The 121,896-nt window shown below is 40.4% G+C and overlaps 6 protein-coding genes across 9 annotated transcripts; 2 read left to right on the plus strand and 4 right to left on the minus strand.

The window, feature by feature from the left end:
* Positions 1-31,042: 31,042 nt before the first annotated feature.
* LOC138601342 (NEDD4 family-interacting protein 1-like) lies at positions 31,043-39,855 on the minus strand. Of its 2 annotated transcripts, XM_069672866.1 has the most exons (8): positions 39,681-39,855; positions 38,101-38,188; positions 36,579-36,709; positions 34,803-34,862; positions 34,138-34,225; positions 33,838-33,962; positions 33,494-33,560; positions 31,043-31,981 (listed from the first exon to the last, which is right to left on the minus strand). In XM_069672866.1, the coding sequence occupies exons 1-8, from the start codon at positions 39,708-39,710 to the stop codon at positions 31,878-31,880; spliced, it is 693 nt and encodes a 230-aa protein (XP_069528967.1). In that variant the 5' UTR covers positions 39,711-39,855; the 3' UTR covers positions 31,043-31,877. The 2 variants fall into 2 exon arrangements, with proteins under 2 accessions (XP_069528967.1, XP_069528968.1); XM_069672867.1 differs by lacking the exon at positions 34,803-34,862.
* A 1,206-nt stretch (positions 39,856-41,061) lies between these two features.
* Positions 41,062-46,848, minus strand: endou2 (endonuclease, polyU-specific 2). Its single transcript, XM_069672584.1, has 6 exons — positions 46,747-46,848; positions 46,327-46,432; positions 45,395-45,516; positions 44,181-44,293; positions 43,705-43,858; positions 41,062-41,337 (listed from the first exon to the last, which is right to left on the minus strand). Exons 1-6 carry the CDS (start codon positions 46,846-46,848, stop codon positions 41,062-41,064), a joined length of 873 nt encoding a protein of 290 aa, XP_069528685.1.
* A 4,677-nt stretch (positions 46,849-51,525) lies between these two features.
* Positions 51,526-55,602, minus strand: rnf14 (ring finger protein 14). The gene is made up of 9 exons (XM_069670413.1): positions 55,547-55,602; positions 54,705-54,863; positions 54,340-54,470; positions 53,991-54,180; positions 53,468-53,844; positions 53,155-53,383; positions 52,490-52,662; positions 52,065-52,195; positions 51,526-51,973 (listed from the first exon to the last, which is right to left on the minus strand). The coding sequence occupies exons 2-9, from the start codon at positions 54,853-54,855 to the stop codon at positions 51,913-51,915; spliced, it is 1,443 nt and encodes a 480-aa protein (XP_069526514.1). The 5' UTR covers positions 54,856-54,863; positions 55,547-55,602; the 3' UTR covers positions 51,526-51,912.
* An 873-nt stretch (positions 55,603-56,475) lies between these two features.
* Positions 56,476-71,654, minus strand: hspa4a (heat shock protein 4a). Its single transcript, XM_069669099.1, has 19 exons — positions 71,387-71,654; positions 69,020-69,077; positions 68,743-68,883; positions 68,185-68,307; positions 67,278-67,377; positions 66,595-66,728; positions 65,828-66,072; positions 64,950-65,026; positions 64,370-64,521; positions 63,987-64,093; positions 62,727-62,860; positions 62,277-62,458; positions 61,567-61,647; positions 60,151-60,303; positions 59,457-59,582; positions 59,239-59,346; positions 59,016-59,135; positions 58,608-58,769; positions 56,476-57,503 (listed from the first exon to the last, which is right to left on the minus strand). The coding sequence occupies exons 1-19, from the start codon at positions 71,491-71,493 to the stop codon at positions 57,303-57,305; spliced, it is 2,511 nt and encodes an 836-aa protein (XP_069525200.1). The 5' UTR covers positions 71,494-71,654; the 3' UTR covers positions 56,476-57,302.
* Positions 71,655-73,163: 1,509 nt separating this feature from the next.
* zcchc10 (zinc finger, CCHC domain containing 10) lies at positions 73,164-78,801 on the plus strand. The gene is made up of 4 exons (XM_069676630.1): positions 73,164-73,226; positions 74,818-74,979; positions 76,119-76,160; positions 78,084-78,801. Exons 1-4 carry the CDS (start codon positions 73,186-73,188, stop codon positions 78,322-78,324), a joined length of 486 nt encoding a protein of 161 aa, XP_069532731.1. The 5' UTR covers positions 73,164-73,185; the 3' UTR covers positions 78,325-78,801.
* Positions 78,802-80,946: 2,145 nt separating this feature from the next.
* Positions 80,947-121,369, plus strand: aff4 (AF4/FMR2 family, member 4). Of its 3 annotated transcripts, none has more exons than XM_069669060.1 (21): positions 80,947-81,226; positions 99,110-99,239; positions 103,894-104,685; positions 105,027-105,065; positions 105,215-105,301; positions 105,569-105,596; positions 105,720-105,783; positions 106,005-106,097; positions 107,559-107,703; positions 107,924-108,677; positions 108,807-108,958; positions 109,538-109,623; positions 111,853-112,087; positions 112,398-112,495; positions 112,865-112,928; positions 114,222-114,358; positions 114,467-114,538; positions 114,743-114,836; positions 114,984-115,027; positions 115,327-115,544; positions 117,447-121,369. In XM_069669060.1, the coding sequence occupies exons 2-21, from the start codon at positions 99,114-99,116 to the stop codon at positions 117,572-117,574; spliced, it is 3,456 nt and encodes a 1,151-aa protein (XP_069525161.1). In that variant the 5' UTR covers positions 80,947-81,226; positions 99,110-99,113; the 3' UTR covers positions 117,575-121,369. The 3 variants fall into 3 exon arrangements, with proteins under 3 accessions (XP_069525161.1, XP_069525169.1, XP_069525175.1); XM_069669068.1 differs by lacking the exon at positions 80,947-81,226 and adding an exon at positions 85,880-85,951; XM_069669074.1 differs by lacking the exon at positions 80,947-81,226 and having other exon boundaries at positions 99,188-99,239; positions 103,899-104,685.
* The last annotated feature ends 527 nt before the right edge of the window (positions 121,370-121,896 follow it).

The following is a 121,896-nucleotide window of genomic DNA, read 5'->3' on the forward strand; positions in this document are numbered from 1 at the left end:
TGTATTGTTAACATTATGCCACTGCAACACCTCTTATTATGGAGGTCAGACATCTTGTCCTCTAAAACATGGCAATAGTTGCACAATGTTCTTTGGCTCAGGAAACTTATTGGTTATAGTAGGTTAAAGCGCCTCATCGGTTAAAAAAAGGAAAACAAAAATACCACCAAACATTAACCAGAAAATGATCTTATGTCAGACTTATAATTTTGTTCACGGCTCATGTTTTATGGCACAACATTTTTTAAGAGTAAATAAGTTGCAACAAATTTGTGACGGTCGGGAAGTGAATGGTTGGTGGTGCAAAACTAATGACTGTGATACTGGAGACACGAGTTTGCATCCTGTGGAATGACTGCGCTCTCTTTTAAAATGCCAATCTAGTTAAAACGCTGTGCATTGTGCATGAGTCACTGTTGGGTTTTTTTTAATATAAAACCAAGGCCACAGTCTTGTCCTCATCCTAACCCACTTCTTTGAGCTCCAAAACAAAGCAATAAACAACAATATGAAGTTCTGGTTGCTATGAGCATGTATTGCAAAGGACGCAGATCAAATAAGTTGAAGGCAATTTGCATGAACATTTTACCTCTTTTAAATGTATTTATTATATTTATTATATTTGTTTGCTGTTGCTAATTTGTGACATGCAGCATACATGTCATTTATGTGTCCGTGTTGTTTTCAAGGTTTTACAAGTCATGTGTTGACGGACATCCTTGCAACTTTGGGACATCACTGAAAATTTGAAACTTGAGAAATAGCATGTGTGTAAAAAAAAAAAAAGGAAAATTTAGTTTGGGTGTCGGTTTAGCTTCGTGGTTAAATCGGCGGCCAAGCACAGAGTACGACTCCCGCCCTCGGCCCTTTGCCGCATGTCATCCCCCATCCTCTCTCCCCCTGTTTCCAGCACTATCCACTGTCCTCTTTATAAATAAAGACATAAAACTCTGAAAGAAATCTACAAAAATAAATAAAGACTGTATTGTTTGTTGTAAATGAATTCTCCTAACTGTTGCTGAAGCTTCTCAAACACTTTTGTTTCAAGTTTTTATCCTTTTTTGTTTTGCATTAAACTGTGGCACAGCCGTGTCCATGAGCAACAAACCTCATTCAGTTTTTGCTGTTATTTTTTAAAGAGTGAACACCATATAGTATCACGTAAAAAAACATCTACAAAAACATGCAAAAAAGTTACAGAAATACATCGCACATGGCTGATTCCCGCGACTGAAAAAGTATACCATCACTTTTATTTAGAGAAATGACATGACCAAGAAAAGACAGAGAGAGAGAGGGAGGGGGGAGAGATGAAGAGTGGGAGAGGAAGGGGCTGAGTAATTTACACCAGGAAGTAATTATGTAAATTCTAAGCCGAGTCTTCTAGTTTACAGTCCAGCCATAAACCCACTGTGATGCCTGGCTCGCAATAAACATTATTTATTTCTTTGTTTATTAATGCTTCCAACGGCTGCTCCTCCCCCATGTTCCTGTGTGATTTCTTATAGGAAACAAACTCATGCGAAACCAGAGCGACTGAGAGGCCCGACTCAGCTTCATGTTGAAACATTCGCTCCAAGTTTAAAGAGAAAAAAACAGAGAGAGGGTTTGTTAATGTAATTATTTTTTATGAAACAAACATGAGGCCTTGATGTGGCTTTGTTACATGTGGGTTTTTTTGTTTGTGGAATAAAAAGCCAAAGTTTTAAAGTGGGTATTAAAGAGGTTTAAAGGCCGCAGGACGAAGAAAGTTAACATCAGATGAGGTCAAACTTCCCTTTTAATAAATTAGGACGCACACTTGTATACTTATCTTATCCTGTGTACGTCAACTCAACTCCACACAATCATTTTGTTACATGTTTATTATTATTTGGATCTTTTTATAGAAGATAAAAGATCCGGTTTCAGAAAGACGGCTCTTGAATTTAAGTGAGGGGAAACAATGAGGTAAGCCTGCTGTGTTGCAGTAAACTTGTTGCTGTCGTCGTTTCCTCGTGAAGTATTTACAGCCATGTTTGCTCGACGTAAAACAAAATATAAAAACTACTGATTTAAGACTTTTAGCTTTATTTCTGCAACTTCAAATCCAGTTTCATGTGTTTACCTGAAGGCCGAAATACGCCACCACTGTCCACATTATAACCTGGCCCAATACTCTGTTTTATTTTCATAACATCTCCCTGTCACAACATCTGCAAACCTCAGTCGGGTGCAAATAAGCCGCCCGCCGAAAAACACCCAGCAGAGGTTAAAGTCCACACAGACCCGGCAGCTTGTTTTCAACTGTCAGACAGGCAGGATTCCTTAATGACATGTTGTATCCCATCCGAACTGTAACATCCTCCCCACAGGGTAAATAAAAGCTCAAAGTTTGTGTGTGTGTGTGTGTTTGTGTGTGTGTGTGTGTGATCACAAAGAGATATATGATCTGGTCTCCTCAAAGGAGAGAGACTCCTTAAGGCAAGAGAGACAGAAATGTCCACGTGCATGAATGGGAGTGTAAGTGGAAGTATTTTTGTATATGCATGTGTGTGTGTGTGTGTGTGTGTGTGTGTGTGTGAGTGTGTGCACATGTGCATGCACAGCAGATAGCCTCTGTGTTTATTTAGTTTGAGGTGACAGCAGGAAGGAAGGCAGGTTAACGAGCTGCCGGCTCCAGGCACCCAGGCACATGGTGGTTACGCAACCCCAGCCAACTCCTCTCTCTCTCTCTCTCTCTCTCTCACACGTAAACACACACACATATACATATACAGATAAAACACTCACCTGTGTGAGAAAAGTGCTCTTACAGCCGCTGACTGACATTTTTACTCTGCATAACACTGACAAATAAAATAACAGTGACGGTCACTCTAAAGTTTTCTATCAGGACAAACTAAAGTGTCGTTAAAGGGGGGTTTGTCAACACGTTCTTGTCTTTCAACTGTAAAGTTGTTCAGCTGTAAAAAATGTTACATACTTCGATACCATGCATTTTAAAATGATACAATCTCCGTAAGTTTTACGTTTGATAGTCCCAAAAGATACCGAAGCTTTAAAGAAAACACGACAGATCTACAGTCAGATTTTCAACCTAAAGCTGCAGCAAGCAAAAGAGAGAGCGCAGCTGTGGTCGAGTGACAGGAAGTGAAGAGAGTGAGTGCTGTTGATGTAAATAAAGCAGTGAAACAGAGAAATAACACGATTACGCACTAAACAACAAGCTAACACGCCTACACCTCCGTACAACCCCGCAGGACGATACAGGGTTTAGTTTTTGTAGGTCGAAGTCGACTTCATCCTGCAGACTGTTCTTATTTGTCATAAACATGCAAGTTATGATAGTGTCTGTTGCAGACAGACAGAGAGCAGAGCAGACAGACAGCCATGTCGCCTTAGCACTACGTTTTCATTGAGTCCCAATGCGGACTGTCGGCTGAGCTCCAGATCGCTGCCCAGCGATGGACGTCCAGAAATGTCCCATAAGAACAACAGACGAACGGCAGATCATTTACAGATACAGACACCACCTCAAACTTCTACTGGATTATGAGTGATGATTAAGAGGGAATATTTCGGTGACTTTTCTGCACCAGCATTGTGTGAAGGTGGGAAATTAAAAGAAAATTACCTAATTTTTTGTTCCTAGGACTTCTATTTTTGTTGCTGTGGTATTGAAACAGGTATTGAGTATCGTCTTTTTTTACTTGTTTCCAGTGATGCCAGATGTACGATAACTATCGTATTTGTACGATAATTTTGCCCTCTGTACGATGTACGATAATCAATAATGCCAAAAAAGGCCAAATGTACGATAATTTTGCCCTTTCAAAGAAACCCACAATAACAGTCATGCATCTCTGCGCGAGCGCGGCTTCCAAGCAGCTTCCCCGAATGTGCGAGCAATTATGTGTGTGCTATTGTGTGCGGCTATTTCAGAAACAGCGCCAAGCGTGCGGCACAGCTAAAAGAGTGTCAGGAGTTCTGTCATGTTGAGCCTCATAAACTACTTAAGCCATCACAGACCCGCCGCCTCTCTCTGCACCAAAGTTGTCAAGCGAATGTGCGCACAGTGGGACGCTCTGAGGCTTTTCTTCATCGACCAGTGTAGATATGGTGCTTTTATTTTGAAGGGTAATAACGGAAGGAATGAGTGTGTAATGGCCTGCAATTGGCTTTGTTGTGTGAAGCATACAGTTGCCGTAATTCTGGTATCATGACAACCCTACTTGACACCCTTTTTAGTAATACCAAATAACACTTCAATTACAGGGCTTTAAAAAAGGGCTCAATCCCCATTGTGTTTACTAATTTGGAAAAGGCGGAGTCATCAATGTACCTGGAAATATCAAGATTGTAACTCTGCCTTAAGGAGCTTTTCAATCCTTAGACCCTCCGTTTGGATACACAACCCCTCCCCTGAAAATCCACCCAAAAGCCCCGGTAGCAAATCATCACAATAATGACGCTTCTGTGAAACAAAGGCCTGGATTAAGTCTACTCTGTTGGCTGAGCTGACACCATATATTCCCAGCACTCTAAAATGACTCAGTAACATTCATATGAGCGCAGCCAGTACGGGGTCGCCGGCTGGTGGGCGTGCGCTCATTACATGCTCACATGTATGCACACAGAGCTGCACATGTGCACATGCTCACTAACATGTCTACCAGGTGCAGCATCTGCGATTGTGTTTTGTGCTGCGTTGAAACATCCCACCTGTGATTTACAGAGCTGAAGGTGAAACGCAGAGAGAGGGACAGAAAGGGACACAGCGGAACGCTGGAAGAAGAAGAAGGACTGAAGCATGATTCATAAATATATATGTGTGTGTGTGTTTAAACGTGTGTGCACATGGAAGTGATGGTCAGCCAAGCAGAAAAGACCCCCCACGTCACCCATTAACACACTCTCACCTTTGACCCCCTCGCCCAAACTCCACTGAATGGCTCTCTAATGGAGGCCAGACTTTTGAGTGTGTACATGTTTGTGTGCGGTTCCACGTGCCCTCATACTCAGTTGCTTGTGTCTGTCTGTGTGTGCATGTGAGCGACAAACAGACAGAAAGAGAAGAGAGGAGGACGGAGAGAGAGAGTTTGTGAGTACAAAGAAAAACCAACTCCAGAAAGTGGAGGAAGTTTACACAGCCGACATCGCAGAGCTCCAGGAGCTGCTCTATTTATAAAGACAGCAAACCCTCGCTACATGTGTGTGTACAAGAGCATGTTTTCATGTGCAGTATGTGTTTGCCTTTGCCTTTGCCAAACTGTGTGTGTCTGCGTGAGTGCATGTGTGAGCTTTAAAATTAATAAATACGCACAATTGAAGGCTTCCTGTTATTTGGCGGCGAGGCCAGAGGAAGTTATTTTGTGGTACACTGATCATTTTGGTCAGAACACGGAGCTATAAATACTGTCAGCGCTACGCACTCTATCCCGCCTTCCTCTCCGCGCTCCTTCTCTCCATCCCTCCTCAAAATGAGAAACTGGTGTGCTGCAGGAAAACAAGAGCAAAATAAGCATGATGGGAGTTGTTTTTAGACTTTTTACAACTTCCTTCGCTGAAGTCTGGTCTGCTGTCAGGTCTATTGTGAGGAACTAACTTTGCGTGGCAACATACGTGCCCTTTAAACGGCCTAGATGAACACGTGTGCAAAGACAGTTGTATGAAGATGTACATGAATTTAGTTACTTTAGAGTTATGAGCACATTTTAGGCAAGTTTTAGGTCATTATAAAGACAAAAACAGGTGATATTCAGACAAAAAAGCAACTCAGATTGCAGACAAGGCTGGTGATGTTCTGTATTATAACTTAAGCCGCTACCATCCAGCTTTATTGCTTAATGGGAACGGCTACAATCGGCATTCAGACTCGGGTCAAATGACTCTGCAGTAGACCCGCTCGTTCCAAATTTGTCGTGCCGAGTTTGATAAATAGACTGAATGAGTGATAGAAACAATAAAGACTTAGCCAACGTAACAGCTTCACAGTTTACTATCCCTGTTTCCAGCGTGTTTGTGACGTCAGACGGTGACGCGGCAGAAAAGAGACCGAAAGGAGTATACTCCACTGGCAATGGGGAAAGAGACAATCAGCATCCATTCAATCAGCATTATTTAATTATAATGAACATGGGCACTTGAGTCAATCCCACATGTATTTTTCTGGTGCCGTAAATACTCATTACTGCAACAAACGACAAAGCTTAAAATAGTTCTGTACCAATGGAGTTTCCAATCCTGGAAATTGCTGGTCCTTTTTTCAAAATAAAAGGTTATATTGGTTGGCCTATATTTGTAGTAGGAACAAATTGCTTTGAGGTCATTGACATTGCAGAGAAGTACTGAGGGAAGAGTAACACATATTTGTTTAATACAAAAATAGAGCAGCAGCAGCTGAATCCCTAAAGGGGAAAGGGCTGAAGAGAAACTCACAAGCTTTAACAAACTATTGAAAGTGATTGTAAAATGTTTGAAGGGTTTGCAGGAATGGGGACTGAAGTAGTTGTAAAGAGTACATGAGCACACATAATACCCAAAACATGTCCACGAACATGCCCACATACAAACTGGGACATGGCCTTGTACACATGCTCACATTTGCTCTAATATGGCACTCAAAGACGCATGTGGTCACTGCAGGAAATTCTTCCAGGGGCATGTTAATATTCCAGATGCTTCTGGATGTAAACAAGCCTCCAAATTGGAGTGCGGAAATTCGATTTGAACACAGGTCTGCGTGGCGACGCAGAGATGTTTATCCCTCCCCGCATATCTCTGTAGCCGGATGGCTGAGTGGCCACTTAGTGTTTACCTATGATAAGGGCTTTCTGTTTGACTACCGGTTAAGCTGCAGTCAACAGAGAGGCCACAGAGGGGATCGTAGTTTTGTATAAAAAAGCCTAATTGTTGCTCTCAGTGATTTGAGTCGGGCTGGTAGCTGCACACTCCAAACAGGATGGGATAATAATTTGTTTCATAGTGCTTTGGGACTTTGGGTCACACCACAAGTTACTTAAAGATTACAGAGATCTACGGAGAGGTCATGAGGAAGTAAAATCTGCTAAAAAAAGAAAAACACAACTGACCTAAGAACATGTCTGAGCTAAAATGTTTTATTTAAACACTGTGATGTTGTCATGATAAGGTTAGCATGTTAATAATACATAATGGTATCTAAAGTAGCGACTTCCCAAACACCCAGCACACCTAGGTGGCTGATGTGGATGACAAAAATTGGTGCAGGACTAAAGTACTAAAAATTTGGGGCTAAAATATCACATCAACATTGACATCTGGTTTCACACATGGCACGACCAGTAGTCCCTTGGGTGAAAAAGAAATAGGAAGCCTGCAAGTGCAAGATTTTCTTAAAGGAGCAACTCGCCCCTGGAAAAAGCCACTGTCAGTCAAAGCTGGTGTTCTCTGTAATCGATAGGAGCAATAATATTCTAAATCGGCGCCATAGCTGTGGAGAAAGTTGTACAAACTGCTTGTGGTTTCACCCATTCTACATTCCTACAACACCCAGCGTGCATTGCGCTCTTCCCTTTTAAAGACACAGCCAGACGCTGGAGTGAACTACGACCGTTTTCCAGTCAAGGACATTGATCGCTGCAGGCAATGGCTCAGAGCGGTACAGATTCTGAAATACGACGAGAATATACCAGTGGATTGTCTAAAAAATCTTCGGGTCTGCAGTCTACATTTCAAATGATGACAATGACGATTTTGAACGAGACATGACATCAGAGGGGAGCGTCCTAGACTGAGGAAGTGTAGTTTAGCAAGCTCCCTGGTTTTTCAGGGCCCACTGGAGAAGCGGATAGCGTCCTCCAGTGGGCCAGTACCTAAATCCAGTACTTCTACGTAAATGTGGGCTACCCAAGGTAACTTGGACGCATTTTTTTTATTGCTGAAATTCTCTTCATTTCGTGACAGGATCAATCGTCTCTGGCCAATGTAAGACTCTCATAAGTAATAGCCTTCCTACCTGCGCCCACTTTGTATGTGCACTCAATGCCCATAAACAGAGTCTTCCACAAGCTAAAGCTAGTAGCTGGAAAAGTAGCAAACTAGTCACACAAAATTTGCAGAGAAAGGTTGTTTGATACGCTCTCTTGTGGACTCTTCTTGCACGCTCATCATGTAAGCATGTTCAGGTGTTTCGGGAGAGTGGCATTTCTGCGGTTGACGACTAGCTTAATCTTGCTGTTCTTTTTTGCCTACCCCAACTTTAAATTACATTTGTTAGCTTATCTGCTGGCTGACTCACAAACTGTGTCTTCTTTGTTTAACTGATATAAAGATGTGTCCTCAGGCAAAGAGGTTTTGATACTCTTCCAGTGAATGTTTGGGGTCTGGCATCTGCCAGGAGGAATCTAATCCACAGTTAACACTCAAAAGCGGCCTCACCATGCAGCTTTTTACGGCCATGCTTTATGTACAAGTTGTTAGTCTCAACGGCCTCTCATCATTAAGGACAAAACAAGCACGACTCAGAGTTTACGGCAGGATCACTCAAATCAGCAATCCACAGGAAACTCAAAAAAACCCTCTTGGACTCCTGAAGAGAGTTCATGAGAGTAACAACAAACACATAGGCTGCTATTCTGAGGTAAAGAAGCTGTAATTGGACTATTTTCTGCTGTTATCAGGCTCTTTATATCTTTTTTAGTCAGTCCTGATACGATCTGTTCCTCGTCCCCCTCAGACATCAACATGTCAACATGTTAGTTGTACCTGACAAGTGCTCACTGTGCGACGTCTCGTTCCTCTCAATCAACCCTGGTTTGTCCCGGGATTTTATCCCCCGGCAACATCGGAACTCACTGTTTACCCATCCCATAATAAGGCTCATTCAGCTGAGGACATCTTGATTAGGTCTGCCGAACGTCTGGTTCTCATTTAGCATGGAGGATGGGACAGAGAGAGAAAGGAAGGAAGGAAGGGGGTTAGAAAGGGAGAGAGGGACAAAACAAGAGAGGTGAGTGAAAAACGGGGAGGTGACTGTCTGGGAAACAGAAAATTATAAGTAACAAAAACAAGTTAAGAGAAAGTTAAGATTGACTTTTAGCTAGACTTTCATACTGTGATGTTTATGTTAGCTGTGTGGGTTTGTACACAGCCTTCAGAGATCTAGGTAACACAGAATGTGTTTTGATTTGTCTGTTGGAAGGGAAAACACTCCACACTCTATCATCTCCATAATACTATTGAATTAATTTATAGCGCAATAATGAAATACCATTTGAAATGTTTTTTGGTTCATAGTTCAATGTTTTGAGAAATGCAACTTTTAACTCTCGTCGAGAACTAGATAAGATTGATACCACTCACTATCTGTTAAATATACACCAGGAGATGCTTAGCAAAGCTTATAGCATTTAAACTGTAAACAAGGGGAAACGGCTAGCCTGACTCTGTCCAAAGGTAGAGAAATCCGCTAAGCAGCATCTCTAACAGTGTGGACCCACTGCATGCGACCAATTCCCCTACACTCGCATCTGCATAAACCAATGTCTGTATATATAGATGGACAACGCGTCTCCATCTGCTCCCATTGTACGTAATTGATGCCAAAATAGCCCCTGTGATAGGCGCTGCCATCTTGCGATGGTGACGTCATACGGAGCCAGAGTCTGCGCAGTAGAGATCGACGAGTGAAGCGGTGGTAGCCACTTCCGCTAACCCAAACACATACTTAATACCAAAAAAACAGCAAGGATCCCACACGCCGGCTTGTTTAACAGCAGAACAGCTTCTCTGTGTTGGTCTGAGGTTAAAGTTCACAGGTATGGAAACTTCACTGACTGTAGTGATTGTTTTAGTTACGTCTCCTCTCGCCGTTCCTCCTCTACTCTGCTTATCTCGAACAGATTGGCTGCAGGAGCCTAATTTGTCAACAGGGCTGTCAATCATCCTTTTGAAAGCATCAAATAACTAATTGAAAATAAACTTGTCAGAAAAATGAACACTTGGATGTAAATCAGCATGATAAGAACTAACTATAATGACAGAAACCATGTTTGAGAAACATTTATTTGGCATGTATTTTGATTTTATAGTTTGACTCATGTCCCATCTGTTAACATGGAGGAGGCGGGCTTTATGACCTATATTGCAGCCAGTCAGCAGAGGGCGCCCAAAATGTTTTGGCTTCACTTTTAGGGAGCTGTCATGTCGTCCATCTTTTTATACAGTCTATGGCATAAACCAACACCCCACAAGGCTTATTTACTAAATAGTATATCACAGTTTTCTTTTAATGCACGATTATGACATTATGAGGGATAAAAGCTATTAAAGAGTGCCGCCACTTGCCTGATGCGTGTCGCTAGGTATCCCAGCATTGGGGCGAATTTTCAGCCGCGTCAGTTCGCGTCCAGTGGGAATGCACCGTAAATCTCACTAGACAACATATTATGTCATGTTTGTTATTTGAACGCAAACTGAAATAACAGGTTGTGGTTTAACTTGCAGCTATGTGCCAAACATTAGATTTTGGGTCAGGTGCGGTGACTTCCTGGAGTGTTCTGGTAACCATGAAGTTTCCACATAACTAGCAAAGACTTCAATGCATCAGTCTTTTGTCCATCTTAAACAAACAAGAAATAACAAATTAATTTGTCAGTTTTGGGGCATTGGTCAGCAGATGTGTTAGCTTGTTAGCTATATTTTTATGGACAGATGTGAAAGTGGTGTCCATCTTCTCAAAGGTCCCAGGAAAAGTTTACACAGGCCGTAAGAGGTTAAAATATTTTTAAGCTGGAAAAGAATAAAATGCAACGTTTTTTTTTATCTAGCCTCAGCGCACAGTATGCATCCAACACATGACAAGTGCACCTCCCCTTCAGAGGAGGTGGTAATGAGCGAGATGATGAAGAAAATTGAATCCAGCTCCATTGTTGCATCAGAAAACGCTGGTGTTGCATTCAGGTGCGCTGCAGCTTTAAATGAACGTCAGCAGAACACACACACACACATACATGTGCAGAATGCACTGAGAGATATGTGGCCTAACATACATATTTGTACATTATATTAGTGAAATGTGTGGCAAAATATGCAACATGCACACACACACACACACACACACACACACACACAGAACATGTTTATGCGACAGTGTAGGGTTCATGTAACAGATAAGGGACGGTAGAGTCAACAGTACTGTAGATAGGCTGCTGATAGAGTGTTCCTTAGCTTCCGCTAGCCTTTGTTTACCTAATGATAAAGTGTTTCTGTATGGATGTATGCGTGTGCGCGCGGGTGTGTGTGTCTGCCCAGAACACGTGTGACTATGTGGGTGTTTGCTTCCTGTTTGTGTCAACCAGGCCATGTTTTATATGCTCATGTGTGCATTAATGTATAACTTGAACAACACTTTCACCATTGGGGAATGTTTATGTACTACCCATTATGTTGCTTCAGTATGCTTTGAGAAAAAATGATTTGCAGCCTGGATAATGTTCTCTATCAGTGTTGATCAGTGTTACATCTGATTATGTAAGAGGTGCAACAGTTTTGGCATCATACACACATACTAGGGAGTTGGTGTGGGTGTGACAGGTAGGCCTAGAATGCGCAAAACTTGAAACCAGAGAATCTGAGAAGATACCTTAACTTAAGACATTTCCTCATCATGATGACTAAAGATATTATGAAACGTGGCACTACCTTTCCTTTAAAACCTTAAAGCTAGGTTTTTCTTGGAGCTGATGGTTTGCATGTTTCCAGCTTCTTCCTGCTGAGGACTGAGATTAACAACAAGCATGGTGTCCGAAATATTACACTGGATAGCAACATGGCTTTAGGGATGCTAATGATGGTCTTGAGTTTACCATCACATTTTGTGAGGACATTTGGTACTAAAAGGATTAATCGTTACGACTTTGCTGATCCCCTGACTTTTCCGCTAGCTCCACCATGATGTTTTTTTGGGGTTGATTGAGGCATCAGCAGCTATGGTACTTTTGTGTTAATCGTTTAGTGCTGATTGGTACACCTGTGGGATAAACTTATTACCTACATGCATTTTTAGAACCTAATGTTGAAGCTATAAAACATTTATCTGGAAAGGCCAGAGTTAAGAGAGGCCATCTCAAAACTGAAAGGTCACGGGGTCAAGTCACTCTGAATCCACGTACAAGTTAAATGTCTGCAGACATGGTGGAGCAGCGGATTCACTCAGTTTAAAACGGATGTATACTATCATGCAAGCAAAAAAAACGTCTCCGAAACCCAAGTTTACAAAGTACCTTCAAACACATTTAATCTTATTGGCTTTTGTAAATGCCACTTCCTCTTAGTTATCTCAAATTCCTAAAGTAATGTCCCATGTGATCCCACAATGTGATCCCATAATACAGACATACACATCATGAGCTAAAGAAAGTTTGTCTGTAAAGAGACGTGAGCTCAGAGTGATGACAGTTGATCTCTCACCTGCTGTCTTCCTGACTCAATGTGTTGTTTTTTTTAACCCCCTCTGTGCCGTGTAGTGCATGATTATTAAACCATCGTCAGGGCTAGTGACAGACATTGTGTATGCTAAAGTATTCTTGTTATACAAGCATCTTACATGTCATTGATATTATGTAACGCCATATTTTCTTTCTCAAATTTCATGTGGTTTTTAGGTTTTTCACTTCAGTAAAAGAGAGACAAAACAGGATGAGAGGAAACAGAACACGGCCAGACAAATACAGTAGGCGAGATTCATCAGCAAGGGGAAAGAGCTCCAACAAACAAGAGAGAAAGAGACAGACAGTCAGACAGACAGGCAGTTGTCGTTCTTTCCTCTCCGCAGAGCGGAGGAGTCATGCATCAGCGGAGGAAATTGGGAATGTGAAACATGCCAGATTAGAGAAGCAATCTGAGGGCCTGCAGACAAACTCAGTGGACTCAACCATGGGAAAAAAACACGCACTCAGACTAGCAGACATACACACAAACATGGACATGCACATACACACGCACACAAACGCACAACCCATTCAGATTTTGAACCACCTGCTGCATTCCACAGCCAATAAGTCAGCTACTTAAGGAGCCAGCTTTTAATCAGCCAGTCAAAGAGGCGGGCGGTAAAGCAGCCATCCATCCCGTCAGTTAATCAACAAGACAACTAACCAGTCGATCTGTGAGCCATTTAGTCAGTTAGTGGGATTAAATGCTGAAATAACAGCAAGCACGCACACGTTTGTAACGGCAGCGTGCGAGGCAAAGACCACACAGAACTGCACTAAACACGGAAAAGGCAAAGATGCTCCGATATCATTACTTCCTTCCCGATACCTAGACTTGAGTATTGGCCGATTCCAAGTACCCTTCTGATACCCTGCTGCTAGCAATGCACTGTTGTGGTTTGTAATTGTCACACGATATTTAGTGTGCTAATAAATTATGGTATCAGATCAGTGCACTGGCGGGCATACTCGATACCTGATACCGCATTTTAGGCCATATCGGAGGTCGATACCAAAACCAGTATCAGTACCGATACCGATACCATATCGGTATCAAAACAACTCTAGTTAAAAGTTTGGAAAATTAGAACTTTTTCTTATATTTTCACTACAATAACTATCATTAAGACATGAATAATCTGCAGGAGAATGATATACAATAGTTTTTTAGTAATACTACTTATGTGATCGGAGCGTTGGTCAGTCTGTCAGGTGGCCAGTCAGCCAGCCAGCCGCCCACACACCCAGCCAGCCAGGACAGGACAAGAGCAGAGGAAGCAGTTATTATGGAGGAAGCCAGGGCGTCTTAAAGCCATTATATGCCCCTCAGAGAGAGGCAGTCAGAGGCAACACAGCTGACTGGAGCGCTTCAAAGCAGGAAGGAGCCCAGCCACCACCTCCACCTCCAGCAGCCTGCATGTTCAAGGGGAAGTGAGGAGTTTACAGGGTGAGAGGGGGGTTACAGGGCAGGGTGGGTGGAAAGAGATAGAAGGAGCATCGGCTGCAAGGAGATGATACCATAAATGTGGTTTTGAGCAGGTGTAGTGGGGACGAGCTACGCAGATGATTTTTGTTGCTTTCAATTTGTCTGATGTTTCTGTCCCAATGGAGATGTGGATAAGCATTTATCTGAAGGGAGGATGTGGTGCGATGGGATGTAGCAGGTAGGGAGGGAGAGATGGTGGTGAGTTATAGCAGAGCTTAAAGATGGAAAGTAGGAGGTGAAGGATGGAGGAGGAAGGTGTGATGGAAAGGAAAATGGCTTTGACCCAGGAATAGGAAAGGCATAAACAAGAGGAAGAGCTCAACAGTTGAAGGATGATGGGATAAAGTGGGCCACTTCCTGCCCCAATTTCAAAATAAAATACTGAATCAGCATTGGGATTCTTAAAAGAGTGTGTTCTTTCTAGATTTTCTTCTTGAATATTCTTATTTTTGTTTATTATATTTTTTAATTATATTAATATATATTTCCTATCACCTCCTTTTTGTTGGTTTCCTCCATGCCTCCTTCCCTTGCCCTCCTCATCTGTCCTCCCACTCTGTCTGTTTTTTCTCTCCTATGTTTCCTACCTTAACCCCTCCCTCCCCCTCCTTTACCAGTCGCCCTCCCCTCCTCCCCCTCTCTTCAGCACCTGTGCCCCTGCGGAGGGGGAGTTCCGGAGAAGAGGAAACCCCCGGGGCAGCCAGGCACCTCACAGATGGTTAGCAAATTACACCTTCATTACCTCTGCTCTCCTCTTCCCCTCTTCCCCTGGCCAGAGCTTCACAATGACTCGCTGTTCCTGTGACACCTCACATCTGTCGGCAGCTGACCTGTCTGCTCAGAAAAGTAGCACATATTTAGGAAAAGTTAAAAAAAATAAGAAACCACAGTGCTGCTTTCTTTCATGTTGGCAAGTTACGAACTACAACTCAATATCTGTATTAAGATATTTCATTTATAGGGCTATTTTGCTGTATGATTATAGTAGTGTTAAGAACATTTCTGTTATACTATACTATATATAAGGACAACTTAGATTACTAAGACTATTATTATTAGATTTAGATTATACAACAGTTAGTTCTGACCAAGTAATCTGATTGGATAAGAGGCATTCCACGAGTGCTGATAAATAGAACAGCATCACTGGGACTTTTCACTTTTAGCCAGGTGTTCTGAACACTGTTAATAACATGACAGCAGACTGTGTATGTCTACATTGATCAAGCTGGTACCTCTGAATCACACAGCAGACTCTTATTTCACTGGGTGCTTAACAAATTAAAACATACAGATGAATGTACATGATACAAAGTAGCTGCTCTGTAACCGTGCAGGAGAATGTTTGAGTTGCTCGGCAACAAAAGTCCAGTTTCAGTTTAGTTGTGGAACTAGTTGAGTTTAATCTGTGGTTGATTATTACTGTTTACTACTATTTGCCGCTTGTATAACTGTTGTATAAAAGCAATATCACACTCGAGGTCGTGATGTTGTGCTGAATATCAGCACGGCTGTGATTATATGCGACCAAATACGAGCAGTGCTGATACTCACTACAACATCATGACCTCTTGTGTGATATTGCACCAATACAAACACAGGTACACAAACATGAACACATGCCCAGGAGATACTATATAAGGTGCAGCCGGCAATCAATCATTATAAGAGCCTGTTTATACACTGAAAAAAAAGACTGAAATCTAATGTTATTGTCAAATCTTGCCTGCTACATTGCAGGATTCTTTTTCCGTTTTTCTCCGTTGTATTATGTCACTGAGCAGAGACACAGTTCTGCTAGTCCTTGCTAACTGAACATATTCAAAACAAGGATGAGTCTTTAAAACCAAAGCAAAAACATAATTAAATATTTAAAAATTGCCTCAAGAAATGTTAAAAAAAGAAAGATTAAACTACAACATATTCTAAAACTAAAGGCTATATGTTGCATTGCACAGGAATATTAACAACAGGGATATTCATGTGGGATATGTATGGATAAATATGATATGTGGGATATGTACAACTTTTTGTCAGGCATAGTTTCAAGAAAAACAACAGAATTTTCCAATTACAAGTTACAGTCATTATAATAAGTCATATGAGGTAATAATTTGAAAAATATCACTTAAAAAATAGTGAGATGATTTAGGAGAGCAATGATCAGCTCCGAGCTTTCTTTTGGCTCACTCGGAGGATTCAGGCTCCATTTACAACAAGGTTTTTTACACATCGGCGTCTCTGTTGGACTGGAAAGAGAACGTGTCAAAATGAGGAGGGAGGTAAAATAATAAAACAGTCTGATAGAAAAGATGCTCATGGGAGCTTTAAACTGGAGCACTAATCGTGATTCATTGGGGTCTGATGTATGACACATCAGCCTGAGAAGCTTTGTGTTATTTTATCTGACGATGTGTTTTAAATTAAGGTTCTGTGAGACTTTGGAGAAACTTCCAGACAAACTTTGTGTAGCGTTATTTAACACGGCTGTGTGGGAGACGTGCACTCTGAACACAGAATCAAGTTAACCATTGATGGAGCAGTTTCTTCTGCCGTTTAAAGATTACAAAAGAAAGCCAAAACATGATAAGAGCCGACAGTAATGTGTGAAAATTCAACTGTCTTTCTAGTGCCACCATCAGGTAACAATTTTGTGAAATGAAAAAGGCCAAAGCAGAAGAGAGCAGCACCCTGGTTCCTTTGACATAACGTCATTGGGATTTCCATTGGGGTTTGGATTATTGCATGACATAAACTGTGGGAAACATAAGTTTATGATCATCACATGTTTTGTTCAGCAAGACGATCTTCACAAATGAACACCACCTGTATGATGTTTACGGGTAAATGTAATGGCCAGAGGTAAAAGGGTTATATGAGGCTAAATGAACTACATGGTGATGGTGCATGACCCTAATATCATGACAGCTACGCTTCTAACTCGTCTGTGCGCAGGGTCATGATGTGCTTAATGTCCCTTGTGACCCACGTTTCGTCTTTTTAAGACGAGGAAAAGAGAACCTGAGTGAGGTAATTAGTATTTAATGTCGTAAAACAAAACATGAAAAACCTCTTTAGTTTGTGTTTATTACAGGTTTCCTGTTTCCATACAAGACATCCGGTAACTCTTAGACAGGGGAAGCAGAAGTGCAAAAATGCTAACCCGATTTGCGCATTTAAAATTACAATTAAAAATAAGGTTACGTACATCACAAAAGTCTGAATTTATCGCAATTAATAAAAAAAAAAATGTTTATGCAAACAAGCCATGCTTTCTCACAAAGAATGCTAAATTTTTTGGATGGAGGACTGGGTATAATCGCCATGCTTTCACACCATTTCAGTGCAATCAGATGAAGCCCAAGCTAGCTGTCAGCTACCCTCAGTTAAATTGTTGCAATTTAGTGGTGAAAACAGGAATTCAGGAAGGACATGTTGCAAACACAGGTCTTGTTTAAATCATGCAGAACAGCAGACGGACATATAAACTAAGAGTTACATCTAATACGCACTCATTAATATTTGTTTATTTATGACACTTTATACTGAACAACCTAATCGCACATCGCAGAGTTTTCTCATATCGTGCAGGGCTATTATAAACAAAGAGACGCATGTTAGCATGCTACCATGCTCAACTAATGACCATGCATGACACTGTATCTGCTAAAATTCTCATTGTGAGCATGATGCAATTTTCTTCAAAGCACTACTACAATGTAAAGCCTTACAGAGCTAGCTAGCGTGTTGACTCTTGGTCTTGTTCAAGTATGGTTACAAATCAAACTTTACTTTCTTCAAACAACATTTGCACATGAGCATGAGGAGACTCAAGACTATATCATATATTAGCCATGGTTTGAATATTTTGCAATGGACATGGACGTTGTAGCTTACAGTGGAGTCTTTAAAAAGGTGCTTATTAAACATGCAAACCGTGTTTAAAGTTTAATAGCAAAAAAGGGGCTTTTTTACCCTTAAAATGCAACTTTCAGTGCAGTGCAAAGAGGTAAAAAAAAAAGTGTATCTACATAGCAAAGCCTACTGAAACTAGTCTGTATTAAATTATCAATGCTGTCATCAGACAGAACATAACAGGACAAACACAGAACTTCTCAAACTTCAAATCTCTCCTAATTAAAGATCTGTGGTTTAGGTTACAGTTTTCAGGTCGCCAGCTGTTTGTTGATTTGTAATGACCGGTGCCTGACTCACACCCTGTATCTTATTTCCATGCCTCCTGCAGCCCGGCCTGAAAGCGCAGGGCCCAGTGCACCCATTAGTCAAGCAGAGGAAGGCATGGAATAATAATGAACGCACCTCACACGCATGAGCAAGTAAAGCCCCCCCCCACCACCACCAGCGCCTCCGCCACCACGGCCGGTGAGTTTCCAGAAGGTATTTCCATCATGTAAAATGTATGTCGCTCTCACTTCAACAGATCTCTCCATCCTCAAGCAGGGAGGTTTTCTGTTTTCACTCGACCTACTGAAACAGCGGAAACCACTTTTTTGTCTGCCAAAGGTTGTCAGAGCTTTACTTCACATCCTGTAGCCATCATTTTTATCCACATTTGTCATCAACTTCATCACCATTCATCAGCGTGGTTACGTCACTGTATCTAATCCTAGTCCAGCATTTGGTTTGATCATCAACTTTCATTCTGTTGAATTTTTGGGGGAGAAAAGTTTTTTCCGTCTCTTGCTGCTGTCATGTTTTTTTAAATTTATTCAACCTTTATTTCGCAAGGAAATCCCTCAACGCAGGCCTGGCCAATATAGCACTCTATTACAAATCTAAAGAATATAAAGAAGACAAGATACTATGGAAATAACGTGTCCCAGAGAGAAGTTAGTATAAACTCATAATATTTCTTATTGTTTTCCATCATGTATGACTGTGATAATGTTAGGCTTAACTGTGGTGCGTACAAACTAATCAGACCTGACAGCATTGGAGCTCCGGACGTTCAAACTTTACTACAAAAGTCCGGCACATTTGGACAGGTGAACTCTCGTGGGGACCAAACCACCAGACCATGGTCCGACAGAAAAGACGGGACTCGGCCCGTTTCCAAATGAACCATGGTCCAGTTCGATTCAGGTGAGAACATAATCAGACTTAAAGTAGGACCTGATATAGGAAGCAAACAAACGAAACGCTTCATCGTTGGTTGTTAACGGATGTTGACACTTGCAGGGAAAGCCAAGCAGCAAGATGATTAGAGGACAAACGTGGGGTATGGATGAGGTCAGAGCTCTAATATTCCTTTCCCATTGAAATTAGCGCATTGACGCAGGTTTTTCAGACCCGGGAAGACCTGCTTTATAAATGCGGATTGTCTCTTTTCCCATTGCCAGTGGAGTATACTCCTGTCGGTCTCGTCTGACGTCACAAAACGTGCCGAAGACAGGGTTTGTAAACAGTGAAGATGTTACAGTGGTTAGGTCTTTATTGTATCACTCATTCAGTCTGTGTATCAAACTCCGCGCCAACAAATATGGAACGATGTTTGAGCGCTGCTCGGACGGAGACGGGCGGAATTTCTAGCTGAGATGATGAAGTTCGACAGAGCATAGCATCGCACCGGAAAGGGGGCGGAGATTAGCGCGTTGACCCGGGTTTTGTGTTCCCATCAATGCCGATCAGAGCCGAGGCGATTATTACATGCAGACCCGGGTCAAATGACTCTGCAGTAGACCCAGGTCTGCATGCCGAATGTAATGAATGTAATCTTTCCCATTTCCGCTAAGCAACTAACCAGTGGGAAAAGGGCTTAATAGAAATATGGGCTGACCAAACAATTTCACAAACGCTTGTCGAAACGCACAAGAATACAGAGGTATTCAAACTCCGACAACGAAACATTACACTCCACATTTCTCTCTCTTTTTGTTCTCTCTCTTTGTTTACTTCAGGGAGTTTCCCCCGTGGAAATTCTGACCAATCAGAAAGCAGTTTCCTCAAGCTTCAAAACTTTTGGTCCGCTTGTAAAAGCTGACGTGTGAACACAAACAAAACGCGACTTTGTAACAATTTGGTCTTTGATTCGGATCACGCAAACAGACTTTAGGTGTGAAAGCAGCCGAATATTGTAGCTACAGGGAGATAGCAGTCTTTCCATTGTTATCTTGTGCTCCATGTTGCAACTGGCTTCTCCATGTGAAGTCTACCTTTTTGCATTAAAGACTTGCCCTGACTCCAGGCTATTATTATTTTTATTATTAAAATTTAAAATAATGGCATTTAGAGGCAGAGACTGGATTAAGCAGCGCATTCAAGAGAGCTGCAAATCAGCTGGAAATGTGCCAAGTTTGTATTAGCCTGTTTTTCTTTTTTTTTACATCATTCAGCATTTATATCTCGTGATGTCAGAAAACTGAATGAAGTGTGCTGAGGCTTTAACAAATCGCACACGTGGCTGCGCATGTGGGTGCAGAGCTACGCAGCGACCTACACACAATTCCAAAAAAGGCTGAAGGCAGCAGAGTGCCTGCCTGCAACACCTTTTCAAGACTATGAAAGGGAATACAAACCACAAAAGGTGAAACGCTTGAATTAAAAAGACAGTGTGAAACAAATGAGGGTTGGTATATTTGGATGATATCGTGAAATAAGAGATGAACAGACAAATGTTTGATGATGCAGCTGCAGCAGCAGAAGACGAAGCCGAGCAGCAAACACTGAGGCAGACGGAGAGATGGAGATAAAGGAGGGAGAGCCCACAGCAGGCCACAAGTCCTCCAATGCTACTGCAGTGGAGTGACAATGAGAGAGGAGAGAGCATGAGTCATACACAAGCCCCTCCTCTCTCTCTACCTCCCTCACCCCCTACCACCCCCCCACCCCCCCCCTCCTCCTTCCTACAGTGTCGAAGTAGCCTGGTTACGTCGATCCTGACTCATTCATTCACAGCCGAGTCTCCAGCCTACTTTTGTTACACAGATGAAATCGTGCTACTTAAAGAGACCATCGCGGCTCTCATTATAGTGCTCTGACATACTTTACCGCTCTCTGGCTGCCGGAGCCCCATTCATAAAAATGCTCCAGTCTCTGAGCGTGTGCAGAGGAAGGCACATGCGCACACACGCGCATACACACATCTTCAATCCCTTATTTGGTTGTCGTGTTTAGCTGAATGAGCTGAGGACGAGTGGCGTGTGTCACTTCCAGGGTTTGGTGTTTAATCCAGTACTGACAGTGTGTGTGCAAACTTGGGATACATTTCTGTGAATGAGCTCCATCTCTCCTCTCATATGTGGCGTTCACCTTCCCTTTCACATCTCCACCTCCTAACATTCTTCCCTCCTCTTCCTCCTCTCTCCGCGGAGCAGCATCTCCCTCCATGTGGTTAGCTCATCTCCTTCTCTTCCTCTCCTTCTCTCTCTGGTTAGCTCATCTCATCTCTAGGCAGTCAGCTTTGCAGGCAGCTAATTATAGGCCAACGCTGTGGAGCGCAGGGCCGGATGTGACAGCATGCTGTGTTTGTGTGTGTGTGTGTGTGTGTGTGTGTTGACTGTACGTATGTGTGCTTATGTGTGTTAAGCGCAGTCATATATGTCGCCACTGCTGTTTGTCTCCTCATATGTCTGCAGGAGCGTGTGTGCGTGCATCTGTGTCCACGTGAAGCGTGTGTTCATATGATCATGTGTGTATCAACATCTGATGCAGTTTCAGACCCTCGCTGTGAATATCTTGTTTGTCGACACTCTCTGAAGGTTTGTGAATGTATCCTGTCACTGAGAGTCCTCGCAACTATGAAAATACTAAACCGCGTGTGAAAACATGTGTGTGCGTGAGTGTGTGGACGAGCCACCAGCAGGATATCCAATCGCAGCCCCTCCCACACTGTACTGCAGCTCTGACTCATACAAGGTGGAGGCAGAGAAAACCAGGGTCTGATGACTGGCAATGAGCATGCACACACACACACACATGTGGACAGGCACATATACACATGCACACAGTCATACAAAGGTCTATATAGCTAAAATGGCTTGATATGTGTATGTACACACATGCAGAAGGAGGGGGTACATACAGACGGCACATACTTCAGATAGACCTTAATTCTAAGCTTATAGTCACTTACTTTATAGATCTATTAAGACCTATTTACTGTAAGTCTATGTTGCCGGGCCTGGACTGACAATCCTACATTCATTCATATAAAATCAAACTTTAAATTAACCTGTATCAGCCCTGACGTCTCTAAATCTTGCTTCAGTATCCATCATTGTGCCTTTACAGCATGATAGGTTGGTCACCCCTCACTTTGCATGGGCACTGCTACAATTTAGTCTATAAGATAATCATAATATTTTGCACATCAGTCTGATTTTCCAGCCCAACTCATGGTTTCAGTTTGGAGTGACTTCTATCAGGACGGAGGTTAAGGAAACAAGCTATCTGCAGGCTGGGCTCAAACTTGAGACGACTGTCTCTTTAAATCATTTTCATCAAAGGACAATGGAAGTGGTCACTGTGAGCTGCATTTGTTTCAACTCACCAACATGCTACTACATATTACTGCCTTGTTCAAGCACTGTTTTATCTCATTTATGTGATTTATTGTTGCCTATTATTATTATTTGTGTTGGATGCTGCCCTTTGACCTTTAATCTCAATGTGAGTTACACATTTTCACAGAACAATTTCATGTGTGATTGATGATGGCAGGTGATTGTTAAAATAATGGTACTTCAACCATCGTTCTGGTTAACAGTTAAACACTGTACTGTGTCATTGTGCATGATATATTCAACTGCCGGCAACCATAGAAACAGCACTTCTGTGTTGCGTTACCCTCACCGTCAACTCTTACTGGTGCTGAACACAAACCGACTTCAGTCACTTCTGCAGCTCCAAGAAGTCACAAGCAAATTAGACATTCGCACCTTTAAAACAAGCAAAAAAAAAAGCATAGCAAATCATTATCTCATGAAGGTGATATGGCTAATGTGTTGGCACACTGCTGTTTTTTTACACATCCAGCAGACTACAGCAAGTTAGCTGTCCACCTATAGGTCCAACTCTGCTTTTAGCTTTGCTTTGGTCTCTACCACCTCCTGAGGAAACATCTGGGTCTTTGGATGCACCACTATGTTCACAAGCTCGTCAGTTACTTTGTCTATCTGCCCTTTTCAGTCTGTCCTCTCGCTTTACATTATTACTGCGCTGTCTTCCTCACCTTTGCCTTGTCAATTATTTCTGTGCATGTAGATCGTTTACTCGGGTCTTGAGTTTGGAAATCTGCACTCATCTGGGCCATATGAAACACAAAAAGTCAGAAAGTCATTATTAAAGTTTAGCTCGGTTGGTAGAGCAGGCAGCTCACAGACAGGTAAAGTCCTCATCTCATCGTCCACTGGCTCGACTGCGATCTCTGTCTTTATATTCTTACCTACATTCTTTTATAGTTTCTGTAAAGCAGGTTAAGGTGACACGGGGAGGAAGTGTCTGCACATAGATTTGTCCATGAATGAAACAAGGTAGCATCCATTCATACATTACGCACATAGGCGCCGCTGGCTGCTCGCATAGACAGACAATAGCGACAGCTTCACACGTAAAGGATGAAGTCAGCAGTCAGTGTGTATCTGTTCAGATGCCACAGGAACTCTCTCTCTCCTCCTCTTCCTCTCTCTCTCTCTCTCTTCTTTATCTCTCGTTCTTTCCACCTCTCCTGCTCTGCGTCTGCCTCGCGGCTTCCTGTGTCCTCCCCTCCCCCACCGCAATAAAAGGAGAGAGAGGCCTGTTCATTCATGCATTCAGCCAGTCAGCTGAGCGAGGAGAGAGGAAGGAGGGAGGGAGTAGAGAGAGAGAGAGAGAGAGATAAAATGAGAGGAGAGGAAGAGGAAGAAGAGGAAGGCTTCCTCCCTGTGATGAATAGGTCACCTGTATTACATCACTGATGGGGGGGGGGGGGGGGGGGGGGGGGGGGGGGGGGGTGGAGCGGTGGAAAAGAGGCAAAAAAGAGGGGGGGGACCAAAAAAGACCAGACCCCTTTACTTCTCCTCATCCTCTTCCTCTCTGTCTCCTCCTCCTCCTCCTCCCCCCTCTGCCCTTCTCTCTCTCTCTCTCTATCTCTCCCCTCTCCATCACCCCCCTCCCCTTCCCATCCTGACAGTATGAGTCACAGACAGACCAGTTCCCTTGATGCACTGCGGAAACGTAATGTGACGTAGCCTCCCTCACCACACGCGTCCCTCTCCATCCCTCCCATTCATCCCTCCCGTCATAGCACAGCGAGTCTCCATTCACAAAAAAAGCAGAGAGAAAGAAGAGAGCGAGAGGCGGCAGGTGGATTCAAACCGCCAGAACGAACGCAAACTGTGTCACACAGGCAGATCATACATTTTGGAACAATGGCAGAACCAAATTATCAGAGCTTTTACCGTGAAAGATAACAAAAGAGGAAATCTGGGTGGATATTTTGAGCATCTTTGGCTGGAGCACGAGTTACTTAATGTTGTACAAGCTTTATTGTTGCCATCGTTACAGCGATATGAGCTGGAGGGCAAGGAGCACTGATTTGTAACAGGAACTGTAGACAGGAAGGTGTCCAAGACATTTAACAAAATAAAACTTAGTTAATATTGTCTGGTTCAGTGTGATATATTGTAATAGATGGCAGTGATTAATAGAATATAATGGGTTGTATATAGCACATTACATTGCATTACAATCCCATATAATACAGCACTTCCCAACGATTGATTTACAATATAATAGACAGCACATTAGCAGCAGAGGTAAGATTAAGACCCACTTTTTAATAGGCAGGCACTGAAGAAACAGATGAGAGACAGAGGTGCACTCTCATCTCTGACATCACTGCAGCCTGATGTCACGGACACACACGCCACCCCCGTCCAATACGCGTCTTATGAAGCCCGGCATTCGCAGACATTCTACCAGTTATTAACGCAGACAACACGTCGTATTTACGCAGTATGACATTCAGACATGTCTGCACAAACTTTACTCTGTCAGTAGTCTGTGGAGGTAAGCAGTGAAGAGAGAAACAAGGGTTGTTTTTCATGTTGCAGACTGAATAGTGCCACCGAGCAAGAAACGTGTGATGACATTACAATACTGTCGACTGGTTATCAAGTTGCAAAATGTTGCTTTGATTCATCTACGGTGAATGCAAGGAAGGCCATAAAGCACATTCTTTTGTATTGGTCTTTTTATATAATTTACATTTAATTCTTGTATGCAGACTAACTTGCATTAAAGGAGCAATTCGCCCCTGGAAAAAGCCGCTGTCAGTCAAAGCTGGTGTTCTCTGTTATCAATAGAAGCAATAAAATTTGAAATTGGCGCCATAGCTGTGGAGGAAGTTGTACAAACAGCTCGTGGTTTCGCCCATCCTACATTCCTACAACACCCAGCGTGCATTGCGGCCCTCCCTCTGAAAGGAACGGCCCAGCGAGAGACGCTGGAGTGAAATACTAATTTTTTTTCCTACCATTCTGGCATTAGCGCCCCATAATAGCATGACAGGCCTGAGGTTGAAAATCAGCGAACTGGCCCTTTAAGTGCAACAGAAAACTAATGTTCCCATTTCCTGTGTGCCAACAATACTACACACGTTGTCATGACAGATGGTCATTAAGGATTATTCATATTTATCCTATATAATCAGACACTAGATAAATGATCCTAAAAATCTAATTCCTCTGAAGCTGAAAAATCAATTGTGTATTTAATGTGAGGTCTGTATGTGGAATAAGTATATGAGAACATACTCAAAATATTTGTATAGGTGAATGTAATCTCTTCAGTTACATCAGAATATGTATGTCGTAACGGATTACATCACTAACCTAATGATCCCACCTAACAGATCGCAGTATTCAGAGATAAAGGCCTCAGCGACTAACATCTGATTTTATGAATGAACGGGTGACATTCAGGTTCGCTCTGCTGGTTGGCTGAAGACGAGCAGAGAAAATCTCAACGTACAGTATTATTCACCACAACAAAGTGTTAGGGAGGGGGTTGGTGATGTCACTGGTGGTGGTGGGGGAGTCATCTGTGAGTCAGAGAGGAAAAAAAAAAAAAGAGGCAACGCTGGCCTGTGGATGACTCACCACTGCTTTACCAACCTCACACACACACATATACACACACACAATACGCAGGGATGCTCACGCCATTCGCCATGACACACATACATGTAAAAACACATCACGCATGAACGCACCACCTATTTCATGGTGTTGGAAGCATCCACACAACTTAAACACACGTCGCCTACAGGAAAGGCACATAAACGTAGTTGCACACACGCTTGAAACGCACACACACGCACGCAACATGAAGTGCAAGGAGAGGAGGGGAGGGTCAGGATGACTCACACATCAATGATAACACCCCTCCCCCTGCCCCAATCACACACACACTCTAACAGACACAAAAGTAGAAGAAGGACGTATCATTTGGATGCAACCCACATCCTCCCCACATCCTGGGGAACCTCCCATCTGAAACTCAGACTGACAGCAGGAAAGTGTGACGGGCTGCAGTTTGTCTGAGGTGATGGGATCTCTCTGACAGGACATGCTGATTTAAAGATTTATAATTAGGAGTCAAAAAAATTGACAAACTTGAAGTAGCATCTCAATAGTGGACTCAAGCTTTTTTATTATCCGTATTTTTTTTAGTCTAAATAATTTTTCATATCATTTTCATTCATTTGGTGGAGATGCTCCTCAGCCGCCAAACAACATTACATGTGTCAGACTACATTTCCCAGAAACCCTTCATCTCAACAGAATGGAGGATCTTTTTAAAGATAAAGGTTTTATCAGTCTTTGTGTTCAAAAGGAGGACAAACATGTTAGAAGTGATTTTTCCATTGGCGTTTACTTGTTTCACCTTCTGCCTTTGAGAAAACGGAAGGCTTTAGCACTATTTGTGCTCCACAGCGCCCTCTGGAACTCTTATTAGCACCACAAGCAGGTGCTGTGTTGTACTTTTTACTGTTTCATTCTGTATTATTTCTTCTGCACAAGAGTGATTTAATTATCTCGGGAATATCATCTAAATGCAAGCTACTAAATGTTATACTACTACTACATACTATTGAACAATACAAACCACATAAAAAGTAAACAACAATCACAATCCAAATCAAAGCCACCACAAAAAGCATCTGTGGATTTACAAAACCCTTCTGCTGTGAGCAAAAACGACTGCAGCACAGGCAACAGTTCAATATTTTATGGTAAAACAGATTCATCTAAAGTTGCTGTTGGAATTAGCAACACACAACTCCTGCTAGCTAGCAGCTGCCTGCCAGCTGTAGCTAACGTTAGCTCGGGGCTCACAGCACATGACAGAAGTAACTTTCAGAAGTAGTTTCAGCCCACAACGCGCACTTACAGTTTTATTGCAGCTCGGTCCGACAGTCCTCGTCCTGGTTGTCCTCTGTGATGGCCGAACCAGCAGCCACACAGTGAACAACCGAAATGGTGGTAGCACTTCATCTCTTTCATTTATTTAGTTTGTTTCTTTTTAGCAAAACATTCACAAGTTGACAAATAATTGGAAACATAGATGTTGGTTTCATGTAACATGTTCACAGTTCTGTCAGCAATAAGTTGACATCACAGTTATCTATTTGAAGTGCATGCATTTAGTTAACTTTCTTCGTCCATTTAGCTATTTTCATTCATTTAAAGTTGTTTAATTTGCCTGGGGGTTGCTGCTGGAGTTGTCTGGCTGGTCATCAAAAGGGACTTGAGGGCTAAGTGGACTGCACCATGTCTTCCTGCAGTATGGGGGAGGACAAGCTTCTTTTGTTTGCTTAGTCTTATTATTTCTTGTACAAACAAGTATTTTGGATATTTTTTGTTTAATTATTTCCCCTAAGTTAATATTAGGTTATTCTTAGCTGACCTGTCTTGTGTTTTTGTCGTTTATGTTAATGGTTATGTCTGTAGTCTAACCCCCTTTGTGTCTAAATGGCCTGATCAGCCTCCATATATGTCTCCCCTTATGGCTCAGTCTGTTAGGTCAGTTTGTGTTGTTCAGTTCTCTTTTGTTAGAGCTTTAGGTTTGTACTTTTGGGCTGACCTGTTTTATGGGCCCACAATTACTAATAGACATATTTGTTACTTTTTGTTTGGTAAATAAAAAGAAAAGCTTTTCCCAACCACCTGTGTCTCTCTGGCTAATCAGCTCAGCTCCTGACATCCTGCTATCTGGGTCAACCAGTGTCTCCAAGAAGTTAGCATCCTCACTGCTAGAATTAGCAGCCTGTGCTAGTAACCACCAAATCGTCCACTCTCCCTTGTTGCTAAGCGACAACAAAAGTAATGCGGTTCATAATCAGCTGATTAGCACAGACGTATTGTATTTTACCGAGTTGATGCAACACTTGTAGTAACTCCTGGATAAGTTTATATCGTCCTTCACACTCACACTTCACCCTAACCCACAGTCAGACTTGGAACAATACGAGCCAACCAATCAAATTTCATAACAAGCAGCAAAGGTTAATGGTCATCGTCACTTGCATAGGAATATAATTACATAAATGAAAATATAAATATAATATATATGTGAATATAAGGCAGATTTATATATTTATATCTGTATATTATATTTTTTATTTCAGGAACATTTTCAATCTAAAAATAATGGAGGGAGGGTTCAGTCTTTTCCAGGGGGGCTTATGACCCTGCTGTCTGCTTGCTAGGAAAGGCCTATTTTCAAATAGTGTATGAAATTGTATCTACATCCAGTCAAGTCAGGTAAATCACCCAAAAAGCACACATTTTCTGCATATAAAGGGGAATGTTTTTTTTTACACTAGCCTGTAGTGTAGTCGTTGGGCCTTTCTTCACAGAAACAGACACTCGTGTAGTTTTTATAGGAAAAAAGCATCACCACTGATTCAGATAACAGGCTTTTTTGGCCCTAAACATATTGTGAGCCTTTTATCAGCTCTTGTAAATCTAAATTTTCTAAGCACAAAATGTCTAACAGAAGCCAGAGAAGTAAGGCATGTCTTTTTGGAAAGATGGCTCACTCCCAGGCTTTGTAAATCAAAAAGTCTCCTCTTATCTTTTGATAGCTAAAACATGCAAGCAGCGCAGGCACTTGGCTAGCACACATTATTCCCATCAATTACTCCAAGAAATACTTCCGTCTCTGTAAATCCAGGGCAGCTGACAAGACACAGACAGCTCTTGGCACAATGGAGTCATTTTTTATGAATGACATCTGGATAACAAGAACACCTGCACTGGGTGACCCCGCCGGAGCAGAGGAGGGATGACTTAACGGAGGCATTCGAGCGGTCTGAGGCTGAATTAGTGTAAGATGTGGATGATAAAGAATTTAGTTGTTTGTGTGCTTTGCCAGAATTTACAGCTGAAACACTGTCAGCGATTAAACCCATCTGCACCTGGAAAAATGAAGTGTGTTTGTCCAAGGTCATCTGGTGACGTGGTTCAGTGGGCCAGTCTTGATGGTCTGCCATATGACCTTTGACCTGTTTTGCTTTTTTCTTTCTCTAACTTTGTTCCACATAAAACTGAAACAATGAACAGAAATGATCTTAAAAATACTCAAGTGATGAACTTTCTAAATCTGAGACAGTTTAAAGTTCACATGTTCAGCCCAGAGCTACTGAACATCTGTCGTTTCTGACCGACAGCTGTTTCTATTTTTCCAAAGTGCACAATGCAACAGAAGAAATGACTTCAGGAAATCTGATTTTCAGAAAGCACCAGTGGTGCGGCAAGTCAGAGGTAAACAACGGAGAAAACCTGCAGTTTGCAGGGAAGAAAAAACATTTGTGAAAACAGTTAGCAGTTTCCTTTCAGTGTGCTGTAAACTTGTCAAATTCTGAGTTTCCTGTCATCAGATCTCACTTACAGCACACCAACTCCCCTAAAAGTAAGCACCACATGGTGCACCACCGCCGAGGCTCAGCACACACATGAAAATCTGGTTTGGTAACCTACTTTGTTCAGCTCTTGGGAGTAGTTGAAACATATGCTGTAAAATAATCATTTTAGTATATTAATAGCGACATTCCCCCTCTGTGCCCTGTGAAAGATGACCTGTGTGGAGCTAATATCAACTGAGCACCACCAGAGGCCAATATCCAGGCATGGCGGGGTGGAGGTGACAGGGCGAGGTGAGGTGACACTGAAGGACAGTAAAAGTTTCCAGTGAAACCAAAGACTGTTCACTTGGTGTCTTCCAGGTGGGGTGACCTTCACTTCCTGTTCCAACTGCAAGAAAAAACATTGCTGACATGTATATTTAGCCACCAGCAGTAAATCATCTCGAGTCTTTTGCGCGCACACACACACACACACACACACACGTGGGGTGTTAAATTTAGCATGGCTAAAAGCACCTTCTCATGGCAGGAACTGAATACAGTGGTCAGCCGGGCTTCCTCCTCTCTGTGGGTCAAGGCTGCTGGTTGATCTCCACCTTTCCGAAGACTCTCGTGTTTATATTTAGGTCCACTACAATCAGCAGGGTCAGGTTGAGTTCAAATAAAACATGATAAAAGACCATTTATGATCCATCCTGACATTTAATTTATTGATACATATCATTGGAAATCTCAGAGTCCTGACGATCCTGGGAGGCAGGAGTAACGTTTTTTTTTTCTTTGTGACTTATAGGATTCTTTTAAAATGCTCTGCTTTTAATTTAACCTGAAGTCAAGACACACCTGAGACTCCAGTAAAGAAGCCCGGAGAGCAAATGCACAGAGAAAAAGGATTGGAATGTTTGTATGTAAATGTGTACATTTGAAAAAATCCTGCAGTGACAGAAAAAGCTCCTCCTTTAAGTAGTTAAACCTCAAAAGGGTCCCTGATCGTCTTGAGTGTTATAATGTTTAGGTTGTTGTAATTAGCTAGCTGAGAGGACATGTGCTACCCTGCAACCCGTATAACTAGCAACACTAAAATGCCTGTTAAGTCATGTGTTATTTTTTAAAAGAAGCTTATCACCATTTGATTAATTGCTCAAGACCAAAATGTACTTTCTCCACTTTAATTTAAAACATTTTCCAAGCCTTTCAACAGAAAATAATCTTTCCACTTCCACCACAAGATGGTAAACATAAGAATGACTCTTTAATACTTCATTGTAACATAAAGGGAAACAGAGTTTTCTGCTTTGTATTAATATATTCCTGATACAGCAGAGTTTCCAAATCACATCTTGTAATACATTTATCATCATTGGGAACCAATGGGGTTCAAGTGACTAAGATAGGGTGTCAGTATAATTTAACCAGTCGTCCCACATGAAGGGAAACACAGCCCTCTTCTTCTATACATGTGGTCCTAAACCTTTTCAGGCCCTGCACCCAGAAAAAGCTAATTCATCCCTTTTAAGTCTTTTCAAACGTGAATTAAATACTCTTTCACAAGGGAGAAAAATAACAGGAAGGTTAAAAACACATTAAACTGGTGCTTTAAATATGTTATTTCACACTGTGTTAATCAACCCATAGCCCTAATTATTACCCACAAACCCCTGTGCTGAGACCCACCTCTCTTTACAAATGACTTCATCATATAAAGTGAGTGGTGAAAAATAACACAAACAAGACTGCCCCCTGGTGGCTAAAGAGGAAAACAGTGCATGCTGCCGCTACCAACACATAGTAAAACAGAAAATAAGGCATTAATTTATACATCACACACTTCGTAATTGCAAAAAGCACTTGACAGTTCACCACTAACAACTGAAGGGTTTTACACATTTCTCAGCACTCACTATTTTACACCAAGAGGGGACAATAGGTGTTGTATTGTCCAAATCATGTTAAGCAGAGGAAAAATAAAAGTTCTTTTCTCCCTTGTTGATTGGATAAAGCCAGACCGGACAGTGTGGCTCACTGAAAGGGAGAAAAAAATGATGATGATAAGTGATGGATTGTGTGCTCAATAGATGAAGAGGACACGGGTGCGGGGCAGAGTGGACAAAGTGTCGGCCATCTTGCGGATTCTGGCGTAGTTGATGAATCCTCGGAGGAAGAGCAGAAATCCTGGAGGAGCAAAAAAAAGAAAGGAGGGGCATTTAGACAAAACTAGAAGAGCTATAGGGAACAAAAAATTTTTTCTCCATGTTAGGATTTTTTTTCTTTAGGTAAAGTAATATAAACCCTGATGAAAAAACTGTGCTCACAAGCAAGATGCAAGAACGTTCCAACCAAATCCAATTTGAAACACTTTAAATCTGTTTCTAATGAACTGTTATGGCAGCATGGGGATGGCATTGTCAAGAGGGTACAGTTATAACAGGGATGACTCTCTATAATGTATATGCAGAAATGCGTACAAGTTTAGCTTTAGCTATGTTTTTGCTAAAGTCCAACTTTCATGTTTTTTGTGTGTGAAGCATTTTAAAGTTTTAAAGCTGCAATGTGGAAATAAGATACAAAAGCCTTTATTTTTATACTACTAATACTACTATGCAAATAACTTTTACTCCCAAGGTAGAAATCTAAGTAATGTTTCATCTCCACTAACTCCTGATGTAAATATCCAACTTTTAGGTTGTTAAAGGCTCGCCTAGCAAGTTGCTAAGTGTGTGCCGTTGGTCATTGGGCAAGGAGCATACCATTGTTTGAGCCTTTTCACTCATACCAACTGACTGCTTCATCCAAAAACTAAATTTTGAGTGGTGAGATGTAATCTTTAATTTTTCATTTAAATAAATGTCTGTTAAGTCACTACCTATCGCCGAATGAGGTTACACAATGGTGATTGAGCCTGTGGCCCACTGATGAAAGCCTTTGCATTTGCAGTATATAGTATTATTACAGACTGGGTGTCTGTGGTGACTTTCGCAGAAAAAAATCACAAGCGGCGCCCAGTTAGTGACGCGTTTTCCATCACCCAGCAGTGGTTGGTCTGCCAGAGAGGGTAGGCGGAGCAAAGCAGTTAAGCTAAACAGTAATCTACTATGGCTGAACAAAGAAAAAACATCGATGACTGCAGATACAACTTCAAAAATAAGTGAAAATCCAAAGAAAAACAAACAAATTTTTGACAAATTTGACGCTCATATGAAGGCAAACAGTCTAAAAAGGAAAGCGACCGTCAGTGAGGAAAATCAAGAGTTACAACTGCAACAAAGGGAGCCAACCGTAGATGTCTGGTTATTTGGGACGTATGCGCCCAGTCGCTTTTTATCGGCATAAAGTTCAGCCAAGTACAACGATACTGAGAACTTCGAGATTATATCTTAAAAAAAAGTGGTTTCTCTCTAAGAGTGTAACTACAACTTTACACATAATCATTATATAATTTGTGATATTTAAATATCGATAAAAGTAGCATTTTGCAATGTAGAGGAACATTGCATTATCATTAAGGAAAGTATCAATAAAATAGTAATACACTGTCAATGGGGGTCTTGTTGTTCTCTTTGTTGTTCTTTTATAACATATTTACAGACTATGACAACTCAACTTAACTGCGACAAAGACCTGAAGAACAGAAATGCCTAACCAGCATGGAAAAACTTTTCAATGATTTCAATTTAAAATACTTACCCAAAACCAGGAACACCCACCACAGCCAGTACTGTCCATCAAAGTACCCAGGGAAGTATGTGGAGAACTAGAAGTCCAACAGAACAACAGAAACGAGCGGTTAGAATAACCATGAACGTCTTTGGTTTGACTCAAATGAGTCCTGCATTTCTAAAGTGAAAGAAGAAAGCAGCTCGTTTCTCAAGAGAGATCCGAGTAAACAGTAGAGCGCCAACAAGCCAACCACTACAGACACAGAAGTAGATGCCAGTGTGGGGCTTTTGAGTTGTTTGTGTGTACATAAAACCCCATTTTATGAGTCTTTATGTGCGTGCTGTGTGTGTGTGTGTAAGTGTGTGAAGTACCCTGACTATGAGGATCCATTTGATGAGGGAGAGGCCGAAGCCTGAGATGGCCCCATAGCGGCCGGCTGCTGAGGTGGTCAGACAGAAAGACAGGAAGAAACCGATCCAGTTGAACAGGAATGCCACTGTGGAAAAGATAGAGGGAGAAGTGAATACAGTACTGGAAAAGCAGGGCATCTTATTTTACTCATTTGTATCTCAAATGACAGAAGATTGAATGTCTGCACAAATCTAGGCCGAGCAGAGAAGAGAAAGAAGATGGGTCAGATAAGAAGGAGATGATGAGATTGGGTAACTGACTGAAAAAAGTGAGCATGAAGATGCCGTCATTTCCTATCCTCAGCTGATCGGTGTCTTCAAAGTCGTCTCTGGTCACAAACTCTTCATCCTGTGATACAGAAGACCCAAACAAAGGAGAAATAGTCAGCTATACAAGCACTCAAACCATTTCAACACAGCACAAGACAATAGCAGAGCTTCCCAGGGCTTTGCTTCACTTATATGAAATGGTTTCCCACCAACAGATAAATCAAATCACCAAATGTTGATAGAATTTCTTTTCATTTTTTTTACAAATTTGTAATGGCATATTTTAAATTCTTCATTAAAGATCAAAGTGAATTTTGATTAAGCACAGTCAAGCAGCTGCTAGCAGAAACAATAGAGTGCTAAATACAAACACAGGAAGTACAACACAACCACAAAACACTGAAACCATCACAACACAGCAAGCCCATGTAATTGCTGCCACTGTTACTAAACACAAAGGTCAAATTCAGAGAGCCAGCACATCTTATATAACTATTAACTAAGCGCTAACTAGCACTCTAAATAGACACAAGACAGGGTGGAGGTGCAACACACACAAACACTGTAAGTACTGTACATCTGTGTTCACACACCAAACACGGACCAAATACTCCTCCCCACATCATACACTCTCCTCTCCCACTCCTCCAAGTTACCTCCAGTGAACTGCGAATAACATCGTCAATAGTCTCCAGGCGTTCCCTGTGCTGTGGCTGCTGCTCAGCGCAAGGCAGTGTGCGGCAGAGAAACACAACACCAACAATCAAACATGGTGGACTCAGGAGGAGGAAGGCATTACAGTGACCACTAGAGGTCAGAGATGAGCTGAATTAATTTTCAGCCCAGTGATATTTGTTTTCCTTTAAACATCCAACTGAAACATTTGTTTTTTTAAAAGGTACATTAGGTCAATAAATTTCTTCTGTAGCTTATAGACAGACTCAGGGATGGCTTTCATGTATGAACTGCTAGCGACAGGCTTGTACATGGGAAGTTACATTACTGGTTTCCTTGTCAAATAGTGCCTCTGGCATGAAATGCAAGTTAATGGCATGCTATAGAAGATGAGCTTCACAGTTTGTAAAACTATAGAATAACAGAAAGGAAACGTTTTTTAAAGTAATAATCTCGAAGATTTTCATGTAAATTAATGTCTGTTAAGTCACTATCTGTCACCGAATAAGGTAACATAATGGGGATTGAGCCTGTGGCCAGCAGCCACTTCCGCTAACCAAAACACACACTTAGCTTATGTCAGCATGTTTAAGAACAGCTTCTTGTGTTGGTCTGAAGCAGACGTTCACAGATATGGAAACTTCAATGACTGAATGATTGTTTTAGTTACGTCTCGTCTCGCCGCTCCTCCTATATAAATCTTGGACGTAAATCAGCATGATAAGAACTAACTATAATGACAGAAACCATGTTTGAGAAAAATGTATGTGATGTGTATTTTGATTTTATAGTTTGACTCATGTCCCACCTGTTAACATGGAGGAGGCGGGCTTTATGAGCTATACTGCAGCCAGTCAGCAGGGGGTGCTTGAATTGTTTTGGCTTCACTTTTAGGGAGCTGTCATGTGGTCCATCTTTTTACACAGTCTATGGTCAAACATGCAACACTGTCGAAGGAAACTGAGATCTTCGAGATTACTACTTTAAAGAACGGTGATATTTTCTTATGCAATTGTGCTATTAAAGCTTTGGAAACTTTACATTGGTTAAAAAACAGATCATTTTAAAAGGTGCTATTAGTAAGGATGGGTCCTTTGTTGCATGCAGTTGTGATAGAAAAGTTCTGTCTTCCGTTCCTTTATCACCAAGGACAAATTGGCTGATATCTGGTGGTGGCAATGTTTGGTCTACCAGTAAAAACAGCCACAAAACAAAACATTATCTTGGTATCACTGGAAAAATACGCTTTAGCTACACCCCAGGTTAAATAATACCTCCCTCTTCATTTCAGACGCTGTACCAATATTTACCCACATTATGGGAGAACAAACCTAGGTGCAAAGTACACAGAGGGAAGTTCAGGGAGCCTGGGAGATCGAAGCATTCAGAACAGATTAAAAGCTTGCCTCTTTCAGTACTCTTGAGATTGTAGTATTAATGTTTAAAATGTGACTAAATGATTTGGATTTTGAGTGATTATAAATGTATTTCTTGATTTTTATGAATCTGCTACAAACGCTGGCAGCATTTCATGTAGGAAACAGAAAGAGAGACAATCAGATATGCAGCGTAAACATACAGTTTCAGATCTCAAGACAACTAAAAAAAACGTTCCATAGTGGGGTGTTCAGAGCTTCCTGCCCTGCAAACTACACAGGAAGTGTTATAGCAAAAGTTACACTGCAAGTATGCGTGTGAGTGAACAGTGTGAGTTAATGTTACCACAGCCCAAACAAGGAAAAAAGTGAGACACTCACTCTTCCAGTTACCAGGGGAACAGTAGTCTCAGCCTTGCTTCTTTCTGCTTCATCATAGGAAGGTAGCGTAGTCGCTACGTTGTATGATGGAGGCTTGGGGAAAGCCCCGTCTTCCTTGTAGTCAAAGTAGGCTGAAGAAGGAAAAAGCACAGATTCAAACACAAAGGAAGTGCATATTTTCATATATAATGTCTATTTAACCGTGTTCCTGTTTTGTGCTGAGTCACTGAAGAAGCTCTGGAAGTGGAAACAGGCCCCAGACTTTGAGTTATCTGAACAAGAGTTTCCGTCTAATCCCCACTGACAAATAACTCGATGACCTTAAGAGATTAAAATGAAAGTACTGTTTGTAGTCATTCAGGGTACGTTTCACTGGCTCTACAACTCACATGGTTTTGTTAATAAGTCACCCAGTTCTGTACGATAGTTAAACATGTGCCTATTATAAATAACTCAGACGCCGTTTTCAAACAAACCAGCTCTTTTTGATTCATGTATGTGAATTCAGCTAGCAGCTTCTGGCAGAGATCGTCACTTCGGCTGGTTAAAATGAAAAAACACTGCTTGCTGCAGTCATGTCAACTGTCTATAATTAACATTAACTCCATGAGTTACTTGATGGTATGCCCAAATTAAACTTGGCTGCTGTGGGTTTGTGAGATCTCTGCAAGCTGGTGTCTGTGCTCAGCCAAATATGGTTAAAGGGGTAAAAAGAAGTGTCACTCCCAACCCCCACAAGGACAGAGTATTTTTATAGTCCCAACCTTTTGAACAGTGATAAGTCCTCAGGTCGCTTCATTTTCTAGAGTCACATTCTTCCACTTAAACTTTAATTTGATTCATTTAATCAGGTCATCTTTAGAGTTTTGAATCTAGACCTTCAGAACGCTTGTTAAAATAGGTGTGCCAAGCTGCTTTATTTAAATGTCTTAGGTAAATATTTAATCATACTAAATATAAGTAGTGGATTCGTGTTGGAAGGAAACCAATGTTGATCAAGATCAAGAAAGAAAAGTGATCAGGATATCCTTAAAGGCAGGATTTATTTCTGAAGTATACATGCCAAATTGTTGTTAGAGGTAGGACTTGAGACAATGCTGACAGGTTATGAATCCCATCTAAAGACATGTTTACCATTGTGTTTACTACATTTTCTTTGAAATACAATTTAAATTGTTTTCTTGTTTTTACTGTCTGTGCTTTGCCTGACTTGTTGCTTTTATGGTTTTAATTGTGCTTATTTTGCTTTTGCCTGTTTCTCCTGTAGCGCACTTTGGACTGGCTTTGGATATAAAAATATAATTCTCCTTTTGGAGCTGTAAAGTGTATACTACCTATATTAACATATCAAAATGAACACTTGGAATGATACCTTAATTGTTTTTGTTTGTGGTCCACACTCTTACAGAGCTACGCTTCCTCAGGTTGTTCCTGTGCAGACTAACACAAAATGACTCCCCACTATGCGACCATTACAATGACCTCAGCACCAGGGAAACATCTGGGTGAGTCACGGCCTTACCAGCATTGTCTGCTGCGATGCTGCTGTACGGGGGTGGAGCATCGGCTGCTACCTGTGGACTCTCCTCTGGGTCCTCCTCATTTGGCAGCTTTGGGAGAGAGAAACCACATCCTGGTTATTTAAGGCAACACTGCACTGCAGCTGCTTTGTCATTTGAAACAGATGCTTTAGACTGCCTGTGTAGTGTTAAATGATTACTGCAACACCCTGGCCTACTTAAAATAGCTCAAACAAAAATGCTTTAAAAGCAAAGAATTATTAAAATAATCAGAGAAGAGGAATGGAAACTTCAAACAGGAAGCACATGAGCAGGGGAACCGCATAGCCACTTCAGACACAGAAACAAGAGTCAGCTGCTCCTTACGCCTGATTCAGCTAAACAAGATTAATCAATTTTCAGGACAGGCCTCTGAAGTTGTCCTGAATACCAAGCAGTAGGTGTAGAAAACTTGGTCTGGAGAGGTACAAATTACAGTAGGAATGCACAATATAATATATATATGATATAACCTAGTGAGTCTTTTAGTCTCTAAGATCCTGGGCCTGCAAAAACAAAAATCATTATTTTTCCTAAGACATTGGGGCTGCAAAGATTAGTCGATTGGTGAACAAGTTGTTCAAAAATACATGTATTTGCCGACTACTTCCAGAAAGTACTTCATTTTTTTAAGCATTGTATTTAAAATATTTGCAGGTCCCATCTTCTTTGTTGTAAGGATTTGTTGATTAATTGTCATTTGAGATGAGATGAGGAAAGAAACAGTCTTTCGGTTTTTGATATGCTGGATGGACAACAATTTGAAGTCACTTTGGGCTCTGGGAAATTTGTTTTGAAGGGAAGTTTTTTATTTCTGTTTTAAAACATTTTAACAGGATAAATGCGCTAATTGTGAAAACATTCAGCATATTTTCAATAACGTTGTTACATCCAGGCCTAACTGATTTATTTCAGCACGTATGGAAACTGTATAATAAAATAGTTACAGAAAGGAAATAATCAGTAGTAACTGCGTGCCCGACCCTCACATAGCTAAGTAGGTTAGCGCATTTAGCTAATAGTTGGGCGAGATAATAACGAACACACCCACTGCTGACAGTCATGTGCTATCCAAACATTACCATTAGCATACACAGGGATAAAATAATAAAAACATTTTCTTTTGACTTTGGTATAATGCTAACTAGCTGGTATTAATTTAGCTGGCAAGATATCGACGATAAAACAACCAGAAATATTTAGTGCCAAAATGTCTATTTAGACGATTAAATAAAATTTTAGATTGAAACCAAAACGAAGCTAGCTAAAGCGGAAACGTTAATCTTAGTATAACGTTAGCTTGTTAGCGTGCCTTCTAAAGCAAGCTACAGCTGGTGAATATAACGAGGTTCATCACAATAAAACTGAGCTACATGACTGCAATGTAAACCATTTTAGGGAAGGTGACACGAACAACACGCCTGAGTGAGTGTGAGCTTCTTAAGTCAGTGTCACCAGTGTGAACAGTACACATCTGACGTTAACGTCTCGTGTTAAATCTTTAACATGTTAGCTTGTAGTTAACTGACAAGTGTTCTCATACCTGCTGGTATCTGGCGCCCGGCTCGGCCATTCCGACTTGAACGGCTTTTAATCAACAACAGAAGAGATTCACGCCGCCGAAACACCCAAGGAAAATCAAATTATATAACTGTACAAACTGTAAACTCAATCCTCGCCACAATGAAAACCTGTTTCACCCTCGACTGCTCAGTGATGATCACACCACTGACAAGCTACAGTATTTTCTGCAAAATGCGTATGACTTCCTGTTAGCCTTTTAGATCAAAGTCCATATCAAGAACCATAGTTAGTATATTTGTCAATGTATCAATGTCAATGTAAGTGCACTAATCATTACTGCAGATCTGTTTAATGTTGTTTATTCGATAATACGTTTAACTTTAAGAATAGAGGAAATTAATGGTGCTACTATTTTGAAATCCAAACATTCTGTTTCCTGCTTAAATCTCGGTAAAGTGACGCACGACTAGCTCGCCAGTCGATTGACGTCAATGGCCAAAACAAACCCTCTACTGCCCCCACTTGAAACAAAGTGAAACAACTGTAATAATTTTTAAGACGTTGACATATTTAGCAAATGCTTTAATATCATATTAAAGTATTAAACTACTACTAGAGTAAACTGTTCTGTCCCTGAAGCCAGTTATACTGTCTGTTCACAATGCACTATTTTTAATATTATACTGTAAGCTTTTTGCACTTACCAATATCCTGCACATCAGTACAGTTTTTAATTACAACTGTTGTACATATTTTGTATTATACGTATTGTTTTTTATATTTTTATTCTTATTGCCTATTTTTTTATGTTCTATTTCGGTGTTTTACTTATTTTTACCCTAGTTCTATTATAATTGTACCAAAACACCAAAACAAATTGTATGTGTAAACCTACTTGGCAATAAACCCTGATTCTGATTATATTGGATAGGATGTGGCAGGAATAAGTGTGTGAGCAGGATACTGTATATGAAGACCAGTTTGTTGTAGCCAAATAGGCTAACAAGAATGGCCACTTAACTGCCACATGTAAGATGTTCAGTTTTCAGATAAGATACTGAAGATAAGATATTGAAAAGTCTCAATATCTTTACCATCCTTTTACACAGTAATCTCTATTGTACATGGAAAAAAATTTCTAAACTGACTGAGATCAATAGCATCATCAGATTTAAGTGGCCACAATCATCATACATTTAATAGTAACTTATGAACATCAGTAACCAGTGCATGACTCATATATATTTCACTTGATATATTCTTACTCAATCTTTGCAATGAAAAAAAACAAATGACACTGGGTCTTGTAAGGTTTTATTGTATCTTTATCTAAAATAAAAAGACAACAACAATACCTGTGACACTTTGTATGCAAGCTTAAGTGTTGGAGAAGTTAAATCTTAAATTGATTCCTTGTCACGTTTCGCAGGGTTCTGGTACTTAAGGAGCACAGGGTACGTGGTGCCTATGTGCTTCTGGTTGTAGTGGTGGCAAACGATCTCCACATCGTAGTAACTGAACTGGACTTTGACACGCTCGTTGGGCGAGGTGAGGAAACAGAGGGTGTAGAGGGCAAACTCAAACTCAGGACTGACGCCGATGAAGATGCTGCCCTTGGGCTTTATGCCGTTCTTCCAGCTGAACTGTAGCGCCAGGATGTGCTTGTTCTCGTCAGGCTGCAGTGAGAGAGGAAAAAAGAAATGGAGAGTGGAGGACAAGAGGGTTGGTGAGGGATGAATTATTCATGAATTCAATGTAGTATTTTATAACTATGACAAGTCCCTCATAATATTTACCTTTTATCTCATGATTTGTGACATAATTTAGACTTTTTGTCTCATCGTTTTGACTAAACATATATTTTTATGTCATAGTTATGACTTATGACTAAAGCGGCCAATATCTTGCTAATCTGAGCCATTTTAGTAGTTCAAGTTTGGTGTTAGCATATTTATATTTCTCATCTATAATCTTTGATTCACTTCCTTTTCATGGTGAAAATGCTTCCATAAAGATATAACTTGAAGAGATACACACATTATAAAGGAAGGCTACCCTATTGGTCATCAAAGGTCATCAAAGTATTAAACATAATCCTGTCCTGCAGTGCAAATATATTGGTATGCAGTCCTGTGGGGGATTGGTGAAAATGATGCATTGTTTCAAACAACAGGAAACTCCTCTCTGTTTAAATACATAAAAGATCTTAATCTTCCAGATTAAAAAAACTATGTTTCTTTAGCTTACCAAATGCCTTACCTTATCATAAGCGTTAAACAGGAAGCACAGAATGAGTCAGTAATTACATGACTTGGCACAGACTCTCTCACTAGGTTTCCAGCCAACAGCAGGGGCAGAGCCAGACATTGTAAAAGTTTGCCATTTATGGCAGCTATATGCACTATTTTTAAAGCAATTTGAGATAATAAAGTGACTAGACCATTGACTGTATAAAAAGACGGACGACATGACGGCTCCCTAAAAGTGAAGCCAAAAGAGTTTGAGCGCCCCCTGCTGACTGGCTGCAGTATAAGTCATAAAGCCCGCCTCCTCAATGTTAACAGATCGGACATGAGTCAAATTAGAAAATCAAAATACACATCAATACATACATTATCATGCTGCTTTAGGTCCAAGTGTTCATTTTTCTGTTTATTTTATTTTTAAGTAGTTATTTGATGCTGTAAAAAGGATGATTGACAGCTTTGTTGACAAATATGGCTCCTGCAGCCAATCTGTTCCTGATTAGCAGAGTAGAGGAGGAACGGTGTCAAACTGGGCCCCTCCTCCTGGGCTCTTCGTCACCAGAAGCTCACTCTCACTCTCTCGTGCGAGAACACACCCACCCCGCCGAGCTAACACAGACAGCATCACGGTTACTGTTGCACAAGCATTCTAACCGGCGCCTTGTCCTACCCAGTTTGAGGCACCTACCTCTCCAACAGAAAGAAGGCCAACTCTGCATCGCTCTTTCGGCATGTTCGCCGGTCTGAATGGGGCCCAGTTGCTAATTTGAACCACTCCCACACTCACCTATACGCTGTGATTTGCTCAGGGAACCACAACAGCGCCCCTCCTGAAAACGTCCCGTGCAAAGCAAAACAACAGAATAGATGCAGAGGGAAGGGTCTCACAAGGGTCTGCACACACACTCACCAACACACATGTATAGATGCCCATAAGTGATGACTTATATTATATTATATTTGTAAAAGTCTATATTTTATTTTTCTAGTAAAATCCTACTTTTTATACCTTTTAGTGTGTGTTTAGGTTAGCGGAAGTGGCAACGGCGGCTCCACTGCGCAGACTTTGGCTCCAAATGACGTCACCAGTGCCCGCCTCGGGGGTTATTTTGGCTTCAATTTCACACAATGAGAGCAGATGGAGATGCGTCGTCCATCTGTATATACAGTCATTGGGCTATACATGTGACCATAAATTTTGAATATAAAATTATATATCTTCCTCATTTTTAAACCAAACATAACATGTGGACGATGACCAAGTTTCACTCCTGCCACCTGAAAAAAGTGGCAAACCTGTTAATAACCTGACATTACATAACAAAGTGAGGGCCAAAATTTGGTGGATACATAACTAAGTGGCATTATTAATTTTAAAAGAAGACATGAAAAGCCGAGTGTGGATTTTATTGCTTCTGAGTAACAGACTGCATGTGCGCAGGTTGTAAAAGACGAAATGCAGAGAGAAGTGAAAGCGAGAGAGCAAACTTCTCTCTCGGTCTAAGCAGGATGTGAGGTTTCTCAGCATTGTGCAAAAATGATGATGACCACTAAAAACACGGCATCTTGAGATGAGAGATTTGTCAAATATGTAGGCATGAATGTGTGACTGGGACATTTAAGAAGGTACAAATGTAGGTTGTCTAAAAAAGAGACTAAACAGTACAACAAACTCTGGTCCAAATGGAAGATAAACAGATTTTTAAACACTTGAACATGTGTTTATAAGTGCTTAAAATACATTCTTGCCCCATTTTGTTTTATCTAAATTAAAGCAAGAACACAATGACAGCATACCTGGGGTGAATTTGCATTGACGCTGTAGCCTTTGTAGTCGATGTGTCCCAGCTTTTCTTGTAGGTAGAGCTGGATCCAGTTGTGGAAGCCGATGACCGTCCGCCTTCCTCTCGTCTCTCCCACAAAAACGTGTTCAAACCCTGAGGAGTCTGGTCTGGTGGGAGACGGAGAAAACAAACAGATTTGCTGATTTGTTGTCATGCTCAGTTTATTATAATCTAAACTCAACATGGCAGCTATGAAATGTATACGACTGTAACAAGTCATGTGCAATTTGGACTAAATGTGATGTTAAGTGGCCACTTGTATTCTCAAATGCTTCATTTTTATATGGACTTCTCTTACATAGTTCTCTTACATAGCCGCTGACTGGACTGGCTACACAGAGACAGTGTCTCAGAGGAAGACAGTTACCATCAAAGTGCCAGATTCCTCTGGTGAGGTAATATATAGACGCTGTGCCAGTTTCCACCCACCTGCTGGATCCTCTCCTCGCATACAGTTCAAACCAGATCCTGTACAGCTGCTCCTTGAATTGTGTCTTATCCGCTGGAGAGAGATGCTTCTCTACCAGGTATTTATGAGCTATCTGCAAACACACAAGAACTTCCTGTAAAATGTTGTTGTCAGTGCGATTTTTAATCACGCCAGCAGGATGGCTAAATGCATGACAACAGCAGTAAGTGAGTCTACCACTTATGTGAAATCTTAATGATTTCTCTGAATTCTCTGGCTTGACCTTTAGCCTCAGCAGCAGGTCAAATCAAAGTTGTTTCTTATCTGAAATATCTCAATAGCTCCTAAACTATAAACTGGCACACATTTTTATAGACATTTATGGTCTCCATATGATTTACCAGTCCCCTGACTGTACTCCAGCACCGACTGGCAGGTTAAAGTTTTTACTTAATGTTAAAATAAAAGGGAAGGTCAAATATTGCAACAGCAGGAGGGGATCTAAGAGAAAAAAGAAGGAGAATTAAGCTTAAGCATATACTGTTGTAGTGTTCTGACCGGACCTGAACTAATATCTTCATGTATTTTGTTTTTTGTATCTATTTTTGAAGATTTTCATTTAAGTCATCTATCGCCGAATGAGGTAACACAATGGTGATTGAGCCTATGGCCCACTGATGGAAGCCTTTGCATTTGCAGTATATAGTATTATTATGGACTGGGTATCTGGTGCGACTTTCGCGGAAAAAATCACATGCGGCACCCAGTTAGTGACGCGTTTTCCATTACCCAGCAGTGGTTGGTCTGCCAGAGAGGGTAGGCGGAGCTAAGCGGCTGCTTTTCCGGTTTCTGTAAATGTTGCAGTGAATGGTAATCTACTATGGCTGAACAATGAAACAAAAGGGGGAATGCAACCATCAGCAAGGAAAATCAAGAGTTACAACCGGAGCCAACCGTGGACGTCACATTTGCAACACTGTCTGGATATCTGGGAAGTGTGCTCCCGCAATAACTTGTTATTGCCACAGGTGCCGTCAAAGAGAACGAAACTGAGATCTTGAAGATGGTGAACATGGTTAACATTATACCTGCACAACTTCATCACAATAATAATATAATGATCAACATTTTATGAATACTTCAACAACACTGCAACACTCAATTAATACTTTAGTAGAAATGGGCCTTTATGAGGTAGAGAGGAGGATTTATTTTAATACGTTCCCACTCATACCTTCATCGTGGGAGTCTGAATGATGGAGTCCAGGAACTTGTGGTTCTCTGCCACCTCCTCAGGGGTAACAATTTCTGGCTCCCCAGTGTCACTCTCATAGTTATCCAACAGAGAGATAAAGGCTGCAGAAACAAACACAGACACTCTTGAAAATGTGATGTTGTTTAGTCCTGGATAATGTGTGATTTTTAAATGCCTTCCAGACTGACAAATATAGATAGTGACGATTATGAAGACAACCAAGCAAAGCTGAATACAGAAACCTCCAGAAAAACTGACATTTGTGTTTTTACTTGGATACATTTGAACTAATTCACAGGTGATAGACAGTGAAGCAGACTACTAGAGGCAAATATAGCAAGGAGGGGGGATACTCTTTTTTACAATGGGGCAGCAGCCTCAGGGTGAACTCTGAACACACACACGATTACATAACTTAACTCCCTTTACAGCTCTGTGCGATGCCCTGATTTCTCTCACACGCTATACAACATAATTCTGTGAAAACACTTCAAGACAAGAAATGCCAAAGGGAAGCGGGCGTCAGCAGTTTTCATGCGGAGGAAGAATTAAAAAAGAAGCCTGTTGGTTGGAGGGGAACATCTTCCTGCATCCAGCGCAGAGAACTCAGCGCGCTCTGAGCTTATGCAACATGCCACTGTTCGTCATAAGGAGATTATCAGTAGATGAAAAAAAAAAGGCTTGACTCTGAAGGGAGGATAGCATCAAAGTGGCCAACGGTGACGTAGAATGTGTGAAGAGATCATGACAAATCAAACACCCTCCGACAGCGCAGTTGTGTTAGAAGCTGTAACTAATGCGCCGATCAGAGAATTCAGCTGTTGGCTGCAACATCATGAAGAAAGACGCAAACCTTTCACCCAAATTAAGTCAAGCTTACACAAAATATGTCCCCAGCCTCGTGCACTCACCTAAAAATGTCTCCTTTTTGAAAATGTTCTCATCCACAAATGTAAACAGAGGATATCCCGCTCCATCGTTGTTGTCGTTGATGGCCATGCTGTCTCCAGCTTTGCCCTGCAGCAGGAAGAGAACCATTTCATCTTTCAAATTGGACGTGACTCGATATTTATTGATGGTACATGTTAAAAGAAATGTTTCAAAATGTTGAATAAAACCAAAATGAGGCTTTTAAACATACTGTGCAAATGCACATGTGTCAAAGGCCCAGCTATGATTAAGTCAGTTAAGGTGAAACATGGAGGCAACAAGTGAACTGCATGTGACAAAATCAGCAGTCTTTTAAGCCTCTGTGTGTGTGTGTGTATGTGTGTGTGTGTGTGTGTGTGTGTGTGTGTGTGTGTGTGTGTGTGTGTGTCTGTGTGGTGCACCTGCAGAGAGATCCTGTAGTCCTTCCCAGGCTTGAGTCTGTTGACGTCGTTGTCCCACAGCTCCTGCACCATGGCAGACAGCTCTCTGTCACTCTCAATCATGATGCGACTGTCGTCGTGTCGTGTTGTTGGTCCCGCGGTGGATGAGCTGTCGCTGCTTTGGTCTCACTTTATCTAAAAGGAGGGCAAAAGGTCATTAGGCTTCTTCTACTGGTGGTGTTATCAATGAGCCCCAGCTGGAATTATAGAGACACATTAAAATCCCATGAAGTTGTGTTTGTGAGTGAAAGAGCCTGAAAAAAAATGCGAAAAGGATTATTTAATTAGTATTTATTCTGTTTTCTCCGGTGTTATAAAGTATTTGATTGTGATTTATGAATTGTGAATTTATGAATTTTGTTATAGACAGTTTGATTTGAAGTCTTTAATACTAATCAAATTAAACTGTCCCTTGATAAACATGACTTTAATTTATAAAGCCATCTGTTGGTGCTGTATGTGGATATTTTTTTAATTAAAGACTGCTTTGTTTGATCTGTGTATAAAAAGCATAAATAACATAATAAAAAAAAAAGAGAGACAGATTACTATTTATAAAATAATACCAGATTTAATTAATCTTAAACCAACAAAAAAACCTAATTAAAGAGGGGAAGTTACGCTCAATAAATTAGTTTGTAATGCTATTATAAACACTTATAATACAATCGTAAGGCTTTTATTAATGATCTTAATCATAGAAGTGTCATAAATCTAGTTTTTCATGCTATAATTAGCTCTATTGTACCAGGTTGTTACCTCTTGTGTCTCTGCACCTTTGCACTGTTCAATGCCTATTGTCTCCTGTCTATAAGTGTTGTTGTGTTTTAAAATATTTATACATATATTTATTTATATATCAATACTTTGTAATATATATTTGTATCCATAGGCCTGAATATAGTAGTTTTTGGCTTCTAGTGTCCAAGTGTCTGTGTTACCTTGTCCAACCTGTTAAAGTGCAGTATGTCAATTTGTGTGTCTGCACATTGAGAGTAAAGAAAACAGTTGTATGTGTCGCATACTCGGCCAATAAAACAGATTCTGATTGTGACAAATTAAGCATCTTAAAGGGACTTATAAGGGCCTTATTACCTGTTAACCAACTCTTACTACAAGGACATTAATAAAAAGCGTATCCGTTGAAATATAATCACAGAACAGTCAAGGCTTCTTTGTTAAGCTCACATGCGCCTGTGAGAGTCTCTACAGCATTGTAAAACATATAATAGCTTTTCCAGCCAGACTAAGCATATCCATTTTTCTCAGCGCTGTTGAACCATCACGCCATCACTGCATTCCTCTAAAACATGGCTGACAGTGGATCACACATCCATGACACTGAGCTCTGGGAATCTCATCATCACTATCCCAGCCCCAGCAGGCCGCATCCCATCAGCCTCCACATCACAATCCACTGACCTTTATTCCTCTGAGCGCCGTCCTGCCTTTATGGGTCAGTAGGAGGAATCGATGATGGATTTTGACGGTTAGTGAAGCTGCTCGGTGTTGGACAGGTGCTGCTGGTGGTGGTTTCCTGCGTTAGTGAGAGCAGGTGTCTTTACGGGCATAGTAACAGTCCAGTCAGTCAGTCAGTCAGTGTGTGGAGAAAGACAGGCAGGGGCTGCAGGGGGGAGAGAGGGGCCATTTTAAAGGGTTATCCCCTGTCAGCAACTCTAGCCAAAGGGATTACACCATGTTGTCGTTCCTTTTCAGTCTCAGGCTCTTTGTTTCTTTAGTATTTCATTGTTTCTCGCTCTGTCAAAGCATAACCTTTGGATTACAGGGTAAATATGGGTCACCTTTTCAGGTAACAAGATGGCTTTGAGCTACTTAAAACACTAAAGGGAGGGATTCTTTCAAATTGGACATAAAAATATTCAATTTTGGTTTAGGAGCGTCTTTGATGTAAGCTAAATTATCTTGAATTTTAAGACAAAATATTTTGTCAAAATTGAGGAAAATTTAAGATGAATTTGTGACAACATAGGGGTACTGATATGTTCTAACCAAACAGTGTAAGAAATCACCGATCTTAAATTCTATATGGTTCTTTTATGATCATAGACAGACAGATTGTGATGTTTTGTAGTTTTCTATTGTTTTGATGCTGATAGCTTTGAGATATATCAAATGTCAAACTGTAAATTTAAATGCTGTTAAAAAACATTTCTCTCTCTATAGACTTTTCCAGCTTAAAGCTGCTGTGAGGAGCTTTTTGTTTGTGTCAATTTTGGTGACCTCTGTGGACAAAGCCGTACCCCTTATCTCTTTGCTGATTTTGTCCTGACCATGCTTAAACTGATAATCTCCAAGTTCTCAGTTTCATTCTATTTGGCAGCACCTTATCAGCATACATCCCAAATAACCAGACGTCTAAGGTTTGTTACGGTTGTAACTCTTGATTTTCCTCGCTGACGGTCGCTTTCCTTTTTAGCCTGTTTGCCTTCATCTGATCGTCAAATTTGTTTCTTTTTCTTTGGATTTTCACTTATTTTTGAAGTTGTATCTGTAGTCATCCATCTTATCTTTGTTTGTTCAGCCATAGTAGATTACTTTTTATTCGCAACACTTAATAGAAATAATCAATCCTGTCACTGATGGTCTGGTTTGCTTTTGTAGGTCATATAGAGCAATCAGAATTACTTTGAGTCTGTTTCATAACCAGCGAAAAACTCACAGGAGCTTTAAATTTTAACACCTGTTTGTCCGACTCTCTTTTCTCCCATTTTTTCTGCAAATGGCATGTGACGACGTTTTGTACCTCTTTACAGGGTAGTTGCTGCATAGCTGTGTATCTACAGCGACAGATCATGTTCGTATTTTCAGTCTCAAATCCGATGAATAAAATAGACAAAATGTTAAGTTTTAACATTTATTTCAAGGAACAGTTTGTTGAATGCATTTAAACAGGATTCTGCAGGTCCTGTGTTAAAATGTGTCTGACATAATTAACATGGGCTCTGCATAATGTAGAAGTGAATCCATGTGCAAACTGAACTGTGATCGTCTTCTTTCTACTAAAGGAAGAGATCACTTCTGAAACAGTGAGGATCAAATCACTCATCACTGAAAAACAACAAACAGATCTGCTAACATTAGAACGTCCCCTTTGTGATCAAACGTACAAAAAAAAAAGAAAATAAATTAACATTATACAAAATAATTTTTGTATCTCTAGACACTAATGTTTTGGCAACGTTAAAATATCAGTTGTATAAAGGAGGTTTTGAAAAATCCATCCACTTGGCTGTTTAGAAAACTCCTCCCATGATGCACACACAAACACACCATGATCACACTCCCTGTCACACCCCCAGAGGATCTACTGTCGTGAATATTTACAACAGCGTCCTTCATTATTACATTCTGTGAGGATAAATACATGTCAAACTAATTATGAACCCATTTCGCAACCAACCAATCTTAAGAAAATCCACTTTCCACCCACCTGGCTTTTATCATACGAGCTGCAAAATCATGTTTTATGTAAATGAACTCATTGGAACACTCTGCACAGAGCAAACTGCGTCTGCCTGAGGGTTTTCTACTTAGGAAAAAACAACAAAAACAAAGTACTTTTTAAATCATGGCTGGGTTACGAATCCTCAGCTTCCTTTAATACTGTGTCGATGATGTGTGTGTGTGTGAGTCTTTGTCTGATTTATCCACCTGAAGTTTGAGAAGTTAGCCGTGTTGTACTTTTGACATGCAACTTAAGCTGGCTAAGATAGGTTAAGATAATTCTTTATTAATCCCCAGGGGGGAAATTGGGGAGGGCAGATTCTTAATATAACAATAAGGAAAATTAATATGACAGAGATGGGCAAATGAAAAGTCCCTCTTCTCTTTCAAACAGCTGCGGGCTAAATATAAGCAAACACCTTGAATTAACCAAACTGAGCTTAATCAGTGATTCCATTATCAGCTCTTAAAGACGAGCATATGAAAGCTCGTCATGAACTCATTGTGCGATGCAACATTTTGTGGGCATTTTCCTCTGACTTCCTCCTCAGGGTAGGAAGCTCAAATGCTGTCATAATATCAAACTGCTGTGTTCCAGTTGGAAATCTGACAAATCATTATCATAACACTTCTTCATTGATAAACAAAAGTAAGTTAAAATCCAGAGGGACATCTCGCCATGTTTAAAGGTAAAACAACGCTGCTGTCGGGCAGAAACCTTGTATCTCCAATACTTTTCAGGGAATGGAAAAATGGAAAGATTTTGTGCTGTAAATACTTAAACACTGCATTGTAAAGCATATATATATATATATATATATCTGCAGATGTAAAGTGTGACCAATGACATTGATTTATGAACACTGATCCCCATTTATAGCTAACATTAGCGTTGGCAAGAAATTTTAGCCTCTCCTATCATATTGTACAACTTTATATGGTAATGTTAGCATTCAGCAAGTCCCTAATTAACAGTAACATTAGCCAGGATGTGGCTAAATGCTTACATGAGCAGTGGCTGAATGCTTATATCTGTTTTCTGACAATCAATGGGGTTATAAAATATGTTTTTTTAACTGAATTTAAAAATGTATCCCCCTCCGGAGTTAATAGTGTTTTCAGTTGCTGAACAATCTGGAACAATGAAATGATAATGATTTGTCACATTCCCAAAATGTACAGCTTTCCACCATGAGCAATATCAGAAACAAAAATGCAGCAGTGGGAATACTGTCAAGTCAGAAGAGAGAAAGTAGCGAGATCTGTAGACCTAAGCCATGTAAATTAAAACAAAGATTTATTTGTTCACCTGCTTTGAGTTTTGAATTAAGTCCCGTCCTATGAACTTGCCATATTTAAAAAGCAAACCACTTCCCGTGAATCAAAGTTTAACCCAAAATAATTCAATCTTTCCTTTTTCCTCTGACATTAAAGTTTTACCTTTTCTTGACATTCCTGACTGAATACTTGATAAACATGACTTCTGTTATATACATAGGATGTCTGAAAGTATTCAACACATAAACGATGTTACCATGGTACACGATTTTAGTGGCACGTTGTGCAAATGCAGACTTAGTGAGTGCCACAGGTGTTGTTGATGGTGATGTGAGATAAAGTGCATTCAAATGGAGCATACAGCTGTGAGGCACTGCGCCGGTGTCAGTCCTCTTCATCACTCCAGAAGGCCTCTTCTTCATCGAGATCCACGCCTTGGAAGAGTCTGAAGGGTGAGAAAGAAAACACAGGGTATTTATAGATGCTCAGCTAATTGGCTGTAGGGGTGAACAAAAGAAGAGAAACAAATCACTCACTGGCTGTAGCACGGTGAACCTGGGTTGTTGTAGTGACTGTACGGGTTGACTTTGCTGAGCAGGCCCAGGCACAGCCAACAGAAGTACTGTCTGCAGGAGGTACAGGTCATTTTGTTACAGCCATCTGCTTTCTAGAGAGACACAGAGACAAAGGGCATTAGTTGAAGAGGACACAGCAAACAGAATTAACAATAGTGATTTGAATAACCTAGGACTGGACATAGGAGACAGCCTGCATTTAAACCAGAAATACCTTTACAGTTAGACTTTTTGAACAAAATATGTTGTGATTAATTATTCACCTGACAACTGTACCTCATTCATAATAGTGGGAATAGAAATAAATCATCTGTTCTGTATTTTAACTGACAGCAGTTAAGTCAAAGCCTGTTCTTCTGCGCTGTCACCAGCAGGGGGAGACCAACCTGTATATTGGTTCCACAGCGTGGGCATGCTTTGCAGTTCTCATTGAGCCAGTCTCTGCTAAAGGACTCTTCCACTGCTTTCTGGATCACCCTCTTCCCAAAGCGTTGCTCCATGAACTTTTGCCCCTCAGTAGTGGCTGACAGGTACTCATCTCTGAGGTTACGCAAATCATCTGTGTCACAAACAGAAAACGGGGACGGCACTGGTTTTAACTTAGGGATTATTTGTGTAAAATGTAGAATAATTTCTTTCACTATAAATCTGTGTAACTTTCAAAATTGAACATCACAACTTTATGGTTAGTTTAAGTACACTATTTTTGAATGACATCATCTTGCACTTTTAAAAACCTACTAACAAAAAGAATTATATTAAAAACACATTAAAATTAGTACAAAATGACGCCAATTAGTTAATTTCATGAGTGTATTAACTCCTTTTACCCTCAAACGAAATCTCAAAAATGTAACTTTTCGAATTAGCATGTCTGCAGGGCATTTGGATTATTGTTAATGGGAGCTAGGAGCTATTAGGAGCTAGTACAAAGTACAGTTTTATGAAGCTGACTTACATTTAAGTACTTCAATATACAACAATGCTGCAAAAAAAACTTTTCTCTTGTTACCCTCAGAAACAAAATTATTGTTTTTTTCAATGACATTACCTGCACGTATTTTACAATTGGAGACACCATGATAGCCCAGCTTGCACAGTGTGCAAAACGCATACTGGCAGGCGGAGCAAATGCCCATAGTTGTGTCTGGCTCCACCATAACAGCGGTGCCGCAGGACTGGCGGGGGCAATAGACCACGTCGGCCATGAGGTCCAGACTGGACTGAAGCAGCAAACGGTCATAACGGGCAAACAGCTCCTCATCCACCAGCTGCTTCACCTGAGGGATGAGGACAATGTTAAGAACTCCACACAAACACAGTCACATACATACACATGCGTCTAATTTACTACTTTTTTTTACCTGCAACGGTGTGGCTAAGGAGGTACATTTGGGCTCAGGGCAATTAAGGCACTGAACGTTGCCGTCTCGTATTTGGATCTGGAAATATTCGGTCATGCAGGCCTTGCAGTAGACATGCTGGCACTCCTTAAAGCAGAGGCAGCTGGAGCCCAGCTTCTCTACAAAGCAGATCGCACAGCAGAACACCTTGCCGTCAAACACCCTCTGGCGCTGCGCCTCGTCAAAGTCCAGGAGCTGAGGTAGGAGGTCGGCACGCGGGTCCATCAACAGGACTGCCCGAGGGTCCAGTTGAGACGAGCGTGGGTCAGATTTTTTCTTCTTTACTTCGCTTGTTTTCTCTTCTGCGTTTTCAGAGAGGCTCTCGCACTGCCCAGGAGCTGGACGACATTAACATCATTACCACACTATTATCTACTTCCCATAGATATGTGCTGGTATGATTGTTACAGAGAGAACTTTGCTAATGCAGATGTATCCACACATACATAAAAATAACACTCACTTAACAAAACACACATTATACCTGTGGCTGCTGGGTCTGCTTTCCTGCGCTCACCAGCTGCCTTACTTCCTCCCTTGATGACTTCAAGAGGAGACTGGATTCCAAGAAAGTCCAGAGCCTCCTCCTTGAGGAGTTGGATCCATGTAAAAAGAATCACACATCCGAGGTTCTCCTCCCACAGCTCATCCAGGCGTCTGCACAGAGCGCTCATCTGAGGAATGGAAATGGAAAAGCAGAAGGAACAGGGACTTTCTTTTGAGTGAAACCAACAAAACTCAGTTTACTTTCAATTTGAAAAATTCTGCCAACATATGTAGGTCAGATTTTGGAAACTGTAACAAAGTGCTTTATAATCTAGCCTGAGCAGTACCTGTGCTCTGGTCATCCATTTAGAGCTAAGGGTGAAGACTGGTGAAGATGTGGATGGATAGTCTGCGGGGAGCTCAAAGTTGAGCACCAAAGGAGGTAAGAAGCAGACATTGTATTCCATTTGCTTCTCCCCTGCAACACACACAACACCAATATGAACTTATAACACTCTTAAAGGAAAAGAGAGTAATAAATATGCTGGGATAAAAGCAGGAGAAGAGGAGAGAATATGAAATTATTAAAATAATCTTAAAGAAACTTAAGGCAGTATATAAAACTGCGTCCTACACTTTACTATCAAATAAATCATGCTTTAGCTGCACACCTCACTCATTATTTCTTTACAAATCTGACTGACAGCTGTACCTTTGTCAACAACTTTAAAGTCAGGGGAGAGCTCCAGGAGGAGTTGGATCTCTCCCCCCTGTGCAGTCTCCGCCCGGTGGAACTCATCTTCATCATAAATACTTGCTAAAGCAAGTAGCTCATCCTCCTGGGCTTCCTTGTCCTCAGACATTTACATTCCTGCAATGACAAGAACATATGGCAAATCGTTAATCGTTAATAAACGATGTATGGATGTAGCAACGTCTCACAAACTACCAGACACCACACCTTCAGAGAACTGTGGCTAATCAGTGTCAGCTACTTTCAACACAAAAAGAAACACCATCCCGCATACCTACGCCTTCGTGTATTGATAATCAGCTCTTATGTTAAACTCTTTGGCACAGAGACACTGAATGCTTCATCAATGATGAGCAGAGTCCGTATTTACACACAGCTAACGCAACTTTGTTGTGACATAACGTCAGCTCGCCTTATCTTACGTTCAGGCAATACTGCTTGAGGTTAGCACGCTTATGCTACCTTTCAATAAGAAACTTTATCCCTATCAGACGTGGTCGTCATTTTACGATACTTAAAACTCGTCTAAATAGCAGTGGCTTTTGTTGTGCACAGGGGTCAGGAAATTAATCATTACACCGTGAGAAAGGTGAGTTAGCGAACTTGGAAGTTAGCAGTGTGGGACAGTATTCAAGCTAGGTAGCTAGCTAGCTAGCAGTGTTAGCTGATGTAAACAGAGCCTTTTGCTACAGCCGCAGCTCTACTGTAACTTTTCAGCGTTTTAATGCCAATTCAGACCTACGACAAGCTATTACATGTGCGGCTATACAGTTATAATGATAGAATAACGCGTTTCTTACCTTAACCGACCTCAGTCCCAGTGACTCTTGCACTTTGACTAGTTCATGACTTGGGGCAGTGTGGAGGTGACAGCGCCACCTGCAGGCTGGTTAATGCCCTGCAGGTTAACTTCCACCTCCATTCACATCTATTAACACAACACCTTTTGTTTTATCAGTTTAAATTGAAATAGAAGTTGTTTTGTTGTTTCAAACGTTTACGCTTCACTTAATAGCTTAATAGCATAAGTTGACACAGGGGATGACTGGGCTGCAAACGAGAGCTAACTGAGTCATTTTAATACATAAATAATCTAACTGCGATCATATAACAAACTGGATACATTTAAAAGCGTTTTCCTGGCTGTATCATTAGTAATAATAGTTAGACTCCATTTGTTTTTACTCATTTGCTTTCTGAAATTGGCAGCAACTAAATATGATTTTTTTTTACTGAATCTGTCAAATTTTCCCTAATTTCTTGATTGTGGGAAAAAATGCCCATCTCCCCAAAGCAATCAAAGTGCTTGTATTATCAGTCCAAAATTCTTACAGTTTACAATAATAGAAAAACAAGAATGCCAGCCAACAGAAACATAATTGAAATTGGAAACATTAATTTTGGCCTTTTGACAAATGTTTCCAAACACTTGTCTGTGCAGTGACTGATGAATTGACGTCACTTAGCTCAATCATTGTGTGACAAAACTTCATTAAGAAGAGTAGAGAGAGGATGTGGCACATAAAAAGTGCTAATTCAAGCTGTCAGCAACAGGTGTCATGCCGGCTGAACTTCAAAACATCCTTCATGTCAACAAATGAAAAGCACTTCAGCAAATATCAGCAGTCTACAAGGCTACAGGATGTTGTGTCTTCTTCGTGACTAACAATCAGTGGAAGCATCCATTCATCTTGTCTAAAAACTGAAGGCAGAAGACAGGAGCTTTTTTGTCAAGATTTATTTTTGCTTTTTTATGGTGATGTGGCAACAACAGCAGCACCCAGAAGGCAATTTGTTGGACCAGCATTCACATCGTTAAGTAGAAAAAAAACAATACAAGGCTACCAGAGAACAACCAACGGACCATTGCTTTTGAATGAGAAAAGCCAGACAATGATATCCTGCATGACAGTAAACTGCAGTACCTAGTTTGAACATACAGTACAAGTAAAGTCAACAAAAACTGCTTCTGTCCTTTTAAAGTTGAAACATCATAATTCAGCAGTTACAATTATTTGTAGTGGAGAAAAAAACCCTATTTGTCATGTACAACTCGGATCACTCCATGTTTGATTACATGTCTAACTGTATCTATATCTCATTTGGACATACTGCAATATTTTACATTTTCATAAATCCTGCATCGTGTATAACTAGTTTTCTTCTGCACACTCACTTTGCTTACAATTCTTCAAATCTGACATTCTTAGCTTAAATATGCTCAGGAGATGCTGAACAAAACAATCTTAAACATAATGGCCATAAAAGCAACACAGAGAAAGAGGTTTCCATCCAACGCTAACAACTTTTATCTCATAAAATAGTCCATTCAATATTAATATTAAGCAATATTTTTGTATTCATCAGAGAAAATGAGAAATGACGTGCCGAGGAGGCCGATTGATGAATAGTATTGAGAATGGTTGCTGCTGTCTGTGTCTTCAATAGAGAGGCTACTGTGTCGTCAATAACAATCTCAGAAGATCTACAGAATCGGGGAGGGGGCGAGTAGCGGGACAAACGGAAGTGGAACTCAGCGGCGGAAGCAGCAATAAGTTAGTCAATGTCCATTTCAGGGAGCTTGTTCTCTGCTGTTCCCTGTTCTGTTCCTGCGGATGTGGCTTTGTCTGGGTTACATGGCTGGTTCTCCGTTCCCTCCTGCCCGTTGACTGGCCCGTTTTCAGTCTTCTCCTCTTTGGGAGGCTCCACCTTGGGCTTGGATTTGGACAATACGGGGTTGCAGGCCAAATAAAGCTCCTGAACAGGGAAATAAAAGATCATGTTAGAGAAAGACCAGACCAGTTTTATAAAGAAAATGAGGCCATTTGTACACCTTATTTGTATAATTTTTTATTATTTAACACTCTTTGCTGCTACTACAAAATTGTATCTGTTCTCAGAGGTTGCAGTAGTTTGTATCAGGTTGGCAGTTGTGTGAGCTGTGTGGTTTTAACATTTTTATTGTCTTGTTGAAACTATAACAAAAAAAAAATCTATCTAATATAAACCTATGACAGGATAAAGAAATGTTCTGAAGGGGAATCTACACTGGCAACATATTTGAAGCATATTTTTGACACATGTTCTGGGACAGAACCGCTCCAATGTTATTCAATGTTGCAATCTACACCAGCGACGTATGCTGCGCAGGAGGCGGCCGTAATACGCAAGTAATTTTCTGCTGCTCTGTTCATTTTACGAGTCAGTCTATTTTTCCCCGCTGCTGCGCGTCAGTGAAGTGTATGCCATGTGAATCCATGTCAAACGATGTGATATCTCCATTTTGGCCAACTTCGATTTCAGTTTCCTGTTGAAGTTATTCTGAGGCCAGATGAGCTGGGCAAGATTAATTTGGAAGAGCAATGAACATGTACATTTCCTCAACATCTGGGTATACCAATCCTATTAATTCATTCATTCTACATCCAACATAAATACAGAATGTATGCACAATTAAGAAAGAAGTCTGCAAGTCGGTTGCAAAGTTGTCTTCTTCTACCGTTTCTGGCAGACTGGCCGGGAATCGCAACTACCATTGGCTAACTTTGAGACTCCTCTTTGCTGTAGTCGCAGCCGGTGTAGTTTGCAGAACAGATGCTGCCATGATGCTTACGTGTCGCGCACGTTCGTCTGGCGCTACAGTGTCGGTGTAGATTCCCAGTTATAATGCAAAAGTATTTGTGAAAAGCAAAATTATGTGAGGATTCTTTTATCTAACCAGTGTGTCAGTGTAAGAGTTCAACCAGCCAACCAAGAACCACTTAGCAAGCTACTAAAAGATATTCAAATCCTCCAGTGTTTGTAAGGCTGTGCATGCGTGCGTGTGTGTGTGTGTGTGTGCTTTGTATGTACTCTCAGTACCTTAGTCTTGGCCAGAATCTCCGAAACCTTGACCACTGGGTCCATAGTGAGGTCTTGATTATTCTGCTGGTTCATCTTGCCGTTCATCCACACCATGGCGTCGTTCACCTGCTTGTCCACCCGAGTCACCTCCAGCTCATCAAGGTGTTTGTACTGCTCATCCTGTGGGGAGAAGTAGGGTATATTATTACAACTTTTGTGATTGTGGATCAATAATATAATGTATAACCACAGTTTATTGTTTGTAATAAATGCTTTAAGGCAATCTATTAGTGTTTCTGTACCTAAAGTATAAACTTAAAGACCTATAATACACAATGTATGAAATCCAGTGTTTGTGATGAATGGGGGTATATAAAAAATATCAACAAAACGAATTGAGCAATCGGCCTCATAAGTCAAGATTACCTTTGCTTTGTAAGCTTCAATGATCTTCATGTACAACTGGATCTGTCTGCCCAGCTCCTCGAATGCTTTTGGCCTCTCTTCAGATTCCACGTACCTCTCATGGATCGGCTGGCCAATTTGCTTTGGAAGGGAACAACAGCAGGTTTAATCACCAAGCAAGACAAAAACACAGCTGGAGGAGAATTGACCACCGAATGACAAAAAAACACTGTAGCCTGGTTACCTTCAGTTCAGCCAGTTTGTCAATGTAAACTTGTTTCTGTTGGTCCTCTCCGTCTTCATACAGCCAGTTCTCAGTGTCCTCCAGTTTCAAAGAGAATGTGTCACGGTCCTACATGATGAACAAGAAGTCAGACTTAATCTACAAACAATACAAGCTTTATATCTTGCCTTATGGTCTAAACACAGTTACATTTAAATATACTGTATATCAGTACTCACAGCTTCATTCACAAACTTCTCCAGGACGCCGTGCAGTTTGTCCCTCATCTCGTACACGTACTCTTCTACATTGTTCTTTGCGTCGTTCCTCTCCTTCTCTAACTTATCCTGCATGATCATCTTACCCTGAAAGAGTCATAATAAAGGGGTTACTGTAAAGTCCACTGAAGAGGGCAAACAGACAAATTCAAGATAGGACAGCAAACAACTAGAGGATAGGAAACACAACAAACACATTATCATCATATTTACAGCTAGAAAGTAACTGTTTCATGTATGATTCCACATCTTCCACTTCCTGATATTACTTAATCTATTATTAATTTAAAACATTATAATAACAACAATTAAAACCTTCGCGAAATGTTAAAATCATGTAAGCAGAGTTAGTTAAAGAGCTCTATGATTCGGAGAAATCCAATCTGCTTCTCTTGTAAAACTTAAAATAGTAACAAGGAATATAACCTCAGGGAGGGGAAAACCTTAAAGCAGCTTCAGAGTACTTTGTCATTATTATATCATCAGATAAAGTTATAAAGCTATAAAGCTATTATAACTTGAACATAACAGTCACTTCTTTTTCTTCTGTATAATAGGAAACCTACCCAGGACCAGTAAGTCTCACGAACACGCTGCTTGAACAAACATTGAGAGAGCGCATGCTTCACATTCCCGGTGATTTTTAGCACATTACCTCATTCTCCACGAACAAATTTAGTACGTCGCTGGACAGCTGCCAGTGCAAGTTGTTCTCTATGGGCAGCTCAATCGTCTTCGTTTTCACTTTGGGCTTCTTCGCCTGAGGGGGCTGGTCATTCTTCTTCTCCTGCTTGGCGTCCTCTGTCGTCTGAAAGGGAGGAGATGAAAATAACTCTGTGCATATACAGCTGCTTTTGTGGAAATTTCTAAATAAACTGACATCCCTAAAACATTTGAATTAACCATGAGCTTTAGGTATATATCGATTATAGGTAAATCTTTTTAAAATAATATTGCTATTACGTCCCCTCTTAAAAGTGGTAGGAAAACACGACAATCAAAGCATCGAAGGAGTCAAGTTAGAAGTAAAAAAATGTTGCAAGTTTGAGAGTAATTTCTTCAGTCATATGTCATGTGATTTTAAAATGGTCAAAACAAATAAAATAAGGGGGAAAAAACAAGCAGTTATCTGATTTTTCTAAAACGTTATTTGTGGATTAGTTAGCTTTTTCTGTTTCAAGGTTATTGTCCAAGTGAAATATCGTCAGTCCCTTACATCTGAGGTACTGTGGTTTTCACAAATTGACATATTAATTGGGTTCACAGGACAAATAGACTAAGGAGGATTGTTTGTTCTTCGTCAATCCCGGATCCCATCGGCTAAAGTCTGACGACTGAAAATGAATGGTGAACATGTCGGGCGTGTCCAGTTTAGCCAGCTGTTAGCGATAAACAACTTCCAGTCAAGTTTTCCTTTTCCGCGTGCTGCATTGTTACAGAAAAATAAACCGTTTTTCTTGTGATTTACTTTAATTAACGGGTCTTACTTTCGCCGAAATTTCAGGTCTGTCCTCAAGAGAAGGAAAATACTTTTAAAATGCTCATTTGTTGGACGGAGGTCGGATCGATCATTTCTGATGCATTCAATAAAGTCGGGAAATCTCCACGCTGAATGGCTTTTGTGACACAGCATCAGGGGAATTTATCTCCAGCTGAATTTTTGATCTAGAACGGATTGTTAGCTGAACTTGCTGCAGATGCCTTTATAGAGAGGACAGTGGATAGAGTTGGAAATGGGACGAGAGAGTGGGGATGACACACGGCAGGGGGACGGGGGTGGCAGTTGAGCCCGGGGCCACCGCATCGAAGGCTGTGGCCTCTTTACACGGGCCACCGATTTAACCGCTGAGCTCAACTGACGCCTTATACTCGATCTATTCTATTATTGTTTTTCCAATCTAAGAGTTTTTGTTATTTGATGGCAGAGCTGTTCTGCTGAGAATTCTTTTTTCCTTCAGTTGCTTGCCAACTTCCAAGTTATCGACGGAAAAAGGGTATTTCTCTCATAAACAGTATAAAATATGTATGGACTTTGGAGTGTTTGCCTTATAACCCAGCACACCCAGGTTACCTCCATCTCCTCAGTCTCTGATTTCTTGTCTGCGTTGTCTCCAGCCTGAACTTTCTCCTCCGGGTCCACCTGCATTTTGTTCTGACAGACGATAACAGAAGAAAAGACACAGTACAAACTGTAAATTATATGAACATAACATGTGACATTAAGTGGTCGGCAAGTTGAAACGATGACACCGACTTGAGAGAAAGATTCAATTGGTTTGGGCGATTCATTTTCGTTGTCTACTTCTGTTTGAACCTTGTTCTGCATCAACAAATTATAACGTCTCTATATCAGTCTCGAGTATGTTTAAGCTTCTTATAGGTACAATTTGGTGCAAAGGTACAGAATTTGATCGTATGAAAGATCGAGGTATGAGTGATATTGTGTCCACCCTCTTAGAAGAACAGTAATGACACATTACTTTGGGGGAAAAAGCAGATGTACATGCTGTCTGACAGTTGGCTCTGGAGTGCCAAAAACACTGCAGCCTCCTGAAGCAGTTTTAAGCTTGTTTAGGCAAGACATCTTGAATTCCATAATAATGACATGACTGACTATTAAAAACAAAGGCGTGGCCCGGCTTCTCTTTGTGAGCGTGATCTGAGGTAAACACAAAGCAACAAACCAGGAGTACCTCTGTGTGTGTTTTTCTGTCTCTTTCCATCTCACACACACTATGTCATTCATCACTTTCACCCAGTGTAAATACACACAGTACACACCTCCTCCTCCTTCCCTGTCTGGTCGGTCTCCATTGGCTCCTCCCCCTCCCCTGTTTTTAAGACCTCAACCAGCGAGGCGCTCGACACGCTGAACACGCCGTGAACGTTGACCCGAACTTTCACCTTCACCTTTGCACTCTCTCCAGACGCCTGAGGAACCACGTTCTGGATCAGGAACTGGCCTGGAGGGATCAGAGGGAAGGTCAAAGGTTAAAACAGATGATCTTATATGAATGGGGATCAGTGTAGAAATGCAAAACAATAGAATAAAAAGAGGAAATACTTTCAGAAGGCTAATTCCAGAAGCTTAGAAATTTAATGTGATGCAGGAGCGTACTTCAAAGTTATAAATGAACTTTCTCGAAGTTACTTTAAAGCGGCATGTTTCGGTCTACATATTAAATTAATAGATTGACAAGTAAAAAGTTTATACTCTTGAGCAAACAGTACCTATAGTGGTGCTGGGGAAGGGCAACTCCTTGGGGTTGTTGTAATAACCTTCAAGGGTGAAGGGCTCTTTCCGGAAGAAGGTCAAAACTTTGGAGAAGGGAGCCGCATGGTTCTTTGGGAAAACCTCACAGTCACTGTAAAAAAAGAGGAGGACAATCAGACGCAATCTTTTTACTTAGATCAGGGTTTTATAGTGATGCGGAAATAATCAAATATTGTTGAGTAAGAAACTAAATGCAACTGGGAGGGATTTTTGATGCTTGTGTTCCAAATGTGCTTTGGGTGTGTGCAGGTGTGGCATCAAATCCTGCAGGTACAAGTCTGAGAGGGACAGTGGCAGCAGGCAGGTGTGGTTCCATGTAGGCTTCTTACCTAGTCTAAGTTTTTGGGAGACTTAATAGCTGATTGTTGTCTGAGTAGTTTCATTGACAATTATGTTATAAGAGGCATGTTAACAGATAGGAACACATGAGAGTGATATGGTGTGATACGGATTTCATTTTAATACTGCAAAAACCTTGTTAAAGAGCAGCTCCAGTCATGTTTTAAGACATATAAAATGCTCTGCTTGAAATAATAATTTGTGTCTGATTTGTTTTTTCTGCAAAATATGTTTTATTACCTTGTAAAAATCCTCCCAAGGCATCTCCTCCTTCTCCCTCATTAAAAATAGTCCCTGCCCACAATGCAAATTTCCAACCGGCCCCTCTGTCGCGAAAACAAAACACTTCTCTGACATCGTTTAGTGGCAACTTGTTGAAACTTAGCTGGCTTGAAATGTAATCATTAGTTAGTAGTCAGTAGTAAGCTTACAGAAAGGTTGCCATAGGTTTCACATAATGATATGCATCGCGTGACCCTGTCCATTAACAGGATTGGCTCCTTAGGTTTGTGACATCTCAAACCTGCCGATCTGAAAACGTGTTGTTCAGCCTGTCCTTGGTACACTGCAGTTTAAAAGCAGACAGGCCCAGCCATGGAGATGACTGCTGATGTTGTCCCTGATATGTCTTGTAGCACATGAAGAACACCACATGGAGATGTTTACAAGGTTAAACACCTGATTTTTACTGGAAGGGGGCTTTAAATTCAATTCGAGTGATACCCATATAAACAATAACGTTCAGCTTTGCAGGAGCCTTCTAAAGCATGGTATTCATATGAACAAGTTGAATAAATTGTCCATTTTTCAAAAAATAATTCAAACATGATTGTAACAGCTCATTTCAAGTTGCCAGGTGACCCTGATAGGAATCGTACCTCAGTCCCTCCTCCGCAGCCGAGTTCCATTTTAGGGAGATTGGGAAAGGGACGACATCTGTGATGGAAAACTCTCTGACTTTGAATGCTGGTGACAAGATAGCACACTGAGGAGAAAAATACGAAACACAAGTTACTAAAGCTCAAAGTTTTGCGTGAAATCACTTTCTTACTCTGGCCAATAGCAATAAATTTGTTTTAATTTGTGAAACAGGCACCTGAAAAATATTTGGCATTTTCAAGCCATGAATAATAAAAAAAAAAACACGCATACACTCATATATTTTAACACTAATCCTTAAAACATCTCCTCTTATTTTTACAATAACAGCTGCCAACAGGTGAGTCTGCTGTCTGAGTTACTAATGCCAGGTGACAAGTACCTGCAGAGCGCAGCCTCTGGCTACGGCCTCGTCTGCGTTCAGGGTGGTGCTCAGCTCTTTTCCGAAGTATTTGCTGATTCGCTCTTTGATGGTGGGGATTCTGGAGGCACCTCCCACGATCTCCACTGCATAGACATCCTCCTTTTTCAGCTCTGGATACAGGAGATGAGGATGATATGACGCAGGATTGTTAAAAGTTTACAGAATCATAGCCCAGCTTTCAAATACTCTGATCCAAAACATTGTTGATACTAAAATAGCAACGTGAACACCGTTAACAGTCTTTAAGTAAAGCCATGCATGTGTTTACACAAAAATGCCATCCAGGCTATGTTTTAGTCAAATTCATTTTCATAAAATATACATGACTCAACAATTACGGCATATTTTCTGTTAAGAATTTGCCATAAGAATGGAAAAGCAGGTGAAAGCAGAGATAGAAAGAATGGTCATATTAAAGGGAGGCAGAAAGGCAGCTGTGCAGCCTGAGGGAAGGTCACATGACTGAACCAAATCTGCAATGAGTTTGCACGTGCCGATGTGGGATAGACCAGCTGCTTTTGATGTCAGATGTACTCACTGGCTTGTTCCATGACGCTGCGCAGGGGACCCTCTACTTTGGCCAGCAGCCCTGCACACATCTCCTCAAACTGACCCCTGGGGACACATAGTCATAGATTATTAATAGACTCAAACACACTCAGGAATACACACGTGAAGAGAAATAACAGAAAGGCAGATGGATGTTGAGTGTACCTATAACACACACAACTCATTCATTGAAGTGTTTCTCAAGCCCTCATTTCAAATCTTTGTTATAACTGTTTATAATACAACCATTCGCCATTAAAGGAGCAATTCGCCCCTGGAACAAGCCACTGTCAGTCAAAGCTGGTGTTCTCTGTAATTGATAGAAGCAATATTTGAAATTGCCGCCATAGCTGTGGAGAAAGTTGTACAAACAGCTTGTGGTTTTGCCCGTTCTACATTCCTACAACACCCAGCGTGCATTCCTCTGTAAGGAACTGCCCAGCGAGAGAGACGCTGGAGTGAAATACTATTGTTTTCTAGTCAAGGACATTGATCACTGCAGGCAATGGGTCAGAGAGGTACAGAATCCGAAATACGATGAGAATATACCGGTGGATCGTCTAAAAAAATCTTCTTGTCTGCATTTGAAACCTGACGACTTTGAACGAGACATGACATCGGAGGCGGGTGTACTAGATTGAGGAGGTGTAGTTTAGCAAGCTACCTAGCCTCTGCCAGATGACTTCTTTAAAGTTGTGTGGTGGAGGTTTTCCAGGGTCCATTGGAGAAGCGGATAGCGTCCTCCAAAGGCACGGACTGAAAATACTTTTTTTCTCTACCATATTGGCATTAGCTCTCCATAATAGCATGATAGGACTGAGGTTGAAAATCGGCGAACTGGCCTTTTAAAGTAACTTTGCATCTCACCTGTTAAGTTTGCCGGTAACGTCGATGTCATTCATGAAGCACTCGATGTTGAGAGGAAGGTCTGAGGAGTTGGCACTCATCAGCTTCTTGAGCTTCTCGCACTCTTGGTAGAGTCGGCCGAGTGCCCGGGGTTTGGACTTCACGTCCAGCTTGTACTTTTTCCCAAACTCCTCGCAGAAGTGGCTGACCAGGATGTCATCGAAGTCTTTCCCGCCGAGCTCGGAATCAAACGCTGAAGCAAGAATCTGATGGTGGAGGAGCAGGAGCGGGTAAACATATGAAGTGATTGCAAAAAAATAGAGACTATACTCAATTTATTCAGTTATCTATTCAATTGATATGCTTTAAATAAGCAATCTTATAGGTTCCATTAAGCATTGAGGTATAATAATTACTGACGTGAAGACATATAGGTATGTTTTATCAAGTAATTAAATTAATCGCAACTCAGATTGCAAGGTAGCAAAATATAAGGGCAAAGTCTATTCCTAATTAGCAGTGATTAGTTGAAAAGTGAAAAGTTATTTTCTGCTGATTGGATGTTTTCAAAAGTGTGAAGAAGCGAAATAAGCATGAACAAGTGTTTTAAAGAAGGCCTTGGTGGTTAGCACTGCTTAACTTTCAGTTAATCTAAGCCCAAAGAGAAGGAAAAAAAAACCTTTCGGCAAAAACAAACATGCTGTATCATCTTAAACTGCCCTCACACATTTCCCCATTCAGTATCGCTTTTCGAAATGGGCACAAATTATTCATTACTCATTACTCACCTTGAGCTTTCCCTTGTTAAAGGCACAAACTGACACCTGGTAACCCGAGTGGCCCAGATCTACAAACACCACTACCCTGGGTTTCTCTTCTGGGGCTGGCAGATCCTGCTTGTAGATGCCATATGCAAGAGTCACTGCAACAAACAGGCATTAGCTGTTGTTAGTTTGAGCTCACGGATGTATGTTCAAGTCGGAATACTGTATTTTAGCTAACCTGCAAAAAAGTTTCACCAACAGACTAAATAATAAATAAATAAAATGTAGGCCTCGCTTTATGACATGCACTGTATCTGAAGGGAGTAGAAAACAAAAACATAAATCAGAGCTTTAGCATGTTTCTGAAAATATACTGTAGCACCAGTGTGACATATTTTCATGGATTTATAGCTATGGCATGGCTCAACTAAGGGTACGTTTGCTCAGCCATGACTCATAGGCTATGTTTTGTCATATGCTGGGCAAGTTGTGGACAGCTAAACACTTTCTCATAGCTCAGAAGTGGCTGCTCCAGGAGATATAAAATAAACATAGCTCACAGCATATAGATGTCATTTGACAGCTCAGGGATATAAGATAAGACTATTTTATAATATATAATATATAAGATATATATGTTTAAAAATCTCTAAACTGACTACTTTAGTTACAATGATTTAGATCGAATATAATGTGTTTCAATGTACCTGCAGTGGTCTCATTCATTAGTCGTAGACAGTTGAGGCCTGCAATCTGAGCTGCATCCATGACAGACCTTCTCTCAGCGTCAGTGAAATAGCTCGGGACCTTGGAGGGAAAACAATGCAGTCTTTTTGAGTAAATGTACAACAGAGTGGCAGTCTCAGAATGAGCGATTTTATAAACAAATACATGCACACAAACACAGTATTAGTAAGCAACATTGATAAAGATGCCAAAGATGACCAGAATTAATCCCCTGCATCACAAGATGTCTGGATAATGTTACCACATTAGTTACTCCGGGTGCCAAAACAAAACATCTCCTTGTGGAAAACATCAAGGGCTAAATTTAGCATTTGGCAAATGTAATAATAAACATGTTATCTATCTTCAGGGCTGACGTAAACTGTAGATTTAGGCCCAATGAAAGGAACAGCCTCTCTGTGTGAGATCTGTGACGTTACATAACAGAGGCTGTTGGTGAATTCATATACCGAGCAGCACAGCAAGAAGCACTAACACACACAGACACACATCCCACTCTTCACCCGACAAGGTGCAAGAGAGGAAATAAGGCTTTCAGACGAGACATCTGGTGAAGTGCTTCGAGCTCAAAATGTCACATGAACAGGTGGTGATACATTTTACACCTTTGGGGCAGCTTTCATTGCCCGTTTAGTGCTTTAAAATGCAAGATGACTTTAATAGCTGCCACTCAAAAATAGCAGTATGTAAATGCAATGCAGTACTTTATCTACATACACAGAATGAGGCTTTAAGTAGCTCTACTTGGTTTGACCTTGATAAGTGGACAGATTTTCTTATACAACGTGTCCTGACGAATCTATTCAAGAAGTTTTATAGATTTTGTACATCCTGCTGAAGCCATGAAACCGTAGCACAATTGCTTACCGAGATGACACAGTCTGCAACGGGCTTCTTCAGTGCACTTTCAGCAGTCTCTTTCAGTTTGGTCAGCAGCATGCCGGTGACCTGCTCGATGCTGAACACTTTCTCCTCCTCCATGTACATCACCTAGAGTTAACAAGAATTAAAAGATGGTTACTTTTCAGGCAAATGGTTTAAATGGCTTTAAAAAGCTATAAATTGTTTGTTTTTTTTAATTAAAACTGGAAAGATACAATCATGATTTAATTAAATTTATTAAATAGACTGAATACTAATTACACAAGCCCTGCACAAGACCATAAAAAATAGTAAATAATGTAATAAAATATGTTGAAAGTTCTCTCTTTTACAGGCAAGTCTTTCTCAGTTGTTTCTCTTATTATATCTTGAGGGCTCTTATTAATTATCTCCACCGGGACACCAAGTGCATGTGTGTTTGTGTGCAAGTCAAGTTTTGACATTTATGTACTTTCAAGGAACTTTGGGTATGTTTTCTTTTACCTATGTTAGCTCTAAATCGAACATACTGTAGCAGAGGTCAAATAATTATTTTATTCGTACTTTAATACCAGTGGATCCAGAGGGCATCTGTGCCAGGTCGTACACCAAGTTAGACTTGGCTGACTGGATGTAGGGGTCAGAAAATGCCCTGCCATGGAACCGCTTGAAGCCTTGCACCGTGTTCCTACAGTTGGTCACCACCTGGATAAGATTAAGGAAGAAAAAGAGGAGAATATAAAAGAAAATTAAGTCAGAATAATGAGAATTAACCTTGACGCTTTTTAATTTTGGCATTTTATCACAAGTACGTTTAACAGGGTGACTGAGTATAATTTACCTGGCTCTTAGCAGCTGCTCCTATAGATCGATTTCGTGGTCCAAATGATACAAATGACCTGGAGGACAACAAAATAAGAGGTTAAGCTACTGGAGCAAGATGAGCAAATGTAATTAGTTTGTCAGAAAACACTCAAATAAAAAGGAGAAGCAGAATTATAAATAATCTACAAATAATCAACAAATTACTCAACACTCCCCCGCCACAGGTACACTGTCATTCTGTGGGAAACACTGTATCATCCAAGTTTTGTTAATACACCAAAAATCTAGTCAAATTTACTTGTCAGTTAAGTTATTATAACACAGTCTCATGCCTACACATAACATAACAATTCAAAGCCCAGCCCACATAAAGCTTGAGAGAGTTTTCCATGTGTGCACTACCAACATTAGCAGTTTGTTTCTGTGGCATGAAAATAAAATTAACTGTTAAATGTGATCATGGCTTTAGCTTTCTTAATATTTTCTGAACAGTACTTAATGTAATATGATTATCTTCCAAAATGTAGAAAATGTTTTTGTATTTATGATCATTAATAACACTAAGATCCATCTCTCACAGAACATAGTAAATAGTGTTAACACAGTGGTGGTGGTGTGGCCAGTCAACGTGCATCCCAGCGGGTTGTGGTCTAAACATGCCTGTCATCTTCATCATTATCAAACAAAGATACTACAAAGCTACACACACTGTGCAGTTAGTGATGTCAAACAGGGGTCAAGAAGTTTTGGCTGAACATGCTCTGAGCCACATTATGGCCAAAGAGACTAATGCTGAGTTATATGATGTGTTTTTTTTACTAATTTTTAGGTAAAGGCAGAATACAGAATACAACCCTTGGCAAAGATGTAAATGATTTAAAAAGGAGAAAATTTTAATAGAAAAGCTGGAAAACATTCTAAAGGATTATTATTTAATAAAGTTGTTAACAAAAATTCATAAAAGGTATATTCAACTCTTTGAATCATATATTATTTTGATTAAAGATTAAATCTTACATTTTCTGAAAACATCACTATCACGACATAGCTAATTGTAGTGGAATTGCATAATTTTATTTGACCGAAAGCCAAAAATCCAAAGTTTTTATATTTTATAATGTGAGGAAGAAAAAAACACAGGCCTCCCTTTACTATTTTTGTACTTTAAATTGGCACATTTTAAACACAAACTTGTTATTCAATTTTTTAAGTTATAAACTCTTATATTTCTTTCCATTGACTTAGCCAATAAATAAGCTAATTGTTTAATTACTAGTTTGTTACAAATCCAAAATGATTGCTTAACAAAAATCAAAATTTTAATGTTTTATGGCCTGCTTAATGTTGTGTTCATCATGTATCCAAACACTGCATTTTCTTTTCTTCTTAAAATTGAATATATCCTTTTTGAAGCACTGATCTTTTAAAATAGCTTTCCATATTCTGGTATTTACATATTCTAAACCTATAAAACGTCAAACAAACACAATCAAAGAAAAAAGCTAATCCTTTGACACCTCTTAAAATGAAGGAATTATAAAGATATAGTCTCCTCAGTCGTTATAGGCAATCATATTCTTGAACTCGTGTTTAAAAACTTGTAAATGATCCCAAAGAAACAATGACTGATTATAATTTTCCTTAGATATAATGCTAGTAACAGGACTGAACCTACAGTACAACCAGTGTATAGGTACAAAGTGTGCCGCATCAAGGCATGAAAATAAAGACTACGATGACGACATTATAATTTAAATACATTATTTTGTAAATATATATATATGGTGTTAATTTAAACAATCTATATCTTTAGGAAGATTCATTTCACTCTTTAAGGTACTCAAATTTGCTAGAATATTCCAAAAAGCGATTGGCTGCTGTCGTCATCGTACAGAACAGAAGATAAGGCGCTCGGTTTGACCATCGGGGCACACCGGATGGTCGGAGCTCGAGTAGCAGTAATTAGAACGATAGGGGAACACCGCCCGCTCGTGGTCGCCGGGCAACTAAAGACGATTTCCAAAACGTACAGTGCCGTTACTAAAGAAAAACTGTAAGCTTAGCTAACTAGCTAGCTCCATGGTTGGTGGAGGACTGAGCTGTTAAGTTAAGGAAGACTTCTGCATGGCCCAACGTTCCCCATGAAAACATAACAAACGATACAATTACTTGACATACAATAGGCATTTATATTAACATAAACCGATACAAGCGAAGGGGTACAAGTTAAGCTAACAATAAGTTAGCTAGTCAGTAAAGCTGCATTCACGTGCATTATACCCTGACACCGGTGAGACACCAACCGTCAGGAGATTAAATAACTCTACTCTGTAGCAATTTCCTCAGAAGTACAATATATAATAAATGTATTTAAGGTACTTACGGTGTGCATCTGTCGCTGTACTCGTTAGCGACTGTCTCGATGCCTCCGGCTCGGGCTACCGCTACATAGCAGCTTTGAAAGCCCAAGTCAAATCCCACCACTGACATCTTCTGCGATACAAATGTCTTCAGGCTATAACGTAACCTACAGTTCGACTAACAAAGATAAAACAAACACACAGCTACGGTTTTAAAATGATGTACAAGTCAAGTGAAGTAGCTGTGTTGCGCTGTATTAAGTAGGGCTACTTGTAGTCATAATCCACACACCGCTGATTATTACCGGTGTCTCTGATCTGTGCTGGCAGGCTGCAGCAGCAAGGTGGTTTTACTGAATTCTCGCCCGGAGTTATCGCGAGATTTTCCACTGTTCTAGATATATCTGGACCTTTCTATAACCATGTGAGTTGATCTCCAGGCTTTTGGGGGAAAATCCTGAAGTTTCTGTCAATTGCGAGATCATTTGGGGGCTTAAGATTAACCGAGAAGTCAATTTACACAAATAATTAAAGACTGATTTATTTTGTAATATATAATATAATAAAATTAACTCTACGTGCTAAAACAAAAATAGAGTGTGCCGTAAGAGGGTGTTGCTAGTATGAAGTCATATTTTACAAGCCCCACTCAAGTTCAACTTGTGATTGGACAAACCACATAAACATTTTCTTTTACTCTGGTAATATTAACAAATATATTTTTAATAATATGAAACTACAAAGTAATAATGATATATTAATATTTTTCTAATAGCAGTGATTTCATTCTGTTGTACAATAATTCTCACAAAAAACAAATGCAATCAAGCAAGGGGCAGAGCCATGCCAGGCACAAACCTGCATATATTAAAGCATTACACACATTTAATATGAAATATTGAGATTAATTGAAGAATAGTTGTGGAGTATTTTCCACTGTATACCTGCACAAAAAAGATTAATCCTATAATTTACATATTGTTGTGTTTTACATTCTTTTAAATAACCAAAATACTTTTTTTTTTTTTTTACTCTTTAAATCCATAACTTGTTATTTGATTTGCCCTACAAATGAAAGAATTGATATGTTGTGATGGTGGAATTAAAGAATGAGAGAAGATGACATACAAATGCATCTCTGTGTGACAAAAGTAAACATGAAACATGGGTGGGTGTAGTGACAGTTGAATTGTGGGAGGGTGCACTGTGTTAGTGACGCAGATAACCAAACATCAGCAACTGTTAGCACAGAATCTGAAGATTAGACATGATAAACAAAAAGGCCAAAATACTGTGTATAGTCCTATATTATCACTGTGCTCATTAAATTTAAATCATTAACTGTTGTTGACTCTGTGTGAACTCAAGTCTGTCGTTTTTGGAATTGCTGTACAAGCTCAATTTGTGGAAAAAAACAGAAAAAAAAGCTTTCAATGAAAGAATAATAATAAAGCTATGCAAGCAAAATAAACATGGTTTCACTAGAATGCAGTCCAGAACAAAACCACAGCAAAGTTTGCAGCCTTATAAGAGAGTATATTCAACACAAGTTTGAAGTTTGATCACACGCACCTTAATAATAGCCTCCAAAAAGTATGTCAAAAATCAGTCAATATGAAATATGAATACAGTTGTTTCAGCTTAAACTTTTTTTCAGTCCTGTCCGTAACTTGTAAGAAATTAAATGGCACTAACAAAGCAGCGATGACGACTTACACATATGCAGTAACACATAATTGACTAAGGGGGGCACTGGTGAAATTAACATACCGGAAATACGTACTGGTTCGACACCAACGAAGAAGAAAAAGTAAACTGCAACATGGCGACTCCCATGCATAGAATAATAGCCAGGAGGCAAGCGTGAGTATAATCTATAGAACTATATAAAAATGTATATTTTCTGTCGTTTTGGTTATATGGTTATCTTTTTAACACAACTGTCTATGAGTCTGTCGAGGTTTGTTTGGGATATAGGAGGTACATTTTGAACACGGTGGGGCTTAATGGGAGCCTGAATTCGCCGCGATTTTTCCCTTCAATGCAGTTCGCTATTATTTAAATCTTTGACTGTTTTCTGTCTAAGATATATGTTGTCCCTTATGTTTACCCTTTGAATTCGTGGCCGATATGTTTCAATGATCAAATAACCGACGAGACTTCCGTTTTTTCGGGATTACAATGTTAATGTAAAATATGCTACGCTACAGTAACGTTAACTAGCAGTTTGTTTTTCCAGTCCAAGTTAAAAAGCGTCGGCTAAAATAGTCGTTGTAGGGATATTTTGCTTAGAGTCATATAATGGCGATTATAGTGTTTCACAATACCAGTTTATACAGTTTATGATATAAAGTATGTAGGATGTACATGGACAGACTTGAACAGACAGATACAATTTGGATGGTTCCGAATAATTTGGTTGGGGTGTAAATGTGAGTGTTTACTGAGACCTTTTCAACAGTTGGAAAATAGTATGTGTACATGACATGGGAGGATCTGGGAACCTAACATCCATAGTGCTGATATAGCCTAATAAATATTCCTGTTTATGAATTACTTGATGTTTAGAATTGCAGAGCTTTTCTAACTTCACTGGCTTCCTGTCAGTTTCAGGATCCAGTTTAAGATTTTATTACTTGTTTTTAAAAGTTTGAATGGGCTGGCACCATCCTTCTTGTCTGAGTTGTTGCTCAGTCGTGCTCCAGTCAGAGGTCAACACATCAGATGCTCTTGGATACTCCAAGATCTAGGCTCAAGAGCCTTTGCGGTAGCTGCTCCTAACCTGTGGAACAGTCTACCTGTAAATATCAGAACTGCCCAGACCATTGAAAGTTTTAAATCCTTACTTAAGAACCACCTCTTTGCGTTTATAATTCCAGTTGAGCTAAACATTTTATTATGCACCCATGTTTTATTCTTATTGATTGGTCAACCATGGTTGTTTTTAATGTGGTTAATAAATTAACTTTGACTTGACTTGACTAACTTATTATTGCCCAGGTTATCTTCCTGAGGTCAAGGTGTCATTTCCCAAAAAATATAGAATACAGCAGAATAAGTAAGAATGCTGATGTGATGCAAAACACAGCCCAGTCTCACACACACACAACTACATACAAACACCTTTGGAAAAATCACAGACAGTGACATTAAAACAGTTCAAATTTGGAAACAAATTTATCCCTTTCATCATCAAGTCAAGTCTAAGGAGAATGTGGCTGTTAGATCGGGGTACAAAACATTAAAGTTTAGGTCTCTTATGAACGATCAAAGTCAGTTTATTTTTACCTTCATGTTTCCAGAACCTCACAATGATATTAATACAGTAGTTTTAGTTCCCCAATTGTTTACCACAGGAATGACAGATCATACAGCATTCATATACTGTGTAGACTATCTTTAGTGACTGTAAGCCTTTATCCTCATTCAGATTTGTCTGTTTTACTGCTCACAGGGAGGCGAACAAACAACATGTGCGTTGCCAGAAGTGTTTGGAGATGGGACATTGGACCTACGAATGCACAGGGAAGAGGAAATATGTGCACAGACCGTCAAGAACGGTTGAGATGAAAAAGAAGCTCAAGGAGAATGAAAACAAACCTCTAAGCATCACTGGGTAAGATTTTTCCATCAGTTCACCAGTTCCCTACATTTCCAGTGCTTTCATCAAGCTGCTCAGAGGAGGGCTAAGATGCTGTAAGGGGATTCACTTGGACATAAAGTCAGTTTTATTGGTCATTATCTGCTTCAGGCTTTCCTTAGTTTTGAACATTAAGTTGCTTTATGCCATAAATCACATAAAAAATCTTCTCTCAGAACAAAATAATGATATGATGCATTTACAGCATGAGAATCCATAAAATATCTGTCAGCATCTGGAGCAGCATTCCTTGAGTACTAGTTAGTTATATATATAGTTTTAGTTTTTCTCACTGGCAATGCTTTGGCTGCATGTAAACCCAACAAATTTGCTGCTAAGATATAAATCAGTGTACAGGTTGATTGTAGGATATACTGCTTCTTGCATCCCTGGTAATTTAGGGGTAACACAAGATTGTTACTTGTTCACTCTCCGGGACAACATCTTTTTGCATGTGAGCCGCACTGGCTCAATTTGTATGGGGCCATGAGTAAGTAGCCTCTGAAGAGTGAGACAAACTGATGTTCTCACCATTTGGCCCTTCATTTAAAGGTCTCGAAGGAGGAGTGCCACACGACTGAACTGAGTTTCATTGTGGTGTTAGTCCGCCTGGGTAACTGGCTCATTAGAGGAACATTAAGGGTGGCAAACTATGCTGCATGTTGAAACCCTGTACCATAGAGCAGTAAAAACACTGTGTATCTTCAATGGAGCCGCTGTTGCAGTCAGAAAAGGACATATAGAGGAGTCTATACGATGAAACTGTCACTGTACAAGAACTGACCCGTGAGCAGTGGATGATGCTTTTGCTTTTTATCGCCATCTAGAGGATGTAATCATTATTACACCTTCTTGTGTGAGCAGCTGTTTAACGTTAATATTATCCTATAAGTGTGTACAGTATGAACAGCCAGCTCTCACTAAAAAATATAAGGCCTTAAAAACTAAAGGATCACTTCAGCATGAATGTATAAAGATATGTTCAGGGGACACATGAATGTTGATCACCATTAGTAAGAAATATAATTATCTATGATATGACAAAAAAAAACCTGAACCTACTACAACATGTAGTCCCACTTTCACTAATTCTGTTACTATTTTTCTCTTTACAGACCAGGAAGTGAAGGCTCCACTGAAAAGAAAGTCAAAAAGAAGTAAGTAAGATGTGTATTAAACTTCGATAGTGCTGTGACTAGAGGTGTACACTTTATATACAATGTACATTCACATTCATTGATCCCTATCCATTTGGTCACACTAAACCTCTGTACATAATGATTTTAAACACTGAAAATATGTCTTAATTTTGTTGATTTATTGTTGTTTTTCGTTTTAAACTCGAAATAAATAAAATTATCTGTATAATTAAAATGTATTATTATCATTACCTAAATATTCTGAGTCATTTGACAATATAGGAATCCATTATATTTTAATAACAATTCATTACACCAGTTTATTAGCAAATAAGTAAGTTGTCATAGTAATAGACAGAGGTGTAAAAGTAGAAAACTAAACACATACATGAAGGCTTTCTTTTGTTTGGCCAGGTTGCTATTCGAGTTAAAATCCACCTTCATATTTATAGAAACCTGTAATTAAAATAAATTTGGACGCAACTAGATTGATTGTGTAACTCTTGGAGATGTTACACCACTCATCCAAGAGGGTTCTTCAGTTCCGTTCGCTGTTGGCGAGTCTCCTGAGCGTTTCAATTTGTTTGGCTCAATCATCACATGTGAGCTGTTGGAGTCACATGAAAGTCCCGTGAGATTTGTAATCGTGGGAATTTAAGTGTGAAATTCTGCCTTAGGAAGGATGTCAGTATGGCATTGTGGTAAAGGGAAGCGGAAGAGCCACTCCTCTGATTATCGATGGTAGATGACCTCCTTTGCAGCATTACTGTCCCACTCTCGTTACAAAGCCCTGACTGTAGACGTTTACCTGAACAGTATAGAAGAAGTGTGAGGTGACTGCTCCCTCTAGTGGAAGCTTTGACGACTATGGGCCATTACTGTTGAATAACTGCTTCATGAGTTATTATATAGATATAAAAATCACATGTCTCTTATTGCATTGGTGATGTTCTTTACTCCAGTACTTTAAATTCTTAAATGCCATTGTGAACTTCACGATATCTGTATACCTTTTTAGTATCTGTTTCGCATGGCCGGCCATGCCTCTCTGTTTGTGGTGGTTGTGGTGGTGAGGGGGGATGCCATAAGTTACAACAAATAGTAGAAACTGGTGACTGTCGGGAAGCCCAGGCCCGCCCACAGATATGGCTGGGCCCCTGAAAGGTCAAGTGTAAGGGCCCATCCCAAATGTTATTCATAGAAACACATCCGCCTTAAATAAAAAAAAGTCTGCACTATTATTACTCCATTATTGTTTGGGTCAAAAGTCCTTCCTAGTTCCCTCTTACTCTTCTCCTTCCCTTTTGGAATCCCGATCTATGCGCTGATCCTGTTATGTCAAAGATTCACTCAAATATAGCAACCCTAGCAGGTAGGGTCATGTGTGGCCCGTCTAAGATGCAGTTGTAATGTTTTGATATTGTGTTTAAAGGAAAAGGTGTTAACTTTTTAAAACGTACGCAATTTTGTAAGGGTGAGTATTTAGTTTGAACTTTTCTATTTTTTCATTGCTTATATTAAAGGGCCAGTTCGCTGATTTTCACCCTCAGAACCACCCCCCCTTTATTGGCGGCCCTGCAGACGACTAGAGGTGTTGCTCCCATCATAAAACACAGATGAAGCCCTAATGGGTGGAATTAATCTGTTTGCTATTCCTTTGGTGTAACCACTTTGGTCTCTATAACATCTACTTTGCAGATTGGCATTATAACAGAGTAGATGTCTTGTTATTTCACTGAGGTTATCAGAGCAAGTTGTGTTACGTAAAATGATTCAAAAAGGTTAAACGCAGTTGAATAGCACACCAATATTTTCCACTCATCTGCTCTGCTCCAACAGCCAGACTGTAACGGTTACAGCGTGAGACATTAATAACATGACACGCAGTTGTTTTCTGACGTTGTGTTTTTTTTTCCTTCGTGCTCTGCCACTTGCTCTTAGGGCTAAAGACTCCAGCGACAGCAGCAGTGATTCAGACGGCTCCTCCAGTGACTCATCGTCAGACAGCAGCGACTCCTCCAACTCCTCTTCAGATGACAGCGACAGCAGCAGTGATAGCGAAGATGACAGCTCTTCCTCATCTTCCTCTTCCTCCTCCTCCTCGTCCTCCAACAGCTCAGACTCAGGAAGCAGCAGTGATTCAGATCAAGGACCCCCAAAGAAGAAGAAAAAGAAGAAATAAATCAATAGAATAAATAGGTTTTCTTGTTGTCATTCTTTACTGAAGTCAGTTTCAGCTGTCTACTGTTTGTTTTCCATTAATTCCCTCTCACTTGGTTGGATCTGAAGAGACAGGACATCTTTAGGGCTGCCTATCTTACAGCTGCATAATGTTTGTACAGTCTTAACACAAATAGAGATTAGAAAGAAGATACTTTGTCACGTTCTGTTTTCAAGACTTTATTCCCCCTTTACTTCTATTGTGATATTTGCTCAAGTTTGTAGATCTACTGAGGATATACATTTTAAATATCTGAGGAAACTAATGTGCATATTCATGTTGAATTAGTGATTTTGTACTAAAGTATATTTTTAGTCAAACTTTATCTGTACAGCTCACAACATGATTAAAGCAGCACCATATCTAGTATTAAAAAGGGTTACGATACGATACATTTTTAAAGAATACCAAATAAAAGTTCTGTTTGTTAAATCAGTTTTAAACAAGAAGTTCTTGTTCATATAAAATTGTTTCACTGTAAAATAAACTTGTTTTTGTTTTAAGTCTCCTGCATGTTTTTGATGGTAAAAGGCTTTATTTCGCTTAAGAGCACCACAATTACAAATAGCAACACTGTGCCAGCCAGTGTCACCAGACATGATGTCTGCTGAGACTATATAGATTACAATGTTTTGTTATTATAATTAAATATTATGTGGGGCAGACAAGTCTTGTATTTTAAGTAAGTTGATTTTTTTAATGCAAAAGGGGACTCCAGTTGTTCAAATGTATATTTCTTAATATGCTTGAAAATCATTACAACAGTTTCAAGGGCTACATTATGGACTTCAGTCAGGAAGCTATTTTGCTTGCTTTCCATTATGTAATTGGGTCTTTAGGTGTGCCTATAGGTCAAACTTATTTAATTAGTTTGATGTGAAGACCCCCGAAATGTATTTTAACCTTTTTAACCCACTATGTCAAGTATGCCATAATTGAGCAGGTTTATGTTCACACACTTGCAGTAATTCCGGATGAACTCATAAATATCAATTGTTGCAAATCGAACCACACAGAAGATCGACAGTTGATGAAAAACCAAGCACCACCATAGTTTTTTTTCACCAAATTTACCATAAATGGATGAGAAAAAAACACTTTATCATGTGTGTAACGGAATTTATTGTAAGATTTAATTTAGTTATTTATTGATCAGCCAAAAGAAATGTGACAGCTGAATTTTGTAGACCAGCTCGATAATTAATATAAGATATAAATCAACAGCAGGGAACAATGAAACGCTCGCAGTGATATCCGTCCTGAACGTCAAGTCAGAACAACCTGTGCGTCACAGAAATGTGGCGTTCACAAAATGTAGGAATTACCAACAACATCGATAGTGGCCGCGCTGTTACTGGAACTGGCCAATAAAATGTTTCGCCACATTAGAGTCAACTTCCGTGTCAGTCCACCGGGTAAGCTGACGATATGTCTGCTGTCAAAATCATATTTTCTCTCAACTGTTAATATACCACCTAAAAGCTACTGTCAGTGGTATGTTAAGATCGTCCTTAATGCCTTACCTCTGCTGACACGTTTCCAAAAAAAGAAAATACTTTTTTTCCCGGCAGTTCCACCGTCTGGGCTTTTTGTTTGTTTGTTTTTTAACTTTATTTAAATTTGACATCATACAACAACAACAAAAACTGATATACATTAACATGAATGGCATTGCATATAAATCAATAGAAAGTCCTTTAACATGACAACAGACAAGCATCAGTTAGAGAGTAAGAATAAAGTAAAATAAACCAGATGAGTGAAGAAAAGAAAGGGAAAGAAAAGACAAAGACAAAACAACAACAACAATAGAGTCCTAGGGGTTTTCATCAAGTTTGCAAGTCTCCCAAATTTAAGAGTTTAAGGTGTTACTCTTCTCCATAAATTTTAATGATAGGAAATGTTACATAGTTCCTTGTGGAAAGTATTGAAATTAGGGTTTGTTTTAAGGTATCTATTGTTTTGTATACAAAAAATTCCGAAGCATTATTATCACATTAATTGGCATTTCATGTGTACAATCCTTCACAAACTTTCCAAACATCACATCTATGTTAGTTAAAGCTCCTGTGAGGAACTTTCGGTTAGTGTCGACTTTTTGGCGACCCCTGTGGACAAAGCTGTACCTCTTTTCTCTTTGCTGATTTTGTCCTATACATGCCTAAGTGGTGGTTTTTAACAAAAACTCTCATCCTGCTTTCTTTAACAGTCATATGTATCATTCACTTTAAGTTTTTGCCCTGGAACATGTAAACAAAGGCAGCGTGGAGTTAATCGCTTCATCTGACACTAACCCCCACCAGCAATTTCAGGCAATAAAAATAACTATATAGAAATAATCAATCTTGACGCTGATGGTCTGCTTTATTTTTGTAGGTCATGCAGAGTATTCAGAATTAATTTCAGTCTGTTTCATAACTAGTGAAAAACTCCTCACGGGGGCTTTAAATAGAGTAGATTGGGAAAGAAAAGAAAATACTTCCCCATAATGTTTACGTGGTAAGGTGGTTGGTTTCAAATATTTCCGACAGCAACTGAAGGCAGCACCGCTTGCTGCCATACATGCATCCAGTCCTGTCTGTGGTACCTGCTGGCTACTTAACTTAGCTAGCAGCCTTACCTATCAGTCACTACTGTTCAGGAATAACAAAATGAACGAGAGACAAAATGATTTTATTTCGCTTTCCACTCGGTGCGCATTAGCGTTTTAAGAAAAAGATGGAGACTATCCATTTGGTTTTAGTGTTTTAGCTGTTATCGCGTTTTGCTGAGTCCATTTTGCGTATGACTGGAAGTGGAAAAGACAAAGAGAAAAGAGCTTTCCAATAGCTAGAATGGTTTGGGCCTAAAAAGAAGACAAGAGGTAAGGATGCTGAATGTCACAAAATGTATTATTTAATTGTTAAATTGTACTTTGTGGTTATCTGACATTTTGAGCGAATGTTAATTCAAATTCCTGCAAAAATTTTCAATGGTTTCGTAGCTAGCCTAGCCGCTAGCCTAGCCCCAGAACGCTACTAGCAGGTTTGGCTAGCTAACATAATGCTACAGCTAAGGTGCAGGTATTCCTGTAGGTAGTTAGCTCGCTAGCCTCCTGCTAAAAAGGTAGACCTTGTAGCGAGTGTTGAGTTGGGTTGTCGTCAAATATTGATTGATGAAAAGATTATACCGCTTAATGTTTGGTTTATCCGTCCGAAGTACAGACGAACAAGCAGTGATAGTTATCATGTTTGTGGCTCACAGGTCATGACGTCTGATGTTTGTGTTCCTCTGTTAAACCATGGCTGACATACCTTTAACAATGAAGTTTGGTAACTGTTACTAATTTGTGTTGTTAACAAGGAGGTAATTAGATTATATTCAAGGGTAAACTATAAACAGAAGCCGCGCATAGTTTTTTTTAATCTAATTTATCTTGTGAATTAAACTCTTTAATGAACCTTTAAAGCTGGAGAATTCAGACTTATTGTACTCTACTTGTAGTTTGTCCACCTTAAACGGCACAATTAAACTTATCACAGGCCGATAACAGTCAGTTTTGTCGAGGTGACTTGTTAAAACTTTATGGTTTGTTGTCCTGCATCCTCCCCACGTCTTGTTCTACGTGTACTATATCTATCAGTGCAACTTCAAGCTTTCTTAAATCAATCTCATAATGACTGAAAATAACTACTGCGCAGGAAGGAAACAGAAAACTTTATGTGTCTAGATTTGGTCTAGCAAAAGGACAGCTGATATTCTTTTCTAGGAAGCCATTTTACGTGCCACAGTTGGGGGAAGGGCCAGAAAATACATCATAAGTTCAGAGTTATTCTCAACAGTCCCAGTAAATATATATATAGCAGGATACAGTTGGCATATGGAGGCATGGACAGTACTACCAAATTGTTTATTTTGGTTGACACATCATGGTGGGGGGAGGCCTCAGGTCATGAACTCATTTGTGGCAGGTAGCTGTGTGAAGTGGCACAACATTTGTAGTCAGCTGATAGACGGAGGTTTAGGCTGTTTGAGTTGTGGGTGCAGTTGTTTATGCAGTACACAGTGCGTGGAAGTCTTACTACAAGGCTGTTTTAGTTTCACGTGGACATACAGGAGAGAGCAGGTTGCTTTAATGTTTAATAAAGACAGTGACAACATCCTCCCTGACATTGGCCACAGTATAGAGATAAGGTTTAACATGTAAAATAAATAGCAAAGTTAAAATACATGGATACAATCTTGCTACGCATTATAGCTGTAAAACACGCGGAGTTCTCTAATTTGCGTTATTTACTGAACTATGTTGTAGGGGTTCTACTTATTCTGTCCCCATACCATACCCTTCCTTTGGGTATTGTTCCTATTAGGCTGTTTACTTGATAGGCAGAAAACCTCACTGAATGGAAGAGACTAGGGTTATTTCTTTATGTGTAAGGCAACATCAGGATCAACTTGAACATTGCTGTACTAACTTTGTAAAACAAAATGTAACAAATACATAGATGTACACAGTCTGAATTGTTCTTTATCATTAGAATAAAGAGCAATCATGCACTTGCAACTAGGTAGGCCTAAGAAAATCCTCAAAATTAACAGGATCTTTTTAAAAGCAGCAACAAACTATTCAGGAATGAAAATCTTTTTGGGATGCACCGATTACGAGTACCGCTCCGGACACCACTTTACAGCTTGACGTTAGCCTCCGGTTAGTTAGCAGGTATAGTCGGCGGAGAAGGAGCAATGTCACTTTTTAGAAAAAGGCTTAGTCCTCACAGGCGACACTAACATGTGCTTAGTGTGTGTAGTGTTGTACTGCTATCCACTGAATGTGTTATAGGTTACACAAAAGTAAAATGTGTGGCAGTGTCATGTTTGTGTGTGAAGTAAAACAAAGTTGAGCGTTAAAATGTCAGTTGCAGTTGCGTCATTCTGTTGAATTTCAGCCGATGTACAGTCAGAAAGTGAGGACCATCTGATGAAACGAAACGTGCTTTAAAAGTCATTATGAGAACTGTAATGATATCAGTAAGTACTCATGTTGGTAGTCAGTATCGGCAAGTACCCAAATGTAAGTACTTAAAAAAGTGGTATCGGTGCATCCCTAAAATGTGTGGGTCGTAGAATCGAAATTAATGTAAACATATGGGATTGAATAGACCGGCCCAGAATCAGCCCCGTTGTCACAATACCCAATTCAGATATTTGAGTCAGAATCAGATGGTGCTTCCTTTTTATTTATAGCTTCAGTCGGAGTTTTTCACGTCATTTTGTGACACGGAAGGCAATGACACTAAATAATAGGTACTGTTTATATTTACTTCCTCGTATGGCATTAAAAAGAGCCGCTTAAAGCAAAGTGCCTTTTTACAAACTTTCACGAAGGGTCTACCATTATAACACTATGTAAGAAACTTCTACTGAAACATGTTGTTGATGTGTTGACCAAAGATCAATATTGTTCTAAGTTAACCATCTAATAAAATTGACCTTTTTCAATTTGAGTAATTTAAGAGAAGTACAGACACAACATGTTATTGTGATTTGTAAAAGCTGAACCTCATCATGTTTCACGCTACCTTATAAAAATGGAGATGTTGGACAGTGAGACGAAGTAGAAGCATGTGACTGCAAGATGGCTCCATATTGTTGGTGATTAGAAATAAGGAAATTAGGAACTCTTAAGACAAGCATGAGACATGAAATAAAATAGGTAACACTAATGAAGTTTGCACCGATGTGGTCAGTGTGTCATGGCAGATACGTGTTCTGTCTGTCTGTTGTGCTCCCTGTGACGCAGCTCAATGTGAAATCCTCTTCACTTCCTGTTTAGGTTTTGCTCTGTGGTTTTTGTGTAACTGTTTCCGCTGAAGCCAAGCACAGGGCAAATGTACTGTTGAGATGTTATTATGGTCACTGGTTTGTCCGTTCCAGACAGAGGAGTGGGGGCGCGTGTTTTATTTGGCTTTAAAACACCTATTGTACGTTGCTGTAGTAGTACATGTGGTTTTACTGGCTGGGCATTTTGAAAATGAGCAATACCTACTTTAAGGCTGAGTAGCTACAACAAGTAGTGCACAAGGTGGTAGGGCTGCCCTTTTAAAACAGGAGAGCCATTGGCCATGTAAACAAAAAGCGCTCATTTTTGAAGTCAAATAATAATAATAATAATAATAATAATAGTAAGATTTTCATTTAGATAAATGTCTGTTAAGTCACTATCTTTCGCTGAATGAGGTAACACAATTGTGATAGAGCCTATGGCCCACTGATGAAAGCCTTTGCATTTGCAGTATTACAGACTGGCTGTTTGCGGAAAAAATCACAAGCGGCGCCCAGTTAGTGACGCGTTTTCCATCAGCCAGCAGTGGTTGGTCTGCCAGAGAGGGTAGGCGGAGCTAAGCGGCTGCTTTTCTGGTCTCTGCAAGTGTTGCGAGTAAACAGTAATCTACTATGGCTGAACAAACAAAGAAAAGATCGATGACTACAGATACAACTTCAAAAAATAAGTGAAAATCCAAAGAAAAAGAAACAAACCGTGGACGTCTGGGATGTTTGCTCCCACAATTGCCGTTTATCGCTATAAGGTGCTGCCAAATAGAACAAAACTGAGATCTCGAGATTACCACTTTAAAGTTGTTCAAATATATTACTAATATAGCCCCAATACTCCACTACAATGCAATACTTGTTACTGCAAGTATGCGGTCTATGCACTTATCCGACCAATACCATGATTTATTAGCCTCCCGTACATTGAGTTGTTTCTTCTTCTTTAAAACAGTCACAATAATATATGTTATGGCTGCCAAATGCGTCAAAGTATCATGTGATAACAGTGCTGTGCTAGTGGAGAATGTAACATGAGTCATAGCCAACACAATAAGTCTTTTTTCATCACACTTTTAAGGCTGTATTTTTTTTTTTTTAAACTAAAAAGGTAAGATAATTAAAACCGTTAACTAATGTGAAATAAAGCAGTTTAACTTTAAAAATCAGTCATTCTCCGATGCTCTTTGGATTCCTTACATTCTCCTCGGATACACTTAATGCACTGAGCCAGGGCGTATAACAATGAAAGCATTGATATCACAGTGCACCTATTAAAAAGTCAAAGACTAGAAGTCAGAAAGGAATCAACGCAATCATGTGCTTTGATGAATGTACAAATGTTGGTGCGTTTTAGCGGTTATACTCTTTTCTGGAACCCGAAGGAAGAGCTAATTGTGTCTTCAGCTGTGGCCTGTACAATCACAACTCACTTCCTTTACAAAGAGACGCTTGTCGAAAAGTAAGTTGTTTGAAGCTCCTTCCAGAGTCTGCCAGTTTAATTAGCTTGAATCTAATCAGACATCAGCAGCTCCATTTTTTTTTTACCTCTCTGTGCTATTGCTCACACAGCAGAAAAATATGCTACTCACTGTGTCCTGACCTCATGCATCTGTTCTTCTGCTTTTGTTCTTAAGGATGTGACTTAAGCTCTCATGTGGCTATATAGTCCATTGGAGGTGAACTCATTAATGCCATTTCATTTCACAGATCTGGCATACATCCGTGCTGTGAGATGCTGCTCTATAATGTTGGCCTGGAAATGAAAACATCACTCATGGTCTGTGTGAGCAGCATTACCTCTGATAAATTGCATCGAAATGTATTGGCATAACAGTTTTCAGAGCAGTGTAGGTGAGTAACATAAACTTTAGAGGGAAATGTATCCAGATGATTAAAGTAAGAGTATTAATGTGTGTTATATGTTGATAAAACCTTTGTTATACAGGATCCACAAGAGTGATATTGCAAACCTGCGTGGCAAAAAACCCAGTTTATGAATCACAAAAACGAATCTTTCATCAGCTGGTGTCTTCAATTATTTTGGCAGCAGCATGTATCAAAGTGCCTCCTCGGGGTTAGTGTGTGGTTTATTTAGAGGTTCAGAGAAGTAAGCTATAGGTTAGTGTGTTTCTATTTGTAGGCACGCTGATATCTGTCTCAAATTAAACCCAGACTGCTCTCTGACGAGGAACATTGTGAGTGAGTAAAACATGACGCAATACAGAACGACCCACGACTCCTCAGTATATAGTTATAAAGTTAGGGTGTAAGAAAATATGTATTCTCTCTGGTCTTTTGATATGACGTTTTGTTGATGCTCAAAAACATTGCCTACTTCATATTATAATATTTAAATGCATTTTAGTGTCTAGACTCAGAAAACAAAGTGCTATATGTTGGATGTAAAAGGGCCAGTCCGCTGATTATAAACCTCAGTCCTATCATGCTATTATTGGGAGCTAATGACATTGTGTAGGGGATAAAATGTGATTTCTCTCTGTGCCTTTGGAGGACGATATCCGCTTCTCCAATGGGCCCTGGAAAACCTCCACCAGACTACGTAAAACGCGTCATCTGGAGGCCAGAGAGCTTGCTAAACTACACTCAATCTAGGACGCCCGCCTCCGATGTCATGTCTCATTCAAAATCGTCAGGTTTGAAATGTAGACTGCAGACCTGAAGATTTTTTAGATCCACCGGTATATTCCCGTCGTGTTTTGGATTCTGTACCGCTCTGAGCCATTGCCTCCAGCGATCAACGTCCTTCACTGGGAAACAGTAGTATTTCACTCCAGCATCTCTCGCTGGGCTGGTCCTTTTTAGAGGGAGGGGCGCAATGCATGCTTGGTGTTGGAGGAATGTAGATTGGGTGAAACCATGAGCTGTTAGTACAACTTTCTCCACAGCTATGGCGCCAATTTCAAATATTATTGCTTCTATTGATTACAGAGAACACCAGCTTTGACCGACAGCGGCTTTTTCCAGGGGAGAATTTCTCCTTTAATATGGACAATGATTGATGCAAATGCAGGACCTCTTTCCCATAGTTTTGTTAAAAATACATACAAAATCACAATACTGCCGAGCTTAAAGCACACATGTGTTGCAATATATTCACTCATAACCCCTGTATCTTTGTGTATATCAGTACACCACATCCTGTCAATACACAGTCCTAATCACATGTGATTCATTGAAATGGCTGCATGATGCTCGTAGTTTTAAATGCTTAGGTTATGTTTCAGCCGGGTTGTATTTTCTTAAAATTAGAATTACCCTGACTAAGTAACAGTTCATTCATGTCATGGATGAGTAATGGAATATGGCGCTACAAGAAGGTGTGGTAAGACAAAGTCTAGGGTTGATCTGTGCTAAGGCAATAAGTGTTTGTTTTATGCAAGGCTTCTGGATGTACATTTTAGGGCAGCTGCATTACTGAGCAATTATAAGTATTAGAATAATAATGTCACATATCCCAGTTGCTTTGTCTTTGGAAGGTGGGTTTTTCGCAAAGCTAGACCAGGCTAAACAGTGACTTTTCACATACATTTAAGTTGAAGAGAGTCAGTTGCGTTAGCTTACCCTCCTTGGAGCAGCCACTGCTGGGTGATTGAAATGTGCCACTGTTTGTCGCTTGGAAATTTGTCCCTCTTTCCACTGACACAAAGTTGTGTAAATCACCATTATTCAAACTAAACATATACTTTAAAAGCTATAGACAACATGCATGTATGAAAGCTTTAATTTAGCAGTTCACACGGGCCACTTCTGCAGTATGATCAAAGTTGGCACTGCTCACACCAGTACTGTTGTTCTTAAACAAATGGCAGAACAAACTTTGAGCCATAATAATAATTTTGAGTTTAAAGCTGAATGATTATTGTTCAAATTAACCATGAATTATCTCCATGGTAATTGTTGTTTTGTGTCTAAAAATCTGCCAGACTTTTTTTAAACATTTTTCCAGCATTTTGTGGATTGTGCTAATTTCCCAACCCGGCTTAAAGGCTTTACTGAATGAGCAGCTTGTTTTATTAAGAATTTAGCATCTTTTGTTGCATAAATCTGCCTTTTTAAAGTTTATTTTCGCATCTAGTCTAGGTGTGTTTACTGTAAGAATGTTAACAGCACATTGAGAAAAGTCTTTCAACATTTTTGAATGACGGAGGTATCGAGGATTATAAAGGTCCAGGTGTACCGAACATGTTGGAACATGTAGAGTCTAAGTTGCATCATGCACTATTGTATGTTGACTTAAAGCCAAGGGAGTGATTGTAAGTTGTTAAAAGTCTCAGCGTAGTTCAGATACGGGTGAAGCCAGTCTTGCAAAAAGAAAGTAAACACCCCTCGGCAGGCTTGAAGCGCACATTCAGGAGCCTGAATGACGCAGGTTCTTTGGAGACTGTGCCAAGATAATGGGGGGGTTGTGTGTCATGTTCCACTAACAGTGTGGCTGAAACAATTACCCTGAACATTGTGTTTTCTGTGTCAAAGCTGAGAGCGAGAGCATTTGACTTACAGAGCTCATCTGACATTTTTCTATTCAAAACTAGCACAATTTCCCCCAGTGGTTTTAGTTAAGTATGTATGCTTTTTAGCACATTATTATGCAGTTTTAAGGACACGCTAAGCAGGCTATGTTTAGTCATGAAATGGAAAGGAATCTAAAGGTAAAGCTTTGTGTTTTCCCATTGAAATAAATACTCTTGCATCAGTCTAAAACCTAGGGAGCTTAGCTTTGCTGCTAAGGTATATAGTCTACAAAATACGCATGTAGACATTAGCATCAGACTATTGTGTTTACAGAGAGGAATACCTTTTCTACATATATCAATATAATTTAAAGTAGAGAAACTTTAAGTCCCTTGAACAAAATTGGGCAACTTTAACCGAGGAAATGATAGTATGCTCTTTGAGTCCGCATGCACGTCTGTTTTTGAGTCAGCCCCAGCAAAAGACTTACAGAACGGCCAATCGTCTCTCTGATGGTCTCATTTTCTTATGTAAGCCGTTTAGAGGCCTCAGTATAAAATCGAGACTGTTTCATAACCAGTTACAAAACTTGTAGGTTCTTTAATATATCATTAATTAGTTTCTAAATGCCGAACAGTCACAGCACTGTGCCCTGATTGGTAAATGCTTCCAGCTCTCTCTGATTCACATAATGCACTCCTGCTGAGTGGAGGCATTCCAGCCAGTGAGTCAGTTGAAATGCTTCAAACCTGCGTGAATGAAAGGATGTAAGCAGTTGTTTAGAGAACATGCCAATCAAGATTTAGCGGCTTGTTTTGATATGTTAATTGGAGCTAATCTGAAGCCACACAGAAATATTGGAGGATTTTTACTGGAGAAGGAATTGAAGAGAACTGAATGCTCAGACTTAATCCTAATTTTGACATTGTCTTCCTCAAACATCATTAGCTAAATACTTTGACATGAAAGAAACACAAAATCAGACATTATCTTTTAGCATTGTGTGAATGTGATTGAGTGTTTCTGCCATACTGATAAGAAGCTTTGTTTGCAGTTGCAGAAGATCTACCAGATCTACCATATATTACTACTTTAAGTTGCCATTTAGGATTTTTTTCATTATTAATTTATCTAATTACTTTTGAGATAAACTGTTAAAGACCAGCTCCAGTCATGTTTTAAGACATAAAATTATCTGAAATAATAAATTGTTTTTTTTTTGCAAAATATGTTTAATTACGTTTAAAAATCCTCTCAAGGCGTCTCCTCCTTCTCCCTCATAAAAATTCACAAATCTGCATCGTCCCCGCCAACTACACAAATTTCCAACCGCCCCCTCTGTCACGAAAACAAAACACGTTTCTGTCTCCGTTTGGTGGCAACTTGTTAAACTTAATCAGTAGTAACGTCAACATTAGTAGTCAGTTATGAGTTTGTAAAAATTGAAGTGACGGTTACAGCTGTCTCACACACTGCCAAAGTGGTTGCCATAGGTTACACATAATAATATGCATAGCCTCACCCCGTCTGATACCAGGTTAAACACTGGATTTTCATTGGAGGGGGTCTTTAAAATTACAGAGCTTCAAGTGACGTCTTTTTCTTTGTCCAACTGACAGTCCAAGACGCAGACTCTTGATTTACTATCTATTTAAGAAAAATAAGGATATTCTTACATCGAAGAAGCTTGAATCAGCCAATGTCTGATAGTTTTGAGACAGGTGATTGGTTATCAAAATATTTGGCAATTTTCTTTACATCCACTAATGCGTTAATTACAATTTCTCAGAATATTTGAGTTTGTAAGAAAATGTTAAACCTACAATAACTAGTCATAATTATTTAGGTAATTTCAGCTAGTTGTTCTCTTAGCTACGTGTGGTTTTGCTGGTCCGCAAACAGCTGCTTATATGAGTCAGGTTTGCAGCATTTGAATGGACACTCCCTCTGGAATTCCTGGTGTCAGCAGGTTTGCTTCAAAAGCACCAGGGGAGGTGGCACTGTCCACCCATCTGTACCCGAGTGCTTGTTGTTCACATACATTACAAAATAGTCTTTGTAAACTGCAGGGGTTTTAATGCATGGCAACATTTAGGAAAGATTCAAGTAATAGGTCTGATGTTCAGACATAATGGACTACACATGTCATGTTTGCATCCAAGATTTACTTGCAAATGACTTGTTGTTCCTCAGAGCTATTAATGCAAAGCCAGGACCATTTGTGATCATGATAGTTGGCGCAGTGTCAAGATTTTAAGAGGCTATCTCAGTGCACTGGTGTCTAATTACGTTGTATAGCTCAGCTCAGTTTCTTCTCTGCTTAAATAGCTCTGTTATTGATTATATCAGCAAAGAGCAGTTGTCTTTGTCTATATATAAAATAACATATATAATTAATGAGCTTAAAATAATAAACTACTCCATGCAGGTATGAATTTAAACAGAGAGAAAGGGATTCAATAAAGGCTTAGATTCGGTTTTAAATTGAAATTATTATACATTTTAAAAAGCCTTCATTATAAAGACATGAATTCTTTGCTGTCGTGAAGTTTCCATTGACCTCTAAAAACAACCACACAATGTCACATTTAAGAGAAAAACACTGTGAACCGATTCAAAGGGAGTTTCCCAAGCTTGGACTTCTATGCCTTGACTCCCGCTGGCTTTGCACTATTCCCTAAAGGACGCCATAACCAAACCGCACATTATAAAGATTATTAAATTATCCAGTAAGATCATGATGCCTGTTCTCTAAAGTGGAATCTTTTACAAAAACATGGATTAATTAAAAGAAAAGGTATTGATAATTCAAAGCAAGAGCAAGGATCACATATCAGAACATTTTGAGGTGAAAATATCTGATCAGAAGAAATGACTTGATTAAAGAAGCTCATGTATATAAAGTATGATTTCAGGGGAGGTTTCAAGAGAGATTGAAGGTTAGAAACTGTCATATTTTCTCAAGTCGTTCCTATTTTGTACAGGCCAAGATTACAAATTATAGTTAGATAGAGGTTCTGTGGTTTTTACAACAACGTACAACACCATTAGAGCTTCGATTTGGACAAGACAACATCCACAAAAACAACTTTAATGTGGATAAACCTGTGACAGAGGCATGAAGACAGACATGCAATCAATTATTTACATAAGATGCCACAGTAGTAAACATGTACTGTTAGGAAACTGGGGCAATTTACTGGCACAAACTTCTACAATGATGTAGATAAAATGAAATATTTTGTAAGAGCTTCAGAAATGTAAAAGATGTTTAGCGTTACTGAACTATAGAAAGAGCTGAATGGTCATGATCAAATGATAAAATCAGCCCTTAACAAATCAAGAAACCTCGAGAATAACCAGAAGTTAATCGGCATGATGATGTCGTCAATCTCTCTATAACTTGCAGCACATGATGATTACACATTTGTCAGCATGTGTCATCATATGAAAACTGCATCCCGTAATGTTACAACCTGTCTGTTGGAAATTGCGCACTGTCTCTTTAAGAGGGCTGCACGGGTGCTGTGCCCTGTGCTCAGGGCATAGTGAAAGGAGGGAGGGAGGGGGGGTTGTTGACGGAATGATGGGCCCTGATTGGCTTGGCCGTACCGAGGGCAGTGACATCACACGGAGGAGAGGTCCTATGGTGTAAAATAACATGTCCTTTTATGGGACGAGGCGGGCCGTTCCATTATCGGAGAGAGGTGAGATTTTATTCCCCACTCGATGCTCCCTCAGTGCTTTAACTCCCTGTAGATGTTCACCCTAATTGCCTTTTTGTAAATTAATATAGTTTTTAGGCTATGTTAGAACAAGCTCATTGTTTCTACAGTTTTTACACCATGGACTTATTTTATAACTTTGTTTAACTTGAACAATTTTTTTGTTTTAAGTTTGATTGTGTTCAGACTTTTTCCTCTTTTATTTGTATTTGTTTGATGTCAGTGTAAAAAAGTTAGTGAGACAATTATTTAAGATATATAGCTTTATTAACTTTTTTCAGTACTCTTTGAAGTGTTTTATTTTCCTTTCTTGTCAAGCTGAGCGCTGTAATTGCACATGTCCCTCCTGTTTTAGATAGCTCGTGCTGACTTTGCTTAAAACACAACACAAACTAAAAAAAAAAGCTGTGGCTTCCCCAGAATTTCCCTTACATGTGACCACCCCCGCTGTTTGCCGACATGGTATCTCCCAAGCACGAGCAGTCACCTCCCCTCCCTGAGTCAGATTTGTCTCTACTCCAAGGAAATACTGCTACCTTTCGAGTGGAGTAAAGAAACTCCAGTACACTTTTTCACGCAGGACGCTTAGAGATAAATTAAGAGGAACAAAAGGCCGTGTTGTCTCCACCGGAGGAGGTTGGCGTTACAAATTTAGGCTGACAAGTCATGACGAGAACACTTCTGAATCCCTGGGAGATCCTCTGAACCCTCCTCCCTCCTCCTTCCAATGTTTCAGTGGTTGGGGCCATGGCCTCTCAGTCAGGGTAAGAAATGCACAGCCAGTTTGCTGCTTTACTTATTACTCCTGGTTGGAAGAATACAAGAAGAATACGTAACTTTATTTCCACTATGTACTATAAGCCATACTAAACAGTGTTTTTACACGGCCTTTCATAATAGTTGTGTCTCAAAAGCCCAGTCCTGTATTCGTGGTTCTAAGATGACCCTTAGTAAAATTAAAACATAGTGCTGAAGACGAGGCCTGGCTGTTATGTTGCGAGTTACAAAGAGTCAGATGAGCTGATTAATTTAGGTACAGAGTGAACTGCCTTTTCAGCTCAGTAGACTTTGACCTTTTCAGTCTGGCACACTGTTGAATGGTTACAATAAACGTAGCAGGCCGACACACTTTGATAAATAAATGTTACTTAAACTCATGTTGTGTCGGAGGTGATGTGCTTACGCAGGTTTTTTTCTTGTTACCTGTCTTTGCCTTGTTGGCACCAGATCAGCTCTATCAAGCCTTGGATGCAACTTAGCCAAAAACATTCAAACGCACACTTGCGAGTGTCTGTAGCTTGGTCATTTGCTCTTTAAATAGGTAAAATAGGATTGGAGGTTTGCTTCTCTGGGGGTGATATTAGGTTGAGTAAAGAGGTAAAATGCAGCTGTAGCAGACAAAACAGTCTTTGTTACTGCCCTTAGAATAAAATACCCAACCTGCCATTCACTGTTAAGGGAATCCCCCAATACTAGCTATGGAAAAGGGAGATATTCAACTTGAAAGTAAGTTGCTGTGTGGAATCATGCATTAGCCAATTCTGGAGAATTATGACTGTAACTGGGGACACCAGTCTGGACTAGTTAGTTTGACATGTGTGATAGGATTTCTCCATTGCATTAACATTATTCTAGTCTCAATAAGTACATTATCCTGTATCAGTTTTGTGATGCTAAACCACTCTTGCACACAGCACAAACTTCTGTTTACTTTATTATTAACAGTAAATGTGCGACGTGGCAAACAACATCAAGTTCTCGATTCTTGATTAAAGTTCATAGCCTTCCAGTACCCTGTTTTAGGACATGTTAAGCATGTCAATATTTCAATCAACTATTTAACATGATTCCTCCATCTCACGCAAAACTAGTAGTAGTTAGTAAAGTGGTTCTAGTAAGCAATCGAAAGCAGGATGTTAAAAAAGGTGAGGCCAGCGCTCTGAAGTCTAAATATTTAACTTAACGTAACTTTTTGCTTTCGTCCTCTGCCACGAAATTAACAATCAGATGATCCATAGCCTCCACACACCAGGAGAAAACATGTTCCATCTGGACGATAAGAAGCTAATACATTTGCAGACTTATTTTGCTGTGCTGTCCATAAGGTGTTGTCACTCTGCCTGAATCCATCTGGATGCAGCAATTTGGGCTTTAAAAGAGGCACAGAAGCTCACCACTGTTACAGAAAGAGGGTGTGCAGGATCTGTAACAAAACACAATAAGAGCATCATTGCAACAGAAGCATTATTATTAAAAGCCAAAATCATAACTGCAGATACACTTTTATTACTTCCCCAGCCCTGCTTACTTTACTTTTTATTACCACCGACCATAAGCACACTTTGATTTTATTCTTTAAAGGGACGAGTGTGATCCAACATAACAGATTGGGCCCCTGTTGATCCTTTTGTTTTAACCACAATAGATTTGTGAAAGACACACATTACCTGGTCAAGATGGTTGAATAGAGTGCTTGCTTGCACTGGCCTTAATTTGAGCTCCAGTATCATTGAAACCAATTGCCTCCCATCTGCTGGTTTCCTTTGGTGCAGTATTTTGCTACAGTATGGCAGGGTGTAACCCCCTGTTTAACTAATAAAAACCAACAGATCAGGTCAATTACTTGGACAGAAGCTGTGTTTACAAAGGATTTTGTGCCTGGGGGCGTTTGATCTTTTAGCACTGTGCTAACTGTTTCCCATTTACACATTCAGCCCCTCTTGATCTATGAGCTCATTTACATGTAAAAGTTGAGCCCCTGTCCCACTGGTCAAAAAACCCGCTAACACCCGGCCTTTTTGCTTAGTGGGAAAGGCGACAATCAGCATTCAGACCCGGGTCAAATGACTCTGCAGTAGACCCGGGTGATTATCGCCTCGGCATTGATGGGAACACAAAACCCGGGTCGTCCGCCCCCTTTCCGGAGCGATGCTATGCTCCGTCTGTAACTTCTGCGACTCCTTGTCATCTCGGCAACAAATTCCACCCGTCTCCGTCCTTGAACATCGTTCCAAATTTGTTGCCGCCGAGTTTGATACACAGACTGAATGAGTAATCGATATAATAAAGACCTAACCACCGTAACATCTTCACTGTTTACTAACCCTGTTTCGGGTGCGTTTGTGACGTCAGGCAGAAAAGAGACCGACAGGAGTATACTTCACTGGCAATGGGAAAAGAGACAATCAACATTTATTAGCGGGTCTTCCCGGGTCTGAAAAACCCTCATCAACGCGCTAATTTTGGTGGGAAATTGGTGTTGTACTGGTCTACTTAATGCTCCCTTGGCACATAATCATTTTGTTGTCCGTGCAAGCTTTTAAGTGGTCAGTTCAAGTTTATTGCTGTATTATTATCAGGGTGTTGTTTAGTCTGAGCTTGTGTCTTAGCTGCGCTCTAAGTCAAATAAAGTGCAGAGGTGATAACCACTGGATGATGATGGATATTTGGATGATTGATAGTCGAAACAATTTCTAGTCTTAACACCTCGTCTGATAAAACTGGTGTTAATCGTGTGTATCAAACAGCTCACAGTGGTTGTGGCCCCCCTGAGCTTTTCCGCGATGTAGTCCAGGTTGGTGTAGTGCGTAAATCAGGATGCCAGTTATGAGTGATTCTGAGTGAGTCATAGTTGGTAGACTTGTTGATGATGATGTAAAACAGGCAGACACATAGTGAAGAGGCTGGTTGGGGAATTACATTGAAGACTCTCTGATAAGCTTCCAGATAACCAGTTGTAAAAAGAAAAAACAACCTTGGGACTGTTTTACTCAAGTGCTGCCAAGATTTAGTCTATAACACTTCTGGGGGGGGACAATTGTCCTGCTCGGTTTTTATTTAAGAGCAGTGTGAACTCTTCCTGTAAACTTTCTGTTCCAGTTAATTTACATCTAGTTTGACTTTCCCTTGTGCAGAATCAGCTTCTCATCTTTGCCTTTTCAGTCATACATAGTAAACATTTAAAACACCCTTGTGTGTTGTGTTTATAATCCAGGAGGAGGCTGTGTGCTCGCCACACTCTTTTAACGGCCTTAAAATCATTGTTGTTATTGGCGAAGCTGACACTGTAAACTTAGAGGAGATCCGCCTGGCTGAGAATCAGCTTGTTTCAGGTTTAAATGCTCTGTTGTTGCTTTCTGTGAACAAAGGTGTTCAATACACAGAAGTCAAATTATCTCAGGCTGGCTGCTCCCGATGAACGCACACCTGTTCAGTACAAATTCAAACATGGGAATGCCAAGCAGCATCAGGCTGGTCAAATGAGGTGAAGTTTTATTTGTCATTGTCAGTAGCACTGTGTTTTATCCTCTGCAGTGCACATACATTTCTTAGACAGTGACACATTCATGGGGGCTTGTCTTTCTGGTGTGAACCACAGACAGATAGAAATGGAGAGCTGACACTGGGTGTGAAAGATGTTGCTAATTCAAAATTACCTTGAGCTTGCTTTCTTTGTTAGGGCCAGCGAGGGGTGATTACACTGGTTACAAAAATAAGTCTGCTTGTATAGGAGTCTATGATAAAACGACCCTACTTCCCACTTGAGTTATTACCTCAGGAGACACTATAAGTTTCTAGTGGCTTAATAAAGGTTGTCTTCACTTAAATTCCCATTTAAAGTAAAATAGAAAACAATGCAATGTATGCTTTAGAACGTGGCTATCCCCGGATTGACCATTCACTACCACAGCGACCTTTCAGCCAGGATAGAGGCAAAGTAGTACATATTTACCCTCTCATGCAAATACTTGCGGCGCCAAAGAACCGAGATGGCAACGGCCAAAACGCCAAACTTGAGGACTCCCTTAAAACTCGGTGTTTCACCAGGATGGGCGATGTTTTGCAGGAAGTAGCAGTGAACTCTTACAAGCTTTGTGACAATCACAGCAAACTCTTTATCTGTCACCCAGGAGACCTCTGCGTCCCCTGTGAAACCGAAACGTACGTCTACGGATTTATTAGCCCCAACCATGATATTTGCCTAAACCTATCCAAGTAAGTTCCGCTTTGCTGGTCAAAGTTTCACAAAACAAAGCGGTTTTAAAAAGACATATAGGCATCTGAGTAGATTTCTATTGTTGGATAATGTTGTCAGTCTGAATGTTAATATATTTGAGCAATAATAATTTGTTCATGTTTCCTAGTAAAGCATTATGATGGCCAATTTGAGAATTTATCACCATCAGGTAATAGTAATTTGAAATTCTGCGGGGGCGTCTGGTTGCAGCTGTAGCTTTGCCATTGGAACGTTAACTCACAGGGAGGTACAATCTATGTGTGTCTTTGTAACTTGATGATCACCAACAAACACGCAATCATCCCCTGTAGATTTTAACTGGCGAGACGACCCAATGTGAGCCAACAAGACGGATGTAAAGGAACACAAACTGCTCACAACTCTGCGTGTGAAACAGGACGTAACGCTTTTGCCCCCTCGTGAAATGATGTGTTTAAAGGGGTCCCCAAACTAAATGCATCAAAAAAGTAAGCCACAAACCAACGTCTACTTTCACTACAGTCTGTGATGTGGACCCATACATCCGCTTACAAGCGCCGTGTCCTCAAATAGCCGTCTACCTTTATGTTTGTATAGCACTACAAACATGCTCAGAAGGAAAGTAAGGGCAACGAGGTGTGTATATTTGTGGAGTCAAAGTTTGATATCAACAGGTTATTATTTAGTCCTCATTACAGTCTGCTTTACGTATCCTATTTCTAAGAAAACAAATCTTCGTTTAATGTGATGTTAGTGATGTCCAGAACACTTTTACAGTCTAAAACCCTGGTTCTCAACCGGTGGGTCGGGACCCAAAAATGGGTCGCGGAGCTGTTTTCAATGGGACGCGGAGGTGTGCTTGAAAAAACAAAATAAAGTCTATCCTGCGCTTTTATTTTGAAGAACATGGGTATCCCATTACGTGTGTGCAGTAGTGTGGTTTACTCACTGGTTGGGTAATCCCAGCTACAGTGACATTTACATTCTTGAAACTTGATGAGCCCTACGGTAGATTTATGTTGCACTTTTTTTAGTTTATTTCTGTTGAAAAAAAATTAATTGTAGAGGGAATATTTGCTTCTTATGCAAACTGCACAGATTTTAATTAAATACATTTGATTGGTTACAAAATGTGGGTCGCAATCTGTCATTAAGGATGTGGTGGTGGGTCTTGAGGCGAGACCAGTTGAGAACAAAAACAAAATTGTGGCAAAGCAGCTTCCCAATCTATGACAACATTGGAAATAGTTGTTTCAGGTCCACATTTACACTGACAATTGGTACAAGGAGATTATTAGTAGTAGAAGTAGGCTACTTCATGTTGTCTAGACTAGCCAAAGCCTATTAGGGACTACTTTCTCCCTTGGTCATCTATTCTTATGCTGCTGCCCTCTGTTATTATGTGTGGGGTGATTGGTCCAATTTGTGGTTTACCAAAAAAACTGTGACTCAAAGTAGAGAGTAGATGATGGCAGCTTGGCTCCTGTGAAGATTTAGAAACTCGAGCAACATTTGGTTATTTATATATAAACCGAGAAATCATAGCAGGAAAGGAAACTAACGGGCAAATGTAGTAAAGTGATGTTACGTGGCTGCTGACCAAGAGTTTTGCTCATGAACGTCTCACTTTCATAACCCTGCTTCTTCTTTTTACAGCGATCTTTGTAGAGATAAAAAAGTTCATAATCTCCTCTCAGCGTGTCTTTATTTTGACCTGTTGTTGTTCTGTTTGTGTTATTAGCAACATGAACCGTGAGGACCGGAATGTGCTCCGACTGAAAGAACGAGAAAGGAGAAATCAAGAAATCCAGCAGGGAGGAGGAGAGGCCTTTCCAGCCAATTCCCCTCTGTTTCCTGAACCCTACAAAGTGGTAAATTTGTTTACCTCACATTCAGCCTTGACGTTGTAATTGATGAGTCAGTTTAGAGGAATTTGTAACCCGGCAGGAAGTAAGACCTGCACATACAACGAGCATACAACGCTACAGTTAGTCGTCATATTTCTTTTGAAACTTCACACCTATCATTTTGCTCTTTACGCTTTGTTTAGCTACAGACTTTAAAGGCAGAGCTGGAAACTCCTTGTGGTGTTTGTCTGCGTGTGTGTGAAAAGGCTTCATGTAATATTTGTTTAACTTCATCCCTGCATCGCCTCAGTCTAAATGACATAAAACTAGTTTAATCCTTAATAGTTTTCAAGAACAGGGTGCTCACAAAGTCTTAACAATTCTTCATGTTAATAATCTGGTATTTTTACACAGTCACTCATGTTCACTTGTAAATACACAACATGAAAATAGTCATTGATTACTGAAGGTATAAAGATTATCTTTAGTTTTTACAATTTCATTTAAAGTCATACATATTGCTTGAGACTTTTGTCAACATACCTGTTCAGTGCTTGAATTTAACTGAATTTAAAGTTGTAATCTCAAAGATCTCAGTTTCGTTCTCTTTGGTGGCACCTATGGCGATAAGCTGTAAATGCAGGAGCACCCTTCCCAGATATCAGGACAGTGCTGCATGTGTGACCTCCACGGTTAGCTCCAGTTGTACCTCTTGATTTTCGTCGCTGACTGTTGTCCTTCATCTGAGCGTCGAATTTGCTTCTTTTTCTTTGGATTTTTACTTATTTTTGAAGTTGTATCTGTAGTCATCCATCTTTTCTTTGTTTGTTCAGCCATAGTAGATTAATGTTTACTCGCTACACTTATAGAGACCGGAAAAGCAGCCGCTTAGCTCCGCCTACCCTCTCTGGCTCAGTCACCATTTTGTTGAAAATCTTTGAGATTATCACTTTAAAAAGCAAACCCTGGAAGAAAATCTTATATTTGTTTCAAAAACGTTCAGGATTCTGCAGTTTTTGCTTACAGTTTTTACCTCGTAAAAAATATAGCAAATCCAAGAAACGCTGGCTTTATAACCCCATCTGGAGCCGTTTTATTTGACATGTCTGAACAAGTTGTCCTGACAATGACAGCCCTTCTTTTAATCGAGATTTCTCACACACATTTCAAGCTGTAATTGGCTGCAACACAGTTTGTGGTTGCATTAATCATGGGCATTAAAACAATATCAGATGCTTTTCCAAACATTTCCAGATAATGAAGCTGTCAGGCTTTGGTAACTGCGCAAAATACAAGGGAGTCGGTTGAATTGACAGCACCTGTCTTTGGTTAGCTGGTTTGTTTTGCAACCAAAGACGTAAACATGAGAACACACCAGCCTCTCCCTTTCTTTCCGCCCATGTCTTCCCCTTCATGTTCACAGACACATATGTAGGCCAGCCAGCTCTCACCCAGTCGGTGTAATTGTAAAGAGGATTTGAGTTCTCCGTACTGGTCTAATCTTTGCCACTAACCAGATTTGAGCAGAGGTAAGTGGCTCCTCTCCTTAGCTAGAGCGAGCCATCAAAGGGGCGGAGAGGAATGTGTCCTGACAGGTTGGGAATAGAAAGGGTACCAGAGGTGAGCGATGCGTGCAGGCCTGTGTGTTTTGGACCACAACAAAGTGAACGCTGACTTTTAAGAAGTCCTTGACCTTTTGCACAGGATGAAAAAAAGGCATTTTCAGCAAATAGTTTCATATTTGCTCATTTATTCTTCCATCGTTTACTGCTTTTAAGAAAACTGGGAAGGCAAACTGTGCTGTAGTACAAAATGTGGAAAAGGCAAACCATACAAGTCGCTGGCTTTACTACGCTTTGTATCTCTCCTCTCCTGCTTGTCTCGGTCTTATATAAGCTTCGGTTGACTTTTTTTCCCCCCTCCCTCTGTCATGCTTCACTAAGTGGAAGTTTACTGTGTTCTGCATTAAAGGCCATGTGTGCACGCAGCTGCAAGCTGCGGCCTCCCAGATGTAGACCAGCAGAGCAGTTACATTTTTATGGTGCAGAGTTCACGCACTTGTACCTCAGCTGCAAAAAATGCATCACAAAAAAAGTACCTGGTGGAAATAAGAGCTCCACATATTGTTTATTTTGTGTATGGATAAATGCAAGAATAATGAAATTTGATAATTTGGATATATTTGGTGATACAGTACATATACGCTGTATATGAATGCACATTTGTTTACATCAGGGTTCCCTTGTGGTTATTAAGCAAGCTTGTTAACCCTAATTGTACCTAGATCTTACGAGCTAAGCAAGGGCATGCTTTCATTTTAACTGCATCTGAAGAGCAACTAAAATTAAGCAGATGAAATGAGAATCAGAAGTTTGGAGGAGATGACAATCAGGGTTTCGTTCTTTTTAATGCACGTCTGTCTCAAACGCGATGTTTAACGTGATGTTGGAAAGGAAAAGTGCTGGACATTTGATGGGGCAGTAATTAAAACTTGTTTTCTCTTGTCGGCACAGTTTGTAAATTCCTAAACAGATCCTTAAAGGGCCAGTTTGCCGATTTTCAACCTCAGTCCTATCATGCTACTACGGGAAGCTAATGCCATCATGGTAGAGAAAAAAAAAAAATCTCGCTATACGCTTCTCCAATGGGACCTGGTAAACCTCCAGACTACATAAAACGCATCATCTGGCGGAGGCCAGGGAGCTTGCTCAACTACACTTCCTCAAGCTAGGACGCCCGCCTCTGATGTCATGTCTCGTTCAAAATCGTCAGGTTTGAAATGTAGACTGCAGACCTGAAGATTTTTTTAGACGATCCACCGGTATATTCTCGTCATATTTCAGATTCTGTCCCGCTCTGAGCCGTTGCCTGCAGCGGAAACAGTAGTATTTCACTCCAGCGTCTCTCGCTGGGCCGTTCCTTTCAGGGGGAGGGGAGCAATGCATGCTGGGTGTTTTAGGAATGTATAAGGTGAAACCACAAGCTGTTTGCACAACTTTCTCCACAGCTATGACGCCAATTTCAAATATTATTGCTTCTAGTGATTAGAGAGAACACCAGCTTTGACTGACAGAGGCTTTTTCCAGGGGCGAGTTGCTGCTTTTGTTTGTTCGACAAACTCATCGTTTATAGAGAGAGTGATCACAACACTCATGTGGGCTGGTAGCATCAAAATAAGTAAGGTGTACTGGTGTGCACTTAATGAAAAAAGCGTCTGCACACTGAAATCTGTGCAAGCTTTCGGTCAGAGACCTTCAAGGCATGAACAGGTAACAAGTAATCTATTACAGCTTACTCATAACAAAACACTAGACCCAGAGGTTGCAGTGTTCCTAAGGAGTGGATCCAAAAGAGCTCTCTCTGGCATAACCTCCTGTCAACCGTTGTGCACTTAGAATAACATCTGTCTCAAAAGCTTTCTTTTGGCCTTCATGTTTTTAAATATTATCGGTTGACAAATGATTTACGAGTCGGGCTTTGTGATGATGCAAAAAAAGATCTTGATAAATGTTTCTTTGTTGATCTCAAGAGATATTTATCAGGATATTGAATTTGCTGCCAGTTTGAAAGCTATCCTTGTAAAGACAGAAGCCTGAAGAAACCAGGGTTCATTTATTGAACTGGTTAACAGTTTGTTTGCATGCACTACAGTTGACTATAACACATTCCTAAGGTGGCATATATACAGTATATATACATTCTGTGAGGATTATTATAACTGCTAAAAAACAGATGTCAGAAAGGTCCGTGAGCATAGCTGCTGTTAGTATTTATAGTTCACAAGGTTCCTACCAGGAGAGGGATTATCCAGAGAGGTGTCCCCCTCGCCAAAACAAATAGACCCAGTGGTCCAAACTGGTGAAACGATGAATAAGCAGTTTCACGTTAAAAGCATTTGCTCACATATTCTCCGACAACAAGGCAGAACCACCCCCAACAAGAAAAACAGATGATGCAAAACTTCTCTGCACACGTGGGAGCCAGGCCACGCTCGCAGGAGTCAGTGGAGAGATCATGTTATGACCAAGCTTGTTGCATTTCCTGCTGCAGATAACGGCTTGAGTTTCCACACCGTCTAAATGAATCTGTCAAACAAAATAGAGGCCTGAGGTCGCGTGTGAAACTGGATATTCTGTACAGACTTCTGTCACGGGCTGATTGCGAGCATGTCGGCTGGAATCCACAGCCTCAAAGTGATTGATTAACCACTGTGCTGGGACTATGGGTAGACGCTTATCTGTGCGCACAGATGGGTGTGGGCAGAGTTTGAACAAGCTGACTGTGTGAAAGGCAGATTAGGGCCTCTCTTTATTCAATCGATTATTTTCTCAATGTTCAGTCAATCATGTAAAACAGGTGCCACATGGGGTTAAGTTATAATGTGTTTCTTTTTTAAGATAGAAATCTGCCTTTCATATATGCTCCTTCTGCATATTTTGGTCATTTTAAGTTTGTCTCTGTAGGAGTGAAAAATTTTCTCTCCATTTTTAATATTTTTCATGGAAAGCAATTAACCCAAGAGTTGAACTTATGCCCATAATGACTGTTTTTCTCTGCCCCGCCTTCTCTCCTCTGCTCATTTCTCTCATTTCTTCTCTCCTCTTCCTCTTCTGACTGTCTTCATTTTTCCTTCATCATCACACTGTCCTCTTTCCCCATTCTCTGCTTCTCTCTTCAGTCCAGCAAGGAAGATAAACTGTCCAGCCGTATTCAGAGCATGCTGGGCAATTACGACGAGATGAAAGAGCCGATTGGTGACACACTTCCAAAGCTCGTCAGTAAACCTTCTAACAGCTCGTCTTCCTCCGAGGAGAAATCAGGCCCACCTTTGTTTGGCGGGGACCAGCGCGGCGGTAGTGGTGGCAGCAGCCAGAGCAGTAAGTGGACTCCTGTAGGCCCCGCTGCTGGTGGATCTTCATCCCAGTCCCAGAAACGCTCAGGACTTAGCAGCCAGAGGGGAAACGGAGGCAGTAGCGGCAGCAGCAGCAGTAGCCAAAGACACGGAGGGGAGGTGCGGGAAAAGAAGTCGAGTAAACACAGTGGAGGGTCAGAGCACTCAAAGTCACACACATCGAGTCCGGCCAAGGGCTCCCTCAGCTCCTCCAGCAGCAACAGCCACTTGCGGAGCTCCTTGTCTGCCGAGCAGCATCACAGCAAGGAGCGCTACCGCTCCAAGTCCCCGCGAGACAGAGAGGCCAACTGGGACTCCCCCTCTCGGGTTCACACCTCCTTCCCCAGCGGACAGCACTCGAGTCAGGCTTTTCCCCCGTCTTTAATGTCCAAACCCGGCTCCATGCTGCAAAAACCTACAGCGTATGTGCGGCCTATGGACGGCCAGGAAACGGCAGAACCCAAGAGCTCCCAAGCAGAAAGCTACAGCGGACAGTCGCACAGCAGCACCATGGGAGAGATGAAGTCCAACAGCAAGGCCTCACTTTCCAAACTCAAGATCCCCTCACAGCCTGTAGAGGTACAATTTCAACTGATTCCTTACTGTGAAGTAATGTACACTCCTCACATAAAGATTGTGCGTTTATGCATCACTTAAGATACTATTTTATAGCAGTAGCATGTTTCCTGTTGAATATACACACTTAGAATGGCGGAGCAGTGTTTGTGTCTGCAGCTTATAGCCTTAATGATGCAATACCTGGAACAAATCACCTCACAGCATGTTACACTCGGTCTCACTGAGCTGGTAGGTCTCATAAAATGCCTATAGGGTGACTCACGCTACTCAAATGGACACTCACCTGCACTGACTCAATGTTGTTTCTGAACTCGGGCTGAACTTGATGTGTCTGTCTTTAGGGAACTGGTGACGCCAACTGTGTCGATGAAATCCTCAAGGTACGTGTTTGGAGGAACATGTTGCACATTCGAAAAAGTCCTCTGCCTTAAGTCAATGAAAGGGCATTTCACATTACTCACCATAAACTAATTTGCACATTTTTTTCCCTCTGCGTGTGCGTGTGTGTTTTTTTTCCTCTTTCTTTCAGGAAATGACTCAGTCGTGGCCCCCTCCGCTTACGGCCATCCACACCCCCTGTAAAACAGAGCCCTCCAAGTTTCCATTCCCCACCAAGGTCAGCAAAGCACCAGTCCTTGAGTTAACCGTTTGATACGAATGATGATGTGTCATGATGAATTAATGAGGCTTAATTATTTATTGCTGTTGTATGGCGTACACACACTTGACATACTGCACAGAAACCTTTTTAAGTGGCTTTTTAACTACAATACAAAGTTATGAGTTTAATGAATATTTAACGGTAACATCTATAATATTCAGATTTGACAACACAAGTTGGTTCATGAAAATAATGCAGAATGTCTTTTTTTCCAAACCCCAGGACTCTCACTCTTTTCCAAGTGGACACAGTGAGTTTCACACACACTTCAGATTCAAACTTTAACACGTAACATCTTAACTCATTAATTAGCTATGTATATAAATTGTGTTTATCCTCCTCATTAGTCTGGTTTGTGTGATTTTCTTTTTAGAGCGAGGCAGTTCTTCCAAGAGCTCGAGCAGCCACCAGCCCAAAGCTTGCGATGACCAGCCTACGTGAGTGCTCCTTCCTTTGCTCTCATCTTGCACCCGTGTTTGTAGTTTTCCAAGTGTTGAGTCTGAAAACAGGGATCAGGAGACAGAATAGATATTCATGATGAGCTGTGTCAGTAACCAGACATGCATGGCCTCTGTAAGTCGTGAAGAAAAGTAATCTGCATCAAGTCTGCTGCTGTGATGAAAACAAAGATTAATTTTGCTTCCTTCCTGTTTTTCAGCATGCTTGAAGATGACCTGAAGCTCAGCAGCAGCGAGGACAGTGATGGAGAACAGGACTCTGCCAAGAATGCCTCAAGGAACACATCAGCAAGGTAAAGCTCAGAGACAGTAGATTTACTTTAGCGAGATGTGTCGCAGCCTTGACAGGAAGATGTTGACCTCAGAGGCCACAGCAGATTGTATGGGCTTGCATTATTTTCACAGGGCTTCCTTATCTTGAAAGAGATGCACACGGTGCAAGAGTTAGGTAACTTTATAATCATTGCTGTCACTTTGTATCTTGCATTATGTTCTGTCGTGGAGGGTGAAACCAAAAAGCCTAGATTCTGTTTCTATGATAAGAAATTAGACTGAAATTAAAATATAGTATTTTTGCAGGCCTTATGAATTTCATTATATTAAATAGATACACATGTAAAAACAAATATTAGATTAATTATTTACTTAAATTTGGAAATGGAAGGACATTTTAATATTAATTCATAGTAAATACAGAAAATTATTTTTATAGGGTGAAAAAAATGTCTCTTTGAGGTCCTTGTTGCTGCCATAGCTTGTTAGTCAGGGCGTCGCGGACTCTTGGAAAAACACGTCTGAAATTCCAAAATTCCAAATTACATTAATCATGGCACTACCTTTTACTATCAGCTCTATGTAAATCAAATCAACTTTATTTATAAAGCACTTTACACACAACACAGTTGATCCAAAGTGCTTTACAGCAGTGCTTCTCATTGTGGGGTCCGCCAACCATAGCCAATCAAACAAGCGCATTGTGACTGCGACACATCTGTCATGAATCAACTCACTCAGGTCGTAACGAGCCGTTCCTGCAGCTGTCTTTATTTTCTGAAAGCGTTTAAGATCAATTACTTGAAAAGTATAAACGCCGTCAAGTTAAGTCCACAAGCAGTTTGAATAAAATGACCCTCACTTTTAAAGTATATAAGTGATATTAACATGATTCAAATTGAAATGTTTTTCTGTTCATCACTATGAAACAGGTCTGAAGTGTTAAGGTTGATAACTTTGTTGATAGCTTAATCGATGTTACGATTATGAGGGGCTCTTTGGAAAAAAATGTCTCCACTGTAAGGGGAGTAAAAGCACAAGTGTGTTTTAAGTTGACTCTTGAAGAACTTGTTAGTGGGAGGGGATCAGATGGTGATGGTGGGGGGAGAGAATCCCATAGTTTTGGGGCAGAGATAGAAAAGGCCCCTCCCTATAACACTTGGATCTCTGGACAGACAGAAGTCTTTGGTCAGACGATCTCGTTGTCTCACAGTGTCATATGGGGACAGGAGTTCTGTGATGTAGGATGGGGCCTTGTAAACAACATGTAGTGGTTATAATGAATCGTCTGCCCTAAAGGTGTTGCAGTTGATGGCGAGACATTGACACGAAGTAAAGAGATTTGTTCCTTACTTTTGGAACTGAATCGCAGACGAGATGCAGTTGTTTGTAAACACCCTTCAGTGCGTTAAACCCAACCAGGAAGTGAAGTGTACACCTTATGCACTCAGTGTAATGCGGTTTGACCTTCTTCTGTACAGCAATAACAGCGAAGGAGCGGAGCAATCCAGGGACGACTCCAGCAGCCACAGCGGCTCAGAGAGCAGCTCGGGCTCAGACAGCGAGAGCGAAAGCAGCACGACGGACAGCGAAGCCAACGAGCACCCACGGCCCGCCTCTCCTGAAGTAATGACTCAACAGTGACTTTGTCCAACACTGTAGTGCTACCCATTATATGGGTCATTATTAACTAATATTCATACCTGTGTCCACCATTATTTTGGGATGGTAGTGCTAGGAGAAGCTGATTGTTCTTCTGGCCAAAGCAACATTTTTAGATGTTTGTCCGACCAGCTGTTTGTGTAATTAATTTCTAACATCTCTGTGTTCTCATGCTCACCTTCAGCCTGAACAACCCATGGCCAACAAGTGGCAGCTGGACAACTGGTTCAAGAAGGCAAAGCAGTTCTCACCAGCCTCTCCTGTGGACAACAATGTTCCAACCAAGTGCAAGAAAGAGGGCAGAGATAACCCCTCAGGACGCGGCTACAGCAGCCAGGGAGGGGGGTCAAAAGACTCAGCAGCACCCACCCCAAGCAGGGACTTACGAGCGGCACAAAAGGGTGCAGAGGGTGGCCGTGGCAGGCAAAAATCCCCCGCCCAAAGTGAGGGTGGAACAAATCCGCGCAGGAGTGTGGGTAAAAAACAGCCTAAAAAGTCTGAGAAGCCTCCAGTGGTGGAGGAACCCAAAGGAGGTCTGAGGGTGGAGAGCGAGCCGGCTCCAGAGATACCGCCTCATCGGCCCAAAGCTGCTACGAAAGGTTCCCGCAAACCAAGCATCAAAAAGGAACCCAAATCCTCTCCGCGGCCGACTGTGCCCGCGGTCACCACCACTGCAGACAAACGCAAGCCCAAGGCACCCACCAAGACTTCCCAGAAGTCACGGGAGTTTGTCGATACAGACTCTTCATCGTCGGACTCTGAGGGGAATGACAGCATCCCATCCTCATCGCAGACGCCCAAATACACAGAGAGCATTAGGACACCTGTGTGCGTGTTTTCTCCTATGGAAGAGAAAGAGCTGCTGTCCCCACTCAGTGACCCCGAGGAGCGATACCCTGCAAGGCCGCCTCAGCAGCAGGTTCTACTAGTGAAGATAGGTGAGTCAAAACTGCTCATGGGAAGAAGGCTTATATAGAATAACACAATATCTCGCTGTACTCTTTGCCCTTTTCTTTACTTTGAACCAAATCAAACCTCCCCTTCCCTTTCCTTCCCATTTCCTATAGATCTCAGCTTGCTGTCTAGGATTCCAGGGCGGCCCTACAAGGAGCCTGTAGAGATAAAAGTGGAGAGAGACGACTCTCTAGACCGGGAAAGCAAAGACTTCAGCAAGCAGAGCTCTGAGAAAAGCTCCAGTAAGGCCAAGAGGAAACACAAGGTATGGGACTTTGTAGACCAAATTCCTGTTTCCTTTTGTAAACATGTCTTTGACTTTATTCTCTCACTATAAGAGGGGAGAAAAACGTGCACTCGGTGCTCCTTTCACGTAAACATCACATAGGTTTAAAAGATAATCTCACGCCCCGCTCCAAAAGGGTTCTGTTTTAAGTGTTCCTGCACAATGAACTTTTGGATTTTTTTTCATTATGTAAGCAATAATCGTTCCAAATTAACTTGCCCTGCAACTCTTAAAATATCCTCACAACAGATTTCCATTAAAGCAAGAAAATACCTTTGAGCCAAGGAACAATTGATTTAATGTTGGTGGACATCCAGATCTAGACTTTCTTTTTTTTATCATAGCTGGGAAACCACCAAAGACAGAGACTAAGTGATATCTTGGGGTGTAACAAAACATTTATCATTGGCAGACGGATGTGCTGCACCTTGCAAGAGTTTGAGTACTTGGTTACAATATTTTTTTGTCTTCAAATAACTTTCTTCACATCGACACACATCTAAAAATCCTTTAATGTGTCTTTGCGTTTAATCTTCTCCGATGTTCTTTATCTTTTAGAACGACGAAGAGGGCGCCAAGCCAGAGAGCAAGCGGTGCAAGCTAGAGGAGAAGTCCCTGTCTCATCATAAAAACAGCAGTAAAGAGTGAGTATTCTTTCCCTTTTTCCTCCTGATTATCATTCACAGCAAACCGCCTGCACACCGGGAACACTTGGCACACTTGGTGCGACAGTAGTACTTAATTTGGTTACAGGCAAAATAAGGTTTGCCAGATGTCTTTTTCTCTATTTGTACAATTCACAAAAGACAGCCTATAAACTCTAATGAGCACCATAAAAGCGTCGTGACGCGGCTTGTTTATTACCTTTCAGCCCCTCCAAGCTGCACCTGTTAACCTTTTATTCGGATGACGTCTCCCTTGTGCGCTTAGTTTAGAAATCCCCTGAATGTAAATACCGAATCTCTGAGAGTTGATGTTTATTTGATGCAGAGTACCCTTTTCAGGGTTTTTCCTGCATAGAGGAATTTTTGGCAACCCCGAAGAGGTTTAAGCCAGTACCAAAGGAAAATCCCGAGCGCAAAATCATAGGAATTGAGAATGAGAAAAAAAATTCTGCAATTCCTCAAACAAAGTTGAACAAGCAGAACGTAAACTAATGCCCCTTTCCCTAAATGTAGCGCGTTGGCGCAGGTTTTTCAGACCGGGGAAGACCCGCTTATAGATGCCGACTGTCTCTTTTCCCATTGCCAGTGGAGTATACTCCTTTCGGTCGGTCATGTATCAGCAGGCTGTGGCGTATGCAGTCTATGTGGAAAGCAAAAGCAGGCGCTATGTAATGCGTCTTAATGACATCCCGGCTCCCATCAGTGTCATCTGACAACGATTTAGCTTCTTATTAATCTCTAGAAAGAGACATCTGCATGCTAACAGCTAACAATCTGTCCTAGATATAAAATTTAACTTGAGATAAATTTCCTTGACGCTGTGTCACGAAAGCTGCTCAGCGTGTAGATTTTTCTGCTGCGTCACCATCTGACGTCACACACGCGCCCCAAACAGGGATAGTAAACAGTGAAGATGTTATGGTGGTTAGGTCTTTATTGCATCTATTCAGTCTATTTATCAAGTGCCGGCAAATTTGGAATGACGTTCGGTACTTGGACGGAGACGGCGGACTTTGTAGCTGAGATGACAAGGCGTTGCAGAAGTTACAAATGGAGCATAGCATTGAGCTGGAAAGGGGGCGGAGATTAGCGTGTCGACACAGGTTTGGTGTTCCAATCAATACCGATCAGAGCTGAGGTGATAATTAACTGGGTCTACTGCAGAATCATTTGACCCAGGTCTGAATGCCGATTGTAACCTTTCCCGCTAAGCAAAAAAGCTGGATGTTAGTGGGTTTTTTGACAAGTGGGAAAGCAGCTTAAAATAACACATCTTTGACTTCCAGCAGTCAACTCTCCTCTTGTCCACAGCTGCTGTATTTAACGCATGCGGCTGATGCTTGTTTTGACTGAACAAGAACGCTCTGCCGTTAAGACACCGCTAATGGGAGAGGGGACTTCCTGCGTTGTCTCATAAAATAAAAGCTGTTTTATTTCTGAGGGAAATGTTAAAAGCGCCGAGTTAGAACCGCTACGTACTTTTTTCACCACGTCCCGCCTCCTGCACTCCTCGCCTAAAGCAAAGAGTATTTCCAGTAGGCGAGAACGCGTCTGACACGACAATCTCCTGTTGTGTGCTTTAATTGTGAAAGTGCAACTCTGGGTGTTGTCCCGACCTGATTCTCCGGACATTGTAAAACATCAATGACGGTACCATGGTGCCCATCTGAAAAGTTAATTGTCAGTATAGTTGCCAATACATCTTCTGCCAATCCATTGACGAGTTCAGCTTCACTTGTTCATTTTCTGTGTAAAAATCTTTATTTGTAAAGTTACTTGTTATTTTATCTAATTTTATCAATGTAGTAAAGAGTAATGTTTTTCCCTCTGAAATGTTGCTGAGTAGAAGCAGGAAGTTGCATAAAAATAAATAAAAAGTGTGGTACTTGAGTTAATGTACTTTTCCGTCACTGCCCTCCCTTCTCCAAACTCCACGCCCCTCTCCCTTTAACTCACTTCCTTCCCCTTTTCTAATGTTGTATATAATTAAGTTTTTTGTAGTTGTTTTGCAAATTGGGTTTTAATTTACTCTTGTACATTTAATTTACTCAAGCACAACAGAGATTTGAACCAAATGAACAGAAATAATATGCGGATCGATTATGCTGTTGTGCGTCGCAACCCTCCAAAGACCCATTCTGAGCCAGGAAAAACCTGCCTTTTGCTCCAAAATTGACATTGACATTACAATGGTTTATTTTCCACCAGGTCTAAGCGTTCTTTGGAGAAAAAAGAGGAGCCAGTCCCCTCTCCCTCCATGTCAGGTCTTCAGCGGACGCCCAAGGCAGAGCATCCGAGTCGAAAGAGGACAGTCAGCCAGTCCTCCACCTCGTTGTCCAGCGGGACAGGAAGTGGAAAGGAGGGAAGCCACAGCACCAAGGGCAACTCCACCTCCAAGCACAGAAAAGGAGAGGACAAGGGACGCAGCACAAGAGAGGGCAAGGTGGGTGCGAGTAACCTTATCGCTGGGCATTTGCTGTATGTGTGAATACCTGGAACGCTTTGATGATACTGGCTGGTGTGAGTGTGATCTTTCATGTGTGCCAACTGTGTGTGCTTCTCATGTGTACGTTCTACAAAACCAGCAGCTAATCACTGAATTATTTTCGTCTATATATGCCAAATATCTATACCGTGCAGAACGCCGCTACCTCAGTCTCACCTCTTCCTCCATCTTATCCCTTGACTTCAAACACCAGGCCCCTTTTTTTCCCCCCTTAAACTTTATTCCCTCTCGTTTGCTGTCTCTGCAGGAGAAATCCTCAAAGGGCTGTGATAACCAGCTGGCTGTGCCTCCCCTCTCCACGGACGGCTCCAAGTCTCAGAGATCCAAGCTGGTGTTTGAGGACAGGTAAGAGGAGCTCTTTCCACTGTGGATAACCCCTCAGCAGGGTATAGCAGGAATAACTGCTGAGGGGATCTAGGGTTGCCTTTGATGCATAAAGCTGTAGGAGGTTGGGGAGGTCATGAATAGATGTGCCCGCATGCAGGAGAGATGACGTAAATTTCCATTTTAAAAGGCTCTCAGTTGGGAGTGTCTGTTCTTTTCAGGCAGCGGTAAAGAAACAACATTGTGTGCTTCTTTTGTCTGTTGTGTTTGATTTAACAGAATAATTATCATGTCATTTTATTAATGTAGAATCTCATCTGTGAAACATTGTTGTGAAAAGAGTTTTGCTGAATGATTCATTAATTTAACGGGTAAATATTTTTGTTTCAGGGTCCATTCAGCAGATCACTACTTACAAGAGGCCAAGAAACTTAAACACAATGCAGATGCACTGGTAAGAGCGAGCTTTGCCCATTTGCATATGTAATTGAGATGTCATGGTATCAGTTGCTGCATGCAAAGCAGTGAAAGGAGAGGATTGTAAAGCAACCAGGTCAAGACCTTAACGTAAGGCAACTTCCTGGTTAGATTAATGCTCGATATGGAAGTTATGAGCAGGTTACCGGTTGGCCACCTATGCATTACTGCAAACTAATAGAAGTACAATCCTGCATGCATACTTTTCAGGAGTTGTATAAAAGTGTCTCATGTTTCCCTGAGTTTATTTGATTTCCCTCTGGCCCCATATGCTAATTTTTGCAAAGTGAGGCAGGAAGCCATTTCCCATAACCGCATCGCAGGTGTATGGCAGTCCTTACTTTTCTCTTCTAGCCTGAGGCGTGGATGTGCTTGTAATTTCTCTTTAATGCACCTTAACAGTTCATGAGTCCACATTTGTTTCTGACTGCAATTGAAAGGGTCAAATTATATGTCAATGAATCACCTGTTGCTGCCATTATTCAATGAAAAGAGTTCATGGAATCCTCACAGATTTAGATCTGTAACATGCCAAAAAAAACAACAATTGGACTGTTGCTTACACACCAATCTCAGATCCCATCTGCTATATTCTGACAACGGTATAGCCTCTGTGGACAAAGGTGAACAGGCCGGGCGTGTAGCCGGCGGTTAGCGATAAACCACTTCCAGTCAAGACTTCCTTTTCCGCGTGCTGCATTGTTTACAGAAAAAGAAACTGCTTTTCTTGTGAATTACTCGTTAATAATGGGTCTTACCTTTGCCAAGATTTCAACATCATAATGCAGATCTGATGCAAATGAAGCTTTGTCAGGTCTGTCCTCAAGAGGAGAAGAAAACTACTTTTAAAATGCTCGTTTGTTGGATGGATCGTCTGGAAATCTACACGCTGAACAGCTTCGTGACACAGCGTCAGGGGAATTTATCTCCAGTTTAATTTTATATCTAGGACAGATTGTTAGCTGTTAGCATGCAGATGTCTCTTCATAGAGATTAATAAGAAGCTAAATCGTTGTCAGATGAAGCTGATGGGAGCCAGGATGTCATTACGACACATTACGTTCTGCCTGCTTTTACTTTACATAGACTGCATACGCCACAGCCTGCTGATACATGATTGGTCAATATTACTCAGACTACAAGCTATAACAAACGGAAACCAGAACACACACTCCACGTCCCTACATGTCTATGTAGAATCTGTAAATTGCACACTAACTTTCAATGCACCGCTAACAGTTTTTCCATGTCCCCGTTCGCTCTTTGACAGTTGGACCGTTTTGATAAGGCGGTGTACTACCTGGACGCTGTGGTGTCTTTCGTTGAATGTGGGAACGCTCTGGAGAAGAGCGCCCAAGACTCCAAGTCTCCCTTCCCCATGTATGCAGAAACGGTGGAACTTATCAAGTAAGAACAAACAGTACTTCATCAGGGTCACTGAACTTACTAAAGATGTTTGACAATGAAATATACTCTGTAATGGCTTTATAAATTGAGCATGTTTATATTTTTCAGATACACTATGAAGTTAAAAAGCTACATGGCCCCAGATGCTACATCAGCAGACAAGAGGCTAGCTGTGCTTTGGTAAGTACGCTGATGAACAACTTGTGATGGGCTTCAATGCCATGTTTAAAAGGCATCTTCATGTCCTGAGCCTTCAAATCAAAGCGCTCAAATTCCTGCCTATTTGATTAAGGAATGCTGTGTATCTCAGCAGTCCGCATATTTCTCGTCATTGCTTTCTTCCTGGCAAGTTTTAAATCATTATGAACTTATTTCTCTTTCCAGCCTACGATGCCAGTCGCTCCTCTACCTGCGGTTATTCAAGCTAAGGAAAGACAGCGCACTGAAATACTCCAAAACACTCACAGAACACTTAAAGGTACTTTTATTTGATTGAATCTGACAAAAGTTTTGCTTGGCAAACTTTCAAAACCACACTCCATGTATGTAGTTGTTTTTCTGTGACTGTTTAACATGCTTCCTGTCCATGTACATAATGTTCTTCCTCTATTTTTTGCTGCAACAGAATTCCCTGAGTAACACCCAGGCTCCCTCTCCTGGAATGGGAAAGTAAGTCATGACCTCCTATTACTGCTTGGAGCTTGGAAGTTGTTAGTAAGGAGACATCTGTGTTTCCCAGACAGGTTTAATTTTGAGAAACACTCAAACTAATTAGATTTCAACAGAAAGTAGAAACAAGTAATCCATGCTGTGCTTCTTATTGCAAGTTCCCCCTTTTGTAAAGCACAGTTTGACTCTATTGAGTCATGCTCAACAGACATAACATTGCACAACACTGCTATCAGTGATCATTTCCAGTCCGTGCTCAGCTCTCTTAATATTCTGTTTGTGTCTGTTTCCCAACACAGCAAGGCAGCAGGTATGCCCTCTCCAGTGTCTCCCAAGCTGTCGCCGGGCACGGCCGGTGGCTACTCGACAGTCAGCAGCACTAGCAGCGCCAGCTCGTCTGTAACCATACCTCAGCGTATCCATCAGATGGCTGCAAGCTACGTACAAGTCACCTCCAACTTCCTGTACGCCACCGAGGTCTGGGACCAGGCGGAGCAACTGTCGAAGGAGCAGAAAGGTAAACTAGTGAAGGATTTTTTTTTTATGAAGAAACAGTTGTTCTCCACAAATGTTCGACTTACAACCAACATCTTCCATGAAGTTTTGTTAAAAAGGACCATGTTTTTGGGACACATCAGAGCCCAGCAGGGGGACCACATGAAAATGGAAACCCTTACAAGGGTCATGTAATATGAAGCATTGTCATTTGCGTTTTATGACTTCAGTATGAAAATTTTTATGCTTCCTGTTGAATTTTAGTGGTTCAAGGTCAAGTTTCGTCCCAACAACATCTCAACAAAGCCAGAAGGGAATGTTATTACATCTAGCTTATTTTTATTTTTGTGTACATCCCCCGTCTGCAATATATTAGTGGTCTATCTCCCCTCATCCTAACCCTCACGTATCTGTTTGTTCTGTCACGGAAAGAAAGGGTCCACTGATCATCACATTCTCTGCAGAGAAACAGAGAGACGTAGAGTTGTCTCTGGTTTTATGTCCTTCCTCTAAATACTTGTTCTGCCACCTCTACTATTTAATGCAGGATTACTTATGCCAGTGTTTTGTTTCAAATACTTTTAGTATAACAATACATTCCAGTCCCCTGTAGGAAACACAGATGTAAACTGCAACTTTACTGGTTTGTGGAGGCATAAAAACAGAAGGCAGTTTTCCTGTTAGTTAAAATCTTACAGCCCTAAATAAGGTCATTGTAAATCTTAAAATCTGCCTGCATAAATGAAAGATAGAGAAATGATTTTGAAATAATAAATCAAGATAGGACTGTACTGTAGCGAGCCAGGCAGCTGTTTTAAGCTACTCTTGTTTGGATATTTACACTTATCCTGATTCAGGGTTATCAGAGTGGTTGAAATCCAACTGTTTCAACCTCCTCTGTTTTTTTAATTGTCATCCACAACAAATCATACAATAAGTTCCATCTCTAATGTGAATATAGAGGAAGTTTCATACCTTATACATAATTCATACCTTAGTTAAGTCATCTCTACTACTGTTGTAAAGCATTTGTAGCTACGGCTGAAAAGTAAGTCAAGACAATTGACAACACTTGTGATGGTTTAAGTCATTTATCAAACAAAAAACACGAAATATACACCAGTTTTAACTAATCAAATGTGATATAAGTGAAAATGAGTTTTTCCTGTTTTACTCTCACGGAGAAAGTTTTATATTTGTGGTTGTTGGTCTGTTTGTTGGTCTTAACAAGCAATTCAAAGAAATACTACTATAGACTCAGGGAAACGGCTTTTACTCTAAAATCCGGAACATGAGACCCAGTCTGTTTTTGTAGGTATCCCAGTGGAAAAAAAGGTTTCTATAGCTATTTTATCAATAAAAACATGTATACAAGTTATTTCAATATTATTCAAATTTATTTTCATTTGAAACGCATTCGAAACACACAAATTATAGCCTACCATCTGTTGTCGCCCTGTCGAGTTTGCAATCCTGCGTGCTATCTGTGCTGTAGTTGAGCTCAGCCTACGGTAACGTTGATTGTTGTGAGGACATCTGCTGCAATTTGCGATCATGACGGTGCATGTTCATGATGAAGATTATAAGGCCATCGTCTGGGTAAAAAACTGTAATAAACAATAATAATAAACAACAATAAAGTACCTCTCTCTGCAGAGGGGCTATAGCCTACTGGTGTATTGGTCGCAGCGGTGTATAGGACTTTTTAGATAAGGTATTAAAAGTGCGTCTAGAACACTGAATTTTACGGTAACTGTTCTCTGACCATCTATAGATTAAACAGTTAATTGACTAATAAAAAAATGGCAAAACATTAATGTGATCTGTTGTTCTCGAACCTTTCACAGATGTATTGTCCTGAAATGAAAGCAAAACACGATCTTGGGAACCCCTCCTTCATGATGCTGTTTGTTTGTGTTCCCAGAGTTCTTCTTGGAGCTGGACAAGGTGATGGGTCCTCTGATCTTCAACACCAGCAGCATGACAGAACTGGTGCGTTACACACGGCAGGGCCTCCACTGGCTGCGGCTGGACGCTAAGCTTATTCCCTAGCAAGGACTCGCTCCCTGCGCGCTGCTTCCACACCCACACCTCAGCCTCTCGTGTTCAGCGACGTGTGCTCAGAGACACACAAGCATGCTCTCACAGACGAACATGAACACATTCATGTACTGTATGCACACACACGCAGAGTCCAGCTCTGCTCCTCCATACACACACACACATACAGACACATACACACACGTGATGGACCTCTCAGACATATCTCCAACACTGTGTCCATTTCCTACACCAGCTTGCCAAAAACACTGAGCAATTTAGAGCATCTCACACCGTTGATGGCACCACACAGGGAGAAGCATCCGAACGGCAGCACAGGAACAAAAAGAGCTCACCGCCATGCTTCATATATCGGCATTCTTATGAAATCTCTGAAGGCCATTGTTTTTATCAACTGGGCATGGAAGCGCTGGGTGAATTATTTATGAATGGGCTTAAAAATGGGGTTTGGTTTTTAGGCTACTTTGGTTTTTTAACTTTTCGTTTGACTTTGTTTCACCAAAGTACCTCCCATGAACACCAAAGGTGCTTTAAAATGAAGGTTTCTCTTTATCATTTTTGTGCCTTGTATGTGAGCTACAGGAAAACAAACAGCCACCCCTCATATCCAACTACGTTATTTTTTGTTTTCCAACCTATCTTTATTTTTTTTTTGTTATATCTCATTTAATGCATTTTTAAACATTTAGCTGTTAAAGAAAGCTGGCATCAATTATGTTTTTCAGAGCAGTCTTTCACTTTTAAGTCGGGTCCTGCAAAGCATTTGATATTTTAAATCAAAGATGGCGTTGGCCACAGATGAAAAAAAACCCATCTTGGCTTATTTCTCCCAATTCTCCTGGCACATAAGCTTAATCTCGGAGCATGGCCACAAGATTTAAGGACTAGGAAAGGGCTAATGTGCACAGCAGATAAATACTTCTGACATACTTATTTATAAATCTATTAATCAGTGTAGTTTTAAACAGTGTAATATAATTTTCATGACTTCTTTCAGCCCGTGTAATGTTGGTCAGGATTGCTGTAAGGAGCAGATATCTCCTCTAGGGGCCGCTATCAGAGGTTTTTAGACTCTTGGCCTTAATAAAATTGATCACGTCAAAGTTCTCTCCAAGCCTTTGACGCTCCAGAAAACAAGCCCCTCCTTATGAAATTGTTTTACGCTTGTAGCTAGATCGTTCATTGAGAAATTCCCTCTAAGATGAGTCACTTCCAGACAGTGTTATTCTTGTTTGATCCCCCTGTTTGCTCAGAGTCTATTTTTCTAAGGACCAGCAGGGAGTGTCTTAAGTATTGAAATCATTTCCACAAATACAATGCAGTCATTTACAATGCAGTTTAAAGAAACTGGGCCTGAGGGAGGGGGCAGCTAATTCGGCACAACGGAAGCAAAATTAGTCTGAAAGGAGAGAAGTTCAGCGATGCAGAGGAGCAGTGTTGCATTTATAGAACAAAGAGTTTAAATCTATGATTATATATTTCAAAGGATAAGTATAACGGCCAAAATAGATTTTATTTATATACCAAGCAGTTTTTTTTTTCTTCCGCTGTCCCAGCAGAAGTCAGAGCATACTTTTTAAAACAGGGTTGAACATGGGTTTTAAGAAGCAAAGTATTTGTATATGTAATTGTTCCTATTTAAATTTAAAATTTTAATCATGCTTGTATTGCAAGACGGTAGATAAGAAATGCGCCAGCTAGTTGTTGTATGACTGGTACTGCAGGTGAGGTTAAAAGTAACTCCAGATATGAACATTTCTGTCTGATATTTAAGATTTCTGGTCGCCATCGAGGCAAATGCTGGTTTTAAATGAAGACGTAACATTACCACAGATCTCAGTTGGTTGTTTGGTCAATGACATGAAGGACTGTCCTTTTTCTTTTTCCTTCTAAATCATGCTGGAATTATTTACGCCTGGGCCAAACAGTGTTCAAGGAAACTTGAGTTTGCTTAATGGAAAATTAGTTTGGACAAGAGAGAAGTGCCGCACAGACCAGTGATGGCACTTTTCTGCTATTTGCATACACAGATTTGGTGTATTTCCTGAGTTGAAACCTCATTTTGCACCTTTTTTTTTAATCTTAAGACAAAAAATCTTACAAATTAAACTCTTTGGCCCAGGACTTTTGTTTTGTTTTTTTCCCGCATTTTTTTTTTCTTTCCTTCACTGGCTCCCTGGCCTTTACTGTAGGAGGGGATACTGTTATTTCCTCTTGCACTTGAAAAAGAGAAAGTCAGAGGAGGTCTTATTTTAAACTATGCAGGATTTTTACAAAAGAAAAAAAAAGAGAAAAAAAAAAAGCAAAAGATCATTTTTGTGGGAAAAAAATAAACTCTTGCTTGGGATTTTTTTTCCCCCACTCCTGTTTTTTTTTCCGCCTCAGTGAGAAACCTGTTTAACTCAAGTGTCCAATGCCTTTAGCTTTTGCAATTTTTGTGTACCGGTTTAGTATATATATGTATATAGATCTGTTTTTATAACCAAACACAGATGGCTTGAGCCATTTTGTACTTAAAGCTGGAGGCCACTTTTCTCATAGGAATTCCTCTTTGGGTTTTGCCAGCCCAGTTAATGTCTTCATACACTGGTACACTTTGTAAGTACAGGTCCGCGCCTTGTGTTCCCTACACTATCTTGTAGTCAAATGTACAAAAGTTAGCATTAGAATAATTTTTAACAGTTTGCTACTCACACTTATTTATTTTTCTGCCCCTTTGCTTAATATTTTTTTCTATTTTTGCCATTTAAAGGAGTACCATTTTATGAAATAATAAGATGTAAATGTATCGGGGTTGTTCATGATGAGATTTCATTGTAAGTAGTAATTAATATTAATTCTAACTTGAACGAATCCAGGGTAAGATGAGTTTTTTTTTTTCTTTTTTTGACATTCAGTAGGAAGATGTTAACACGTGCATGTTTCTATTTAAATACAAATGTATAAATTGTAAATATAACATTTCTTTAAGGGTGAATTTCTACTACAGGTTGACATTTTTATTGAAATTTAAAGATGCTGTAAATACATTTTGTGAGATACTTTATGCACATTTTTTTTTCTCTCTGTGGGCTTTTGTGTTCTTCTTCTTCTTCTTCTTCTTCTTCTTCTTCTTCCAAGCTGTTACAGATGACATCCCCGTCTCTTAACACTGTATATCAGATTGATTTCTCAGTCTTTTTCTTACTGTGCTCGTATTCTTTGTCTTCTGCTTCACTGTCTTTCAGTATCATGGTCGCCACATAATCATTAATGTCTCTAGATCCAAGTGCGAATATTTTGTCTTCTCTGTATTTGATACGGAGGCGTGTACTTTTCATGAAATGTATATTGTTGATCTCCTGGGATGGATGGATTGTGTATACAGTCTGTTGTGTAAAACCACGTCTGCTTTGTCCTCATGAGAGAGATGTATTTACTATTTGTCCCTTTTGAACAATTGGTCCAACATGTCTTTTGAAACAGAGGTATTTCTCTACAGGTCAAAACAGTTGTAGCAGTTTATACAGTATGTTGTATAACATCTTTTTTCTAAAAAGTCGTCTCTGAAGCGAGACCAGCAGCATACACTATGTACAATAGTCTAAATTGGATTAGTTTTAAGAGAACTGATGATAGAGATACTATATATGATGGATGCAATATGATTAAAGGTACTCAATAAGTTTGATCTTCAAACTTAGGTTATGTAATTTAAAAGCATTCTTGTGAAGTGAGTATTAATTGTGACTAATGAGAGTCTGTCCTGAATATTCTTTGTATTTTGCCGTATTGAGAATAAAATATATATGGATATGTTTAATGGACTGTTTCTTATTTCATTTTAGGAACCTTTGATTCTTTTGTTTCAGGCATTTGTTGCATGCATCTCATGACATTTTCAAGTCTTCTGATTAATTTAATTAATTAAAGTAAATTTCTAAGAACTAACCTGTCCAGCCTCTTGAACAGAAATATTTTCATGTTTCTTTACTCTTCTATGACAGAAAACTGAATATCCTTGGATTGTGGGAAAAACAAGATAATTGAGTACGAGAACTTTGGCTTTGTAAAACATTTATTGCAGTTGTCCCCATTTCTTTTAAGACCAAACAACAAATTGACTGATAGAGAAAGTTGCTGAGAGATGAATCTACAATGAAAATAATTGTTGCAGCCTTCCAAAATGATCAGAGAACCTGGTAAGAACAGATTTTAATTTTGCTAATGTTATGTAACAATAAACTTTAATATACCCCGTGGGGTTTTTCTTTTAAACAAACTAATGATCTTAACAGTCTGTGTTACTCACCCAAAATCACTGTTAGTATCCT

The sequence above is a fragment of the Semicossyphus pulcher genome, unplaced genomic scaffold, assembly GCF_022749685.1.
Source record: "Semicossyphus pulcher isolate SPU_LCO1_2020_fin unplaced genomic scaffold, fSemPul1.0.p SCAF_10, whole genome shotgun sequence".
In the NCBI taxonomy this organism is placed as follows: domain Eukaryota; kingdom Metazoa; phylum Chordata; class Actinopteri; order Labriformes; family Labridae; genus Semicossyphus; species Semicossyphus pulcher.

Excerpts from the sequence above, each read along its gene's own strand:
- rnf14 (XM_069670413.1), bottom strand. The coding sequence starts at position 54,855 with ATGTCTGAGGACAAGGAAGCCCAGGAGGATGAGCTACTTGCTTTAGCA. Across the intron at positions 53,384-53,467 it reads CCTTAGCCACACCGTTGCAG|GTGAAGCAGCTGGTGGATGA; the intron begins GTAAAAAAAAGT and ends CTCATCCCTCAG. Across the intron at positions 52,663-53,154 it reads CAATTGTAAAATACGTGCAG|ATGATTTGCGTAACCTCAGA; the intron begins GTAATGTCATTG and ends TTTGTGACACAG.
- LOC138601342 (XM_069672866.1), bottom strand. The coding sequence starts at position 39,710 with ATGGCCGAGCCGGGCGCCAGATACCAGCAG. Across the intron at positions 36,710-38,100 it reads CATCGCAGCAGACAATGCTG|CCTACTTTGACTACAAGGAA; the intron begins GTAAGGCCGTGA and ends TTCCTTCTTCAG. Across the intron at positions 34,863-36,578 it reads TTCCCCTGGTAACTGGAAGA|CAGCCACAGCACAGGGAACG; the intron begins GTGAGTGTCTCA and ends TGCGCTGAGCAG.
- aff4 (XM_069669060.1), top strand. The coding sequence starts at position 99,114 with ATGAACCGTGAGGACCGGAATGTGCTCCGACTGAAAGAACGAGAAAGG. Across the intron at positions 105,597-105,719 it reads CTCTTTTCCAAGTGGACACA|AGCGAGGCAGTTCTTCCAAG; the intron begins GTGAGTTTCACA and ends TTTTCTTTTTAG. Across the intron at positions 114,359-114,466 it reads GAAACGGTGGAACTTATCAA|ATACACTATGAAGTTAAAAA; the intron begins GTAAGAACAAAC and ends TATATTTTTCAG.
- endou2 (XM_069672584.1), bottom strand. The coding sequence starts at position 46,848 with ATGATTGAGAGTGACAGAGAGCTGTCTGCCATGGTGCAGGAGCTGTGG. Across the intron at positions 45,517-46,326 it reads CAAAAAGGAGACATTTTTAG|CCTTTATCTCTCTGTTGGAT; the intron begins GTGAGTGCACGA and ends TTGTTTCTGCAG. Across the intron at positions 41,338-43,704 it reads TCAATGCAAATTCACCCCAG|CCTGACGAGAACAAGCACAT; the intron begins GTATGCTGTCAT and ends CTCTCACTGCAG.
- hspa4a (XM_069669099.1), bottom strand. The coding sequence starts at position 71,493 with ATGTCAGTGGTGGGATTTGACTTGGGCTTTCAAAGCTGCTATGTAGCG. Across the intron at positions 61,648-62,276 it reads AGACAGGGAAGGAGGAGGAG|AACAAAATGCAGGTGGACCC; the intron begins GTGTGTACTGTG and ends ATCGTCTGTCAG. Across the intron at positions 59,136-59,238 it reads ACAAACTGGCTGAACTGAAG|CAAATTGGCCAGCCGATCCA; the intron begins GTAACCAGGCTA and ends TCCCTTCCAAAG.
- zcchc10 (XM_069676630.1), top strand. The coding sequence starts at position 73,186 with ATGGCGACTCCCATGCATAGAATAATAGCCAGGAGGCAAGC. Across the intron at positions 73,227-74,817 it reads ATAATAGCCAGGAGGCAAGC|GGAGGCGAACAAACAACATG; the intron begins GTGAGTATAATC and ends TACTGCTCACAG. Across the intron at positions 76,161-78,083 it reads GAAAAGAAAGTCAAAAAGAA|GGCTAAAGACTCCAGCGACA; the intron begins GTAAGTAAGATG and ends ACTTGCTCTTAG.